The 144179-nt window shown below is 35.7% G+C and overlaps 5 protein-coding genes, 1 long non-coding RNA gene, 1 other non-coding gene and 5 pseudogenes across 9 annotated transcripts; 1 reads left to right on the top strand and 11 right to left on the bottom strand.

Moving 5' to 3' along the window:
• Window positions 1–7908: 7908 nt before the first annotated feature.
• On the bottom strand, window positions 7909–19510 carry LOC143562916 (glutathione S-transferase U17-like; annotated as a pseudogene). Its single transcript, XR_013140578.1, has 2 exons — window positions 19145–19510; window positions 7909–8281 (listed from the first exon to the last, which is right to left on the bottom strand). The product of XR_013140578.1 is annotated as a glutathione S-transferase U17-like (transcript).
• A 1007-nt stretch (window positions 19511–20517) lies between these two features.
• On the bottom strand, window positions 20518–21972 carry LOC143562915 (UPF0496 protein At4g34320-like). Its single transcript, XM_077050589.1, has one exon. It carries the CDS (start codon window positions 21928–21930, stop codon window positions 20794–20796), a length of 1137 nt encoding a protein of 378 aa, XP_076906704.1. The 5' UTR covers window positions 21931–21972; the 3' UTR covers window positions 20518–20793.
• A 10560-nt stretch (window positions 21973–32532) lies between these two features.
• On the bottom strand, window positions 32533–34051 carry LOC143562914 (malonyl-coenzyme A:anthocyanin 3-O-glucoside-6''-O-malonyltransferase pseudogene; annotated as a pseudogene).
• Window positions 34052–37156: 3105 nt separating this feature from the next.
• LOC143562927 (malonyl-coenzyme A:anthocyanin 3-O-glucoside-6''-O-malonyltransferase pseudogene) lies at window positions 37157–38561 on the bottom strand (annotated as a pseudogene).
• Window positions 38562–39354: 793 nt separating this feature from the next.
• Window positions 39355–43144, bottom strand: LOC143562913 (HVA22-like protein k). The gene is made up of 8 exons (XM_077050588.1): window positions 43015–43144; window positions 42174–42232; window positions 41572–41669; window positions 41372–41423; window positions 40793–40856; window positions 40616–40711; window positions 40045–40117; window positions 39355–39939 (listed from the first exon to the last, which is right to left on the bottom strand). Exons 1-8 carry the CDS (start codon window positions 43045–43047, stop codon window positions 39767–39769), a joined length of 648 nt encoding a protein of 215 aa, XP_076906703.1. The 5' UTR covers window positions 43048–43144; the 3' UTR covers window positions 39355–39766.
• Window positions 43145–45359: 2215 nt separating this feature from the next.
• On the bottom strand, window positions 45360–46462 carry LOC143562912 (BURP domain protein USPL1-like). The gene is made up of 2 exons (XM_077050587.1): window positions 46387–46462; window positions 45360–46257 (listed from the first exon to the last, which is right to left on the bottom strand). Exons 1-2 carry the CDS (start codon window positions 46441–46443, stop codon window positions 45481–45483), a joined length of 834 nt encoding a protein of 277 aa, XP_076906702.1. The 5' UTR covers window positions 46444–46462; the 3' UTR covers window positions 45360–45480.
• Window positions 46463–51498: 5036 nt separating this feature from the next.
• Window positions 51499–53173, top strand: LOC143562911 (uncharacterized protein At2g33490-like). The gene is made up of 4 exons (XM_077050586.1): window positions 51499–51526; window positions 51823–51895; window positions 51973–52109; window positions 52189–53173. The coding sequence occupies exons 2-4, from the start codon at window positions 51826–51828 to the stop codon at window positions 52225–52227; spliced, it is 246 nt and encodes an 81-aa protein (XP_076906701.1). The 5' UTR covers window positions 51499–51526; window positions 51823–51825; the 3' UTR covers window positions 52228–53173.
• A 32437-nt stretch (window positions 53174–85610) lies between these two features.
• LOC143562910 (guanine nucleotide-binding protein subunit beta-like) lies at window positions 85611–89504 on the bottom strand (annotated as a pseudogene). The gene is made up of 6 exons (XR_013140577.1): window positions 89172–89504; window positions 89016–89116; window positions 87513–87936; window positions 86700–87072; window positions 86104–86217; window positions 85611–85752 (listed from the first exon to the last, which is right to left on the bottom strand). The product of XR_013140577.1 is annotated as a guanine nucleotide-binding protein subunit beta-like (transcript).
• Window positions 89505–90143: 639 nt separating this feature from the next.
• Window positions 90144–90215, bottom strand: TRNAE-UUC (transfer RNA glutamic acid (anticodon UUC)). Its single transcript has one exon. It is a non-coding gene; the product is annotated as a tRNA-Glu (tRNA).
• A 573-nt stretch (window positions 90216–90788) lies between these two features.
• On the bottom strand, window positions 90789–100931 carry LOC143562925 (cyclase-associated protein 1-like; annotated as a pseudogene).
• Window positions 100932–102247: 1316 nt separating this feature from the next.
• Window positions 102248–107455, bottom strand: LOC143562922 (putative receptor-like serine/threonine-protein kinase At4g34500). The gene is made up of 7 exons (XM_077050595.1): window positions 106763–107455; window positions 104653–104757; window positions 104320–104442; window positions 104084–104254; window positions 103838–103967; window positions 103004–103213; window positions 102248–102445 (listed from the first exon to the last, which is right to left on the bottom strand). The coding sequence occupies exons 1-7, from the start codon at window positions 107344–107346 to the stop codon at window positions 102368–102370; spliced, it is 1401 nt and encodes a 466-aa protein (XP_076906710.1). The 5' UTR covers window positions 107347–107455; the 3' UTR covers window positions 102248–102367.
• A 10768-nt stretch (window positions 107456–118223) lies between these two features.
• LOC143562909 (uncharacterized) lies at window positions 118224–119970 on the bottom strand. The gene is made up of 4 exons (XR_013140576.1): window positions 119933–119970; window positions 119595–119682; window positions 119415–119528; window positions 118224–118575 (listed from the first exon to the last, which is right to left on the bottom strand). It is a non-coding gene; the product is annotated as an uncharacterized LOC143562909 (long non-coding RNA).
• Window positions 119971–144179: the final 24209 nt, after the last annotated feature.

Here is a 144179-nt window from a genome sequence, read left to right as displayed (position 1 = left end):
AAGCAACATATATATTACAAAGGAAGTATTAAATGTTATATTTTTATGGTGTTAAAAGTAAATTATAAAATAGAATGCCTTTACTTAATTCTTTCAAAATTTTAAATACTAACTGTGCTTAGATTTTTTACCTACCAAACCCACCTTTTCCCCCGTGATATTATGCAGACTCAGAGCCTTCATACCATTCCCCTATCATCTAAATTTAAAATCCACCATCACTGCATAGTTATACAAAGAACAATAAAATACAATTGTCATACTTGCAACTCTTGGTTTCTCATAATATAGCACCCACCTCGAGTGTAACAACAAACTTTCAAACTTGTCCAATCTCTCTAAATCACACTCCCTTGTTTTCTCCTTTAACGGCCGATTACACACCTTAACCCTCAAATATCTTTTCACGACTCTACAAGACACAACTACATATTATTTGGAACACATTTCAAGAAAGAAAAGAAACGGGTTAGGAATTTTTCTTAGGAAAGTGTACAAGCTCAAGATCTCTTATTCCTTTCTAATCCTAATCCTAGTGCTAAGTGAGCTAAATTTCTCTAAGCCTTTCTTTATATTTTTATATGTTGTGTTTATGCTAGTTTTAACACCCAACTAATAATCCACCCACTAACATTATTAGTTAAAGTTTGGGAAACTTAAACAAAAATTTTTATACTTGAACAACACTTAAGAGACTTGGAAGTGTTAAAAGCATGCATACAAAGTTGGGTAAAGTGGCTAAAAACTTGGTGTTATATTCTTAAGATCTGTTTATATTTTAAGTGCATATTATGTTCATGGATAAAAAAAAAGGAAAGAAATATGATATGAAGATTTTATAAAGGCTATGATTATAAAGATAAATGAGTAAAACAATCGATCTTAATCTATGACTAGATGTAGTGAATAACAATTAAAGTTTAGTAATTTTTGATAAAAGGTGAGCATAATTAAGTTATATAACGTTTTAGTGTATAAAAGTATGGTTTTATGGAGGTATGAGTGGAAAATATATATATTTTTCCTTAAGGCAAATATTGATTTTAAGTATAAAGTAGATGTATTCAAGCCATAAATGTATTTATGATTTTAAATAAACAAAAGAGATATTTATAAACTTTTATGTTGAGAATATGTTCATTAAGGATATAAAACTTAATTATGGTTTTGACTAGTTTTATGTTTTAAATGGCAAATAATAAGTATTATATTTAATAACGACATTTTGTGTCAAAACGATAGTCTTTACGTAAATATAAATTTTGGCGAAATATACATGTGTTAGACGTAAAGGCAATATTTTTACGGGTTAATGAACAAAAGTACTATATATAAAGTCAGTTTTAAAATTTTTGAACGGAAATGTAAACATATTATGTTTCACTAATATTGGTCATGACTTAAGAAAAAATTATCTAGACATAAATATATATATATTTGATATATATTTATTACTCGACCAAACGAATCGGTTATATCTAAGGAAAATCGACACTAATAAGAGTTGTATTCTTAATATTTATACAAGAATATATATATATATATATATATATATATATATATATATATATAGATATTTATATAAAAACTTATTACCAACGAGTCATCCAAAAATTAAACGAAACTTCGGTTGGTGATAGGAACCGATACAAACAAGCTAATGCTCGGTTAGTGAAAACAAACGACACAAAAAAAAAAACGAAACGTTCGGTTGGTGAAGGCAACCGACACAAACAAACGAAACGTTCGGTTGGTGAAATCGACCGACACAAACAAACAACGAGACTACTAGTTGGGTGAAAGCGACTAGCATAAACCGACTTGCGAGTCGATAACGAACTAACTGACCTTACTCGTTTAGGACGTGTGAAGGCAGCAAACCACGGTTCTAAACTGAAATGCTAGCAAACTAAACAATGAACTCATGAGGTGAGTTTCACTACCCCCTTTTTGCGATTTTACTGTTTTGTTTATTCGGGGGTGGAAAACATACACAACTGCTTTTATACGATAATTAGAAACAATACACACAATCCTTATGCGAACATGAGTTGAGCTATGTAGTGCTATAAGTCCCTTGCTTGCATACTATAACCATTAGCTAACGGAGTTAGCCACAGGAATATACGAATAGTACTATTGACGTTGACATTTCCCCCTACTGTTAGGTTAGTCGCGCTAACCTCCGATATTGCATCGAAACAGGGTGCGTATATTCCATCTGTGAGATTTGAACAGGGCAAATGGATATAAGTCGTGGTTTGGTTATAGGCTCAGGGTTCGTCATATTAATTCGTAGAATTAGCTAGTCTACGGAGGATCATCGTATTTGTTTCAACAGATTATCGTATACTTGTTTACGAACTGATTCAACGATTTATGAATAACGTATTTTCATACGAGTGTCAAAACCTGTGAACTCACCAACCATTGTGTTGACTTTTTAAACGTGTGTTTTTCAGGGAATTAACAACGCACGTATGGAATCATGAAGACGAGACCTCATTATATAATAAGGATACCATTTTGATGTTTAACTTCTTTTGTTTAAAAAAAAAGATATGTTTTGTAAACACTTTTAAACTATTGGTATCCTAATACATTTATGTTGGCGATAACCATATGCTTACGGTATACATGACGTCACGCGCCCGTGCTTCCGCCTTGGCGGGGTGTGACAGTCCATATGATGAAACATACAAGAACAGCATCTAGATAAGTTAATTGATCTCCACCAAAATAAGGCTTCCCATTGCTAAAACTTGATGAAAGCCTCTTCCAACAGTTGTGTTGCTTCTATCACGTGTTCTTTTATTGCTTCTTTTCGCACCATCCTTGTTGTTCGCCTCATCTCTACATATAAAGGTAATAAGGTATAAAGTGTCAGCGATGTCTCAAATGCCTTTATAGCTAACAGAATAGAGTTAAATGTGTGGAGTTGATCGAGACAAAAATGAAACAAATGGTTAAAAAAACGAAAATTGTTAGACAAAATTGTTGTTTTCTCAAATCACATAGACTAAAATCGTATTTAACTCTACCTTTTAATCCATTTAAGCTTCTTGGGTTAACCATGATATCTCAAGCGGGAGGGGATGCGTATAAACAGACCCGACCCAAGGGAGGGGCTAGGAGGGCGATGGCCCATAGCCCTGTCAAGCCAAGGACCCGAAACTTTATATAGATAAAAGATCTAATACAATAATCCCTAATCGTACATTACGTACGCGAGTTCCTACACTGTTGATTTCAAAATCAAGCGATGGCAATATTGTAAATTTCATCAACTATGATCCACTGCTCCCATCGATTCCGTTCGCCTTCACTATCACCGTTCATCAATTCGTCACCGTCCAACGATTGTATTCTCCGTCGCGACCATCGACGTTACCGTCGTGAACACCATCTTCCTCTGTCACGAGTTGTTCACAGGTTAGTTTATCAAATTGATCAATTGAAATTGAAATTGATGAACTAATTGATCAATTAAACTTGGAAATTGATCCAATAAATCATCAATTTGAAGTTTCAGTTATCAATTTTGAGTTTTAGTTCAGGGTTTTAACATTGAACGTATTAACATTAACCTAAAACATATAAACTTTTTGTACTGAACTTTTAAAGTTTAATTGATTTTTGTTCTGAACATTTAAATAGAACGTATAATACGTTTAAACAGAACGTATAAAGTTTTTGTATAGAACTTCTAAAGTTTTTTGCATAGAACTTCTAAACCTTTTGTTAGAACTTCTAAAGTTTTGGTACAGAACATCTAAACTTGAACGTTTAAATGTGTTCGTTTTGGTCAGAACGTTTAAATTTGTAGTTTTGATCAGAACGTATTAGTTAAACGTTTAAACTTTTTGTTCATTTTTGGTCAGAACGTTTAAACTTTTTCTTCATTTTGGTCTAAACTTTTTTACTTTAGAAGTTCTAGACAAAAAATTTAGAAGTTCTGTACAAAAAGTTTAGAAGTTCTGTACAAAAAGTCCATAACGTTTAAAGTTTTTGTGCAGAACGTTTAAACATGAACCCTAATCATAGCTCAATTAAGTGTATTATTATGCAATTTGATAATCGATTGATGATTCTAGAGCCTCCTACACATCAATTCTATTAATTAAATCAACAATTTTTGATCAATTTGAAGATTATTAAACTATAGCTATAATGGGTTTGTCGATTTTGATTATGCTTTAGTTTTGTGGATGATTTGATTATGGTTGAAGGCTTGCAGCAAATGACGATCTGTTGTGCGAGAAGTATTTTTTTGATTTAATTACAATTATGCCACCGCGTAGTTTTAATTGCAATTAGAATCTGATGGTGCAGGGTCTCGCGTACCTAATGTACGATAACCTATTATTGTACGTTAACCCCCCTCTCTCTATATATATGTGTGTGTGTATATATAGGGGATGGATCTTGCGAGAAGTGATATTACAACGAGAAGTGAAGGTATAACTCCATTAATCCCTAATTTCACTCCCTTTAATATTATGTTGCATACATATATATAGGTTGATTGTATTTATGTCTTAATTACACATTCAAACCTACCTATAAACATATAAATGTACCGAGCCACATTCAAACCTATGTACCTACACACATACAAACATACATACACATATACAAACACACGTACACATATACAAACATATGTACCTACACACATATATATGCACCTACACAACGCACCTACACATAAGAAATGGAGTGAAATTAGGGGTTAATGGAGTTACACCTTCATTTCTTACACTTCTCGCTGTAAAAAAACTTCTGAAATGATCCAATACCTACATATATATATATATATATATATATATATATATATATATATATATAATCTTGGATTTGAATAAATAAAGCAATAAAATCTAAATGGTGGAGTGGGAAAACATTTTATCTGTGATTCCCTATTTTACGTCCTTATAATTTTTTTACATAAGTTAATAAGTCACAACTTTGTAATTTATTAACTTATCCCCTTATAATAGCACAAGATATCAAATATCTTTTAATTTTTCACAAGTTAATAAGTCATAAGTTGCTTAAATAAGCAATCCCAAACACCCCCCAAAATAGCCCAATGGGTGCTACAAATACAAAGAAAATCATACAATACTGATATTTGAAACCCTCTAGCTATATATAACAAATAAAGTTGCTAGAAATTCAGATTTTATAAATATTAAGTTGTAAGAAATTCAACGCAACCACATTATAATGAATTTAGATCTCCTACTACTTAGAGAAAATCTATATTCGTACAAATGAAGTTATTAAATTCATATCTTTATCGTTTTTTGATTATTGATTACTTGTTTAGTTATATGCGATTTGTCATATGTGGGTACACTGAAACTTTAACCCACTTAAATCATAATTTTACCGGTCAATACCATTAGCACATTTTAAATCATTCTATTGAGAACAGTATATTAAAGAGTATGGATTACAAAATGTTGATCAAGACATTTGCTTCCAATAATGCTAGGAGAAGTTCATGATTCGTTTAAGTATTTAAATGAGACCATTTTAATCCTAATCATATATATATATATATATATATATATATATATATATATATATATATATATATATATATATATATATATATATATATATATATAAAAGGAAAAGAAAACGCAATTTATGTGTTGAACATAAGCAACTATCTTAGTGGATCATTAATTAACGGGGGAACATTCAACCACTTGAACTACATAAGTTTTAATAATTTATGTGGACTTGTATATTATATAGTAAATATAATAAGTTTTTGGGCCTAAAAAGTGTAGGGCTGCCGGGAGAGGGGGGTTGTTCTTGCTATTGAGCTCTTTGAAAGTGGATGTGAAAGTGTAATGAACTTTTTTTTTGAAAGCAGATCTAGATCTAGGGGTGTTCGGGATGCCCTTCAGCTTTCATGATGAACTGCAAAATTAATGTGTTTTTCCTCTTCGATTTATGTATCTCCCTAGTCCTAGCTCCAAAACTTTTTTTTGGGATGCCTCTGACTTTCTCTTCTAAATATTCATTAATTGGTTTAACGGCCATTATTAGATTATTTATATATCTTTTTTATTTTATCAATGTTATTTTATCAACGACCGATGTAGTTGGATTCTTATACCAGGAGCTCTATAGTGGTTTCTAAGGAATCAAGCATTAATTTTTAAGGAATCTTAGTTTTTAATAAATGCATTAATTTCTCACAACTCTAATAATTGATGTACTTAATTACAAGTGTACTTAATTACAATTTACAAGTGTCAGAACGTGTCTCTAGATGACCAGTCACATAGAATGAGTTGTTACATTTCAATTGATAAACAAACACAAACTCAACGAATAACTCTCGTATATATTAATTAAAAAATATAATTTAAAAAATTGACTACAATCTCTTAAACCATAACTCGGTTTGACACTTAATGAATCTTAACTCGTTTGCATCTAGATAAACGCTACTCGGTTACATCTTGTGTGTGTCTCTAGATGAACCCTAATTCGGTTGATCTCACATGCTCTATAATGTCAAACCATTAAGTGGTTTATATCGACTAGCCCAACTTGCTAGCGAAGACATTACCAATTATTATTACATTACCATTAGGAAACATAATATAATTAGGAAACACAACCAACTACTGATCACCAACTTGTGACTTAGAGTCCGAAATTACATCCAATAAACGCTAACTCGGTTACTTCTCGTATGTGTTATAATCCCGACCGACCCCTATGAAATTTTGACACAGACCCCTGTAGATTTGAGAACGACCACCAATGGAGAGAATTTGAGATGAAAAGAAAAGAGTAAACCAATCATATTTACCAGCAGCAGCAGCTGACGCAAAGAGGTATTCTCATGTTGCAGTTAAAGAAGAAAAGAAAGAAGATGACCTAATTTACATTTTAAGGATGTAATGGACCTTTATTAACTCATTTTCATAGCCCATTATTTTACCAAAATTTAGCGGGACTTGTGAAAATAAAAATAAGTCAACAAAACATTTATTTGTAGGCATTTATTTATTTCTTAGTTTTACTTACAACATAATATAGAATAAAAGTCAGTATGTTTTTTTTCCCAAACTTACTTGCACCTTTATTTCGTATATGATTAATTAACTTTTTAACTTGTAATAAGCCTTTGTTTTGATTATATATATATATTTAATATATGAATATCAAACGAGATGATGTTATGATTAGATACCAAAAAATAAAAACTCGTAGAAAACAACTATAAATATTGTATTTTAATTATGCATAACTAATGACGTATCATGCATATTTTTTTTGTTATATGGTAATATGGTATGTTGTTTGATTATCTTTTTTTATATGACCCGGCCTGATTTGACCCGACTTAAACAACCAAACCGGATCGTAAAAGCAATTATATACCGATTTGACCCGACCCGTACGAACGGTCCACACCAAAGAAAAAATTATATAACGATAAGCAACTGAGTACCAACCCAAATATTTTCCGACCCTGGTCTGTAAGAAAATTTTCTGGGTCCGCCACCGCATATGATCAACCAGATCCCACTGAGAATGAGGGTTTCATATACCATGCATATACGTACGTACGGAGATCGAATTGAGTTGACTTTGAAAAAGTTTATCATCTTCATCTGCTGGCCGTTTAAATATTCCAAAGCCTCAAATTTGGATCAAAGCATAAATATCGATCCGACCAAATGGACATCGGTCTTCATACATTATTTTTCATATAGTTTCTAATTAGTACACCATTGTATTAAGCAAATTAAGTTTATTCATTGGCAGTATAAAACATGAGTAAAGATCATGATTATGATCTTTGCTTGCAAGAAATTTAAACAACACATCAACAAACATAAAAAAGAATAATATGAAACATTTCTTGCTGCCTTGTTTATTTATATGGTGGTTTGTAGACATTAAGCATCGCATAGAAGTTCGCAAGTGCCTCGTCGTTTGGTGTCGCATTCTTAAGCGCTTCATGTGACGATATGTTCTTTTCCCATTTTGCAAGTTTCGGGACTCTAACTTCATCAAAGGTACTGAAATCATTAAGTTCATCAACATGTTTTGTCCATCTAATGAATCATCCAAGAACAACATCGAGATAACCTACTTCATCTCCTCCAAAATAAGGCTTCCCATTGCTAGACTTGATGAAAACTTCTTCCAACACTTGTGTTACTTCTTTCATTTGTTCTTTTATTGCTTCTTTTCCCGCCGTCCTTGTTGTTTGCTTCATTTCTTCATACAAAGGTATAACCTGTCAATGATGTTTTAAGATTTTACTATATATTATTTATACGTGCCAGTTATATATATATATACATATATATATATGCATACACTGTTGATCAGTTTTTCATGTAAGCAATATAAAACATGATAAATATTAAACCTATGAACCTGCTACAACAGTGAGAGTAGTAACCGCAACATAGAAGGATATAGACGACATGGTTGTCAGCTTGGTCGAGTTCCCCTTTAGGATGTATAGTTAAGGATAGTGTTAGGGTTCTTGAGAGAAACCCGGTTTTAGAAGAGAGGAGGCACACAAAATTGTTATGTGTGTGTGATTAGGTTATGATGTTAATATTAATCTCTCTTTATATACACCCAAGGGGAAACCCTTTATTAGTTAATTATAGGTAATATGACCCATCAACAATTACCAAACTAATATATAATAAGGTATAGTTAATATTTTGATCTATTATAATATAAATGATTATAATGGCCATATATAAATATATATAATTATATATTTAATCTTACATTCTCCCACTTGGTAGAGTAATCATTTATTATGAGTATTAGATAAGCCTGATCAGGAGTTAACACTCATTTTAGCTTTAAACTTGAACTGGAGCAGAGAAATACAGTCATTGAATTGAACATCAGCTGAAGACCCCCATTAATCATATTGCAGTCCTTATTTAAAACCTATATAGTTATGATCAAAATTTTCAAGTAAGCCCTTCAAACGTTTGATTTGTATAATAATTTGTCTATATGTCATTATGCATGCAGAACATATTAAGAGATATACAAATCAAAACTGATGAGGAAATTTAATAGTTAATCATTCATAGTATGATATGCAGTTGCGCATAGTCATCAATAACCCGTCATTATTATAAGCGCTTTCATAATATTTATGGGTAGACCTTTTGTTATAGGATCCTTAAGCATATCACGAATGTATTCGATACGAAAATTTAGATTCCTCAATTCGTTCATAAACGAATAATTAGTTTCATATCGAAATATAATGCAGCACCTCTCAAACTGTTACTGTTTAAGAAAACATGGTAGCTGACTTTATCACAATTAGTTTTCAATATATAATTTATCTGGAGTTAAATAAAAACTTATGAGTTCACTAATAAATATTCAACAACATTGTAATTAATCAACATATTATGTCGTTATGACTTAGGTTGTTGTTATCAGTTCATTCCATGAGATAGATTTGTCTACTGACATAAGAATATATCCCGAAAATTACATTTTCTTATCTTTGAATATAACAAAGTTTAGAGTAATCTACCGGTTTGAATTCTCACTTCTTATTTTAAATTAAGTCTTTCGTTTCTTTTAAAGATATCTTAGTACTCTTTTAGATGCTTCACATTAATCTAGACATATCTAGTGTGTTGCAATTTTGAGTAATATCTAAACGAGTATAGACTTGAACTTATATAAGGCTTATACTTAATGAAGCATAAGGAAATAATATGTGTGTTCCTATTATCCTCTAAAGTAGAGCAATACTATTTGTTACATGTGTAAGGAATATCTCTGAGATATATAATATCAAAGTATGTGTGAAAATGCTTTGACTCATGTAACATATACTTGTCAGAAGAATGTCATCTATATAAGAACAAGTTTATTTTTAGTTGCTCCCACTCATCTTGAGGTAGGTATATTAATCCACTTGTTTTTGATGAAAATAATTGTATAAATATTTCATTATATTTTGATGTTTGCATTAACCCATATATGGATTTTATTGACTTATAAACTAAATGTTCTTTGACCTTCAGTTTATAACTTTTAGGTTGTTTTATGAACATATAAATATGTAAGCTGATTGTTAGGGAAAGTTGTTTTAATGTTCATATAATGTAGCTCTTAACTATTGTAAGCTACTAGAACAATAACGATCCTTAAAGAAACCTTTTGTAATATAGGTAAGAAGATTCTTTGATAATTGGTTTATCCTTGAATATAACCTTTAAAAATCAATCGTGCTTCTTATTGTCTTAACGTTTCGTATTGGGATTTAGTTTAGTTATGAACACTCTAAGGTGATTCAACCAAATCTCAAAACATTATCCTGACTTATGGAGTCAATTATGATTGATGCTAATGGTTTAATTATAAGGGGTAGGATATCCATTTCAACTTTAGTTAGTGAGGTTACATAATCATCAATGTTAGTAGGTTTTAAAACCTAGATGGCCTCCTGAGTTGATTATTGGGTAACTTTAAAAGTATCGGTTTTATGGATTAGCTCTTGGTTAGGTTGCTATCATTTTCAGGATTCTAAGTGTGTAAGAGTTGGGGTAGTATGGTGTACAAGAGGTGTAATTGGAGTTAAATTTGGAGTAAAATTTAATAACTCTCTTCCCCCTGCCTCTTGTACTTCTAACAAGTCATTGTAAAGACTTTACTGCTCCCACTGACCTTAGAAACCGTTAGGAAATTAACATGCCTATGATCAATATTTATAGATTAGTAGATTCTAACAGAGAAACAAGTTAATAATATAAGTTGTTGGAGTTTCTCTTGTTGAGGATTAGTTTAGTAAGAAATCCGAATTTGTCCACTTTAAGCAACAATGAAACTTTTGTAAGAGATTGTAAATTCTAAAGAGATAAGTTTTGATAGAATAGTGTTGTGATGGAGCAGTGTCTTGTACAAGAGGTGTAATTGGGATAATATAGAGTTTTCACTCCCCCACCTCTTGCAAATCTTGTAAGTTATGATTGAGACACTTAAGGCTCCTACTGATCTTTAATATCTCTAGAAAAAATACAAGAGAAGTTTCAATGATGTACGTGACATGGGAAGCTGTTATATATATGTTAGACTTAATTTGATTTCATTTACGTCCAGATGTCATAGTAAACTTAGGGACATATTTAGAATAAATCATATTAAGTATATATATGAATGGATTTCTTTAAGACCGTGGACCATGAATGATAGAAGATAGATTAGATACAAGTAAATAACCTTTTAAATGATAAAATAATTATGTCTGAATATTCCGTATGAATAAGATCCACTAATTGATGTGCTCAAAACAGTCAATTAAATATTAACTAAATTAAACAAGTAATAAAAACTAGACCTAAGACTCAACTAAACAAAACACCGGCAAGTGAACCGGTCAATTGTACTAAGCTAAGTAAGTCCGGAATATCGAACTCACAGGACTCAATAAATTACGTTAATTAACTAATTAGACTCGACTTACGATACGACTATTTATTATTAATGTTTTAAGGGGGATTTTTAAACTAATAGTAAACTAAGATTAAACTAAGAAAGTAAATAAACAAGTTAACGAGAAACAAGCAACTAAACACAAGATCGAAATCAATCAGAGAAGGAATCTACCTAGGTAAGAATCCCATGCATCAACAATCATCAAGCAATGGACAAATAACATGATTATGGAAACTGCTTTCTAAACGTGTTCATCTAACAAACCCTAAGGACCTTTGACTGAATCAAATGAAATCCCAAAAAACAATTATTAGATTATTAAGCAATCAGTATTATTGATTTCCGCAAAGTCATAAATTAGGGTTAATTAATAGTATCTAAAGCAAACAATCTTATGAAACACTAAACCCTAGATAACTTGATAAGCTAGCATGACATCTTGAACATGGATCAACACAATAAGCAAGAATATTGTCACTAACTATCCTAGCATGCAATTGACCAAGACACATGAACAACTCCTCACCTTACAGCTATTGGAATTTAGCAAAGCATTTAAAAACCTAACCAACAATTAACAAGCTTCTATGATCTAATAGGCCTATTCAACCATAATAATCAAAACACCAAGTAAAGATTAAACACAAACCCTAAATCTAAAGAACACAATCAAAAGATAAAAGATCTATGTGAAGCAATAGTTAACAATCAATCAAGATAACAAATACTCATACGCATCATGAAACAAGATCAAGTCTTTTACTATTAAATCAACAAAACCATAATCAAAACATTATCCAAAGCAAGAATCAAGTCTCAAACATGTTATCAAACCTAGGTAGACATGAAGTCTAGCCTAGAATCATTATTAAAAACAATCCTAAACAAGTCTTAAAAACAAATAGGAAAGACATCAAGAATAATGAACAAGGAACGAAAGTTAGAGCGATAAAACCCTTTGCGATTGATCCTCGAACACCCGGATGAAAGCTCTCTCGATCCTCCTTATTTCCTATTTCCAAATAACCTTCAAACCCTGGGAAAACCTCTCAAAATCGGCTCTAAATTTAGCTTAAACCTTTAGAAAATCTGCTGCAATCCCTCTCTCTTTGGCTAGGTACATAATGATGTTTATATATCGAAATATCGGGCTTGGACTTGCAAAAACGGATGAACATGGGGCCCTAGGCGCCGCGCCTAGGCCTTTTCCCTTCTGCCGTCGCGGGCCGCGGCGCCCCTAGAGGGTGGCATACGGATTTTGTTGTTATTTTCTTCTTATTTGTTGCTAAATCTTGATTAATCTTCTCTTGAACTCCAAGTAACATTGAATCTTCTAGACCTTGCTTCCCTAGCTTCTCTTAAGCCACCATACATATGAAAACATAATAAAACATTAGTGAAGCAATCATGTAATCATTGACGATCAAAACAAGCATAAACTTCTCACGAAATAATAGAAAGAATTAAAGCTTAACATTCAAGACACCAAACGATTTAAAAGATGATAAACATATAAACTTTGACTCAAAAACCTTAATTAATAAAAGATTAACAAAACTTGAACTAAAACGAACTCAAAACATTAAATAAACATAACTTTACAAGGGATTCGAGATGTATAAATACATGTATATCACTAATGTAAGTGAAATATAACTTCTGGTAGACCCATACTTATTTCTTAAGCCACACAATATTTAGGGCATCTAACATATGATTTAAAATACTAAGAATGAGATTATATGAAAAATCACCCTCATTAACCATGTCATGATTTCTCATGAACTTTGGTTTTAATGGATGAATTTTATATGTCTCATTTGTCTTTTGTTACATATTTATTTGCATGATAACAAAAGTTGTGAAAATATATAGTATCATCTAGTTGTATTTTATAAATGTTTCAATCCAAATATTAATAACAAATCATATGAGAGTTTAAGGTAATAGTGAATTTATGTTGGCTATGCAAACCTTATAACTGTCATAATGTAGCTTAAGTATTGATACTAAATTCTTATTAATCTCCAGAATATTTAAGGTATCATAAAGCGCGCGTAATTTGAAGACAATTTATCATGGTTCTAATAACCTTAATATTTAAATTTGTCACTAACCCTCATGTTAGTTATTTGTTGGTTTTTGGGTAAACATATAGAACTAGACTCAACCAATCATGTGTTAATAAGAATATTAGGTTAGCAGACTTAAATATCATTAATATATAACTATTAACTTTAGCCAGTTGTTTTTTTGAATTATAGATAATCTTGTAATGCCTATGCCTAATCTAATGACATATTTTTGCAATGAGACTTCTCCTTAGAGAACTTAAAGCTGGAAGTAATTTTTGTATTTTGTCTATGAACCTTAGAATGATCCTCTTTTAGGTTTTAGTGGTAGTGAGTTGAATAACATCTTATTTTCTAGTACCAGATGCTTCTTTTCTTGTACATATGTTGCTGATCAACACATTCATTTTCCTTTGGACTTCTGAGTGTTATAGTTGATTCTTAAGGCACCAAATTGTACTATTAAAAATTTTAGTATGTAATGTACTAGAATATTGTACTTAATTTCACGTGTGAGCCCTTAATTTTATGGGTTATGATTGTACATTATGATGTATTCAGTAATACCATTTAACATTATAGTTAGAATTTTTAAGAAGTGCATGAATCTTAGTAGTTATTTTGATTAGTCTTAGGAAAAACTAAATCTAGAATAACTCTAGTGCTAACATTTATTTATATAAGTTCTTGATTATCATTATCGTAAGAGACATTATGATTGACTCATTCCATTTGTTATGCTCTAGTTTTCAATGGAATGATTGTTATTAGAAAGAGCAGTAGGATAGTCATATCATGTCTTAATGGATAATTAAAATTGAGAAGAACTAAATGTTATTAAAACTCTTTATGAGACAAAATTTAATTGTGTTTTGAGATTAGAGTGGATGATTTGGATGAGATAGCTATTTATAAAAGAAAATTATAGTGAGTAATGTTATGGGATATTAAGATAATACATATTAAAATTTATGATCATTAGATTAATGAATGATTATTAATGTGAGAATCATTATATTTTATTGAAGATGTGATATGTCTATTATTAACATCAAACTAATAGACTATAATTAAAAGTTATACTTAAACAAAAAATAAATCGCATTTGGGCAGAATTAAATTTATTTAAGTATGTGTGCAAAATAATTGTAACACATCACCTTTGGGCAGAAGTGAGACAATTATTTTAATTATGCACATGCTAATTTTGCTGAATAAAAATGTAACACATCACCTTTGGGCAGAAGTGAGACATTTATATTATGTTAGGCAAAAACTAACAAAAGCTTTCAGTTAGACTTGAATGATATGGTAAATGTAACTCATCACCTTTGGGCAGAAGTGATACATCAAAAGTTTATTCAAGTTAAGCCTTTATGTTTTGTAAAATTTTATAATATTTAAGTATCTACAAAACATTTAATTAGGAACAGTTTATAGGAAAATTAAAGTTCTCAGGAATTTAGTTAACGAGACTTTTGAGTTCTTGGGAATTATTAGTTCTCGGGATTTTAGTGAGCCCGACTTTTAGTGGTTTCGGGATTATGAGAGTTTTCGGGTTTATAAAGTTTTCGAGATTTTGGTAAACCAAAACCATTTTAGAAAAGAGAAAAAGAACCCGAAATTTAATTTTAAATCCTTAACCCATAACTATTTTTAACCCATAATTTATTTATCCCATCAATTAATTTTAAATCCCATAAACTAATTTATGAAAAAGATGGATTTCGAATTATAATGGATTATCTTGTTTCCAAATTTAAAAGATTTAATTATAATTATCCAAGATTTTGAAATCTTTTATTGATAAAACTATATCATGTTTCAATATCTTTAATAGATAAAAAATCAATCAAAATTGGAAACAACATATTTTATTCCTACGATTCATCCAAAATAAGGACGATTCTTCGATTTTTATGATGAACATGAAGAACATCTTTGAAGAATCTTTAGTCAGTTTTCTCTGGAATCGAAATCTTAAACATATTTTTAACAGATTTCGAATATATTAGAGTTTTAAATATGAATTTTATCAATTATAACTAGTTTTCTTAACAAAACATGAAAACATGAAAACAGAAAACCGAAAATTGTTTTTAGGGTTTTAATCAAAACTTCATGTTTTTCGATTTTAATTCCAGATTTAGGGAAAACATGAAGAACTGATTAATCAACATCACTCTGATGCCACATGTTGATCAGTTCTTCATGTAAGCAATATAAAACATGATAAATACTAAACCTATGAACCTGTTACAGCAGTGAGAGTAGTAACCGCAACAGAGAAGGATATAGACGACATGGTTGTCAGCTTGGTCGAGTTCCCCTTTAAGATGTATAGTTAAGGATGGTGTTAGGGTTCTTGAGAGGACCCCGGTTTTAGAAGAGAGGAGGCACACAAAATTATTGTGTGTGTGTGATTAGGTTATGATGTTAATATTAATCTCTCTTTATATACACCCAAGGGGAAACCCTTTACTAGTTAACTAGTTTGAGCCCCGTGTATTACACGGGGAATTGATAAAATTTTAAAATTTGAACATTAATCAAAATACGACATCACAATTATCATATACTGTTAATAAAATTACAATTTATATTAAAATTATAGGAATTACTAAAGAAACATTATGTAAATATTTAATAATAAGAAAAATTTTCCTTGTACACTACGTTTGCGGTTGTGTTGGTCAATATACCTAGTTTATCAATAATCAAAATTTTTAGTCAATGCCTGCTGTAAATCTTGACAAAGCGACTATAGATGTCCATGTGAAAACATGGGTTCTTTCAAGTACAAGCCAACCATAAATAATAAAACAAGATTATGTATTAAATCTTAATCTTAAATATATATAAGCGAAACCTCATTAAATTCTCTCAAGCCACCAAATTGCTTTATTTGTAAATGAATGTTTCTCATGCATTCAAATCGAATTCACGGATACGAGTATCACCAAACCCAGATAGCCTTTTAAACAGGTTATAACATCTCATTATATTAAAAATTAATCTCATCAAATATTTGATATGGAAATCCTCTAAAATAGATATATACTAAAAATTAGTATTCGTTTTTTTAAGATATTATTTATAATTAAGAAACAATTTTATAGTAAAAAAACAGGTCATGGGTCTCACCAAACTCATATAGCTTTTAACCGGGTTATAACATCTTATTTATTTGTGAACTCTTTCATCATCAAATTCTAAGTATATTAATAACTTCCTTACAATAAATAATATTAAAATCCAAAAAAATATATTAATATTAGAAATGAATAATATAAAAAACCTTGTATTACAGAGAATAAAAGCTAGTTATATATATGATAGCTAAGAAAAGAACTTCATGTTTCTAGCTTTTCAAAATAAACCAAAAGAATAGATTTAAATGGTTAGTATATGGATAAACAAATTTTTAAGAATGTAGTCAATGTATATAATGAAAATTTTAAAAGAAGAAAATATTTTAATTGTCTTTTATTTTATATTCCTGAAAATACTAAAAAAAACAATAATAAAACAATCTTTCGACCACTTCTATCTCATTTGGTATGTTCTTTTTCTATAGCTAAATTGTTTTATTTTATTACGTTAAAATGTAAAAAGGAAAAAAAATAAATAAATAAACATTAACACACTTGCTTTATACATACATAAGAATAAAGCTATTTTGTTTGGGTAATGACCCACATGGGATCCAAATAACAAATGGGTTTAAAAAAGTGAGGATGATTGAGAGAGTGACAAGTGGCACATAGTGGTATTCTTTTATTAGAGTAGTAGATTATAGGTAATATGACCCATTAACAATTATCAAACTAATATATAATAATGTATAGTTAATATTTTGATCTATTATAATATAAATGATTATAATGACCATATATAAATATATATAATTATATATTTAATCTTACATACACAATGAGTGTCATTACAGAACTCTTAAATTATTTAAGAACTTGAAAGAACCCTTGAAAACTAATGTTTTTTATAAAAAAAAATTATATGTTGGTGTTTGTGACTATAGTTTTATCATTTTTATATTTATATTTATTATTACAATTTAGAAAATTATTTTTTATCGAGTTAATGTCCATTTTCGTCCTTATGGTTTGCTACTTTCGCCACTTCAGTCCAAAGTTTGAAATTTTGTCAATTTAGTCCTTATAGTTTTAAACATTAGCCAATTACGTCCCTCCGTCTAACGGCATTCAACTATGTCGTTAGTTTAAGGGGTATTTTTGTCTTTATCCTGTTTATTTTTAGTTAATGGTCATTTTCGTCCCTGTGGTTTGATGCTTTTGCTACTTCAGTCCAAAGTTTGATTTTTTTTCAATTTTATGTTTAATTTAATTCATTTTTTTTGTCTATAGCCCCTAAGAGCATAATCCAAGCCCAAAACCATCGAGTATCGAGCAAAACAGGTCTACGTTTACTTTGTCGACAACAATAATCATACCCCCCCCCCCCCGTATTTAGTTTCTAGACATTTCCTAAACTCTCCCCCATGGTGGAATTCATTGGTAAAGTGGTCAAGGTAATTTCCTGAAACCGTACAATACCGGTAAAACTAAAATCATTTCTTTGGTTAATACATAATAGTTAGGGTTTAGAGATTAAAATGTCCTAGCAAGCATCTTGGTCGAAATCAACATCAGGAGGTCGAATATCCCGCATTTCCATGTTTGCTCAAGAAATCAATAAACTAGATCGCATGTGTGTTCTTCAAATCGTGGTGTTGTTATTGAATTCTTCAAATCGACAACAACTCTAGGGTTGAATTCGACAAATTCAAGAACAATACCACGATTTGAAGAACACACATGCGATTTAGTGCATCGATTTCTTGAGCAAACATGGAAATACGGGATATTCGACCTCCTGATGTTGATTTCTATCCGGATGTTTGCTACGATATGTTAATCTCTAAACCTTAACCATTATGCATTAATCAAAGAAACGATTTTAATTTTTTCGGTATAGTTCGGTTTTAGGGAATTACCCTGACCACTTTACCAATGAATTCCATCATGGACTGAAGTAGCAAAAAAAAAAAAAAAAAAAAAAAACCGAATTAAATTAAACATAAAATTGAAAAAATTTCAAACTTCGGACTGAAGTAGCAAAAGTATCAAACCATAGGAACGAAAATGACCATTAACTAAAATAAACAGGAGAAAGACAAAAATACCCCTTAAACTAACGGAAAAGTTGGATGCCGTTAGACGGGGGGACGTAATTGGCTAATGTTTAAAACTATAAGGACTAAATTGACAAAATTTCAAACTTTGGACAGAAGTGACGAAAGTAGCAAACCACAGGGACGAAAATGGCCATTAACTCTTTTTTATCCTAACATATGATTTTTTTTACACATATATAAATTTGTTAGTACATAAATTTTACATATATGTATACTTGTGATTAATATATGTAATAAATATTTTTATATCAAATATGATAAAATTACTATTAAATAATGTTAATATATAAAAAAAATTAAAAAAATGTTTTATTGTTTAGAGTTTCTAAGAGTTCTCAACTTTTTAAAGTTCTTTACATTTGATTAATATTTGACGTACCTTGGTATCAATATAATTGGACCAAAAGCGACAATTAGCCCGGTCAAAAGGGACAGATGGGAGAAGTTGGATTAAATCGGGTCGGATTTCATCAAGATACTCGAGTATGATTTGAGATTCACATACGGGTGGTTTATCTGCATGAAAAAGGACGGGACCTTTTCATGAACCGGGTTCGAAGTCAACAAGAGCTCGCTTTTAGGAGCAAGTATTTCTTCAATGTACTCATACTTGATAGACTTGAGGTGGAGGGCGAACTGAACCCGGTTTGAAAATGGACTTGCAGCAGCTCCCAGAAGCTTTATTTCGCTCTCTTTACCCATTGAGAGATGATAAATTACAACTTGGAGATGATGAATGCTGGGAGACTCCAGTATATATAAACATAATAATAATGATAATAAATAATTGGTTAGTACTTAGTGGTTATGTCCCTAATCTTTAGATGAATGACAAAACCACCCAATAGGTTTGAAAAAATTCAAAATAAGGTTTGAAAATCTTTATAAGACTACGAGAAGTTTCACAATAAGCTGGAATAGCTCAGTTGGTTAGAGCGTGTGGCGATTTTGTCAAGTTATGTGCACTTTTTTAAGTCGTATACACAGTAAGTTTTTCATTTTCCAATTAACATGGTTTAACTAGGATTTTTGCGAGTTAGCTTTGATTTAACTTTTATCATAATTCGGCTTATTATTTGAGGCAACTTGAATTCAAATCCGTTTTTGTTACCACCCCAAGTCGATCAAAACCGGTGAAAGAATTGCAGTGAAATTCGATTCTTTTGCATATGTACTTATGTAACGGGAATTGTCAATATAAATATCATATCTAATCCTTATACATTTTATAATATCCTACTTAGAAGTTGTATACAAAATTTCATATATCCGTCAAAAACTTTATAAAACAAAAATCAGCTACTTTGTTTTTTCTTTTAATGGAACGTGATATAAAATTCAACTATAAAATGAATAAAACTACTTTGTACATACTATTTTGTTTTATCAAAGAAAAAGAACATGATATTAAAAATTTAAAAAGTATTATATGAAATTAGGATATAAATATTTTTCCCATTTACAATTCTCTAGTAAAATAATTTGATAGCTAATTATGATCCATTTTCAGCACTTATTTTTATTTGTCGATATAAAAATATAACCTAAATCTACAACGAGTAAATCAATTGAAATGGTCAAGAGTAATCTTGTGTAAGTACGAGTTGTTGTACTTACAAACCTATGGGTTTTTTAAGTTGGTTTTTCTTCTAGTTTTAGTATTAAAAGGTTTTGTATAAATTAATCACTACCTATCAATAATACAAACAATAATTAGTTTCATAATAACACTTTTAAAGAGAACACTATAGCAACCATGTTCATTATTTGTTTTAATACTTTGTGCCTCTAATTACCTTATTTGCATAGCATTCAGCTGTCATTATGAACATAGGAATGAACACACAGTCTAAGATGAACATAGGAATGAACAAACAATCTAAGAAGTTGTATTAGGAAGCAATAACAATTGCAACATCAAAAGCAAATGAACACAGGAATAACCAAACCTAAATTATTCTGCATCACTTAATAAAAATATATACATCAAATTTTCATCTTCAGAAGATCATGATACCCCCGAAACTTTCACTGATTATGTGGCAGCTTAATGATCCTTTGCAACACAACGGTTCTCGCCCGCCTAACATCACGACTACAATTATCCGCCTGCATCCCCAAATCATCCACATTTTTCATAAACGAGTTCAACTTTGTTTTAATCTCATCAATTGCAACTTTCACCATTTCATCGCCTTCGATCACATGATCCGCATTCTTCATCAACTCCTCGATATCCATTTGGAGTCTCTCAACAAGAACCCTGATGGTATCAAGATCCCTAATCGCCACAAACCCTCCCACTTGCATCGAGCTAATAATCTCCTTTTGCCCTTTAATCGCGTTCTCGTAATTTTTCAAAAGCGAGTTAACCCACTTCCCCATCGACCCAAGTGGGATCGCCGTAGCGGCTGCAACAGCAGCTGCCACAGGTGGTGCTGTTATTGCTGCTGCCACCACAGAGCATATCAGCACCGCCGCAAAAGTAGCCACAAATATCACCGACGACACTTTCCTCCATGTTTGAAGATACTTCACTTTCTTATCCAATTTCATTTTCTTGGCTTGTAACTTTTCAAGCATTATCGTTTGTTGTTTATAAACCGAATGGAAGATTTTAAAAAACTCTTCAGTAAACGGATCGCCCGCGTCCTTAAAACTCTTCAAATCCTCCAAAGTTTTTTCATATCTGTTTTCCTCCACACCATCTTCTTCATCAAAATGTTGTAAAGCCACAAGAATCAACAATTGGCCATCGCGTACGCGTTTTAAACATTTATCCAACGCGGCGCAGAAATCTAGCGTTTGGAGGCTGTTCTCGAAATACTCTTCAACCAATTCAAACAGTTCTTGATTCTTCCATATATCTTTCTTGCAATGCAAGATTACTTTCACGACTTCTTGATTCATTTCAAGCAGGCATTCGGTAACTTCTTTCAATGTATCAAATGATAACGTGCGCACCTCGACTCCAACTGCCAAAGTATTGATCACGTTGTTGGCTCGCGCGTGCAGTGTTGCATCAAACGATTGTAAATCAGCATCGGATCTACAGGCGGCTTCATAGGCGTTGAGTTCGGTTATGATTTGTTGGGTATCTTTCAAAGGAATTGAAGGTGAACCGGAGGTAGTAGCAGCAGATATCTTGCTAACGTGAGCTCCCATTTCTTGCTAACATGCGCTTCTTAATATAAATAATAATAATAATAATAATAATAATAATAATAATAATAATAATAATAATAATAATAATAATAATAATAATAATAATAATAATAATAAAAATCAGCCAGACAATTCAACAAACCTGCAAATGTCAAAACCCAGAACGGAAATCTATGGTTGATCATCCAATTAAAGCATAAAAAATCAAAAATTTCAGCTAGACATTTGAACAAACAGTTGGTGTGCAACAATAATACATGAAAAATACCTAAAAATGCCACAACCCAGATCGGAAATACACGAATTACCCAATCAAAGATTTAAATTTTGAGCTAACCCAGAACAAAAAATAGACAATTGATTACACAATTAAGCAAAAAAAAAAAAAAAACCTTCAGCTAGGCATTTGAACAAACAGTTGGTGTGCAACAATAATACATAAGAAACACCAGCAAATGTCACAACCCAGATCGGAAATACACGAATTATCCGATCGGAGATTTAAATTTTGAGCTAACCCAGAAATGAATTAGCCAACTGATTACCCAATTAAGCAAGAAAAATAAAAAAAATTCAGCTAGACATTTGAACAAACAGTTGGTGTGCAACAATCATACCTGCAAATGTAGCAACCCAGAACGAAAACTGACGATGACCCAGTTAAAGATTCAAGATTTTGAGCAAACCCAATTGAGGATTTGACGAGATATGAGAAAAAGAAAGATTATGGTGGGCACCGATGATTGACGAAAGCAAAATTAATAACTTTATTGGGAAATGAGAGAGAATGAAACGGTTTAAGATGATGAAAGAGTATGAGTTTAGCTTGCACGCATGAACCGAAATCAGATGGAAAACGCGGAAAGCAATGTGTTTTTGTTTACAAGTTTCTCTCTCTATATCTACAAACAACCGCCATTGAAATAGAAGCAGATGAGAAGAAAGAAGGTAGTAAACAAGTGTGAAACAAGGGGTTAAATTAGCAGAAACTTAAGCTGAAAGTCAGGTGTTAAAAGTAAACAAAGTGAGAGAATGAATGAATGAATGTGTTGTCTATCAAACTACTCTATAATAAAATCTTTGCTATTTATAGGTTTCCAGAGAAACAAGAAATTGTATAAAAATAGTTTATTTAATTAAGCAATTCCATGTAACTTTATTTATTAAACCACTTAATCCGGTGTATCATGTTGATTAAATGTTAATTATAACGACATGTCTAAAAAAGTAGTTCAAAATGTGTGATATGTGTTGAAATATCATAAAAATGTGAAAGAGAGATGAATGTGAACATATTATATTATTATCAACAAATTATTTCAAAATGCATGAAAAATGGGTATACAATAAAATTAAAAAATCAATAAATTTTCAAGATGATAGGCGAAGATGGGTACCAAGTAAAGAGATCTTTTAAGTATTTTTTTAAGTAACAATGAAGGTTTGAGAGGGAAATGAAAATAAGTTGAAGATAGATGGAATAAAAAATTAAGTGAGAGTAAATTTTTTTAGTTAAAATACAAAAGTGGTGAATAATCGAGGAAAAAATGTATGTATACTTTTAAAAGGCAAAGAATCTTTTCCGAGTTTATGTTACTTTCATTGAATAATTGAATTATGACAATTTACAAGCATGAATCATGATATACAAGTATATGATGTTTGGTTTTGAATGCTACGTTGTAAAAGTTGGAATATAAAGAAAAAAATGCACTAAAATATCTCAAAAATATTTGTTTTAACAAACTTATGGGTATATCAAATACATGCGGGTAGAGGTGTTCAAAAAAACCGGTTACGGAACCGGTTTGGCCGGTTCAACCGGAAACCGGTTTTTTAAAAACCGGTTTTTTTAAAAACCGGTTTGACCGGTTTACGTAACCGGTTTACGTATCGGTTATACGTTTTGGAGCCAAAACCGGTTTTATAACCGGTTTTTTTTATAACCGGTTTTTTTTAATAACCGGTTATTAAAAAACCGGTTAACCGGTTTTTAAAATAACCGGTTTATTACCGTTATAAAAAAAAACCGGTTAACCGGTTTTTTAATAACCGGTTAACCGGTTAAACCGGTTTTCGAACGTTACCAAACGGCTTTATAGCCGTTTTTTTTTTTTTTTTGACCGTTTTTTAGCCGTTTTTTTTTTGTTTTTTTACCATTTTACCCCCACAAACATCTATATATAGTTTAGGTTGGGTATTGGTTAGATCACACTTGATTATACAACTCCAAACGCTCTAAACGTTTATTTCATACGCGATTATACAACTCCAAACGCTCTTCTTTCGTAGTCGTTTATTTCATACTCGAGTATACCACTCTTAATTCGTAGTCGATTATCATGGCCTCCCAAAGTGCTGCTTCATCGGTCAACGTGGGTGCCTCGAACACGGGAGAAACCGTCGTTCGGGTCATCCCCACGAAACGAAACCAAGATATTTGGCAACATTTCGACCTATGCGAAATGTCTAACGGAACCCAAAAAGCTAGATGCAAACATTGTTTGAAGTTTTATAACAAAGAAGCAAACTCCAGTTTAAGAGCTCATGTAGAAAAGCCCTCTTGCAAGGTCTTGAAGGACGAATCCGGAAGTAGTTCGCAGCCGGAGATGACGAATCAAGGAACGGTGTTTACGTACGACCTTGAAGCGGTACGTCAACAGTTTGGCAACTTTGTGATTCAACAATCACTTCCTTTCAACCACTTCGACAACCCTCAATTCACGGAGATGATGCAAAAGTATGTTCAACCACGCTACCAACACGTAAGTCGTTCGACCCTTAGAAGAGATTGTCTTAAAGCATGGAAAAACGCTAAATCCGAACTAATTTCATACTTTTCAAACTTACAAACTGGTGTGAACTTAACAACGGATGTGTGGTCGGTACCTAATGGTTCGCCCGACTCATACATTTGTGTGACGGCTCATTGGGTTGACCCCCGGTCGTGGCAAATGATGAAACGAACCGTTGCGTTTCAATTGTTTGATTACCCGCACACGGGTAGAAATATTTTTAAACTCTTGGATAAAGTCATTCGACAATACAAGATTGAAGATAAAATCTTTTCAATATCGTTTGATAACGCGTCCAACAATACGGCCGCGGTTGGCCATTTAAAATTAAAGTATAAACCTATCTGTGATGGAGCGTTTTTTCATAGCCGATGCATTGCACATATTATCAACTTGGCCGTGCAAGATGGGTTAAACGTGATCGAAACGCAAAGAAACAATTTTAAAAGAATGTTACGAGATGTTTTTAGCAACAATTCAACATTTTCAAGATACAAAAAATTTTGTGAAGAAGCTAACTGTCAATGGTTGGGGCCTAATTGGGATTGTCCAACAAGATGGAACTCGACTTGTGAAATGTTTGAGAAAGCCATCCAACAAAAACAATCGTTAATTGCGTTTCATCAAATTTTGTCAAATAGGGGTAAATGTGCACCGTACGATCCTAGAAACTGGTTATTGATTGAGATCGTTACGGAGGTTCTTCAAATTTTTAAATCTTGCACAACTAGTTTATCCGGGGTTTACTATCCAACAAGCCCCATTGCTTTACCAAAAATTGCTGTCATGTGCACAAAGTTGACTGAAATTCATTGTAGGGGTGCACCTTATTTTGATATGGGTGCAAAAATGAAAGAAAAATTTAGAAAATATTTTCAACAACTACCCGCTGTTTTGACCTGTGCGGCTGCGTTAAACCCTTGCATCAATGTTGGTGGTGTTGAAGCTTTAATAGAAAAAATTTGTGATGAGCTAGAGTTAAACGACGATCAAAACCCCCATTATAACCAAACTTTAAAGAATGCTTTCAACACCACCTTGGCAAACATGTATGATGTTTACCTTACAAAACACGGGTCGTCTTCCCAAATTCATGACTCGTTAAGAGCTGTTGCCCAATCCCAATCCCAAACCGACCTTGAAATGGGGATGTACTACATGATTTGGGAAGACGCCGGTAAACGTCAAAGGGTAAACACCCCAAGCAGTGAACTTGGAAGGTATGGTGGTACCAACTTTGTGAAACACATGACTCCGGATGAATTTAGAAGTCTTGATATGCTGGCTTGGTGGAGAGGTAAGGAGGATGAGTTTCCGATCCTCGCCGCCATGGCCAAAGATTTACTAACGGTCCAAGCTTCCACGGTAGCTTCGGAGTCTGCTTTTTCTGTTTCTGGCAGGGTTATATCGATTAGGAGGACTCGACTCACTCCACCAGCTGTAGAGATGTCGATTTGCTACAAGGATTACTTGGACTCTTTAGATAGGGCACAACATCAACGCTCACTCGAGGGGGAAATGGAGTATGAGGCGGCCTTGTATGAAGACGAGGTCAATCAAGGACACACTCAACCAATGACCGATGAAGAAGCCGCGTACGACGATTACCTAAGGAATAGCTCGGGATCGGGTAGCGAAGAAAATGAGTAACAAACATCAACTTGTTAATGTAATCGTGTCTAAGCATTCTTTAATGTTTGTATTTTTGAGTTACGAATATGCGATAACGATTTAATGTTTGTATTTTTAATGTAAAAGCTATAAATGAAAGTTATGTGTTTTTAATCTTCCAAGCAAAGAATGCTAACAACGAAACCCTAAACCCTAAACCCTAAAGCAAAAAAAAAAAAAAAAAAAAAAAAAAAAAAAAAAAAAAAAAAAAAAAAAACCGGTTAACCGGTTAGACCGGTTATTAAAAACCGGTTGTAAAAAAACCGGTTTAATAACCGGTTCTAACCGGTTTCTAAACCGGTCCAAACCGGTTTGGCCGGTTTGAGTTTTCATTGACAAAAACCGGTTAATAACCGGTCCGGTTATTAACCGAACCGGTTTTTTTCTGGATAAAAAAAACCGGTCCGGTTAATAACCGAACCGGTTTTTTCAAAAAAACCGATTTGTGCACCTCTACATGCGGGTATGCCTGATACTCATTGAATCGGGTACGGGGCATGGGACTTGTATTGCTACTACTCTTTCCATTTTTATCCATACTATTGACACATGTTTGTAATGACGTGTATAACTCTAGCAATGAGTTTTTATTCACACGTATACAACAATGTCTCTAAATTTAGATGCTTGATCAAGTGTTGTAACTAGTTTTGACGCATATACATATTAAGTTGCAACATTATACTTGTAACGGGTTTTGTGACCTTCTAAGCGGATGCATGAAAGTGTGTCAAGACCCTTCACTTTTTATAATGTTTACTTTTATATTCGAACTTACTAAATGAAGTAATATATATTGGTGAAAAGTGAAAACAACTTGACACTGAAGTAACAAACGGATTTAAAGACAACCCACAAACACGATAAGCAAACCTAAAACACGAAAAGGTGCGTCATCTATCTACAAACTCTATGAACATTTTCATGATAACGCTTTAGTGGCTAACACATAAGATCTTGTATTAGATCATCTTTTCCTTTCATTGACCTCAAGTTTAGCGTAGCAAGTTAAGAAACTTGTTGACCCTGTGGTTAGTCAGAATATACCAGTTGTGCTTTTGAAATCCACCAAGTTGATTAACATATCATCCCTTATCAATATATAGATAATTCACCAGGAGTATACTTTCATTGATAAGCAACTACATTATAACCAATATTTCCAAGAATTTTGATAATTTTCATTATCAGGTTTATACAAAGGTTTGTCCTAACACAGTGCATCAACTCATAGGCGATATGTTATACACAATCTTCATGATCATTTTCTATCATTCGGCATGTCAGCCCTATCTCAGCTTTTCTTTCATCATTTATAATGTAACACCCCGCCCCTCGCACTACCAATATTGTCCGCTCTGCCCACGAAGAGCTCACGGATTTGTTTTTGGTTGCCCAAAACGCATTGGTGATGTTAAGAGACATGACATTACTTCTGAACCAAGGATCTCTTTTATCCACGGCCGATGTGGGATAACCTAAGAGTGGGGCGATGTTGTGTTTGCCAAGGGTGTTACAAACAGCCCCCCTTTGGACTCATCGTCCTCGATGAGGCATGTCCCATCATCCCGAACGGCACAAGAGTGGCTCTGATACCACCTGTAACACCCCGCCCCTCGCACCACCAATATTGTCCACTCTGCCCACGAAGAGCTCACGGATTTGTTTTTGGTTGCCCAAAACGTGTTGGTGATGTTAAGAGACAGGACATTACTTATGAACCAAGGATCTCTCTTGTCCACAGCCGATGTGGGATAGCCTAAGAGTGGGACGATGTTGTGTTTGCCAAGGGTGTTACATATAACACCACCATTCAACCATTTATACCTCATTCTCCACCATTCAATTTATATGTATTATTAAAATACAAAACATATACATACATGTGTGCAGTGTTGCAAAAATCCTGACTAGTCACCGATTAATCCCCGACTAATCACTAGTCCCTACTTCACTGATTAATTTTGGGCTAGTTGGCCCATTAACTGGTCAATAGTCAAATCTGGCCAAAATCAACGGTTTCCGGTCAAATTCGACCAAAATCGATGGTTTCTGACAAGATTCCGGACAAAAACAACGGTTTCTGGCAAAATTATGGCCTAAATCGGCGGTTCCGCGCGAGATTTTAGCAAAAATCAACGGTTTCAAGTGAGATTTCAGCCAAAATATGCTTGTGTATGTATAAAACCAAAAATTACATATAAAAATTTGTGTGTGTGTATGTGTGTATAAAACTGAATATTATACGTTAAAGTCCGATCCGATTAATCCCGAGTAATCGCTTGTCCCCACCCTACCACCCGACAAGTGACTAGCAATTTTTACATGTCATGTGTGTATATGTAGATAAAACTGTGAGAGAGAGACTCAAATGAGCCTCGTGAACCTTCTTATTTGCACCATGTTACGCGTGACCATGGGGCGAAGCGATGCTTAAATAGTCACATGGGTAAGGTTAGGACCCTCTATGGTGCCGCCTGGTGTGTTAATAATTACTTGTGTGTTCTAATTTGTTCTTAGCCATCTATTTTAATATAATGGTGTGTTTAACTTTACAAGTTTTATTACAACACTTATATGGTTGGTAATAACTAATATAACAACTTTTATTATTATAAATTTTTTCTTGATATTTATATTAAGTGATATAATCAAACATTCATGTACTTCTTTTATCATCATTATAAGGTTACATATTTGATATAAATTTTCTAGGTAATTTTTGATTCCTCGCATTTACATTGGTGTTAGGTGTCTCAATACATACAGTTAGAGATATAAACTTACAATGAAGGGTTATTGTGAAACCTGTGGTGAAAACATCGTCATCGTACTCAGTATATCCCGCCAATAGCAAAACTATGGTAGGGTTTGAGGAGGGTAAGATGTAGACAACCTTACCTCTACGATCAGGAATAAAGAGGCTGCTTCCGGTGAGACCTCCGGCTCGATAATAGTCTTGCATCAAGCCTTGGACATAACACACATAACACTCAACCATAGGGGCACCGCCGATTGGTGCATGTACCCTTATCTTTCGGCTATCAACGCCACCACATGATGCATGATTAACCTTCCGCCACTTTTAACGTTATATTCACGAGATTAGTAAAATAACGTCAAATTAGTGCAATTTCACTTTTACCCATCCGAGGGTTCACGCATATATACATTATATACGCGCATCACAAGTAGAGCGAGATGTGGTATTCTGGTACATGAGGACTGAGAACACAACACAAGGGATGTGATCTCACGCGTAGTTGCCGCCTTTAATGGTTTTCAAATAAAAGGTCTCCACGCCACGTCAAACAACTATTTCGCCTTTAATAATTCACTTTTAGCACATTTACACGTTATGAAAAATTTTAATTTTAGGGTTTTTTTTAACGGCTATTGTCTCATCCTCTAAATTCGTTCAAATAGTTATTCCAATCCAACTTTACAAAACGACACTTTCAATTTTTCACCATAACTTTGTGGAGCCAATATCAATCATAAAAACTGATGAAAAGCATTTTGTTCCTTGTTGATGTAAAAGTCACCACAAAAGGCAATTTCTTTGTCGATTGTAAAAGTTCTTTTTGATGTTGAAAATACGTATAACCTTAGATGATTAATTGGTTATTACTTTTACTTGATTTGCATCTTAATTAGTTAATTGAGTTAAACGAGAAGTGAAACCCTAACCAGTCTTCGTCAAATCACTTTTAGGATTTTTTATATTGCAAGTGTTTTCAAGTAGTGGTTAAAACTCGCATTTTATTACAAAGGTGTTAAAAGTTTGTAGGGCATGTTTTCGAGGACTTTTACATTAGGATTCACTTCCCGAAGAAAAATCATGTCAAAATGCTGATAAAATTGAGTACGTCAAAACGGAAAATCCAGAAAATTATAAAATATCTAAAGTTTGTAAAATGAATAAAGAATAAAATACAGTTTTGACGGCTTATACGTTCGTGCTTCAATGGTTCTGTGATATGCCTAAAAGGATATCGAGTATCAACAAATGTTTGCATCGATAGAAATCCTTAAAAAATGAATCTTGATACATGTACAGAGTTTGATATGTGTCGGTTCGGTTCTTTTATAATGGTGGTACAGTACCGTTACTGTGCATTGTTTAAGATAAAAATATACTTCTTTTGAATATACAATCTTGTTTTTGTCAAATTTATATCATAATGTTGGTCAATATTTGTTCGGTTCCGTACATGGGTTTTCAATAAAGAGAACATATAATATATAAACTTTGACAATATTTCTCAAACTAAATATTGCAAAGAATTGAATAAATTTGATAAGAAAAATGTTAATTCAGGTAAACCCAACCCAACCCAACCCAACCCAACCCGTACAAAATTACCCTTTTAAATTTTGGTAAAATGAGTAACCGTGTGTTCCTTCTAGTGTGCAATGTAATCATCGGAAACATGTACTCTACACGTCAATAACCTACAGAAAAAAAAATCAAGACACAAGCTGACGATGGTAGTGTACAATTAAAACACAATCCCCTACTAGCCCTATACACACATTATTAATGCATATAGAGTGATCAAGGTGGAGATTTTTTTAACAAAATACAACGATTCAGTTATAGAGAGAGTAGCAAACAACCTATTGAAACTCTAGTGTTGAATTGGAAATCTCATAAAAAAATAAACCATATAACCAGCGCCGTCTACGAGGTTTCGAGTACCCGAGTCGAGTACTAACAAATGACCCTTCTATAATTTTTTTTCCCCAAAACTGATTGACGGATACCGATTTACTTCGTTACTAGGCTCAGGGCAATAACGTTTTATTAAATTGTTTAATGCTTAATAAACTTATTTTAGATTTTTTGGCACTAATTGGTGCTTCTTATGGTTAAAAAAAGTATATATCTAAATGTTTTCTTTAGAAAATCATGCCCTTATCGAGACCGTGACCGAGGTGGCGGCTTAGCTCTGTATGGGGCCTAAGACGACCCTGCATATAACAATAAATAAAGAAGACTAGCTATTTAGCTATAGAAAAATTCATCATTTTAAGCGCTACCCGTAGAACAATAGTTTAAAGTAACTTTCTTTGAAAAAAGAATGGGTGAAGGGGGAAGTAGTAGCTTAACTGTGTTGCCAAAGATAATATGTCTCTTTGGCCTCGGTGCATTGGAATATTCTGCTTATTCTATCAATCGTTTGATTACTTCACACCATTCCATCAAAGTAGTCTTGCGGATTAAATAACTAAACATCATGTTAAACAAAATAATGACCGACTCGTGTCATGTTTTAGCATTAACATGCTAAACTGGTCAAGTAAAAATCAACATTAAAAGAAGATGAGTTGAATGGGTATAACTGATTGATTGTATCATACAAAAGTTCAGCATTAATGATTTTATTAACAAATAATATTAAATTAAAAAAATGAGTACTCATATTTGACTTGCTGATCAAATATGAAACAAAAATACATACTTTGGATTAAGTCTTCAGGGTCAGGTTTGTAAATAAAATGTATTTTTGGTGCATAAACGCTTGGGGGGTGAGCAAAAACCAAGCAATAACCGAAAGCCGAAGCGTTAACTAAAAAAATTAACCGAAATTAACCATAATTGAACAAAACTGACGGTTATGGTTAAGTGAGTACGATTAACTAATCATTAAGTTATAGTTTTGGTTATGGTTACTATGTAACCGTTGCCAAATTTAACCAAACCGAATCTTGTATGCTTATGTTTTTCTAGATTTATATCCAATAATCCTTGTATGTTTATAGTTTTGGTTATGGTTAATCTGTACAATATCGTGGAAGAAATCTATGAGGACTCTTTCTTGTGGATGAAGTGTAGATCAAAATCCGTTCATCTAGATTGAGTCAAATGGTGTAATGATAGTTTCTTTGATGTAATCTCGTAATTATTTATACCCAAGAATCCTTTAAAATTTCGGGGCTCGGGTGAGTAAAAAAACCCCTAAAATCACGTTTTCAATAATGTGATAAATAATTAGACAATTTTACCAATTGAATTGTATTTCAAAGCACAAAACGGACCAAAACAAAAAATATATAATAACAATAGTATACAAGTTACTAAATGGCCTATATAAAAAACAATGCAAAGATTTTTCCTATTAAAAAACCACTCATGAGTATTGTACAGATGACATTTAGTTTAATGAACTAACTCTCTTTCATTGCATCAATGAGTTATTTTGTAGGCTTTTCTTTTAAAACTATGTTACATGATGCATGATGCATCTAGATGTATGCTTCTAACCCCTCCTCAAAGTTACGAACAAAAGACTCCATCTCAGTAGCCGAAAGGCAGACACCAATCTCCAGATCTTCATCCTTTACTCTGCAGGCATTCATGGATATCAATTCACTATAATCAATCGAAACCGTCTCTAGCTTTTTGGGCTTACCCCACCCAAAATCCATGTCAAAAAACTTAAGCTTTGGTGTTCCAGCCACCCATATCATCATCTTTGGAAACCCATTCGGAAACAAGTCTTTGAATGATTTGATTTCTTTAAAGTCTTCATTCATGCTGGTTAAAGTTTTATGTAGATTTTCTCCGATCACTTTTGCAGCGGTCACGAACCCTTCTTTTCCAGTTAACTTTGTGCTGTTTTCCGTAGCCATACTCGCTCCCACACAGTTTCCAAAGTAAGCTGCTGGGATCGTTGGATTCCTTCGCGCCCTACAATCGATGGCGAAACCAAATAGTACTAACTCATCCATATCCTTTTTTGCTCGGCAACTCCAGATATAAGCACATGCTACTGTAAAAGATGATACGTGTTCTAATGTTGGTACTTGTGTTGAAACCAAGTTTTTTAACTTATTGAGTATAGTCCGAGGCAAGATAAAGGTTGCTCGAACTTTTTCAGTTGGTCGACATAGTTTACGTGGTTTATACTCATCGTTGAAGTTTAACTTTAGATAACCTTCATCTAGTTTCGCGTTTTTGATCAGCCTATCATAAATCGGCAAAGTTCCATTAGATAGAAATGACTCATCTGTCCCATATTGAGCAATCGATGTCCACGCCTTCATGAAATAAAACCTGGTATTGGCATCACCGAGGCAATGGTGATTTGTCATTCCGATAGAGATTCCCAAGTCTGGAAAGAGTGTCACTTGAACGGAGAACACGGGGATCTTTGTGGAATTTGAGGTTTTAACCGGCTCACCTAGTAGACGAATAAGGTCATAAAATATTCCACAATCTCTAGGATGGTTTCCGGTTTGTTCGTTGAAATCAAGGTTAGATTCTGCGAACATAACCTCAACAGCATCGCCTTCAACATAACAAATTTCAGGTTTTTGGGTTGAAGTAGGGAATATGATTAAGTTACCGGTGAAAGGAAAAAAATGCTGGAGGGTGATTGATAACGAGTGTTTGAGTTTTGGAATAATAGTTTCAATGAATTGAGTTTGTGTGATATTGGAGAGCTCATAAAAGAATACATAGTGAACAGGAGGTTGCTTTAGCCAAAAGAAATCGTAGTAGGTTAGCGGCAATGATCTTTCGCCTACGATAGTCGCTGGGGGCGATACCCGGGCCTGTTCGAGAACTCTCAAGGATCCCATTTGTTGCTGCCAATGCCCCAAAGACAAGGATACTTATATATGTTCAAGTAATTTGGTATCTCTTTCCATATATTAGTTCTTTCTTAATTTCAAATTAAATAATCTTATTGTTTTTAAATCATCAAATCCTTCAATGTGGCGTTTCTTCATATGTAGTTGCAGTCCGAGCTTTTGAATTGTAGCATAGTAAATAATATGCTATTAAGAAAACTACAAATTTATTGTGATAGGCCGGTTTTGTCCTGAATTTTTGTCCCTTTTAATCTAATTAATTGATGATTTTTTAAAAAATATTAAATATTATTTCAATAGTGACGCCCGAAAAGTTTTTGTTAGTTATAACAGAAAGTGAATTGCCATGATCATAAAGTAATTGCCGAAGATAGTAAATTACTAAATTACATTAAAAGGTTGCTGCGATTTGGTCAAATTTGTCAGTTGATGTATAATTCCAACCATCTAGTTTAATATTCGAATAATAGTTTCATTGGATTGAGTTTGTGTAATGGAGAGTTAGACAGTATTATCCTAAGGATCGAACAATTGAGTATTCTTCATAATCGGTATACAAGCACACACGCAGGAATCAAATTAATATGAAATAAACACAAGAAACCAAAATTTAAATAAACTGATTTTGTACATTATTTTCAACACGAAATTGATGCATATAATCTACAATACTAATCCGGTTTTATACTCACTCAACCAGGGGCGCAACTTGTATGGGTGGCCTCGCTAGACTTTTCGGCCTGACAATATTATCATATAATACAATTAAGAAATTTGGTGCGGCAATGTCCAAAAATTAGACATTTTTCTACAACTGCTTTTATAGGAAATCTGTTCAAAAACCCACTTTTCAACAAAAAGGTGGTGTCAGAAAAAACATGATTGAAAACTATTTTCAACCGTTTTTCAAAAACGTTTCTTACAAAATTGCTACAAATATATACCGTTGCAAACTTCCTTCAACTTTCCTACAAAATTTTTTTTCTAGTTTAATTTTCATTTGGGATTAGTTTATACAAACATAAAAACACAAAAGAAATAGTTGATCAATATTTTTTGTTGGTTCTTTGTTGGAAAGTTAGCAACAATTTTCCCAAATTAGAGGTTATTTGTGGTAGGAATTTTGTAGGAAATGTATGTAGGAAAAGGACATATTTTCTAGTAGCATTCCTAGCCGTGAAAAGAATTTTCCGTTTCCCAAAATACAAACAAGGCGGAACTCCTTGAAACGACAAGTGTATTCAAAAGGGATTGTGAACGAGCGGGCTAGCTATCGACCACGAGCCTTGTTCTTAGCTCACCCACAAATCAAATCTAGTGTCATCATTGGTGCTGAGCATGCAAAGGCATTCGTCTGTGGATCCCAGAAGAGGCTTCACCTGTTTGTGTAAATCATCGGGTAGTTTCATCCTCGAAAATACCATCTTCTTAACATTGAGGTCCAAGACGCCGAAAATACCATCGTCCATGGATTTGGATGACGAAGTTGCCCAATATAAAAAGCTGTCTATAAACTTACCGGCATGATCACCCGAAAAGTGAAAAACTCTTATGAGGTATCGTTGTCACCCGCTCCACGAACCGGTTTTAAGATCAAAGACGTCCCATGTATAGCGGTCTGAATGGCTGAAAATTAACATCAAATATAACAATCTTTAACTCATCTATAAACTTGTTGTTGGCAATTGCAAGAATCTGGAATTTCCAAACAGGAGTTTCTTTGACACTTACAATAGTACAATGGTCTATATATTATTAGGGGAAAAAAATACGGTGCTGGTAGTCGTGTAACCTTACACGCGAAACCAATCAAGAATACATAGTTTTGATTAAAACCTCCTCATCTATTTTAAATTCTTTCCATGTTTGCGATAATTCCATGTCAACTCTTTGTTCAGGATGTTTGCTTAAAGAGATTTTCGTCCCAAAAATCCAAAGCCTCCTTATAATTCGACTATTATGGTTTTACGTAGTAAAAAGTCCTGCAGGTATTTTAATTGCCGTTCCTGTGCTCGTATTGGATCATTCGTGTTTCATTTGTCTATTATCTAAGTAGTATATAAAATCTCATCGATATATTAATATAGAAACTTAAATCCATAAAAATATATAAAACAATCCAAGAAATCTCAAGCCACTTATGTAAGAGTTTACAATAATTGATATTAGTACTGAATTAAAATTCAAAGGAGAAATATAAAATAATTAAAGAAATCGCAAGCCACTGATACACGAACAAGATCCGAAAAGGCTAAGAACTTAAGTTTTATTCTTTGGTGGAATTTAGGGAGAAAGTGCAGCTAAACGTTATTCAAAAGATTAGTAAATTAATATTTTTACAAGAATGGAAAGGATTTTAAATTAATGAGGAGGTTTTAATCTAAACTACGTAGTTTTGATTGGTTTTGCGTGTAATGTTACACAACTAGCATCACCGTGTTCACTTTCCCCATATTATTGTATATGAAAATGATGTTCCAGTTTTGTATATGATCTGCTCAATATCATTTACATATACAAACCGCAATCTACGTACAGCTCACAATTACAGATCCTTGCTGTCTTTCTGTATTTATCTTATGATTCTAATTATAAGCTGTAAACATTTTCCTCGTCGTAAAATAATCAATCAAGCAATAAGAAATACTTTTACCAACAATAACATATAACTTTATTTGGCAAACTAAATAATGACCAACTCTGGTTACATTTTAAAATCCACATGGGTAAAACTGTCAGTGTATCATTGTAAAATCCACATGATTTGGTTAGCGAAGTTACATTAAACGCAAAAAATTTGACACGCCGATCATATATAAAATAAAAGTTCAAACTTTGGGCAAACTCTTCAGGGTCATGTGTGTAAATAAAATGTAATTTTTATGCATAAAAGCTAGGGGTGAGAAAAAATCAAACCATAGCCGAAAACCAAATCGTTAATCGAAATGTGATAATTAGTTTGACATCTTTACCAACTGGTTTGCATTTCCAAAGCCTAAAACGAACCAAAGTAAAAATAAATTGATAATAATAAACAAGTTACTAAAGTGAACAACATAAAAAACAAATTAAGCAAAAATTTTGTGTATTAAAAACAGAACACCACTCATGAAAATTGAACATATAACATTTGGTTTTATCGACCCTCATAGAATGCATGATGATGCATCTAAATGTATGTTTCTAACCCCTCCTCAAAGGTACGAACAAACGACTCCATCTCAGTAGCCGGAAGGCAAACGCCAATCTCCAGATCTTCATCCTTTACTCTGCAGGCATTCATGGATATCGATTCATTATAATCAATCGAAATTGTTTCGAGCTTTTTGGGCTTACCCCACCCAAAATCCATGTCATAAAGCTTAAGCTTTGGTGTTCCAGCCACCCAGATCATTATCTTTGGAATCCCATTCAGAAACAAGTCTTCGAATGATTTGATTTCATTCATGTCTTCATTCATAGTGGTTAAAGTTTTATGTAGATTTTCTCCTATCACTTTTGCAGCGGTAACGAACCCTTCTTTTCCAGTTAACTTTGTGCTGTTTTCCATAGCCATACTCGCTCCCAAACAGTTACCGAAATAAGCTGCTGGGATCATTGGATTCATTCTCGCCCTCTTGTCAAAGACGAAACCAAATAGTACAAACTCATCCATATCCTTTTTTGCTCTGCAACTCCAGATATAAGCACATGCTACCGTAAAACATGATACATATTTTAATGCTGGCACTTGTGTTGAAACCAAGTTTTTTAACCTATTGAGTATAGTCCGAGGCAATATAAAGGTTGCTCGAACTTTTTCAGTCGGTCGACATAGTTTAGGTGGTTGATACTCTTTGTTAAACTTTTCGACATTCGCTAACTTTAGATGACCTTCATCTAGTTTCGGGTTCATGATCAGTCTATCATAAATCGGCAAATTTCCATAAGATAGAAATGACTCATCTGTCCCATATTGAGCAATCGATGTCCACGCCTTCATGAAATAAAACCTGGTACTGGCATCGCCAAGGGAATGGTGATTTGTCATTCCGATAGAGATTCCCGAGCCTGGAAAGAGTGTCACTTGAACGGAGAAGACTGGAATCTTTGTGGAATCTGAGGTTTTAACCGGCTCACCTAGTAGAGGAATAAGTTCATAAAATATTTCACAATCTCTAGGATGGTTTCCGGTTAGTTCGTTGAAATCAAGGTCGGATTCTGCGAACGTAACCTCAACAGCATCGCCTTCAACATAACAGATTTCGGGCTTTTGGGAAGAAGTAGGGAATACGATCAAGTTACCGGTGAAAGGAAAAAAATGTTGGAGGGTGATTGATAACGAGTGTTTGAGGCCAGTTAGAGAACTCTCAACATTGGAGAGTATCCCATTTGTGGCTGCTGTTTCTAAAATGTCCCAAAGGTTATAAGGCTGCTTATAATAAAAGTTGAAGTGATGGTAACACGATCTTTAATTTGGTAACTCTTTCTAATAGGACTAGGATACGTTAGTATATAGAATTGATTTACTATGATTATATAATATCTTCTGTGAATTGTAAAGATATTATATCCTAATTTAGTCATTACTATGTAATTATATATATTGTGGTAAATAATGAGAAGGGGGCAATGATTCTGTGATTATCATTCTCTAAACTTTCAATATATATTTTTCTTTTTAATTTCAAATTAAATAATCTAATTATTTTTTAAATCACATTGACACTTTGCAGTCCAAGAAAACTTCAAATTTATTGCAATATGTTTTGTCCTGAGTTTTTGTCCCTTTTAATCTAATTATTTGAAGCTGTTTCAAAAAATGTATATATTTCAATAGTGACGTCCGAAAAGTATTAATAATAACGGATTAATTATTTATTAAATAATCACAGAATGTGAAGTATTGCCATGGTTGCCGAATATAGTGAAGAATATAAATAGCTACTATCAATGACAATTTGTGATTATATTTAGTCTTACGCGAAAAATGATAATATATTATAATCTGTTTTCTATTTCCAGTTGATATCTACTTTATTAAAATAAATTGTCATGTCATCCAACTAGAAGCGTTAGCTAGGATGTCAACCGAAACTATTACCATTTATAGAATTACTAACAAAGTTACAAATATAATTTTAATGTTGTATTAAATAAGGTTTTTAGATATTTATGAATTATAAAATTTTATTTATCATTATTTATATCTTATGAATTCATAAGATATGTTATTATGTATATTATTAAAAAAAAAAATTGTATTTTTTAACCACCCGTGTATTGCATGGTCTATATCCTAGTATAGAATAAATTACATTGATCGTTGCTGTGATTTGGCCAAAATTATCTGTTGATAAATAGTTCCAACCATCAAGTTTAATATTCGAATAATAGTTTCATTGAATTGAGTTTGTGTGATGGATTATTAGACAGTGATATCCCAAGGATCTAACGATCGAGTATTCTCCATGGACTAGACCATGCGCACCCTGCCACTAGTGAAATGAAGATGGGTGGTGCAGTGTTAAAACGAGTGCCACATCAACACCCTTGGTTCTTTCACGCGGGTATATGACTTTATATAACATTGTATTGGTGTCTTGTATTTCTCTAGCTCGTTACTAGTTGTGCTATAAAATAAAAATCACATAAACGCCTTTAAAATAGCTTATTATTGTAATAAAACAAAATTGGCACATAATCAGTTTAAATAATCAAAATCCAAATTCCCAAACAACCTACATCATGAAAAGTCAATGTGTGTTCAAACTTGCATCAGTATGTTTCACTTAACTTGCAGGAACATTTACATAACCATCATCATCGTCATCACTATTAATATCATCAACATCGTCAATAGACGCGGTGCTCTCTACTTGTTCATTTAGGCCCGAAACTGTCCTTCCCTCTGGAGGTGGGACTGGCGGGTTGGGTTGACTGCTATCATTGAGCAAATGCTTTGCTGATTTAAAAATTGAAAAAAAAAAGAGTAAAATTTCACCAGCTTATGAATGTTTACAAGAAGAAAATTAGTTGGAATTCAAAAACAAAAATTCCCGCTTAATACCTGATATTAAAATCTTCATCACAATTGCTTTCACGAACCGAAATTCTCCTTCGTGAGCACTAATAAATTTCCCCTGAAATAACTGACTTTTAGCAACCAATCTCATTAAAACTCACTTTACACATAATCTGCCACATCAGATGACATTATATTTATAAGTTTGAGAAAATGATCTCTTTCTTTTTTGAAATTTCAATTTTTGAAGGGGCAATTCCATATATGCCTCTGAGAACTTGCATAATATTATATTTAACTAACGAAAAATATATATTTCAAATACACTCGTTTAAATACTTTAAATTTCATACTTAGCCATTTTAGTAAATACAATATACAATATGACTATTATACCCTCTCTTTCTCCTTACACCCCAAACACTCATATTCTAATGCAAGTCTTAAGGTAGGGTATAAATGTCATAAATTTGAAAATGGGTATATGCAATACAAAGTTTTCCGTTGGATAAGTTTTGAGGGGAAAATGAAAACATTAAATGACACAATAATGCCATGTGGCGTAAACATATAAACTAAAATGACAAGTACAATGCCACGTCAGCAATTTTATTACCGTTTCATTGTACAAGATCGCGACAATTTGATCAAGTTTAGCTTGATGCTTCAAAAGGAAAGGACGCAAATGATTCATGTATAACTGTTTGGCACCCTGTAAAACAACAAAAGACTTGAACATGATTACGAATCATAAACATGATTTCTTAATTTAATGTACATAAAAATTGTTTACATTGGTAGTTGGAAGTTGAAGCCAAACAAGAAAAGCAAACTTCATGTGATGGTAAAGTGGAAACCTGAAAAACAATTAGTTACATATATTCCAAACTGAGAACGCAAATATTTAACTATTATGTCATTTCTAGCAACCAACTTTAAACTAGACACAAAATATAAACCAACATAATATTACGCGTTACGGCAACCAACTTCGTGATAAATTACTGATGTGGCATTGATTGATCTCATTGCTAGCCGCCACATCAAATGCCAGATATGCAAAATATGTTTAATGTGAAAAAGCATTTATTTACAAGTTAAAGAAAAACGATATGTTTTTTATAAAATATATATGAAGTCATGAAACTAATTATTAAATGTCACATAAAGATTTAAGCGGCATGGCATATACATATACACCAAAATGACATATATGATCAGCAAAAAATGACATGCTACAATCGGTAACAAATGCAATATTGTTTCTATCTTGCACCTAATTTAAAGTTGGTTGCTAAAATCAGAAACAAGGAGTAACATTTGTTTTTATTTTGTGCAGTTTGGACAAACCATATTGGGTTGAACATAATACCATGATATAATTTTGTCTGCAAATATTTCTGCAACGCTAAATGTCCCATATGCTGCAAACAAAAATTTCATTATTAGAGGAAAAGAAATAGAAAAAAGCAAGATATGAGTCATATGTCTATTGTCACCCACATGATTTCCAGTATATCAGAAAGATAATGAAATATCTGATAGATGAAAATTTAAGTATAACTAACTAACCAGCCCAGTATAAAAGCAACTTTTGTTGCTCGGCTCTATTATTTGTCTCAATTGCTTTAAAAGTAGAGTAAACAGGTAAAATAACTCCTACCGAACAGCTGCAGAAAGAATAGAATATGTTACATACCTACATTACTAGAACCAGATTATAATTATATACTTTCTTTCATATCAAAGAACATAAAAGTCGAATCAATTTTATTTATTTAGGGCTACTAGTAGATTTCAGAGATAAATAATCAAAATTCCAACAAGATTATATGAATTGCTTATTTAAACAACATATGCATTATTACATACACTTACAAGCAGAAGGAGAAGCAGATAATCGGTTTACGAAAACAATTTATTTCACCCTAAGGGTAAACTTGTAATTCTGAAACCATGAAGAATAAAGAGTTTGAATAATCGATCTCAAACTGGAACTGTTTATTAAAAGATTTTATTTTACCCTATATATGTGAATAAGCATTAAGAATAAACATTTTTCTGCATCCAAATGCTCAAAAGTGCTTCATGTGGTTTACAAAATGCAATAAGCAGATACATTGCTTAAATAAAAAATCACAAAACGCCCTGTTTTATTTAATGAGAATGCATACCATGCTGTTTTTAGGACAATATTGGAACCAAGTGGGCAAAGAAGCAACCGCAGACCAACCTACATATTAGTAAATTATAAACTATGAGTAGTTTCATAAACATGAAGTGTATAACAAGTTCCCGAATACATGGGAATCATTGTAACATACCAAGTTTCTATGAACCAAGAATTCGTATTTGTAATTTTTATCTAGTAAAAAAGTTTGTTCCTTAAAACTCATTGTTGAGTCAAATGCATTTGTAGTTATAATAACACAAATATAATAAATCTCTTAAGAGATGTTAGTGATTGCTTTTAAATAAGTTTATTTCAACCTGCTTACTCAAGTATGCCTATTTAGATAAGCCATCCTAAACACTACCCAACAAATAGATTAAAGCAACCCTTAACAACCCATTTGACGGTCAAAAGTCAAACGCGTTGGTATGTTGTATAGAACAAAGAAAACCGAGATATAATGTTCGATTAATCAGCTATATATAGGGGTATACAATATAGATAAACATTAACCACAAAGTAAACATAATCAAATCATATCTTCTAACTATAATAATTATATAACCAAACACTTTTTAAAGGCAATTAGTTCCAATTCCCGTGATACCCGCGAACCAAACGGGCCTAAATGTTTATCCGAAAAGTATCTGCTTTTAAGTTTTTGATGAACAACATGTTTCAATTCATTAACTTTGAAGTAAATAATGAAGATTTATTTGTTTAAATAAAACAAATCCGCTAGGTTATAACAAATCAAATCAAGGATTATTAATCATTATAAATTGCGAAATCAACATTGAGAACAAATGAAACCCTAATCTGGAGAATTAAAAACCGATTACCTCGCTTGGGATATTTGAACCTAGGATCGACATCGTTTGGAAACCGAAAACCTGCGATCAGATTCTGGGATCAAAACACACGGATTGATTGAGGTGAAGACCGTTGTTTTCAGTTTTATGCTGGAGCCCTATTAATTTATTCGACAAACAAACTTTTATAAGAAAGAACATGTTAACGTTCTAGTCCTTTAAGTTTATCATATTTACTTCAAGGCTCTTACATAAATAACGACCAATTTGAATCACCGACTGATCAATAACATGTCTTGACAGGGTACCTTGCAATTTTAAAAGAATAGCGTGATACATACCACCAAAGTTAATTTATTATTCGTCAAGATACAACAAATTAACCCATATGTGATGATGTATGCATAAACTTAGATGTCTCAAATATTCCAACTGACGTTATATTTATTAAAGCATAACTTGACATTCACTTTACGGAGAAATTCTACCCATGTGCAGCTGAATGTGCCTTAGAGTATTCTATTATGAGGACTAAATTACAGATTTGATATGAGACGATTTAAGATTAATGGAGTGCCGATAATGGATTAGTAACACTTGAAATCAAATCATCGTGTTGGAATTTAACATCACTGCATCTCTTGCCTTCCCTTTCTTTTGACTTGTTGCTCATTCGGCTTAATGAATTTGGCTCAAATCGCTTCATATAGGGCTTTGATTTTAGTGGCTCTTTTGTCAACTTTCTTGCTAAACTTAATTGGTGGTGTTCAACGGCATCACCATAAAGTCATATTGGTGTTATTGGATTATTGTGTATTTGTGTCCATAAACAACCTCAAAAGGGCTCAGGCGTGTAGTTTTATGATGGACCCGATTTTAAGAGAACTCAGCATGAGGCGAAACTTCGTCCCATTGACTAACTGTTAAAACTTACACTTCAATTTTATAATCCCGAAGTATTTACATTTCTAATTTCTAGCCTGGCTTATTATGCATATGGGCCTTAATCTTTGTTTATTTTACAAATGGGTTTATCCTCCTTGGGGCCAGCTTGAATATGAGTTAATCATGTTGGACGCTTGCTATCGCCAGTAAGACTCGAGCCCAAATTCTTGTATCTTTAAAGATGAAAATAAAACATTTATCGACCCACTGCAATTGGAGATGTTCAATCATCTTATGGTTTATATGTAACCGATTCATACTTTTTGACACGAATACTCGTAGAGTCGTAGTTGCTAAGGCCCTTAATAAACTGTCAATGGTGTTATTAGTTACTTCAGTTTAACCGTCAGTTTTTAGTGACTAGAAGGGTTGAATTTGAAATGAAGTCCAAATCTATGCAATATACAATACTCAACAATTAAAAAAAAAGAAGTAAATTATAAACCGAAATATCAATGCCAAACTTTGATTTAGATTCTCTATTAATTCTAGCTTATTGCATCGAATAAATAAAGTATTCTGAGAAAACGTGATGCTATGAGCTTTTAGGCTTTTCAATCTTCCGGTTGGACACAAGATCAGGTCATCTAGAGGAATAAAAGACCGTTTAGTGCGCATAAACAACTAACAACACGTGTAAGGATAAACTTATTATTTTATATTTAATTAACACATCTAACTTATTCAACGTACCTTATTTTATCGTAGAAATGAAAGAGAAAGATAAAAGATAAAGATAAATACGATTCCTAAAAAACACTTTTATTGATTTAGCACCTTTTGGACTTCATTATAAAATCTACCAATCACATAACATACGAGAAAGAGAGAATATATTCGAACACCTAAGTCATCAGCATGTAGAACATGCATATACCACAAATAAATTACTAGGGGTAAAACACGATATATGTGATACTGAAAATGTCCACTTAGTTAATTTTAGGTCGGGCCTTGGGTTCCTGTTTATAATATACCAACCTTTCAAAAAGAAAAAACAAACAATTGAAAATTTCAAATTTACAAAAAACATTGTACAAATAAGAAATACTCCCTCCGTCCCATTATAAGCGTCTTATTTTAACTTTTCAAGTTTTTCTTTTGCAACTTAGACCGTAAATATTTTTGTTCGTGTCATATAATACTTGATGAAAATTATATCAATGTAAAATACATTTAAAACCCTATCCATTCATATATTTTACATCAAGTATTATATAACACAAACAAAAATATTGCCGGTCAAGTTAAACAAGAAAGACTTGAAAAATCAAACTAAGACACGTATAATGGGACAGAGGGAGTATGAAATAAAAATTGTGAATCAAGCATTCTAATTTCAAAAAGTATCTCACTACCCGTGAAACTAAAATACATATTCATGAATTTAATCACTATATAGGCAAAACTTGTTATACATATGCCTAAAAATAAATATTACATTATTTATGATTTTCTCTCACAAAATAGCCACCTCTAGTCTACATATTACACACATACAAGCATATTATACAATCAATACTACATAGCACATCACTATCATCTACCGATCTACGGTGACGGTATCCACACAATGTTATCAGCAGGGAGAAAATGACACACCGGCGAGCTGCCAGGTTGGCCTCCAAGCACACGAAACGCCACGTGATCACTGTCCCATTTAGAAGTGTCCATGTGACAGACCGCGATAGCATCGATTATATTTCCATTTTCACCCCCTAAAGAAATCTCAAAAACCCTATTGTACCCCTTTTGACCATGACAATAGTAAACTGTATAGGGATAAGCCATGGTATGACAAGCCACCATATCAGATACATTAATCTCCGAAGGCTCCTTTAAAAAAGTATACCCTTGCAAAAGGGTATTTGACAAGTTGTGTAAATTGGTGGTCAACGCTTTTAGGTTGACCATACCAAGTATGCCACGTGTTGAGTCCAGCATGGACTCTAATGAGCTAGCACAAAACCGGGTCTCACCCGGTGTCGCCTCTAGCTCACACTGCTTGAGTGTTTGTTCCATGGCTAGGGCTTGTGGTGAACCTTCGGTTAATGATATGAGTTCGAGAAGATACGGGAGTTTTGAAGACGAAAATGGTATCAAATCGGATTGTTCTTGCGTTAATAACCGAGGAGTTGTTGTTGGATCGCTTACCGCGAAATATATAGGCATTTTTTTGCCCGAATATAAATCGTGTACGTGGAAGAACACGTTTAGAGCCGGATCCAATTCATAAAGATCGTTTTTCGGGTAAATACTTATATGATTTTCTTCCGTGTGACCGATCTTTTGGTACTTCTTGTCCATGATTTCACGACCACAACAAAACTGTCATAAGATCAAAAGGTTCAATTTAAAGATCAAGATTATTATTATTATTATTATTATTATTATTATTATTATTATTATTATTATTATTATTATTAAACATCAAAACAATTTTAGAAAGAAGCATACTTGTATGAGCAATAGAGCAAAGAAGATGAGAGTGCAACAGAAAGAAGATGAAGCCATGGCTGTTTTCAGAAGAGATGCAAAGATGAAAAGTGTACAATTGTGGGAATTATAGGAGAAGAAGGATAAGCATAAATCGATGATTTTTAATTTTTAAAACATATTTATATATGTATTATTATTTCCAATTTACGAATATTTAGTAATAAAATATAATAAAAGATATACTGCCCTTTGAAAGTCAAACGCTTTTAGATTTATTATATCTCAAGTTAGAAATGATTATTCATAAATATATAAAAATAATTATAATATATTAATAACCAACTTGATTAAGTTATATATTCTTGCCAGCTTTTCTTGAACTACAAATAAGTAGCCGACGAAATTAATCTTGACAAAGTTGTGAGGATTATAGTGTTTTTTTTTCAGAGTTATCAATAATTAGTTAGAAATATACCAAAAATTTATTGAATTCCAGTTTACCATACATGTATTATACACTTTTCACAATTACAAGAACCATCTACATATTATAATGTGCTTATGGGTCTAAGAGTATTCATAACATATTCTTTATATTTATATTTATGTGATTGAGTTTTCTATATTATATGGAGTAGTTGTAACTGGTTATAACATGAGAAGCGAGAAAATTTTAATGTTTATAAGTAAATATGGAGAAACACTGTTCACATTTCACTATCTATAACTTTTAAATGTTTTTTATAAAGTGGTTATATGTAGAGGGAAGAAATTTTAATGATAAAAGCAAATAAAAGTATTATTTAATTAAAAAAAAGAAAAATAAATGACTTTTATTGTAGTTATAGAGAAAATAGAGACAGGGAATGTGCCGAAACGTTGACCAACGAATGGCAATCACATCATGAAACTTTTGAGATCACCAATATTACGAGTAGGGACACGTTAAGGGTTAATGAAATAATGCAAGTGTTTTGGGTCTTCATTTAACTAAACCTCAAAGGTTCAAATTTCATTCATATCCAATCCTCTATTTTCAAATCAAAAATTACATTAAAAATAATTATATTTTATTTTTATTATTTTCAATTAAATAATACTTTTATATCTTTATTAATATATTTTTTCTCTTATTTACTCACAACCATTTTCAATAAATATTAAAACTTCTTATAGGATGCTACATGAACTTTTCAAATATACAAAAAAATACCTGCTTTTCTCTCTGCTCCACTCAGAAACCACTCTCTAAAATACATAAACCTCTCTCACAAAATTTGATGAGTTAAATAAGAATGCTCTAAGATTTGTGTTTTATAATTATGCATACAATTTGATACAAACACATGATGTAAGAATCAATGGATCAAAAGCAATTATTTTTTTCTTTTTTTTCTTTTTTTTTTGATTTGACAGAAACAGCCCCAAATTTTTATGTGTTTTGTGCCCTTAAAAAACTTGATACGACCATGATTAAAAGTAACTTTTTATTTAAATTTTCTTGGCATAACATGTATCTATTTAAGCTTTTCTCGTATCAACATGCTTCTTAGATTGGCCCATGGTGGACGTATATCCTTTCACAGCTCGTGTTATAAACAAAACTCCATTATACATTTTTAAAGAGAGAGTTGAACACTTCAGATAAATGAAAGTGTGCACAACACTTCGATAGAAGACTCGAAATCCCGTGTCTTTATGCATATTGGAGAAAGTATTCATTATGCAAACCGAGCATCAAAAACTTTAAATCTAAACTTAACTTAATTCGATTTCTGCTTCAAATTCTTTGAATCGATATAGTTTACAAATAATTTGACGTAAAATTGTGGTTTTGAATTCAACTTAACTCGAATACTTAATTTTGTTTTACATATATATTATTAGTTTTTTTTAAATGTGTTATTTGGAATGAACCGAACCCAAATTTTTGAATTCAAATTTATACTTTAAATTCGAGGTCAGACATAAAGTTTTAAACTTGAATAACCAAAAACTGATCCAATTAATATCCTAAAATCAAACACTTAAATTATAAATGAGTAAGCAATAACTTATGAAACTAACTATTTAGCCTTCCGTTATATTAAGTAAGCAAAACCAAGTATATCGTGTCCAAGCATTAATTTATGAAGATAAAAGGGAATAAAACAATAATGATTGATTTATTAATATTCCACTTGAAGCAAGTCGGCAACAGTTGATAAAAACACGAAACAGCCTTCGTCACCAGCCCGTTATGGGGCTAAAACTAAATAGAACCATAGGATCGTCACTTTTTAAAAAATCATATGGCTACCCGGTATGGGGCTCGATTCATCGTCAAGGCTGCCACGAGAGTAGAGGGAGCGAGGAAGTATGCGTGAAAAATTCCTCACATAGTTCTACGATGAAGAGGGTTGCGAGAGAGGAAGAAGAGGAGGGTGGTGAGGGTAGCGGTGAGCGTTGAGGAAGTGTCGACCATCCTCACTCGGTGATGAGGATGAATCAGCGATGGTGAGCGGCAAGTGGCCTAACCATAGCATCAGTTTGTTTTTTTGGTTATGGTTTGAGTTTTCACTTTTTGACTCACCCTAAGGTTTTAAAACTTTTATGTATATAAAAGAATCAAACTAATGTTTAATAATATATAAACATACATATGTAGCTAATAACCTACACTTACTTATGCTATATATATATATATATATAAATGAAAAATAAAACGAATTTATTTATATTGCTTTTACTTACTAAATGAGAAAAAAAGAAACAACATTACATTGATAACATTTTCTTTTATTTTTAAATATTTTAAACATTCCATCAAACACAAAAGGCTAGCAAAGAAGAGGAGCAGCAGTCAAAAAAGCAAGCGAGAAACTAGAAACAAAAGCAAACAAAGAGAGTATAACTGAACTTTGATGTTTCGATAAAGGAATCTTAAATCTTATTTAAAATCTCTTGTTTTTATGATGTACTTGATGACCTCCATAGGACTGTCGGTTTGTGGGGGGTGGGGGGGGGGGGTGTCGATGGCTTTTGCGGATATATAGATTTTGGTGTTATGGGCGCAGGCGTTAAAGGGTTAACGAAGAAAGCAAGAAACAAGAGGGCCATGCTGAGGTGGTGACTACTTCCGACGTGGAGGAGTGTAATATATACCGGCAGCGTTATACCCAAAAAGAACAGCTTAACAAAAATGTTGTTGCTTTGGTTTTTCGATAATATAATATTCTATAAACCATAATGTTTAAGAAAAAAACATCAAAATAATCATTAAGGAAAGCCAAAATGAACATGGAAACCATCTATATATGTAAGGGCTCCACGGAAAACAAACATGACCATTCAGAAGGTAACACTTGATCGAAATGTTTGTGTAGGTTTCCACTTATAACGGGTCCACAGTCTGAGAAACGATTTGCTGACACGTAACATTTTTCAAATGAAACGTCTATGTAGACACCTTGTGAAGGTAATCATTTGAGCCCTGGCCGATATCACTGAAAACGCTAGGCTGCTACTTAAACGTACATGTCATAGCCATTATCCCTAATAAGATAAATATCACATTCTTAATTATCTTGTTTTTCGTGAAGCCCTATACGCATATGCTTTCCATGTTTATATCAGAACTTCTTTATTGGTCAACTAGCTTTAAAACATGTGTGGTACACGGGATGCTTAAAATAAATAAAATTAAGCTATAGAGATTACATAATTAAATTGTAGAAAAAACCTATATTTTATTAAATTAAATGGTTTTATAAGTTCAAACTGTATTTTCTAATGTAATGTAATTCATACGAATACGTTATGTATTCTCACGTAATTATTTCATAATTACGAAATAGATGCACATAGTGTTTTTATAAGTTATAGTTATTTTTTTAATGAAATATCGGTTTCTAACAAAAGAGGATAAGATATTTCATTAGAATGACATAAAAAAACATCATATATAAAATTAGTATGAATAACTCACGATTTTGTATTACAGTTTCGAAAAGAGATGGATAGCAACTTATACCTATAAACACTAAAAGAAATGTGACTTTAGAATATGTGAATAAAAAATGTTATTCATTCGTAATTTAATATTTATCAACTTATACCTATAAACACTACAAGAAATGTGACTTTAGCGGTGACACCTAAAAAAGTCGCCGCTAAAGCTTTATCCGTGAAATATTCTCTCTGCCTTAAATCTGGCCGTCAATCAGAGAACAATCCAATGGCTAGGGTTTCATTTTACAAGAAAGGGAAAACCCGGGTGTATTTCCCTCACTTTTCATCAAATTTCAGAGACCAATTCATTTCATTTCACTCCACCACCACTACACGCCGCCGTCACCCACCAAGCACCCCCACCGCTACACGCCGCCGTCATCCACCAAGCACCCCCATCGCTACACGCCGCCGTCATCCACCAGAGCACCGCTACACGCTGCCGTCACCCACCAGAGCACCATCACCGCTGCACATCCTTGTCGGACGTATTTCTCAGTGGAGAACCACCACGGATGCAGCTCGGTGGTGGTTGGAATTATGCAGCAAGCACCCTCAAATTTTAGCTACCGATTTGTGAAAATTTGGTTAGTATGAACAGATTTATGCTTAATATGAACAGATTTGAATGCGTGTAGGTAGATTTGTTCTTAATATAAACTGATTTGTATGTGTGTAGGTAGGTTCAGTTGATTATGCTAATTTGGTTTGATTATTGTTTAATTATGCACTGATTAGGGCTTATATGAACTGATTTGTATTGATTTGCTCGATTTGATGGTGATTTGGGCTTAATATGAACTTATTTGTGTGTTAGCTTGTTTAAAAAAAACTGATTTGTATGTGTGTACTTGATATGAACTGACTTGTATTTGTTAGCTTGTTTAATTTTTGGGCTTTTAGGTACAATACATGTAAATTTATGTATGTGTATGTATTTTCCGGTGAGACTTGCTGCTGACCGGGTTCGACATTACTGCTGTTGACGCGTTGGTTCGATATCACCTGATCAATACCTGACCCGTGGTATGTCAACTGATTTTTCTAATTTCTTTACTTTATTTCATGTGTTCAGGAGGCTTATGAGCTACTACTTATGCAAAGTATTACTTTGTGTTTGTTTGCTGAGATTCCACTTGCAGCTATCAGTTATGTTTACCAACATAAGGTCTTGTATTAGTGCATCATATGAACTTACTTTTATAGATACATTAGTTTTCATTTTCATTTTAATATTTTAACTGTAATGACCATAATCTTGTAAACTTAACATGTTTAGAAATTTACAGGTTATTGACCAACTCACATATTGGGAAATGAGAAAAAGAATGCAGAGTGTTGGAATCTAAAGCATTTTTGAGACAAACAAGTAACAAATATACCTTTTCAATATTTTTCTTAATTTTGATCATTAACAAAATGTCATGTGGCTATAAGTTATGATTGGGTTTTAAACTTTCACAGGATATGCAAGACATGAAAGATTGCTGTGACAGTTTACTTTTGTCCGCGGCTGCGACTGCCAACAGCACATACGGTATGTGACTGAAACCAACACTTTATAAAAAAATCTTATCTAGTGTCTTGATGCTAATATTTGTTATATGTCTTCAGAATTCTCGGAATCGTTACGGGAAATGGGAGACTGTCTTCTCGAGAAAACCTCACTAAACGAAGACGAAGACAGTGGTAGAGTGTTGCTAATGCTAAGAAAGGTGCAGTTTGAAATACAGAAGCTGGTTGATAATTATGTGAGTTAGTTGTTTATATTTTAGTAGCTCGTTTTCGTATGTATTACGGTTTTATGACACGTTTACACTCGTTTTCCAGCGCAACCATATTTCCCGGACGATTACAGTCCCTTCTTAATGAATTGCTTGTAGTTGAGGTTTGTATATATTATATATGTTTTTTGTATTATCATAATTTTCACTTATTTTATAACTGAGGTTGTGGCTAATGTTTTTTTTTAAATGTTTTGTTTGCAGGATATGAAAAGGCAGTGTGACGAGAAGAGGTACGCATTAGCTTTGTATATAAATTGATAACTAAATAGTGAATGAGCCGAGCCCGAGCTAGAAAAAACAACTCACGAGCCGAGCTTTATAAAAAGAGCTCGAAACGAACCGAGCTCGAGCAAGACAAAACGAGCCGAGCTTGAGCCTAGTTGAGTTCGGACTCGGCTCATTTACATCCCTGCCACTCTTGTATGCTCATTGTTTTTAACCATTTTACTATAATTTTATTAGGTCCAAATAGTCATTATTTAGAAGATATTTTCTCAAGTTTTCTCATTCATTGACGTGCAACTTTTCAATAGGTAATGATATGTTCATGTCAAACTCGTTATCTCATTTTCTAAACTAGCATTCTTGCTTTTGTGTTAAGTGTATTGATAATATGTAGTTTTGTTTTAACTTATAGTGTATACCTTATTCTGTAGGATTAAATTCATGTTTCAAGACCCGAGATTTATAGCACATCCAGAAATCTCGCAATTTATGGATTCGAAGAAGGCATCAAATAAAAGAAACAAAGTTGATACGTACGAGGATGACGAGATATGGACTAGTTAGTTTTTTTTGTTTTAAATATTTGACTTTAAACAAAGTGTTTGTGGTTTGCTTTAATTGTTTCTTCTATGTTTGACTTAAAACAAAATGTTTATATATATATCCATTGGTTAATGGTTAATGGTTGTGGTTTGTATTTGGACAAAGTTTGCATTTATTTGTTTTAGCTGCAAAAAGCGGGATTGCCGAAAGCACAAAAAAGGGGCAAAAAAGAGTATTAGCGACGACAATTGCGGCAATAGCGGCGACAAAGGCGTCGCTAAAAGCCCGCCGGAACTGACAAATGGATTTCGGCAACACCTGTTGTCGCCGCTAATACTCCTTTTGGACCATTAGCGACGGAATATTAGTGGCGACTTTTTAGCGACGATTTTAGGGGTCTTTAGCGACGACTTTTGTAACTGCTAAAAGTCAAATTTCTTGTAGTGAAATATCGTTGATTGAATTTTACCACATTCATCTTCTACCATCAAAATTATATATAAATTGATTAATTAAAAAAGTAGATATGATTTCCCAAAGATATAAATATTTTTATTATAATGACATAAATACTCGTACACAAATATTATGTTCACATAAATATGTTTTCATTAAAAATAGAATAATATAATTTGATCGGGAAATTTGAGCTAGGAGTTAATCTCTAAGTTGCACGAGTCTCTATTTTTTTAATTAAAATAAATAGATGTTTGGTTTGATGATTTGCCTTATTTATAAAACAACTAACTTACAAGAAAATTAATCATGACCAACTTACAAGAAAATTAATCATGACCCCCTTTTGGTCACTTTGGGCCACCTTAGTTATAAAAATGAGTCAAATTGTACAAAATATCATGGAATGAAGTAGAAGACTTTATCACAAAACAAGAACATTATTGGTGTTTGACATTTAAAAAAATATAAGGTATCAATCTAGGCACGATAAACATTATTCATTCTATTGGTCAAAAATAAAAAGAAAATATTAAATTAATGTAACTTTTATTGAACGATAAATATTATCCATACTCTAATTTTATAACCATAAATCTACTCATTTGTTTCGGTTTGAACCCGAAACTTCCCTACTGACAAATCTACTCATTTGCTTATGTTTGAACCCGAGACTTTCCCTTTAACCTAAATCTTTGTGTGTTAGTGTTGATTTCTACAATTACATCAAGGGGCAAAGGAGGCATCCAGAGCATAATCAAAGCTTAATAATTAATTTCTTGAAATGATAAACTCTATACCATACATATGTAAATATGTAACTAAATAGTAAATACTCTCAAATTAAAACAGGAAATATTCATTTTAATAAATGAATATTTCCAATTTTGAATGAATGTTAATATGAAGAGAACATTAAATTTGGGCCCTAAAGGAAATTCGTCTTCTAAGGAAACGAACCAAGGATCCAAAATCGGTTTGGGTGAAACTGGTTCGGTTCTTATTCACTTTGTCGATTTAAAATCAGTATGGGTATATATACCTGAAATCCAATTTAGAACTTGGTTTGGAGCTGATTCAATCCAACCTTGTATGATTTTCATTTAGAAGTCGGTTACCAAACCAATCCGATTTGAGCTAAACTTGTTTTGGCTTTGTTTTATTCGATCTAAATTTGTCATGTCTAAAAAAATGGTTTTATACACCACTAGGTGATGGTTGGAATTTAGGGGATGTACATATTCTTTTATTTTCACTTTGTTGTTTAGATTACATGGTAAAAATACCAAAATGTCCACATGTGCTTTGCGATTAATGTAATGTTCATCCATTATAAAATGATTAATGTAAGGGTTAGATTAAAAGTACACCCCTAATGTTCATTCATTATAAAACAGAAAAATGTGATAAGGCTAAAGTAATAGTTCATGTCATCAATGAAGATTAAAAATAGATCATGATTTTTAAAAATATGATTTTTTTTTACTATATGACATTCAATCTTAAGGATATTTTGTTATTTGAGTGATTAAAAGACTTTATCTCTATCAATCAGTCATTAAGTGGGATTAATAATAAATAAAATTATTTATGTATAGAAAGAATTTTAGTTTCTTTCTCTGGTCATTAAGTACTTTCAATCAACTACTTAAAAATTATCATTATGTCAACATGAACAATCTTAACATTTTTTCCAGACAGAATTACAAATTTTGTTCTTTAAACAAAGTCAATTTATGGTTCATGTCTTTTATTTTGTTTATTTGCAAGCGGTATCCTTTAAACATTAATTTCCTACACGTTATGTCTTTTTACGCTAATTGAGTTAGAAAAACTCAGTTAAATGACAACATGTGCATGGCATGTGATGGGCAAAATGGTCATTACACTTTTACTCATCTTCATCCCATCAATTTATCTTCTATCTCCCTCCAACCTCCTTACCAGGTCACCACTCCAACCATCATACCACAACCACTCCGGCCACCATACCCCCACCCACCCCGTTGCAGAGAAGCTTTCACAATGCCCAAACCCCCTAACCTAACCTAACCCTCATCCTTACCCTAGATATTCCCCAAATTGGCATCAAACATAGGGTTTGTAAAAGCATCGATCTTTGACGGATCTGGAGGATGGAAAAGCATTGATCGATTGGAGATGGATTTTGAGGTAAATCAAACGTTGGTGGCGGAGTATGGTGACTGCCATGGTGTTATCAGGTGAGGGTGGTGGAGGCGGTGGTGGTAGAGTGTCGATAACCATCGATGACCTCCAATACTAAGGTTGCCATCACATCACTTCCGCCATATTTCAGAAAGGCTCAAATACGATGGCAAAATTTCGGGTTTGGACTTCTTTTTTTCGTCAATCGATATGAGAAAAACAGAGGTAGGACAAGATGAGTGTATGTGAGTTAAGGGTTTCATTAATTGAGTTTTTTTTGGTGATGTTGTGGTGCTGCGACGGTGATGGAGTGGTGGTCGAGTGCTGCGATGATGATGGTGATGGTGTGGTGATGGTGGTGGCATAGAGGGAGAAAGAAGAGAGAAAGGAGGGGGAAGGTGTTATAAATTTGCAGGTATAGATGAAAAGACCAATATGCCCTCACATGCGCCTCACGTGAGGGTATTTAACTGAGTTTTTCTAACCCAGTTAGCGTAAAGGACATAACGTGTAGGAAAATAATGTTTAAAGGACACCGCCTGCAAAGAAACTAAATAAAGGACAAGAAACGTAAATTGGCTTTGTTAAATTACAAAATTTGTAATTCTGTCTTTTTTCTATGATTTAGTTAATTTTGGTTTTAATTTTTATTTTTATTTTTTCTATATATGTATACAATAGCCGTGTTCTATACGTGTGTGACCAAAACATGATACGGTCCACCTGAGGAAAAGAAATACTAAATGTCAAGCAGTGTCATATTTTAAATTAATTGAATATCATTTGTAGGATATCCATTTTTTACTTCTCCATATTCAGCTTGTTTTTATTATTAAAAATCTAACATTCATCATAGGACTCTTTACATCCGTATCCGCTCATAATAAATGACTTATGTTACATACCTTTTTAATAGATAAGAAAATGTAACACGACGACGTCGTAGTTCCTTAAATGTATACAGCATATATATCATCGAAACGATCTTCAATATACCTATATAATAAAATTACATTTTGACAACTTTTTAGCTATATTATCTTCCAATTGGACCCGTTAATTAACTAGAGGCTATTACCTATAAAACACGGGTTTTCTAAATTCGGTCATAGGATCCGTGCATATACAAAATATGGGTCGTGGGATTTGTGTGACTATGACATGGGTTATTGGTTTGACGGAAAAATGAGGGTGAGAGGCATCCAAGAATGACATGTGATAAGAAAATTTACTCTTTTACTAGGTAGAGATCAAGTTGTACGCTGTCTTTGTGCTCCATATTATTGATTATACGTGATGTGTGACACATTTTGTTCGATATTTCATCAACCTCTGAATCCAAATATATCTTAGACGAATCACACCACTTATGTGAGTGATGCCCGTTTTAGACACGTGCAATGCAAAGGGGGTAGAGACACTATGGGCCAAATATAAATATTCCATTCTCATCCTTAATTCAACTTTTCATTTGTTAATTTTTCTTTAAAAAAAACTTTATACATGACAAGTTAATATATCTTTTTTTCTTGTGGATGAATATATTCCTTGTGGATATGGAATACTTGACAATAGAATCATGCTAATCAACAACCCAACAGTTGAAGACACCTTTGAGGGACTACATGAAAACTTTGTGCACGCAAAAGTAAAACTTCACATCATCCCCACTTTTTTTTTTTTTTCAATTAAATTGCCGTCAAATTTAGTCCCCAGAAAGACGAATTTCCAAAAGTTAAAGATCAGTCATGGATTTCAAAATGTTGGTTAAAATTTGTTAACAATAAAGTAGGAATATGGCTTCCCTTCAAAGATACCAATGATTATGCTTTTTATACTTCTTTATTTGATGGATCATCGTTTGGTAGTAGACGGAATAGTCTTCATTCGAAAATTGCCAGAATGATTTTGAGATTAAAGCCAAGAATGTTTTGGTACGAATCAATTCCGACATGTTTAGAATTGTTTGACTGGTATTAATCTGACGTATTTAAGTTTTTTAAATCTTGGTATTTTTAATGGTTTAAAATTTACACCACTTTTTATCAAAACAGGATTCGAACTCTCACCATTTGGAAGGGACTCGATATAATCCATACCTCCTAACTCGTACTAATATTTTTATGATTTCACATTTGATATACAAGTAATTCATGATTACCTGAAACTGTATGATGATGCTATAATTACAAAAAGAAATAAGAAAAAAAAAGTTGCCTATTTATATGTCATATATCAAATTTGATCAAGAGGAACCATTTATGCCTAGTCTTAAACTACGGTTAATCACAATTAAGAAAGTTAGCCTATCAATTTCTGGTTCGTAGTACCAAGAAAGGCTAAAATATCAAACATTAAACATATATACACAAACAATACGAAGACAATAAACGTTCGTGTACCATCAAATACCATAGTTACTCTTCCATCGAAGTTTAGTAATTATGCCCTTAACATTAAAAGTATTCCGTTATGTTATTTGGAACCCTATATCATATGATATATTTAAAGTTAAGGTGTTGACTGCTTTCTCTTATTATTACTAAGCATGATTTTGGCATTCCAATTTTCAATTTTCATCAACTAGGTCCGTCTCAAACTTGACTCATTGTCATCTCTAATTATTTATAACCTGATAAAAAACATGAAGCTAATCATGCATACTTAACTTTACTGCAACAAATAACACATGACTTTGACACGTCATAAAGTTGACTGCGACCATTCATAACTTGAACAGTTACAAACAAATATAAGCCTGAGAATATTTAATATATGTATGTGCGTATTATACATATATATTGTTTTTGTAGGTGTAAGTATATGTGTGTATATAAAGATATATGGTATATATTTGATTGGAAAGATAGTGGAATAATGTCACAAAGCATCTATAGTGGGAGTTAAGGGTTTCGCATGTGGTGTAAAACAACAGTTGCTCCTACCCACTAAAGTTCAATTAATTTGTACTACTATTCATTTCCAAAAAGTCAACTAGAATATGGTGATCCCATGTTTTGTCGGCTATATGTACTAAGTTGTCACGTGAAAATAAAAATTATATGTCAAATGGGAAAAAAATATAGTTTGAGGGTCGTTAGTGCACTTATTTTTTAAACATGTTAATAAAAATAGTTTAACTTATGGTCCTTAGGAAACGCCAATTCATCAGAAACGGCCTATTTAGTGCCATTATTGCTGTCAAAATTCAAACCTAACATTATATGACAGAAAATCTAAGCACCGAGGGACCACTAATATGCTTTGTTTGCCTTTTAGATATTGCGTTACATTTCAAAGTTGACTTCTAATTTGTAAAACCATTTTTGATTTCTGAATGTGACAATGGAAGATAATGATTGTTAGCGATGTCAATGTTATTAGTAAAAGTTTAATAATATATATACCAAAAATGAAATGACCGACGAATATACGTACATAAATTTACATGAAATGACAATGTTTGCTAACAATTTCATTTTTTATTAAATGACCATAATATGTAACCTTATAACTCAATTTTACACTATATATGTTAATTCACTAACCCATCACATGTAAGGGAGCATATGTCTTGTATCTCGTAATCTTATGTTTGCGAAAAAATGAGTTGAAATTATTATATGTAGTAAGGTCACTTAAGAGAAAATGCACTTCACTTGTGCACAAAGAACTAGCACATAAAATCCGGATCATCATCTTAACGAGTTTTTAAATATATATATACAAATACAATCATTAATAATTCTAGTGTTATTACAATTATATGTATGTGTGTATAACATCATCATGTGGTCATAAACATTTATTAATTCCATTTTCAAAATACGTGTTCATAGTGTTAAAGGTTTGACCTCTTGCTTTCAGTTTCGAAAACAGCTAACATGGTTGTGTTGAATAATCTAGATTTATGTTGTTTTCTGGATCACAATTATGACCAAATTATAGTGTGTAGACAATATTTTTAATTCAACAAATAGAAAGTCTAAACATTGAGGGCACCAATATCAAGAATGATGCAAATGGGGCCTACAAGTACTTAACATGGGACCAACAATAAAGATATAAACAGTGTTTGGTTAAACTATTATCAATCTATAAATAAGAGTAAACCCTAGCAATGGAACACCACCATACAACACAAAGGCATGGTGAAATCTCTCTCAGCTTTCATCATCATCTTCTCCCTTCTCTTGGTAAGCATTCATCCTAACTTCATCTTCATAGTAATTCATCACAACCTTTTATGTTTGATTGGTCATTTTTAAATATTTTTAAATTAAAACGAAAAAATATCATAACGTACAGAATAAACTTGTGTTTCTTATAAGTTGGCACGTGCCAAATGATTCATTGGACAATACCCGAAAGTGGTATTTTAATCCATATCATTAGGTTATCTAGAGTATGTTGGTTTCTCTACAACTCGTTAGATGAAAACCAAGAAGTATTTCAAATGATCAAAAACCCTAACTTTGTGTTGTTATATATGTCATGGGTTATGATCAGATTGTGCATACTAATGAGGCAAGAAGCAGTCCTAGAGAATATTGGAGAAGCGTAATGAAAGATGAACCCATACCAAAGACGATTCAAGATATTTTACCTCTTGAAGGTGGTTTAAAAGTAAACAAGGATCTATTCATTAGAAATTTCGATTTAAAACCAAATCTTATAATCTATCGCTCTCATGTAGTTTACAGTGAAAAAAATCATCACATAGTTTCTTCATCATCATCTTATGATAAGTTAAATTAATTAGTCGAATTTATTTATGGTTTGTAAGGAGAAGAAAGAAAGTCAAATCTTGATTGATAAGTATTTATGGTTATTATTGTTTATATATAGTAAAATTTTAGCATCATTTATCATTTTATCTTATCCTAACCCAATGTTTTTCCGGAAGCATACACCCGGCCTCTCAAATTTTATTATTTTCAAACAGGAGTTTAATTTCATTTTGTTATATAAACATTTAATGTTTCCATTTTAATAACAAAATATCGTTAAATGCATATTCACTTTAATTAAGAAAAATCTAAGTGTGTATACCATACCGGTCTATAAAACCATACAAGTTCAAATAGTTAATGTTTTTTAGCTGCATAATAGACACTTGATATATTCTTAAGGCAAACTATTCATTTCATTTTAATTACTCTTCTTATTTGAGAATTGTAATTGAACGAAAAAAAAAAGCATAAAAAATGTAGTTAATCCTAAAAACAAGAAAATCATAAATTAGTGTCATTTAATTCATATAATTTCTATTCAGATTACAAATAAAAAACTATTCATATCTTTTCTATTCAGATTATTATAACCTTTATATATATAGGTTACAACAATTAACTCATGTAATCTAGCTGAATGGATTGACTAAATAACTAAATTAATTCCAAACAATATATTACATTATCTAATATCATCTGCCAATTGAAATGGTGGCGATCCAAGTTGAAGGATAGCGCGAAGAGTCTCGAACTGAGCACATGGAAGGCTATTTGACTTTTAGTGAAGATATCCGCCAGGACCGCCACATGAAGATTGGTTAAAATAAACCTTGTATAATTTTCCTCATGCAACAAGTTCTCGGATGAAATGATAATCAAGATCAATGTGTTAATGCTCGTGTAGAGAAACCGGATTTTTAGTCATAAACAATGAACTCTTATTGTCGCATTGAAGTGTCGGTCAATAAAGTGCAGGTAAAACATGGAACTACCATATGAGATGAGTAATTTAAATGAGTTTTACGTTGGGAATGGCAAGAAATTTGAATTTACAGCTTGATCGTGAAACTCTTAGTTTTTCTGGCACTCCTGGAAACATAATTACCACTTAAATAATATCGAGTAACCATATGTAGAAGGACGAGCCTCAAGACACCAAATTCCGTCAGTATTAGAATAACTAAGTAAATAAGACCTTCAAGACCACAGGAAAGGTTTGAATGAATCCATCAATGTAAACTCTTGAAGGTTTGTTTTAACTTCCATAATCCAATACCGGAAGAACCTATGACCCGATGACCACAATGCAAAAATCAAACTAAACAAGGTGGGTGTACAGTGTAGAACCATTAGTAATCAAGGACAATGCATAAAGCCATTCATAACTATTTAAGCAAACACTAATAGATATGAGATTTATAATATCTAAAAGTCAAAGAGTTAATCGTTAGGCTTGGCCCATAGAGTGGGGCGAAAAGGGCTATAACCCAAGGCTCGGAATAATTTTCCACATTTATTATATATATAAAAAAACGTTTATCAGATCCACTATAAGTTTATAACCAAATCTTTAAATAATGGAGATAGAGATGTAAATGCAATTCTGATACATTAAGAAATAAAAAAAAAACACTAAATTTTGAAGACGGAGATAGTGATAGATATATTATGAATGCTATAACGTGTAAGGCCCGGTTCCCGGTAGCCCTACTTTAGCATCGGATTTACTCATAAACACAGTTCTTACAAATCAGAGTTAATTAAAACTTTTCGCGAAATATAAAACATCAACCATTTGTTACAAAACATTAAATCTTTTATTTGATACCATAACACAAAACATTATATTTAAAAAAACATCTTTACTTGTATCTTCAGATGCCGGCCGTTCAATCCATGCCATGTACCGTCCTCATGCTAACTCTATAATCAGCTCACCTGCGTGCATACTAAAATTCAGCTACGCTGAGTGAGTTCTAGTTAATCAAGCAACTTATCATACAACCACTACATGCAATATATACGTATCCGAAGACACGTAGTCCACTATCTGACCTGCTCACCTTACCACTTAACCTCTTATTTATCCCTACCACTTAACCACTTTAATAACGAATTAACGTTATGCCACTTTGCCACTTAAATAACGTATAACGCTATGCCACTTTGCCACTTTAATAACGAAGTAACGTATAGGCTTACCCTACCACGTACTACTGTCATGCCACAAACACTCTTACTAGACTCTTGTCACTTCTAACACACTCTATCTCTACTTGTCTACAACACACTTCATATCATTACATCATTTACATAATAAACAAGTCACATCATAGCATTTATACACACTAACAACCTCTTGGAAATCACTATTCTTGGCAATACGTGCAATATCCGAAGATCGTTCACGCACCGACAAGCATTATATAATAACTACCTCGTATGACTTCGATAGCATACACTTACCACATAAGGTAAGTGTATTCACACTTCACATCGAGTATGCACACAGCCCTGAAAACATAACAAGGACATGGGGCTAGAAACTCACCTGATTTTGGTTGCGTTCACTGCTAATGATTATTCCTCTCTTGAGCTGTGCACGACTAACTGTAGTAATAATTACATGTATCAATTAACTATCACTACTCATATCGTCTTTCTACTTTAATTATTACCCACAACGAACGGGGGTCCGGGGGGCAGCGCCCCTGGCAGCGGGGTCTAGGGGCGGCAGCCCCTAGCAGGGTCCAAGAGGCAGAGCCCCTGGCTAGGGTCGAGCTGCCAGGTCAGCTTGAAAAAAATTTATTTACTTTATCTGTCTTATCACATTTTCCACTACGATTTTAAATTATTATTTAATTCGCCCACTTGTTTGCTATAACGAATTAAGCCTAATTCTTTATTATAACACTGTCTAATTCGTTATCAAAACACCGCCTAGTTCGTTATCTTGACTTAGCGAACTTAGTGGGCTAATTCGTTATCTTGCCATGACGAATAGACGAGTAACGAATCAGCTAACATGGTCTGATTCGCTATCCTCATTCGTCATTTCTCCTTAACGAATCATTTAGCGAGCTGCTTCTAGTTCGTCCTCCCATCTTAACGAATTGCCATAACGAACTGGCTACCCTTCCGTTAACGAATCACCGCTAATTCGTTAGAATTTTGTAACGAATTAGGGTTAGGGTTTTGTCATACGTCAGACGTCACATCTGATGTGACACACCTCCGGCGCCGCCTTTCCGGCGCCGCCGTTGCCGGAAAAACGTGAGTCTCGCCGGAAAAGCGAGATCTCACTCGTTTGGCCACCGTTTTCACTGTTTTTCGTCCCGTTCGATCCAGATCTGAGCTAGGGTGATCCCTAAGCTCATCTTAGGTTCGTTTTATACCCGATTCCACCTGGATCTCGTGACTTCAACGGTTTAACGGTGTCGGCTCGTTGTTTCGTGACTAAATCTAACGGGTTTGTATCTCTACAATATCATACTATCATTACCTCGGGTTGATGCTCGGTTTCTTCTTCTATTTCGGCTAGAGAGAAAGTAGGATGAGAGAGAGCTAAGTGTGTGCTTTGTGTGGTGTATGGAATATGTGAAATGAAAAGGATCTCGGTCCGACACTATTGTCTTAGGTAAACCATGTAGTTTATAAACCTCTTTCATGAAGATTGTTGCAAGTGAGACCGCGGTATAATGCGATGGTGAAGTAATAAAGTGTGCAATTTTTGACAAGCGGTCAACAATCACCCAAATCACGGTTTTACCTTTAGATGGCGGCAGATTCGTTATAAAGTCCATAGAGATGTCATGCCTAGTGTGTTCGGGAACCGGAAGTGGCTGGAGTAAACCATAAGGTTATGAGTTGGAGTCTTGATGGCTTGACATATATCACAGTTTTTGACAAAGGAGATCACATCTTTCTTTAAGCCCATCCAAGAAAAAGAAGTTGACAACCTTTTGAACGTTATCGTGCTTCCCGAGTGGCCACCAACAGGAGATGAGTGGAATTCGTGTAATAGCCTTTCTCGAACATTGCCGATGGGTGGGACCAGAATTTTCCCATTTACATAAACGAGCCCGTCTTTGTAAAGGTGACGAGGAAATGTTGCTGGATCCGAGGTGATTTGTTTGATTAGTTCCATGTCGGTCGGGTGATATGTGTAATAATGTTTAATATCATTTAGCCAAGGAGCTGTTGAATGAGACATGGCCATCATCGTTGGGATATGAACTCTACTCAATGCTTCGGCAACAGTGTTCTCTTTTCCCGGTTTGAAGTGAATTTCAAAGTCGTATCCGAGAAGCTTTGTTATCCTCTTTTGTTGTTCCGGAGTGTGAATCGTTTGGGTTAACATGTGCTTGAGACAATGGTGGTCGGTATAGACCCGAAAGCGGCTTCCCAATAGATATTGTCGCCATTTACGAACCGATTCCGTAATAGCATACAATTCCTTAGTGTAAGTGGATTGGGCTTGCATGGTAGGGCAAAGTTTTTTTGAGAAAAAAGCAATGGGTCGGTTGTTTTGTGAAAGAACTGCTCCAATGGCATACCCCGAAGTATCTGTGGTTAAGTCAAACGGCTTGGAGAAATCTGGAAGTGCAAGTGTGATGAGATTTTGCATGTGAGTTTTGAGGGTGTTGAAAGCGGTCTCAGCTTTATCATTCCAAGCAAACTCTTTGGCTTTGAAGAGGTCGGTTAATGATGTAGCTATATGTGCATATTGAGGTACAAATCGTCGGTAATACCCGGTAATACCTAAGAATGCCCGCAATGTGGTGAAAGATTGGGTTTCGGCCACTGCTGAATGGAGGTTATCTTCTCGGGTTCCGACTTACTCCACTGCCAGAAATACGATGTCCCAGAAAGGAAATATCGGTCACTGCGAAGACGCATTTTGATGCTTTTGCATGGAAGTGATTGTCACGTAAAGTTTGAAAAACAAACTGTAAGTGAGCGTAGTGGTCTTCTTTAGAAGCACTATAAATCAAAATATCGTCGAAAAACACCAAGACAAATTTGCGTAATACCGGACGGAAAAGATCATTCATAGCCGATTGGAACGTTGATGGAGCATTTGTTAGACCAAACGGCATCACCAAAAATTCATAATGGCCATCCGTCGTACGAAACACGGTTTTGTGGATATCTCTTTGTGCCACCCGAATTTGATGGTAATCCGACCGAAGGTCAATTTTGGAGAAGATTGTAGCACCATTGAGTTCATCTAGTAGCTCATCGATTGTCGGAATTGGGAAACGATCACGAATTGTGACTTTGTTTAGGGCTCGGTAGTCGATACAAAAGCGCCAAATGCCATCCTTTTTTTCACTAGTAAGACCGGTGATGAAAACGGGCTTTGGCTTGGTCGGATAATCCCATCACGCAGCATCTCGTCAATCAGTTGGGTCATTACTTGTTTCTGAAAATGAGGGTATCGGTATGGTTTAACATTTACTGGCTGGTTTTCGTTGAGTAAGGGTATATGGTGATCATGAGGCCGTGAAGGTGGTAAGGTATGTGGGGTGTCGAAAACCGATTGAAATTTTGTCAGTAAGTTTGTGATGGTGGGGTCGGGATGTGATAATGCATCCGTAGAAGGTGTTGTGGTGTGGAGAGATTCCAACAGTAAGGCATGAAGTGAAGCGATGGAACCGTGACGAAGCATAGAAGATAATGAGCTTGAAGTTACCTGTTTGGTCATGGGTTCTCCTGTGAGGGTTGTGTGTTTGCCGTTGATAGTAAAGGAGATTTCGGGTACTGAAAAGTCGGCTGTGATCGGGCCAAGGGTTCCCAACCATGAGATACCGAGAACCACGTCGGCACCTTGAACCGGGAAAACAAAGAATGGTATTTGGAAGGCTGCCTTCTGCAGTTGTAATGGTACATCTGGACAATGCCCTTGACAGTAGATGTTTTGGCCATTTCCAACCATAACAGCAAATGGTTGTAGGGGTTTTGTGGGTAAAGCCAAGGTGGATGCTATACGCGGCTGTATAATATTATGAGTACTACCACAATCGACTAAAACCGTGACTGGTGTCCCGTTGATGTATCCCGTGATGCGTAAGGTCTGTAAGAAGGACATACCAAAGTAGGCGGCACCAGACAATGACATGAATTGTGAAGGTGTAATGTTTGGATCTTGTGGATCGAGTGGGTCATCCATGGAAGCAATAAGATCTTCGTTATCCACAATTAACAAAAATTGTGGAGGTGAACATTTGTGGCCTGGGAAAAAAATTTTCGGGCACCGGAAACATAAACCTTCTTGTTTTCGTTGTTGTATGGCTTCCGGGGAAAGTTTCGTGAACGGTAAAGGTTTAGGTGGAGACGGTAATAGTGGTGGGGAAGTAGTTGCAGGAGGTGGATGTCATGGCTGGCATGGAAGTTAGCGGAGAAGCATTTAGGGTCGTGGAGTTTGTTGTGGAGTAGGTTTTAGTGGGGAAATATGGTTTATATTTAAACAAATGGGTGAATTTATCTTCAATTCGTCGGGCTAGGCCACATGCTTCCTCATACGAAGTGGGCTTAAGGATGGCTATCTCGGCCTGTATCTCGGGTTTAAGCCCAGAAATAAAACAATTAAGTAGGGTTTGGGGAGATAGACCCGTGATACGATTGCTCAAACGTTCGAATTTCGTTTGATATTCCGGCACCGTGCCTGTTTGATACAACTTGAATAAGGTAGCTTCATGATTATCAAACGTGGATGGGCCAAACCTGAGTTCCACAGATCGTTTGAAGGCGGTCCAAGATCCCAATAAGCCGTTGTTGGATTGATTTTGGTACCATGTTAAAGCATCGCAGACAAAATGGTAAGCCGTGAGAGAAACTCGTTCTTGGTGTGGAGTTTGGTAATAGGTAAAGTAATTTTCTGCTTGAAAAATCCATCCCAAAGGATTGGATCCATCAAAAAGTGGTAGTGTGATCAGTGGTGGTCTAGGATGACGTGGTTGGTTGAGGGGTAGATTTTGATTGAGTGGGGTCTCGTCATCATCGGATTCCGGTAATCGGTTGGTGAGTTTGGTTACATGATTGATTAACCGGGCGGTGTTTTCGGTTTGAGTGTCTAACTTTACGTTTAGACCAGTAGTGGCTTGGACTAGGGCAGCTATTTGGGCAGTGAGGTTGGCTTGGGAGTTGGCGGTATTTGTGGTAATAGTGATTAGCTGGGTTAATTGATCGGAAATTGGTAGTGGCGGATCGTCGGAAGTCGACGCATCCTTACGAGGCGGCATGGCGGAGGGTGGTTGAGACGTGAATGAAAGCACCAAGATGATAGAGCCTTTTTTAGTAGGCAAACACTCCAAAGAAAAGAGAGGAAGAACAAGACTTTTGGGGCAATTTTCTGATACTTTTCCAAATGCAACAATTACAAATATTTAAAGATGCATGAGAATACATGTCCACCATGCCACGCTTGCATGTTCACCATGTCCCTTCCCTTATTCTTAGCCATGATCTACCACTACCTTATCCTACATGCATGTAACTGAATTGAACAATTCAAAAAAATAAACTAACAGAACTAAACGTGACTTGCAATCAATTAATAATGGGCTTGACTTATAATCCAGCAAACGGTTGGGCTTCTGCTTGTTGCGTTTGGGCCGGTCCTCAATCTGGGGCTGGGGTGTTCAAGTGTTGGAGTCTGTTGGGCCGTATCATCTTACCTTGTATTTGCAAGAATTTGAACTCATAATCTTAAATTTGACATTTGTGAACGAGTACATCGTAACATTAAACCAACATGTCATGTGTTGTTAGCATAACATCGACTATGATAGTTTTAGTGAATACATAAATAATTATCATTTCATCGAAATCATTTATCATGTTTGAATTCCCAAAGGCACTTTGTGAAAATAAACGAATGAGATGAGTATCAGGCGTGCGCGCATGCACACACTATATATATGTTTATTTTTTCATTTATTTATGTATTCTATGTTCATTGAGGAAACTAAAAAAATGAGAAACCGGCTTAAATGAACTTTGATTGATCTCACTTTGAGAAGTTGAGACGGCTCGTTGAACAGTGACGTTAGGTTTATTTGTTATTTTTTTTAATATTACTTTTGATAAATCTACACAATCAAGGATATAATATGAGAACCTTGAACTTGAAAAGGACATATAACCAACTTAGCATTTTTTTTTTCGAACGACAATTTTTTTAAAAAAGCAAAGAGGTGTTGGCTGGGTCGATAAATTCATTAGAATTATAGTTATTTGATTTGTCACACATGAAAACCCTAAGTTTAAAATGTGCATATTTTAAAAGAATCACATATTCAAAATAAAAAAAAACGTCGACGGCAATTTTCAAACCCTAATCTTCAACAACGACTTTTCGATAATTTGGTTTTTTCCCTGCTTCAAAATTTCGCTCTTAATCACATACTATGATCTTGATCTCGTCTGAATTCACGTTTAGTTTATTTGGAGAATAACCAAATAATTTCAACCTGAAAGTACCTACAACTCTCAGATGACGACAACAACAACAATAACAACAACAGCAACAGCAACAGCAACAGCAACAGCAACAACAACAACAACTATTGTGGTACTGTTAATTAATTAATTTTGGTTATTACTCACTAAGCTATATACATATAGTATGTATAAAAGATATTTACAATGAAATATGTAAATATTAGCTTTTAGCCTTTGTATTACGAACTTTTTTAACATTTGTCGTTTCTAATATTGTGAATATATTTTATTGAATATCAAATTAATTTATTATAAGGAAATATGTAATATAGTTAGACCTGTTTTGATCAATTTATGTTTGGTTATGCTTTTTTATGTTCATTTTTTAGATGAAACATTGAATGAATCATCTATTTAATGTTTTATATATGTTCGTTTGTGTTCACTTAAGTTTGTTTATTTATATTTGTTTATGTTTATTTGTGTTCATTTACGTTTGTTATATTCATTTACTTTGTTCAATTATATTTGTTTACGTTCATGAATTGTTCATTTAAATTTTAAATGAACGAAAATCAAACATGCTTTTATAAATTTATATGATAGCATATTATGTTAATAATCTGTCACCAATAACAATCGTTCTAGACCTGGAATCAAATTGGTTTGGTGTGGTGGTGGTGGTATGAGTGATGAAGATGAAAACAGTTTGACTAACCGATGGCCGACCAAATCTGAACCGGTGGCCGACTAACCATGAAAGGGAAGGTTGGCAATGATGGGTGGTAATCGGAAGTTAACTGCTGATTAAGAGAGGATAGATCGGCAACAGAGAATATATGCAGAGAACGAGAAAAGTTAAATTATGGTTCGATGATGAAAGGGTTTCGCAAATAAAGGAGATGTTATAACCCGTTTAAATGTTATCTGGGTTTGGTGAGATCCATGACTTGCGGAAATTGTTGTTTGATGATGAAAGAGTTTCCCAAATAAATGAGATGTTATAATCCGTTTAAGAGCTATCCGGGCTTGGTGAGACTCATCACTTGCTTAGTATTTAAGTTAAATGAGATGTTATAAGATGTTTAAGGACTATCCGGGTTTGGTGAGACCCATTGTCACACCCCCATCTAAATCCTAGGAGTATGACCCATAAGTTGGTATCGTAATTGTAAATAAATCAGAGTTACATTTAGTTTGCGGAAGACTTATAAATTTTAAGGATCGAAATATAATATTTACATAAAAGGCGGGATTATAAAATACCCATTTGAGTTAACAAAAGATTACTTGTTTATGTTACAAAACCACCATATATTAAGTTTTATAAAATAAAATCCGAGCCATCGGATATATAAGCACTTCGTCACTCCAAGTGCTAAACTTGTTCACCTGCAAAATGTAAGAAAATACGTTAGCAACGAATGTTGGTGAACACGCTTACGTAAAATAACTTCTTTTACTTTATTACCCCTCGAGACTACGCCTGCCTCGGCCCAACGTGGCTTAGGAATAACAAAGTCAAATAACACATTATAAACTAGAGCCTCTACACTAGGTCACCTCACAAACACCACAGCGTTTGACTTAGTTAAGTACCCGTAAATATACACAACAGTCGTACTCCCTACAGGAGAGCGTCCTACGACCAAGGGTGGTGCGATCATGCCCATACATCGCATAGTACCACCTATGTAAGGATCCAGACAAATGTATACCACAGCCTGAGGGCTAGGTTCATACCCATAGTTATAACGGTTTTAGGAACACATAGTTCCTTGTAAACAATTTCATATAACAAGTTGACTCTTTTGAAAACAAGTTTAAAAGTTTGGGGGCGTATTCACCTTATCTCTTTAGGATCGGCTTCACTGACCGTCCAAGGGTCTTTCCCTTTCTTTATCTCGAACCTATAGTTACGAGTATAAATATTTGTTAGTCGGATACACGATCCGGCTTAAGACCTTTAGTCTTATATCTCAATCCTCAATTGAACCTTTAGTTCAATTCTTATTTACTTAAAAACCTCTTGTTTAAAAGTAAATTATAAACCTTTAGTTTATATGAAAACCCGACGTTTATTCTTCTCTAAAAAACGTAATCTTTTCTTTTATTATTTAAGAATACTCTTTATTCATTAAATAATATTTTCATAACAAAGAATATATACATATATACATACACACATATATATGTTATCATTTCTTTGTTATGTTTTCTTTTCTTTTCTTTTATCGAGGTATCGAGTATAACCTCGACTTAAGGCCAAAGTCTTGAATATAATATTAAATTATATTGAATTCGATATTACGCCTAACCTTAATGGCGTACCGAAATCCTAGGGACTTGAGCAGCACTCCGACGCCGCTTTACTTCTCGATCGTCAAACGATTACTCCAAACTTCGGTACTCGTTGACACGTTTATCGAGATTCATTGACATTTCAACAACACCTTCTTGGTATGTGGTGACACGTGGCAGCACATGGTGCCACCGTGTGCCACGTGGCACACGTGTCACAACTTGTCAGAAGCCCCATCGCGGTACGCGATAGGCTTATTCTTTTGTCCATCGAGTAGCGCGATAGGACAAAAAAATCCGATTTTTCGTTTTCAACCATCAAGTTTGGAATTTAGCAATTTTAGTCCCTAGACTTTGGAAAGTTGATACTTTGAACTCGAAATTTTCACGTTGTTACACCCATGACCTGCGAAAATTATTGTTTGATAATGAAATAGTTTCACAAATAAATGAGATGATATAACCCATTTAAGGGTTATCCGGCTTTGGTGAGATCCATGACGGCATGACCCGCTTAGTTTCTAACTTAAACGGGTCAAACGCATAAAAATTCACCATTAATGAGTAAAGCAATCTAGTGATGCCATTAGAGGGGGATGATTTTTTGGTAGGTAATTATATATAGTAGAGATAAGGATTAATACTGAGGTACACGCATAACCTCTTCAAAGTTAAAACCACACCGAACAAGTATGACTTATATAAGTTAATCTTCAAATCAGACGCCAATAAAGTAATAATTCAACGTGCTAACAATATTCTCAATACTAATAGAAGACAACTCACCAACAAAACTAGCACTAACGGCAAAAATCAGATGAGACAAACAAACATTATCCGAGCAAATCTACACTTCTTTAAACAGCCCAACGTGAACAATGTCCTAAATAGCCCCATGGAGACCCTCCATAGGTTGAATAAAAAAGAAAGGAGATAGGTGATCACCCCTCTGAACTCGACATAGGGCTATGTTAACCAGAGCCGAGCTTCCATTAGGGTGTGTCTAGCTAACCAAAGACACGCCCTAATCCAGCTGATTCATTTGGAAGCAAACCCGATAAACACATAACCTTTTTTCAAATATACCTAACTAGTCAAATCAAACGCCTAGTCAAAATTAGTTTTAAAAAGGAAAATTGGATTTTAATAATCCCAATTTAATACAGTTGGCCGATAATAATCCCAACTTTGGAAATAGTTGTCACTGATCCCAAACTTTCACACTATTTGTTTTCATTGGACCTACGTTAAAAAAATCTTAACGACGTTAAGTTTTTTTCAAATTTCAAACCGATATTTTAGGGTTTTTGATCGGAATGAGGATATGAGTCGATTGATGTATAACTTACCATCAAACGGTGGTCCAAACAACTAAAGGATGCTTAAATTCCGATGTTTAAACTTTTAATTAACAAAAATTAAACCGTTTAAAGCGCCATTTCAAGTTAAGTTTTACATCAGTCGATTCATAATCTCATTCTGATCAAAAGCATCTAAAATATCAATCTTAAATTTGAAAAAAACTTAACGTCGTTAAATTTTTTTTAACGGGGGTCCACTGAAAATAAATAGTGTGAAAATTGAGACCAATGACAACTATTTTTAAAGTTGGAATTATTATCGGCCAATTGCACTAAGTTGGGATTATTAAAATCCAACTTTCCTTTTAAAAACTAATAATATATTTGTCTTCTTGAACCAACACACTTAACTCATTCATAATAAGGGGACCGCCAATAATTTGATGGCCCTTAATAATGAAACATTGATTGCTCCTTAGACTCTTCGCTATGGGGCGCCCATGGCTGAGGTGGCGGGCGCCCATGGGCGCCGAACACCGCCGTGGGGCTCCGTCAAACCAAGGGCGCCGAAGGTTGGGTGGTTCCAACGGCCGGCGCGGTTGATGGTGAATGTGGGTCCCCCTCTCACATACACATACATACATATGCATATATATATATATAGGGGCGCCTTTGGTGGCCTCAAACCATAGCGGGGCGGGCTTCGATGCCCCCCGTTGCTTACGTGGCGGTGACGTGTCACGGTGGAGGGGCTTCGAAGCCCCTCACCATAGCGTATAGTCTTATCTACTGAACTAATCACCTAGGATAGCCTATGCACCAACATTTTTGCAATAATTATGTATTGCAACGCAATCAAAAGTTCAAAACTAATATGTCTAAAATCTGTCACGAGCCTAGACATTAACAATTCAATGTTTCGTTGTGTTTTAAGTAGGGCTGTTCACGAGCCGAGCCGAACCGAGCGAAGGGTTGCTCGTTGCTTGGCTCGTTTACAACCGAACCGAACCGAGCGACTGAAATTCAAACCAAGCGAAAACCGAAACGAGCCAAAATCGAATCGAGCATTTTTCGATCGAACATCGAGCGATTTCGAGCATTATTTATTTATTTATCACTTTAAAAAATTCAATAAGAAACAAATTTGAATGTTGTTAATAATATATTTTATAAATAAATTAGTAGTTTTTAGACAAACATGTAATATATTGTAAATTTTTATTATAAATAAGTTTAGAGTGAGATATAATTATCATGTAAACAAACTTTTAGTTTTCTAAAAACTTGCATTGAATAAATAAAACTATAAAATTGACGGAATATGCAAAATTTTGAGGGGTAAAAATAATTGTAAGCTTATATTTATGTGTTTTGTCTATATATTTATATATATGTTCATATATAATTATATATAAAATAAATTAAAAATATTCGAGCCGAGCCGAACTGAGCATACCCTTGCTCGTTGCTTGGCTCGTTTACAAACCGAACCGAGCAGAGCGACTCGTTTTCAATCTAGCGAAAAAATGAGCGAGCATTTTCTGAGTAATTTTTGAGCGAGTGGTGAGCGAGTTCGAGCGTCGAGCGGTTTAGACGGCCCTAGTTGTAACACCCCGCCCCTCGCACCACCAATATTGTCCGCTCGGCCCACAAAAAGCTCACGGATTTGTTTTTAAAAGACAAAATACACAATTGTGACATATTTTAATTACTACTACCCGTACTTTAATATTTTAATTTACTACTACCCGTACTTTAATATTTTAATTTACCTCATCTTAAATACACAATTACGACATTTCAATGTTGTATAAAGTTCTCTTTAAATTTCATGAGTTTCTCATTTAACTGAACTAAACCCCTCAAAGTCTTCGTTTAATCTTGTCCAAATTTGTACTCATGGTCTTATGAATTCTACCTCGAATGTTGCAATATTTAAAAATTTCACAGGTTATTATTCGTCTATAATTATCAATTAATTCCTTCATAAACTTTTGTTGATGTTATCCTTGCAATCATAGAATTTTTGGTAAGTTCACGTAAATTTGTTAATTGGATCGTATCCCCACTCTCTTTCTTCATAATCGATCTTGTTGACGCATCATATACCCAACTTCAATGTTTTCCGTTTCTCTTAACTTTTAAGTTACTTTAAAAGTTTCACTAATTTCATTAATCAAACTTGAAAGTTCACCTAAATTGTGTTATTAGAAATATTTTATAAAATCTTCTGATTTTACACTTATAATAAATCAACTCCCAATGGTTTTATAATATGTTAACACTTTCCTCATATTTATAATAAATTAATAACTTTTCTTACAAAATCATGTCTTTCAAATATTTTTGTAACCCACACGATGTGACAAGTTATGTGGACCATCCGACGATCTAAGTAATTATGGAGGCCTACATAATTATTGAAGTCCTCGCATGGAAATTATAATGCGTGCAATTGTGTGTCATAACCTAGAACCGAAAGTAGTGGGGATAACGGTACAAATGTAGAGATAAGGACATAGTGGATACGTCGCTTGTACATCTTATATATAAGTGCCCTTATCAGATTTTCATCTAGAGCGTTACTTCGACTACTCAAAGTTCCATGATTATGATTAAAATTATAAACGCTATTTTAAAGGTTATTTCTTAAGAAATTAAATTATATTAATTATATTATTTATTGTTTACATTTTTTTCTAATTTCGGGACGAAATTTCTCAAAGTAGGGGAGACTGCAACAACTCGGGTTTTCAAACTATTGTTGTATATCCGTTACCCGAACCACTTTTACGTTCGGGTTATTTTATCAAATAAAAATATCGAGTTAAATTAGATTTTATGATAATATTGTTTAATTATTTATATATATTATATTATATTTATAACTTATACATTATGGCAATTTTTGCCCAAAACTATACTTTTACCCTTCTTTTGTTTCCATCTCTATACTTGGGGGACCTAAATTGCAAAATCTAAAGAATATAATTATATATTATTAACCCAAGATCCTTACCTCCTTTCCAAACCCGAACCCGTTTTCAAACCATGAACTCGAGACCCGTTTTGATTTCTTGCTGCCTAATTCTCGTTGTATAATAGGAATTGATATTTTCAGATCAATTATGCTAGTATATCGACCTTCACCGACGTCACTGTTATGGTAATTATAATCAAACGAATACGTATTTCTATGATTTACAAACCGTCCCAAATCGTTTTCTTTAATTGCTATGTAAACATCACAATACCACAATTAAACTGGCATACACCATCTCCTATACATCGTGAATCATAACCCTAAGCCCAATTGGATTATCAACGTCTGCTGCTACCTGTTCTTATACATTCGTTTGCCGGATGCAAATCGATATAGTTAACCCTCGTTAAATCTGCAATTGAGGTAATTGTTATCTGTCTTCAGTTCGTTTTCAATCCTCAAGCAATAACCCTATGGTGAATTAAACTAATACATAACGAAGATCATTTTAAAGATTTAGGGTTTTATTAGAATTGGGGGATGGACTGGAATTTTATATTTAAGATTTGTTTCGTGTTTGATAACCAACTGGCACCTCAGCTTAGTTAGTTGTTTTGGTTTGCGTTCTCCATGCGGAGTCGTCCACTGGCGCGGGTTCGAGTCCCTGCCAGCCTCTTTTGCTATTTTAAATTTTGGTTTTAGTTTCTAGGCATTTAAATGATTTTTTATAAATTATTATAATTAGCATAAAATATAAAATAAATGGTATTTTATCAAACCGACGTCAGTACGTTAATGTGTCTTGTCAAGTAATTTTGTTACTAGTTTTCGTATATTTATGTGTATACATACATACATATATATATATGTATATATATGTATGTAAGTATGTATAAGGATATCTTATTTAAAAAGCATCAATATTTTATTAAAAACGCGACACCATTATTGGTGTTTCCTCGTCGATGAATATTTTTATTAACTATGTGTATATAATATTTGTGTATTTATTCTTACAAAAATATAACAAATATAATTTTAACTAAAGATGTCAAATACATGTTTACAATTAAATTTCGTTAAAAGGGTTCAATCAAAATATTTATTTATAACATACTACATATTATATTTAAATAATTACACATTGTTATAATAATCTATTTATTTATATATTAGTATTTGATTTATACAAATAATTAAAAGTATGTCTCACTTTATATTTAATTAAATTATTATATCTAAATTGTATACTTAATCATTTATTTATTCAGATTTTATTATTTCAAGCATATCTTATATTATTTAAATTATTAAAGTACGTAATTATATATTTTATCAAGGATAATTATTGGTGAATATATATTAACAAGACCAATGATTTTAACTGTATAAATCAATCGTCCAAATCCATAATCCCAATCACAACTCAAATCACATCGAAATCTTAACTCATTCAATCCTGTTATATATTTTATAATTAATTTAATATTATTTTGACTAGGGATTTTTGACGGTATATCCCGAAGGTTCATCTCTCTCACATCACACTTATATTTTGTTCATCCGATCAGGTGAGTAATCACTCCCCTATTTTATTTGTTTTCAAATGTTTTGGGGACACTTGCGTACCATTTATCAAATTATTTATCTTATTATTTCTCAAACGCAAACTGTGATCTTTGTGTTGTGTATCAATTGAATGACTGTTTGTTACTTGCTATTTGCTTACTTGCTTACTTGAATCGCATTCGGAGAGGTCCAACATAATCTCATTATAGTATGATCATACGACCGTCGTAGTGGCCGGAGCCCGATCGCATTGGCAATGGTTTCAACGACACTCATTACTTGCTTAACACTTTCATTGTTTATACTCACAGATAACATTTTTGCTTATTTTTACTCTATTATTTATATCATTATATATTATCATTTTGTTTGTGTCAAAACTGGTGAATCCACTCACTCAACATGTGTTGTTGACAAATATATATACATTTTGTACGCATTTGCAGGTTATAGACTGGATTGCTTATCGAACTGAAGCTCACGTAGAGATGACCTTAGGATGTTAAACATAAACAAGAATAGTTGGTTTTGTATTGTAATCTTCTCTATTTTTATTGTACTTAAATGTTCGTTGACAATTAATAAATTAATTAGATATTGTCGCTTTACAATTGCATGATAGTAACCTTGTGAGCTGTGACAATCAGTTCGCGCCCCGGCATTTCCGCCTAGTTTTAAGTACTGTTGGGCTGGAGTCATAAGAAGGATGTGCTTCTGGACAGGACTGGTGGGCTTTGGACTTCTATGGGCTTTAAGATATTAAATAGTCAAGAAGTCTCAAATATGTTCCAGATTTCAAGTTTTATTATTAGTGTGTATAAAATAAGAGTTTCTGATATGTTTTGTTTAACACTATATTACTTTTTTCTCTTAAAATTTGTTAGAAAAGCTGTTAGATACTAGGATTTGATTCTTGGTCTCGTTGTTCATAGAATCAATGGCATGTTAGGTCTTAAGTGTTCAAGTTACAATTCAGCTTGTTGATGATTTGATAGTGTGTTCATCATATTGTAATCTTCCGATGTTCTCAATTGTTGATTCTAAAATAAACTGGAGTTTCTGTTATCTGATCATCATATTTTTGACACTTTTTAACTTCAGTCATAAGAATATCAGGCTAAAAAAACAACGCACCCTGGTAAATATTTAAACTTACCAATACAGGTGAGAACTATGTTGTATTTATGGAATTGAACAGTGAATCAAATGTGAAATATTGCTTGGATTATACTAAGAGTCGTGCAATCACTATCAGAACAAACTATTTGATCGGTACAATCAAATGTTTGCAACGGATAAAACTTAGTATTTTTCAAGAATCAGATTTTTGTTTCAAAGAGATTTCTTGTACCGTGTATCTAGTTCGATGATTCTGTTCGTATATATATCCTCATAATAACTGAATGATTAAAGATAATTTCCACAAAAGTCAGGAAAAGGTTGTATAGCAGTTATCTCTTAAAACTGATTTTTAATTAAATATTAAAAATCAAATACACATTGTAAATATGCTTCTGGTCAACAACGAGATGACACAACTGGGCCATGGTTAATTAATTCAACAGGCCTAATACAACTATATTAATATTAGGCTCAACAAAGCAATATTAATATATGGCCCATTATGACTCATTAAAATAATCCGACCTGGCCCAATAATATTATTAATAACAACCGCTCAAACCGACGATATACGAATATCTTATTAGAAACAACCGAGCCCGCACTCCTGCATCACCTAACTCGGTTAATAACTAATAAGACCAATCTTATCGACAAGTCAATCCAATATCACTAATCATGTTGATAACACTAAATTACCAACAAACTAGAAGTTTATTCACTAAAAAAACAAAAGAAAAGACAATTAGCTATACAGGAAATTGCCAATGATATGTTTGTAGTTGCGGACGGAGGAAAAATCACGAGAGGGAGAAAAGAGGAGGAAACGTTCGTGGAGTGTTTGTAGAAGAACTGACGTACGAGACCCTGACCATGAGCCTGTACCATTCTAGATGCCGCATGGTAGCTATCAGTGAACGAGACAAATTAAGTAACCAGATAAAAGTTATTAAAGTTTTTATATTGAATATTTAACATAACAAACATGTTTATATTGTTAAACAGTTGTTTATAACTTAATTAAGGGTCCAGGTTCACCCAATCTTTAAGACCATGAATAAAAATGTAAAATTAATACATTATCTTGTTAGTTTGTGTTTTACAATCAATGATTAGTTTTAAAATTTTAAAAACAAAAAATAAAAAAAGCATCACAAACTTTCCTATATATAGAACCACGTCCCATTGCATTTATATACAGAAAACTTCATACAAACTGTCTTTCATATCATGGAGTCTTCACTCTCTTTCATTGCTCTCTTTTCACTCATTATGGTAAAACACAATAATTATTATTATTATTATTATTATTATTATTATTATTATTATTATTATAGGGTTTGCATCAAATGCAAATTAAATTAACATGTTAACTGTGCGAATCAAGTAGTTCAATTATACATATAACATAATATAATTATAGTGTAATTACTTACATAATTACACTACTTGTATATATAATTACACAATTTGATTTGCACAATTAACGTTTTTTTTAGTTTTTACGTTAACTTTTCTCTATAATGTATATATATTTAACATTAGAGAAACCTAAAATAATGTGATAACTATTTATTCTGACTTTTATAATTTTCACACATTTTTTGGCAGGCCGTTTCTATCATAGAGGCCAGGCCAATTTCGAGTGATCTGGTATCACCAGTGGCGGACCCAGGATTTTTCGACAATGGGGTCCCATTATTTTCGGCGTTCAAATTTTTTTGGCCGGTCGCTGTTTGGGTTGTGTCGGGGCGGGGCGGGTCGAGAAACATAATAGAAAATAATATCATTATAATATAAACACAAAATACGATGTTATTCGAAACAATAAGAGAAAACATTACAAATTCTGTTTGTGTGAAGTTTCTTAATAACATCTGGGCTATATTATTCAAAACAGTAGAATTAACTTATGTTTTTCTTTCATAAAACAACTCAATTCAACAAGAGTCTAGTGGTCAAAGCCAGTTTCGACGCAAACAAAATTAAAACTTAGCAAGAAGAATCGTTTTGACCCGAGCCAAATTAAAACATTCTTATAATGAGCCGTTTTGCACGATCTAAACCATGTTACTCTCCTCAAACCATAATCCATAGCACGGCTCTTCTCTAAATCTATATATGTATGTATGTATATGTGTGTGTGTGTGTATATATATATATATATCTTCAAACCCTTTTCCCATTCTTTTCAATAATTCTTGCATAATTAACCCTAAAATTCAAGTTTTTAACATAACAAATCACAATCTAACAATAATATACAACATAGAATTACCAATCTAAGTATGTGATTGCATAAAATCAATCAATTGGACATTTTTATTTTATTGAGTAGTTTTTAGCCCTAAAATTACCTAAGAGTTGAGGCAAAATCAGAAGGAGTGCCGAGAGGGTGGCTGGTAGCAGAGAAGCGCGGCAGCGAGCAGGGGTTGGGCAGGTGGAGGTCCTAAGGACTGAGGAGGATTGAGCAGTGTTGAGGAGGGGTTGAGACTTGAGAAGCAGCTTTTGTTTCTGGTCTGATGTTACAAACTAAAAAAACCTAATTACTATATTGACCATATATATTGCCAATTTGACTAAAAAATAGCAAAAAAAATAGAGTAAAATCAGTTTACAAGAGTCTCGAACCTGGGACCTTTCACTCCAAAAATAGGTTTCATTCCAACCAGAGTGGATATGCAATATGTTTATGGGGTCCAAGTGTTAATTTATATGGGTCCTTCAAAAATTTTCTATATCGCTTCTAAATAAATTTTAAAAAACATTGGTGTCCCGGGACCCCGACGGCTACTATGTAGGTCCGCCCCTGGGTATCACCTCTTCCCCTAAATAAAGATCATTGTCACATTTTGGACGGGACAACAATCAAAGCTTCTGGATATGTTGATGATGCTGCAAGCCCACATGGCATTGTAAGAGATAAGAAAGATTTCGATACAAATTTTGAGCCAAGACCAAGTGCTACAAGTTACGAAGATATAATAGGTTTCAATGGTAAGAAAACTTTCTATACAAATTTTGAAATAAAACCTAGTGCTACAAGCTATATAATTGGTCTCTAAATAGTACAAAATATTTTGATACAGACTTTGAGCCGAGACCAAGTGCATCAAGTTATGTAACCAGTCTACATTGTAAGAAAGCTTTCGATGCATACTTTGAGCCGAGGCCAAGTGCTTCAAATTATGTAACCAGACTAGATGGTAACAAAGCTTTCGTCACAGACTTTGAGCCGAGGCCAAGTGCTTCAAGTTATGTAACCGGTCTAGATGGTAACAAAGCTTTCGGCACAGACTTCGAGCCGAGGCCAAGTGCTTCAAGTTATGTAACCGGTCTAGATGGTAACAAAGCTTTTGACAAAGACTTCGAGCCGAGGCCAAGTGCTTCAAGTTATGTAACCGGTCTAGATGGTAAGAAAGCTTTCAACAAAGACTTCGAGCCGAGGCCAAGTGCTTCAAGTTATGTAACCGGTCTAGATGGTAAGAAAGCTTTCAACAAAGACTTCGAGCCGAGGCCAAGTGCTTCAAGTTATGTAACCGGTCTAGATGGTAACAAAGCTTTCAACAAAGACTTCGAGCCGAGGCCAAGTGCTTCAAGTTATGTAACCGGTCTAGATGGTAAGAAAGCTTTCAACAAAGACTTCGAGCCGAGGCCAAGTGCTTCAAGTTATGTAACCGGTCTAGATGGTAACACAACTTTCAACAAAGACTTCGAGCCGAGGCCAAGTACTTCAAGTTATGTAACCGGTCTAGATGGTAACACAGCTTTCAACAAAGACTTCGAGCCGAGGCCAAGTGCTTCAAGTTATGTAACCGGTCTAGATGGTAACACAGCTTTTAACAAAGACTTCGAGCCGAGGCCAAGTGCTTCAAGTTATGTAACCGGTCTAGATGGTAACAAAGCTTTCAACAAAGACTTCGAGCCGAGGCCAAGTGCTTCAAGTTATGTAACCGGTCTAGATGGTAACACAGCTTTCAACAAAGACTTCGAGCCGAGGCCAAGTGCTTCAAGTTATGTAACCGGTCTAGATGGTAACACAGCTTTCAACAAAGACTTCGAGCCGAGGCCAAGTGCTTCAAGTTATGTAACCGGTCTAGATGGTAAGAAAGCTTTCAACAAAGACTTCGAGCCGAGGCCAAGTGCTTCAAGTTATGTAACCGGTCTAGATGGTAACACAGCTTTCAACTAAGACTTCGAGCCGAGGCCAAGTGCTTCAAGTTATGTAACCGGTCTAGATGGTAACACAGCTTTCAACAAAGACTTCGAGAAGAGGCCAAGTGCTTCAAGTTATGTAACTGGTCTAGATGGTAAGAAATTCGAGCCGAGGCCAAGTGCTTCAAGTTATGTAACTGGTCTAGATGGTAAGAAAGCTTTCAACAAAGACTTCGAGCCGAGGCCAATTGCTTCAAGTTATGTAACCGGTCTAGATGGTAACACAGCTTTCAACTAAGACTTCGAGCCGAGGCCAAGTGCTTCAAGTTATGTAACCGGTCTAGATGGTAACACAACTTTCAACAAAGACTTCGAGCCGAGGCCAAGTACTTCAAGTTATGTAACCGGTCTAGATGGTAACACAGCTTTCAACAAAGACTTCGAGCCGAGGCCAAGTGCTTCAAGTTATGTAACCGGTCTAGATGGTAACACAGCTTTCAACAAAGACTTCGAGCCGAGGCCAAGTGCTTCAAGTTATGTAACCGGTCTAGATGGTAACAAAGCTTTCAACAAAGACTTCGAGCCGAGGCCAAGTGCTTCAAGTTATGTAACCGGTCTAGATGGTAACACAGCTTTCAACAAAGACTTCGAGCCGAGGCCAAGTGCTTCAAGTTATGTAACCGGTCTAGATGGTAACACAGCTTTCAACAAAGACTTCGAGCCGAGGCCAAGTGCTTCAAGTTATGTAACCGGTCTAGATGGTAAGAAAGCTTTCAACAAAGACTTCGAGCCGAGGCCAAGTGCTTCAAGTTATGTAACCGGTCTAGATGGTAACACAGCTTTCAACTAAGACTTCGAGCCGAGGCCAAGTGCTTCAAGTTATGTAACCGGTCTAGATGGTAACACAGCTTTCAACAAAGACTTCGAGAAGAGGCCAAGTGCTTCAAGTTATGTAACTGGTCTAGATGGTAAGAAATTCGAGCCGAGGCCAAGTGCTTCAAGTTATGTAACTGGTCTAGATGGTAAGAAAGCTTTCAACAAAGACTTCGAGCCGAGGCCAATTGCTTCAAGTTATGTAACCGGTCTAGATGGTAACAAAGCTTTCGACAGAGACTTCGAGTCGAGGCCAAGTACCAAGGGTTATGATGACAGTGCAAACATAAAAGATAAGGGGCCTTTTGATATGAACTTTGAACCACGGCCAAGTGCTACGAGTTACGATATGTGAAGATTCTTAAAGCAATATCCAGGGTGTATGCATGGGTTATGTGATGTTTACTTGTTTATTATTTTATCATTAAAGTAAGTGTTAAGTTATATTATAGACGTTTATGAATGTAATTGTATTATGAAGTGTGTTTGATGTGTATAAACCTGAAATAAAGATGTTTTAATGTGAGAAGAGTATTTTGGATATTTGGATGAAATACAATACCATATTATATTGATCATATTTTTTTTCTTTCTTATATTTTAAAGTGATAAATGAATCTTCTACGTATGTCGATATCTTATAATTGACAATTTTTAAATGTTTTTTTGTAACCACATTTCTTTTGATCGTCAGATGCAGACGTAGTCGAAATAAAAGACCTTGGTGCATATCAACGTTGAATATCTTAGCTACCTGATGAATTAATGTAACTCACCAAAATGAAAACGTATTTGGCTAACTCCCAAACACTTTATTGATCAAGAAAACAGTCTCAAAAACATGATTACATTCTCCCTACGTACCCTATCACGGTATATATAGCGAACCTATACACGTTTGACTATAACGTTAACTAGGATTCCGTTAATTAATTCCACAATAATTATCTAACATATATCCTATCATAACTCAATTAAAATTCTAAGATAATTTATCAACAAAAACTAGTTAACTGTTAATGTTTATTGATTAACATGCAGACCAAGCAATCAAGTCTACTAGCCGACCCATGCTTCTTGCCACAACCAAGGAATTCCCAACACTAACAAGCAGCTAGCGAGCGGGGCACAACGGCAACTACAACAACAAAACAAATTACAAATCAAACTTCCTCCGCTTCTTTCAATCTAAAACCAAACTCTTCGACCTGCTTTCTATCCATAGAAACATTATAGACTTGATCTCGTCAATAATATTTTTAATCATGATGGGAATATCCGATAATAAAATATTGTTGTGTGCCCGCATAAACTCCAACAGGTGACCAGAACTATCAAAGGCACACTTTTTCTTGGTCAAATTACCCGGAATATGCTTGTGTACATTTAGAAGATCGCCAATGCATTACCATTGCTCTCATATGCATTATCATTATCGAAAGAATGCATCTTCTTCCCAAGTTCTTTATTTCCTAATTAAGTATAATTACATCGTGATAACTTGATACACTTGTGTATATTTTTTGTGCTAATAGCGCCATTGCTCTTTTCCTTTACAAATTTTCAGATTTTTCGGATTATTTGTAATCAGGGCACAAGTCCTCTCGATGTTTCTTTAGATCCACTTCTATTGAAACACTTTCGTCTTCTCGAGATAATGGAGGACGGCCAGTTTAAGTAAATAACACCCAAGTTATCAACAACTTACTAAATAGCTGACCGGCTTTAAAATTAGTAGTTAACAAATTACAATTTGGCATACATACAGAACTTTTGTGAGATTGGCACGACGTTCAAAGCTGCATGTTTAGCATGGAACTAGTTGCTTTAACCCCCACGTTGAAGCGAAAACTCAGTCGGTATCAATTCTGTCGGTTACAATAAGGCCGTTCCTTATAGTAAACGATGTTTGTAACATGTACAATTTAGTATTTCAAGAATGCCATAACTAAAATTTTGCATTCTAAAAATAATTTAGTTACATAATAAAATAACTAAATAAGATCAATTCGTTAACTATGGAAACAATGTGCATAAAGAAAAGACTTGTATAAAATTTGTATAGAGACGTTGATAAAAAAATTATCGAACTAGAGCTTAATTCGAATTATTAAACTTATGGGGCTAATTTTCGAGATAGAATGTCGGGTGAAGAGAGGGGGGAGATAAAGTCGTTCAGTTTTGAAAAGCCCTTGGACTTGAAGTTTCATATTTGTTTCAATGTCTGAATATTTTTGGTTGTGGATGAAAATGTCATCAATCATCAAATAATAACCTAGTTTGGTTTTGGTTACCAAGATATTTCCTTTACAAACATAACATATATAATTCTTGGTTACTATTTAGTAGCATAAAATAAACAGTTTTAATACTTTAATGATTAAAACAGACCTAAATGAAACATGCTTAGGTGAAATTTTTCTCTTTCATTTAATCAACTCAAATAACAATTCTATTTTAGTTTCTTTTAAAGAAGTGAGAGATTAAGTTGTTTGAAGATCATTACAAAAAACGGAATTAAAGTTGTTACGAACATCTCTACAATACTTGCCCAAGATATCGCTGACCTCATCTATTAACTAAAATAATAATCACAGTAACAATAATTATAATATTACTACGCAAACAGTTAATGTTGGTTCCACACACAAAGGTTAACAACAACAATCACTAATGTAGTTAACTCTAGTTCTAGTCATTCAAATCACTTTTCTGTGCCCACCAAAAGCCCATATCTGTAACCAAAAGGTATAACAAACAAATAATTGAATATTAATTTTCCTCATCACTAACTGCTCAAAATAATAAAAATGAAAAGAGGACATAATGGTAACATATTTCAAAATACTGGAGATGACAATTTCAATAAAACTACTTTAGTACTTTGATAGTAATAACAATAGTTTAATCACATTTTAACATATGAACTATTTACAAAACTCAAAATATGGTCAAAAAAGTGCCTAACTGAACCAAAACCGTTTTGACCTGAACTCGTTTTCACCCATCACCCAAACCACCCGTTCTGTCCCGTCTATAAAAGACCATACAAGATATATGCATAAAAAATATGAGTTTGAACTAACCTTGAGATTTGTATCCCAACTTCCTGTGCACAATGCACTTCCATCAGCTGATAAACCCAAACAACTCACACGCGCCTCATGCGAGTTATGAACTGACCCCAAGTTTAAAATCACCTGTATATTATCAAAATCTAAATTATCAACTATATATCTTGCTTAAAAATAATAAAATATAAATACGGATAATAATGATAATAATAATAATAATAATAATAATAATAATTATTATTATTATTATTATTATAATGCACAGATAGGCCCCTCAGGTATTCAAAAGTTTCCATTAAGACTTACGAGGTTAAGACCACCCAAGTATCAATTTAACTTTAAGGAAAAAAGATGCCGGGAATTCATGACATAACAAAATGCCCCCAAATTAAACGCTCGCGTCAGATCCACGACTGTGAATATTACAAAAATGCCCCTGAATCTACTCAAAAGATATATGGATTATAAAAATTATGTATTGTAATGTTCACAACTCTAATTGTGACACAAGCTTTAAAATTTAAGGCTATTATGCCAATTCAAAATTTAAGGCTATGTATGCATTATCCCTAAATAAAAATAAAAACCTTATGACAGTTCATTTTTACCTTTGCTAGTAAAGTATCCCAAACTAAGCAATCACCATTAGAATATCCAGCAAACAGAAGCCGACCCGAAATGGAGAATGCAATAGAAGTTACCATGGGTGCCTCGGGGCCCGTGCCACCTTGTTGCTGATGTGGCGGGGAGTAAACTTGTAACTGGTGACCAGTTCTGATGTCATAAAGTCTGCAAGTTCCATCATCTGATCCGGTTCCAAATCTATTTCCATCAGGAAAGAATTTAACAGAATTAACATCACCCTCGTGACCATGAAACGTTCTTGCTGCTCTACTCGCAACACGTGTGTCCCAAAGACGTGCAGTTGCATCGCAAGATCCCGACACAAACATTCATGAGTTTGAGTTACTGATTGAAACACTGAAAAAAAAACCATATAACAATGTTGTAAGATATATATAAATAAAAAACAACCTAAAACTGTGTCATGTTCTGGACGACCCATTTTATGTTCGTTTACAAATATGAGTAATACCTAATGACTTAGTAACTATTCAAAAAATTAATTAGTAATTACTCCGATTCATATGAAACATTTTTGAAATTTGTGTTATCTATCCAGGGATTAGAATAAGCAAATGAAAAATGATCGGAGAATGAACTGTTAGAACTAATAAAATAAAATTGTTGGAAGTAAAGAGTAGATATATACGTTGAAAAGAAAATTAATTTCACCTTTAAAAGTTAATAGTTGCAAGAACAATTCAAATCAAATAATTTACTTTAAATTTTTACGCTTTTCAACTCTTAAATCAAAATATTAATATATTTAAAAACTCTTAATTGAGTTAACAAATTACCTTAAAACATCAGCAGTGTGTCCCGATTGAAACTCGCCTCCAAACACAGAAGTTCTAAGTCCAGTATTAATATCCCACAACACACATGTTTGATCACCTGAGCTTGTTATTAAATAATTATCTTCATCTGGAATAAACTGACAAGATGATACATAACCCTTGTGTCCACTAAGCATTCTTGATACGGGTATATTACCATCTTTATCAGTTGGTGAGGTAAGGTTGAAAATGGAGCATGCACTATCAAGTCCTCCACAAGCAACTGATTGTCCACCTGGCGAGAATCACATGTCATCACCCATGCACATGGTAGTTTAATGGCGTGTGTTTTTTGACTTGTGAGAGCGTTCCAAACTATTAATCTTCCATCTTGTGATGCACTAACTATTCGGTTCTTTTCAGGAGTCCAGTCCAGTGAATAAACCTGTCAGTTATAAAAAAAATTGTTGAATAACAATACACAAAGAGAAGAAAATTTTAAGACATTGGTTATAAGTTATAACATGTAGAAATAAGCTTACAAAAACGATCTAGCTCGATTAGAAACCCTTGTAAGTAATTACAGATTAGGGGAGGCAAAACGAGGAGGTTGGATAGCAGGTCGTTTGAGCAAGCAAATTTTTAGTACCTTTTAATATTAAAATTAAAAAAATGTGTTAAATATGGCTAAGAAAAGTTATATTATTTCAATCTATGCATTTAAATACATTTTGAATGACTGTCGTCCTCGTTTGACCTGTTCAATCCATGCGGATGACCTAATTTTACATAAATAGATGAAACTGTTACTTCTAGTACCAAATTTTAAAAGTGCCAGTTGAATTCTACCCATATTGTTGCAAGAAAACAAGAATAAAGACATAAACTACCATAGAGGTCAACACACACACATTTGAATCAACTGACCGTGGCTTCTATAAATAGTCTAAGTCAAAAGACCAACATACTTGCACACATTTTCTAATGATTAACATCTAACTATGCCAAAAATATATAAACCATAAATATACTTCATCCCACTCAGTATTGTAAAACTCGCTAGGCCCTAGTCGGGTGGTGGGGCACTGACTAGCAATTAATCTGGATTAATAGGGAATAATCTGATTGGAAATTTTATATACAATCAAAGTTATTAATCGGATTGGATTAATAAGTACAACTTTTCAAATACTTTTAAAAGTTGACCAATTTTGACCGGCAATTGACCAGTTACTGACTTTAGGGACCGATTATTTGAAATCGCATCGGCATACCAGCGATTTTGACAACACTGATCCCACTTCCGTATTAAATATCTGCATTCCTGCCGAATGTGATTTAAAAATAAACATAATTCGGGTTACAACAATCAAACCATCAAGGTTTATTTATTAATTTATTTATTTATATCATATATTGTGTTTTGGCATCTACTAGTATCCGTATTGAAATGAATTATGTTCAAAGAGTCCCAATTGTTACTTAACTATGCTTAATTTATGAATTTCAGTTAAATTATGGTACCTTGCCAGTGTGGCCTTGTAATGTCCGGCAGCAAACGAGATCAGTGGGACCGAAGGCAATTTCGCATATCCGGCAACTACAAATACATACATACATACATTGTAAAATTATTAATTATTATGACATCTAAGAAAGAAATAGTAATGAATTAAAAATGATAGTTACTGTCGGTATCGAGAAGTTGAAGGCGTTTATGGTTTAAGCGTTGTCGAAGCGAATTGACGGTTTCCGTTGCAGCGATGTGGCGTTCTTTGAGCTCCGAAACAGAAGAAGACGACATTGTGGTGTGGAATTGAAGGTCGATTATATTAACGAGGTGTGGTTCAAGTTCATGATAAGTTATAACATGTGAAGAAATAAGTTAGGGTTTTAGAAAGTGAGGTTTGTTTTGTTTGTGTGGGAATAGAAGAGGAATGAATTTGGGGATGACGTTGAGATCATCGAACAAACACCGTCGACCCCACTCGGCTCTGACGTGGCCGGTATGTATGTATGGGAATAGTAGTACCGGTAGTCCGTGATGTTTCATTTGGTTTCGCGCGTCACGGGGGTACAGTCTCACGGCAGTCAAGAAGTCGACCTTGGACATAGTTCCAAGAAGAGTATGCCTACACGTGAGATCCTCTTCCGTTAAAAAAATCTTTAACAATAATACATTCTAGAAGCAAGTGGTGACTAAAATATTAATATTTTTTCCATAGTCTACAAACAACGGGTGCACTATGGTCCCCTGTAGACTCAACGGATGCACTACTATTTTCTGCATAATAAAGGATTTTGATAGATTCGATAAAGAAAAATAAAAATGATAACTATTAATTATATGACGCTTTACTAAGTTTTAAAGAAGAGAAGAGGGTTAAGACCAAACAAAAAATAGAGGGGCCATTCTAATTTCTGAAACGGTTTATACTGGTACAAATTTAAAATTTTAAGTGTTGCAAGGTTGTAAATAATTTTATCAGATTTATTATTATTCAACGAAGATTTGGGATCAAAATGACAACTTTAATTACTTATATGACATTTTAGCTAAGTTTAAAAGAAGAGGGTTAAATTAAGATTATATAAAAAGTAGAGGGGTCACAAGAAATTTTTAAAAGTCTGAAACGGTTAGTCCAAAAAAGATTCCATTGCCGGGAATCGAACCCGGGTCTCCTGGGTGAAAGCCAGATATCCTAACCGCTGGACGACAATGGAATAATGTATTCACTATCAAAACTATATTATACATATTAAACTTCTAAGTTAACGTTTAAACCACTTGGCACGATCGTTGGACATGTTTAGAGTTTGCATCAGAAAACTTCATAAACCGATGTCTCAGAAGTACAATAATTTGAAGTTTAACACTTTAACTATAACACAATGAATATTACTCATCTAAATCTTTATAGTGATAACCATTGATTATTTATTTTGATAATTCATTTATGGTATACATCAATTATAGAATGAGAAATTACATTGGCATGATGTAAAACAAATATTTCAATATATTGAATATGCAAAAGATTACTAACTCATCTAAACAAGTTTAGTCGGTTTTGCATATCCATGACATATGTCTAATCCTTATAGTGTTCGGTCACATGCATTTACACATTACAATTTCATGGCGTCCATATAAAGTAAACTACCAAAGGCGCCTTATCTACCCATACAATACCAGCATATGAAATAAGTCGAGAATATATCTAGTTAACAATGCGACACAATACATTTCTGGACTTTTTGGTATATAAATGAAATATAGAATTCTCAATCAACTCAAATGTATATAAAATAGTTGTAATTTATTTTCCACTTTTGAAAAATTAAACAAATATTTGAAGGAAATTCCAACCTCATTCATCACTTATTAGAAGTAAAACCCACTCATGATGATGATGATGATGACAGCATAAAGCCCACTACTATAGCTAAAATGATGCATAATACTGCAGCCATATAGTATATCCTTGTATCACTTGTCACACCTTTGGTTTTACTCCCCGTACCTGAATCCGTTTTCGGTGCATTATTAACTTTCAATCCGTTGGTTTTATTCCCCGTATCCGAATGCTTTTTCTGTGCAAAATTAACATTCAAAGACCTGGGTTTGATATCCACATCCGAGTTGGTTTTCTGTGCATTATTAACTGTCAAAGGCTTGGTTTTATTGCCCGTATCCAAATCGGTTTTCTGTGCATTATTAACTGTCAAACACTTAGTTTTATTGCCCGTATCCAAACCGGTTTTCTGTGCATTATTAACTGTCAAACACTTAGTTTTATTGCCCGTATCCGAATCGGTTTTCTGTGCATTATTAGTTTTCAAACTCTTAGTTTTACTCTCGGTATCCGGACGGGGTTTTGGAGCACATTCCCTGTGTTCATAAAGGCAACACGTTAGAAAGATAATTATAATAATAATAATAATAAATTTGAATATAACGACAGACATAATCAATATAAAGACAGGATTATTACTTAAAAAAACGTTCGTTTTATAAAAAAAGTTAGAAAAAATTGCATTCCGGGGACCTAATTTGCAATTCGGTCAAACCACAGAGACCATTTGTGCAGTTTTTTCTCAAAAGAACATTGTTTGTAATGATATTTTAGAAAATGGTTGAAACTTAGTATGCATACTTCACTGATTACCCTCCAGAGTGGGAGACAGGGGTTGTATCAAACTGGCCATCCTTGTAAGTGTGAATGTATTGATATGGCAAAGCGTGTTCCGCCTGCAAACATATATAATATATTGAATAAATATTATATAAATGATAAGCTTGTGATGATAATAAAAAAAACATAAAGCATACCAGATCAGCAGGATCTTCTGAGGGTACCATCACATTAACTTCACTAGTCTTAGAAGTTGTGATAGAAGCTTCCAAAGAATCTTTGCTCAAGTACAGCTGGCAGCCTGCTGTGTTGTCTATTGATATGGTAGGTGCTGCACCCTGTAAGCCACCCAACATTGGATGAAAAAAATGTTTAATTTGTTAATCTTGATGGATTCGAAATTACGTGTTTATGCTTATACCTGGCATTGCACCTCTAAACTGCTACAATTAACAATTTCAAAAGCAGCAACAACATCCTGTATTCAGAGTTCTAATTGTTAACAATAATATATTATTACAAGCTATGTCCCAACTTTATATAAGTCATGAATTCGCCACTGACCGAAAATACCACACCCATTTTTGTGCACTTGTCAACAGTTATGTTGTTAACTTTACCTGCACAAAGTAATTGCATCTCTTAAACAGAAATACAGTTGTTTGTTATTGGTAACGGTTTATATGTCGGCAATCAAAGACAAAATTGAATGAATATGAACACACGATCAATATACAAACTTGATATTGATTTTACTAGAAAATAGAAATACATATGTCAAATGATTACAAATTGTTTAGCATCCTAAATTCTGACAACCCCTATTTATACACAAACAAATGGCGGTAATTTAACTAACTAACTAACTACCACAACTACCTATAACTAACATCACTACCAGTGACTTTTACGATAACTACCTAACACCTTTAAGTGTGGCACGTGACATAATATTACATACATATATAAAAATAAGTTTAATGTTTCAATTTTAAGCACGTAAAAAGTTTTTAAAAAAGTCAACTGAAGTGTATTCACATGCTTATAAAGTACTAAATCACTTAATTTAAAAGAAGTTAAATATTACTCTTTAGTAATATAGATTTGTGATCCAGTTTAATACATTCCCAAATCGACTTGTTTTGCTAATTTTAATGGAAAGAACTCAACAAAGTAAAATGGTTTGTAATACCTTTAACCTGTAGAACTGAATCTTTGCATCCAAATATATAAACCGTCTGCTTTGGATCACACTCATCAATACACAAATACTTCATGCCAATTTGATACTCAACAACCCATCTGCATATCATGTAAAAAGGGTCAAAATGGGTTGACCCGTTTAACAAAAACACAAGCTGAATCATAATATAACACTCACTTGCGACCCATTGCAAGTTCAAACTTTGGAGGTCCGGTTTTAGCACCAGACGGCACATTCTTGTGGGCTTCTTTTTCAACCGAACTCACAAGGCCGGCTCTGTCTGTTCGGTTTTTGGTCTTCATATCATTTGTAACCTTTTTTAATCCTGAAGGCATAAACCCAGAAGTTATTTACTATACAATGCATATAGAAACAAAAATATAAAGAGTATGGAACAAGTACAGATGGGTCAGTTCAACCTTCTAATTTTATTGGGTCAACATGATCTATTGTATTCAACCTTCTAAATCATTTTATACGAAGATTTTTTTATTGGTCTTGTTAACATTATTACTCATTGATCAATTACTATTTTTTAATGATATGGACAAACAGTGGTGTCAACACATGTTTTTGACTCATCTTAAAAATGCCCAGTCCTTAACCTGTTTTATCTCAAAGTCAAATGGGCCAATTTGGCATTTTTTATTCAAACAGGTCAAACGGTCTGAAAGCCAACAAAGTTACCTGCACTCCATACAACCTTCTTAAATAATTTATTCAATGATTTCATGTAATCGTTATTTTAACACTATGTTGTTTTTAAAGGAAATGGACAAGAAGTGTTTGTGGATCAACCCAAACTGTTATGATCCATACTAAAAAAACCACATGTTTTCTGAACTTGTTTAATTTTATTTCAAACGGGTCAATCACTCAATCCAACCTTTAAACTCAAGCAGGTAAAACAATCTAAAAGTCACCCAAATTCTACTTTCATAAAACTCTATAAATTGATTTATTTTATGCTTATAGTCATTATTAACACATTGCTTATTTATATAGTTTCCTTGAAGACAGACATCATCATCATCATCATCTTCATCATCATCGTACTCAGTATATCCCACCAATAGCAAAGCTATGGTAGGGTCTGAGGAGGGTAAGATGTAGACAGCCTTACCTCTACCCCACAGGGATAGAGAGGTTGCTTCCGGTGAGACCCACGGCTCGAGAGTAGTTTTGCATCAAGCCTTGGACATAAGGCACATAACACTCAACCATCCGGACACCGGCTGATTGGTGCATGTACCCTTGTCTTTCGGCTATCAGCGCCACCACATGATGCCTGATTAACCTTCCGTCACTTTTAACGTTATTTTCACGAGATTAGTAAAATAACGTCAAAATTAGTGCAATTTCACTTTTGCCCACCCGAGGGTTCAGTGGTTCACACATATATACATTATATGCGCGCACCGCAAGCAGGGCGAGTTTCCTTGAAGACAGGAAAAAAAGTGTATTCGGGCCACAAACAAGTCAAATGGGTCAATTCAACCTTTTAAATCGAAAATGGTCAAACGGGCTGGCAGTAGTCCAAAGTTTATTTCTAACACTTACAACTTTCTAAACCATTTTAAGAGATTTAACTATTCTTGTAATAATTATCAACACATTTATTAGTTCTAACTTCTAACCTCTTTAAAGAAACAAACAAAAAAGAAAAAAAGAAACTTACCAGCAGTGACAGGTTTTGAACTAATTTCTTGAAAAACAGCGGCCATTCCTTGTTTTGAGGATGAAGAAGAAGAAGAAGATGAAGATGATGAGCTGGCAAGTGAAGACGGTGGGGGAATTGGAGCAGCTGGTTTTGAAGATTTAGATGGTGCGGATACGGTTGCCCCTGTCGCACTCCAAACGGGTCCCAAAGGATAATGAGTCTTAACATAGTCCCTTAACCCTGGTACATAAAGTTCCTTCAAAGCTTTTGCCCATTCAACATGATTTGAATCTTTATTTTTGTACTCTATAAGAACCTACATTTCACAAATTCAATATACGAATAATAATAATAATAATAATAATAATATAACATGACCGGAAATTGTCTACAAAAGTTATACCTTGTTGCTGTAAAACTCAGCTGACTGCCAGCATTCTTCCACATGCGCAATAGGCATGCTCATTCCTGATATAATAAGAATTAATAATTATCTTAGTCTAAACATTTGTGATTTGTGAGAGGGTTGCATGTTTTTAGTCCCCACCATTTGTGCAATTTTCTATATTAATTACCTTGATGCAAGGATCCATAATATTGTTCATGTTAAAACATAAGAAATGAGAAGAATAATATTTTCTCACCACAATCTTTGCCTGTATATGCAATCCATGCTAAAGCTGTTAGACTCTCAGCGGTAGATTTTATATGGTTGGAGAAATCAGACTGCGGCCCTCTTGTCATGTTACTTGCTTCGGTTATTTTTTCATTCAATGGTTTGAGAAATTCAACCATTCCTCCTGCATCAGGTTTCTGCACAATAGCACCAACTAGAAACTTATTAAATAAATAACAAAATAGGTGATGGCCATACAAAGACTTTATGCAAAAAAACATTGTGATGTGAGAGACAAAAATATTATTACTAATCATTCAATACAATTAGAAAACCCCATATATATAGAAAATAAACTAGATACGCTAAAACCTAACTTGGCCCATGGGATTAACATAACTATATTCTCTAATACTCGGAGCCAAGGCAATATTATAGGTTTCTGTCATCATGAAATACCTAACATAAAGTATAAATAACATCTATATGTATAATCTGAAAAGCTACATGTACAACCTCTTGACGAACAAAATCTAACCATGTATAAGAGGCACGTGTGCTTAAACTCTGAGATGAACAATCTTAAACATTAATAAAACTGATTAGTTAACAAACTGTAACATCCTAATTTCGGTTTTATTAGTAGAATAAATATCGTCTATTTTATAGTGGGTCGTTATCAGTTTAGAGAAATAGAATACGAGTTGGGCTAGTGTTGGGTTAAATGGATATGGATTATGGACTTGGATTATGAAAGAAAGAGGAAAGGACCATGGGCTTAAGCCCATGATCCATAATTATATAAACCATTAATCTCTCATTTAATTCATTCTCACACATTCCATACACCACCCAAAACACACACTTAAGATTTCTCTCTAGTTCTTCCTTATCTCTAGCCGAAATCAAGAAGGAAACCGAGCACCAACCCGAGGTAACGATAGTTTAATATTGTATGAGCTTAACCCGTTAGATAAAGTTGCGAAACGATGAGCCGACACCGTTAAACCGTTTAAATCACGAGATCCGGGTGGAAATCGGGTATAAACCGAACCTATGATGAGCTTAGGGATCACCCTAGCTCAGATCTGGATCGAACGGGACGAAAAACAGTAAAAAAACGAGTTAAAACTCGTTTTTCCGGTGAGTTCGCGTTTTTCCGGCAGCTTTCCGGCAATGACGGCGCCGGAAAAGTAATACGAGGTTAAGGGTATGTCAGGGAATGTTCTGACATTCCCTGACCTAACCCTAGTTCGCTAACGGGAATTTAGCGAATTAAGGGTGATTCGTTAAGTAGATTCGCTGAGGAAAGATAACGAACTAGCCTTAGTTCGTGTCTTGATTCGTTAAGGAAAAGATAACGAACTAGCCTTAGTTCGTGTCCTGATTCGTTAAGGAAAAGATAACGAACTAGCCTTAGTTCGTGTCCTGATTCGTTAAGGAAAAGATAACGAATTAACACCCCCCCCCCATTTCGTTATAGCCATTCGTTAAAGGAGATAACGAATTAGAAGGTCCAATTCGTTACTTGAACTGATTCGCTATGTGGACTAGTTCATACAAGGACGGATTCGTCAGAGGTCCAGTTCGCTAGAGGGTTCAGTTCGTTACAAATGACCAGTTCGCTAAGATAAGTCAATTCGTTAAAGACTGAATAACGAACTAGAAAGTTTAATAAAATGACAGAACAGTCCCTGGACTTAGAAAAGAATGAATTAATTACAATTCACCCCTTGAACTTTTGAGGAATATCTGGGTTAGGTAAGACTCATACCCATGAATTCGGGTCAATGCATGAGAAGCCTTCATTTAAAAATCAAGCAAATCTGGTGACTCCAAAAAAAGGGGGAGCGACCACATCGCGACACGTAGGATTTTTAGGTTTTCGTTTATATATATGTTATATTATAGATAGTGTTTCGTATATATTTGAAATATTTGATTTATATATTTGTAGAGTGCTGGAATACAAGCAATTGACAAAATTGTCCCAACTCTTCTTCATGCTTTGGAACTTGAAAGATGATGACATGGCAGATACTGCCCCTTAGTGGTCTAAAACAAATTTTGAGGTATTAAGAAACAAAATAGTGTTATCATATTTATAGTTTCTTAACTTTATGTATAAATATTTGATGTTATATACTAAAAAAAATAAATAAATTATACACTGTTTAAATTATAAACAGTGTCAGGATTCCGCTCTCTGCTCTCTTCTCTCTTCATACCATAACACACACCAATACCAGACCACCGACTTTCACCGACCATCATTCGTAAAGCATAATTATGTAATGAACTGACCCGAATCGTCAAACCGACCCGAAAATTTTATACCCGATTCCATGAAATTGAATCATTTAAAACTAGTGCACCACCTGAAAAAAATTCCTGGATCCGCCACTGCATCCATTAAAAAAAACTTAACGACGTCAAGTTTTTTTCGAATTTCAAACTAATGTATTGTGGTATTTGATCGTAAGGAGGATACGAGTTCATTAATGTGAAATTTAGCTCAAAATAGTAATCCAAGCAACTTGATTTTGTTTTAATTGGAAGTTCAAACACCCGAATTGAAACATTGTTTCAACGTTTAGATCATTGTTTCAGAGCTAATTTTTTCATCTGTCGATTCGTATCTTCCTTTGGGTCAAAAGCCCTAAAACATCATTTTGAAATTCAGAAAACACTTAACGTTGTTAAGTTTTTTTAAAGGATGACTAATGAGAATAGATTTTTTAAAATTTGGGACCACATTGTGAATAAACTAAGTTAGGATTGTTATCGGTCAATGACATTTAGTAGAGATTATTAAAATCCAATATGCTAAGAAATATATTTTTTATTTTAAACCTATATTTTTTAAATGGTGATGAGTTACACTAATTTGTGTTCCGGTCCTTTTGGAATCTGACATAGTTAAAAACATTTGGATCCAAAACTCCTGTTATAGTTGCAACCCATCAATTCCACATTGCTTGTTACCAAGGGATTGCTTTCTTGGGCTTATTTGTAACATCCTAAAATGATTCTAGTATTAAATAAAGAAAGTTGCGTTTAGTTATCGAGTGCTAATAATTAATTTATGCTAAATAAATAAAAGATCATGGATTGGGATTAAATAAGATGGATTAAAGGGTAACGGGCTTTAGGTCCATGGGCCTTGGGGAATATAAATATCCTCCTAAACCACCATAAAACCCTAAACCTCATTTCATTCCATCTTAATCTCTACACACTCCAAACACACACACCATACGCGGCCGAGCGAGAGAGAAGGGAAATCTGAGCAAGAAAACTTGATTCAAGAGTTATACATGACCCAAAGTTCATAAGCTAGCTAACCGAAACCAAAACGAAAACATAAAGGTATGATTTCGATCTTAAAGTTCATATTTTAATAGACGATTAGCCATGAAAATTGAAACTATAATAGATCGGCTCTAAACGAAACGTAAAGTAACGAACTTGATGCTAGGACGAATCCAATGAACCCATAAACAGATACGGTTTGTATAGGATAAACCGTAAATCTTGTATTGAACGTTTTTACCATAAAGGTCCAAACTTTACGTCATTCCGGGCTAAGTTTTACCCGAACAAGGCCATGGGAATGATCGCGGGACTTGTTAACGTCATATCCAAGAATTTCTCGATGAAACGAGGGTGATTCTGGTGATTACGAATGAACAGAGGCGAATGCTGAATAACTTCGCCTGCAAGCCAACTTCGCCTTCAAGCAAGTTCGCTTGCAAGCAAGTTCGCCAGCCAAGTTCGCCCCTGACAACTTCGCCTGGCATATGTTCGCTTAAGGTTAACTTCGCCAAACCTAACTTCGCTTGATGTTAAGTTCGCTACAAGCAAGTTCGCCTACCTTATCAACTTCGCTGAACCATATGTTCGCTGGACTCTAAGTTCGCCGAGTCTTAAGTTCGCCGAACCTTAAGTTCGCGTAACATGCATTTTAAGGTACCGAATCGGGCTGACGAATGAGTAGGTGAATAAAATAGTAACTTAAAATCCTAATAGGAAATGCGTTAAGACAGTTAATGAAAATGCAGGGGCTCTGCCCCTTGGAGCCCAGCCAGGGGCTCGATCCCAGCCAGGGGCTCTGCCCCTTGGACCCTGCTAGGGCTGCTGCCCCTAGACCCCGCTGCCAGGGGCGCTGCCCCCCGGACCCCCGTTCGTTGTGGGTTATATAAAGATAGAAATACAACATGAGTAGTAGTAGTTAATTGATACATGTAAATATTATATAGTTAGCCGTGCACAGCTCAAGAAGGGAATAACGATTAACGGAGAGCGTAACATGATTCAGGTGAGTTTCTAGCCCCATTTATGTGTTATGTTTTCGGGGCTGTGTGCATACTCAATATGTTTGTTAATACGCTTATCCTAAGAGATAAGTGTATGCCTTATGTGAATAATGTGAAATGTATGAATGATTGCTTGATGGTACGTGAACGATCTTCGGATATTGCACGTACTGTCAGGTTGTAACGCTATGTATAAGGTAAGTATGATATGTATGCTTTTGTGTATGAACGTGATAAAGTTAAATCAAGAAGGAAAGGATGGTTGTATGGTTGTATGGCTACGAAAAGGGTACCGAGCCATAATAATACTCGAGGTATGATGTATGGTTGTATGGTAACGAAGAGGGAATCGAACCCTACTAATATTCGAGAGCTAGGGAACCGAACCCTACTAATATTCGAGGAAAGAGGGTACCGAGCCCTAGTAATACTCGAGGAAGGAGGGTACCGAGCCCTAATAATACTCGAGGAATGTAGGGCGTAATGCTCTTTATAACGTAAGATATGAAAGTAAGTTAGTACAAAAGAAAGTATAAAAGTATGAATGAAAGAATATAAGTTTGTGTGTATTGTATAATGTATGATTAACTAGAACTCACTCAGCGTAGCTGACTTTTAGTATGCACGCAGGTGAGTAGGATGAGGCAGCTCGCTTGAGGAGACACGTGGTACTGAATAAGAGGCTGGCATCAGAAGACTCAAGACGTTTAAGTTTAATGTTTTGTTTATTTTGAAAGACAAGATGTTGCTTTAAGACAAAATGTGTTTTGCTATGAAATGTTTTACGAAAGCTTTTATATTCCGCGAATGTTTTAATTAACTCTGATATTTAGAACTGTGTTTATGAGTAAATCCAAGACGAAAGTAGGGCTACCGGGAACGGGGCCTTACACAAACAGATGGCTAGGCACCTTAATAAGCAATCACAAACATCCCCAAATTAAGTTGTTTTTTAGCTTTGGCTTTGTCCCAGACTTATTTCTATCTACTTTTTGTGCTTATATTAAAACCAAACTTCAATTTCACATGTTGTATCTTGACCGAAAAGTTATCAAAACAATCTATAATTCTATATCACACCAAAACAATTTAATGAAAACAACATGTACACATAATGTACGTTATAATCTTAGGGCACGTAAATTCATTTACGATCATCAACACAATAAACTTAATTACGATGACGTTTGCAGACGAAGAGTATATGTGTGTATATATATATATATTCCGTGAAAAGTAACCTGAGTTCGTTTAATGTTAACGAGAAGCTCCTTCTGAAGGTGAAAAGCCTGGCTGAGAGCATTCGTAACGTCCTTAACTTGTCCGCCGATCTTATCCGCAGCGGCGGAAACCTTACCGACGTATTCAGAGATCAGATCATCAAATGCGACGATTGACGGTTCTGATGAGCCTGATGCGGCGCCTGATTGAGGCTGAGAACCGGAGGAGAGTGATTCCAAACGCACTACGGCGGACTCCAATCTCTGCAACAGTTTTTCATCATCCATGGGGACGGACGGACAGATCTGGTGGTGGTTATTTGTGCAGGTGACGATTTTCTGGTTTTTTAAAAAATAACCGATGTGTGCGTTTGCAGGTCGTTTCAGGGGAATACCATGCATCCATGTGTGTCTGACACGTGGCGTTTGATATTTTGCTTCTTATTTTTTTTCCCTTTATTTCCCTTCTCATGATTTTAAAGCCCAATAATCTTTTTAAGAAGCTGAGGCAAGTAAACACAATAACCTTTTTAGCCCATATAAGTTCTAAACCCATTGAATATTAGAGGTGAGTAAATAAATCGGTTAACTGAACTAACTCGAAAATTGAACTGAAACCGATTATGTAAAAACCGGTTCAAAACAGATTGAAACCGTAGGTTCAGAACCAGTTTGTAATTTTCTTCACAAAATCCGGTTCCAAACCAGTTAACCGAACCGAAACTGATCGCAGCCTAGTCAAGAAACCGGTTTCAACCCGAATCGAAACCGATCATAACACGGTCTTGACTTTTGTTGACCGAACCTAACCGGTTTCAACCCAAACCAGTTTTGAGTTTTAAACCGTTTTGTGCACCTTATTGAACATCATTAAAAAGAATTGAATAAAAAACTAACTAAAAATGGCAACAAATAAATTGTGGGACATCAACTGAATTCACGATAGGGACGAATTAGCTCACCACTGTCCACGGTAACATCGTTCAGTAATAAGCAAGTTACAAATCACAATTAAACCAACGACAATTCACGATCAAGTCCTTTCAAATCGGCTATTCGACATGATATGCATCTCAAAATGATCCTATCATTCTCTCGTCTTAGTCAACCATTGATCTTTTTAGTTAATTAATATAGTATTTAGATAAATCATAGAATCATAATTATATAACTTTGATTTATCATTTGGTTATTGCTTAATGATTGATCAAATTACATGATTTATGACTTTGAACGCTTGATTTAGTCTCATTTGGTTTGATGCTTGCGAGATAAACAAATACTGTTCTGTATTCTTTTATTACTTATATGCTTTTTCTCAAATTCATTTTTTGACAAATTTAGAAAACAACATTCTGTAAAAGCTATATTTGAGGATATATATATCGTTATCATGTTCAAATTAACTGTTATTTTAAGTTAGTGGTCAAAATCAGTTTAACATAATTTACACACTAAATCAAAGCAAAAACCATATATTACACTCATGGCTCCCGACTCCACATCTTAAGAATGAAGCAATGTTCTTTTAAAAGCTACCATGCTTAATATATATATATATATATATATATTTTTCACATATAGCAAAAGTAACCAAATAATTTCAATTACAAATAACACGCTCTATTTACAATACTCTTACCTTTATAGCATTCGCATACCTATAATTGTTTTATTGAAAAAGAACAAATAAAATTTGATAACCATACATACTCGCTCGAGACCTAATTCTCGAGAGGCACTTTACTTTTGACATCCTCGCCAGCACGTAGCACAGCCATGTCTCTCGTTGGGCGAGATTCCTACAAGACGTAGACAACGTGTTAATACTCGTGCCTGGATATTTTATTAGTGTGTATCAATTTCCATGTTTCATGCCTAAACATGAAAAAATTATCCGTTTTGATATTTACCCAGCCCGCCAATTTTGTCAACTGTAGAGCGTATCTTAGAGATGTGCATTTTGAGTTTTTGAAAATTGTTCCGCTTCAGTTTTTTCAGTTTTCAGTTTGGGTTCAGTTCACTTTTGGTATTTTCGGTTTTGGCATTTGAAAAAAATATTTATGAATTTTGGCCTAAATCATTTGTTACCTAATAAATGATTGATTATTATACATTTTGGGCTAAAATATTTGGGTTATACTATTTATTATATTCTTATTAATTACTTAAAATGAATATCCATAAATTAGGTTTGGTTTTTCAGTTCTAGTTGCATGCAAAACCGAAAGTTTGGTTTTCACGTAACCAAACAGACGGTTTTTGTTAGGATTTGGTTATTTTGGTTTGGTTTTTTCAGTCATTTCGGTTTCGGATCGGTTTGTTCGGTCTCATTTGCTTATTTATGAACTTTAACTTACTGTGCGGAAAGGGAAATCATCAGCCTCGAGCATGTGTACAATTTGGCCCATTTTTGGGCGTTTATTTGCATCCATATCTATACACCGAAGGCAGACTAGCAATACCCGCTTCAAAGCTCTTGAGGTTGGTTGTACGTTAATCTTCGGGTCTAATAACTCCTCCCCTCGACGACTTGCCACCATTCCTTTAAACCAGTCAACCAAATTCATCTAAAATAAATCAAACACACAAAGATTAAAACACAAGACGTATATACAAGAGACAAAAATATGAAATTTGAATCTTGGGGCAATTTCATATATGTACTCATGCAAAGCTAATAATAGCATTTATGCCCTTACAAAGTAGTTAAAATATTCAAATATACTTATATACCCGATACATTGAAAACAATTTAATAAATGACTATTTTACCCTTATTTCTAAAACTTTAAATATTCATATATATACCCATCCTTTAACTCAGTTATTTTATTAACCCGTTTTTAGTTTAAATATTCTTTACCCGTTTTCTGAATATAATAGATTGCTTCTCGTTCGATTATCATGTGATTATACCTGGTTCAATCATCTGATTTGAACATACAGATTCGACGGCTAGATTATATGCCATCAAGAGAACAAAAGAGAAGGGACAACAGTTTGGTTTTACTTGCTTATCGTCGATGTCGATCAAAATCCAAATAAAAAATAGGGTGTAAACAAATATAATGGAAGGAGTAGAATGGTCACTAAAGTTGGATATATAAATATTTTTAGTTTTAGTTAAATATCTATGAAAAAATTCAAGTTTGTAACAGTATATATAAAATTAATCCATAAAATTTAAGTACCTCTCCAGGTTCTCGGGAATAATCAACCGGGCTTCTTCCAGTAACTATTTCCATAAGTAAAACTCCAAAACTATAGACATCACTGCACTCATTTAGCATCCCGGTGCTTGCATAGTCGGGTGACACGTATCTAGAAATCAATCATATAAATGTATTGCATGATGGAAAATTTAATAAATTTATTATAGTATTTAATGCAAAAAATCAAAAAGATAAAATTAGAACAAGATTTGTGAAGATGCTAACCCGAAAGTGCCCATTACTCGTGTGGTGACGTGGCTTTTTTCAGGTCCTAATAACTTTGCGAGTCCAAAATCAGATACTTTCGCGTTCCATTTTCTGTCTAGGAGAATATTGCTTGATTTGATGTCGCGGTGGATAACTTTTGGTTCCAATCCTTCATGTAAATATGCCAATCTAGTGCAATAAAACCATGTTACGATCATATTATAAACAACGAAAATATAAAAAGACAAATATACCCTTTTGCAGTCCCTATTGCAATCTTCATTCGGATGTCCCATGTTAAAGGGCTGACAGGTCCAACCTCCCCATGTAACCATTGTTCCAAATTTCCATTGTCAATATACTCATACACAAGCAATCTGAATGAAAATGAGTGTATGCAACTACATCAGCACCTGATATTAGTTTACCAATCACTGAGGTTTTTCTCTGCATGTTATTTGTTACCGTATATATTACACTAATTATTTTAAAAACTTATTTGTTGTGTCACGTTACCCATCCCATTTGACCCGTCCGTTTTACCATCCTATAAATCAAAACGAGCATAAGATGCAAGCCATCGTTACCTTTTAGCACCATCTGCGCAAAATCCAATTAGACCCACAAGATTTTTATGTCTTACTTTACCAATTGCCTCAACCTCTACCTTGAATTCCTTTTCTGCCTGACCCCTACAAAATATTACATCATTAAAATTAAGTAAGCAGTAAATGATGCATTTTTGGTCATAAAAATTTCAAACATGCCTTTGTTGGTACATGATACTTTTAAAATTATATAACCAACTGTAATGGATCATATGCACATTTAAAGTCTCCATATGAGCCCCATAAGTAAATTATGTAGCTCTTCTCTGCAGATCGAGTTATAAATTATCAAATATTAAAATAGGACCACTACATACATTTTGACAAACTCTTTTAAACAAAATATATTAATCAAGCATACATGCAACACTCTGTCACCTAACTTTGGAATGTGTAATATTATATTACTTTCTTCTCCTTGACCCTCCTCAGACCCTACCATAGCTTTGCTATTGGTGGGATATACTGAGTACGTTGATATTGATATATATTTCTTCTCCTTGAACCACTCCTATATTTCTCAAACAAGACGCACATTCTTTACACCAACCAACCAAGACTCACCCTAAATGCGACAGCTCACTGACAGCAGCATGGCAGACAGCACGCCACAGCACTGTGACCAATAGCCGCCGCCTACCCACCAACTCCTGCCATACCACGTGCCTAGCCTGTAGTTGGCAGAAGAGGAAGAGTGCACGACACGCCTGCTCTGTGTCAGCCGCTACCTATCCACCACTCACAGGCAGGGCACGTGCATAGGTTACAGTTGGTAGCGTGTTGGGCCGGCTAAACCCCTTGGAAACCTACCTTCGGCTATAAATACCCCAAATGGTATGACCATCTCATCTGATCATATCTTATCATATTATCATCATATATACCTGATATCTGCTCTAGCAATCTCTTAATATACTTTTATATTTAAAGAGCAATCTAGTCTGATTCTCACGCCGGAGGGTGGTCACAAGGAGGAACCCCCCCTTCTCAGTGACGAGCTCACGGTGTCTGTTTTGCAGGTTATCAGAAGAACCATCTTCCAAGGGTCTAACCCCTCGTGGGAAACATCTATCTAACCCCCAGGTTACCAGTAATCTGCCCGGGGTTCGACAGGTGTTTCTTCAGAATGTGTAATATTATATTACTTTCTTCTCCTTGAACCACTCCTATATTTCTCAAACAAGACGCACATTCTTTACACCAACCAACCATGTGATCCAATATTTAATTTATTCCGAATGTGGGTTGTGCTCAGATCCGGTGAACATTTATAGCAAGTTTTTCTATAAATTCATAAAATTGAAGCTTCATTTGCACAATAAATGTTTGTTTCAAAATTAGAATTTATACAGAATTTTTTTTTTATTTTATAATATGATCAAGACAAACTTAGGATATCTTCTCATAGAAGGACCAATATGCTTTTTCAGGTCAAAAGTTACTACGATCTAAAGATCAGCTTCCAAAATCCAAAAGTAACAATTTCAATATTTGTTAACTATTAATTGTTTATAATTTAAAAAGAAAATGTTTTTGATCCAGCGGTGACACCCTAAAAATGTATTAATTATTTAAGGTCCAATATTTATATAGATATGCACAACTCTATTCCATTCCCAAATCATACTTTTTTCTTTTCATTATTATTCTTTCTTTTGTTCCTAAAATTATCAAATTAAGAATGTGGTTTATTTAACACAAATTAAAAAAAATTGGTGACCAACTGCAATAGTAGCCGGAAAGTGGTCCGTCAGTGATTCAAATTAAGCGATCCAAATTAGCCATTCGAAAAGATAAATAGCTACCAGAAAGTGTAAACCTGGATTTCTGGTAGTAGCTATCTCAGATCTGACAAGCTATTACCAGAGGCGAAAAGAAAAGTTAAGGAGTAACGTGGACTAAACTAATTTGTTAAAAAAAATTTGTTCGGGCAGACGTTACATAAAACGAAAAAGGAAAAAATTTGCAATAATAAAATTGTACTTCGCCAATAAAATTTAGAAACCTATGCTAGATCCGCCCCGGCTCTGATCGTCTAATGATCAAATAAAAATAACATACATTCGAACCGAATCGAAACATAACTTACTTGTTGTTGAGTAGATTCTTGACAGCTACAACGGAACCATCACGAACAACACCTCTATACACAACACCGTAGCCTCCTTCACCGATCACATTCTCCACCGCGAAATTACTCGTGGCAATCTCAAGCTCATTCAAACCATACCACCTGCCAAAACCCATATTACTCAAATTCTCAGCTGACGTGGACGACGACGCACCGTCACTTTTACTCGTTCCCGACTCATTACTACCCGAATCAGTTATCCCTAATTTACTCTCCACACCTTTAACAACCACCGCCTTAATCTCTACCATCTCGTTTTTAATATTATTATTATTATTATCATTATCATTCTGATCAGTTGATACGTTGTTAGCCATTCCCGATACCAACGGCAACAATCCGGAGCTGTGCTTCACGCGCATCCCACGACGTCGTTTTAAGTTCAGTTTTCGACGGATACAGAACAGCATCAGTATGAGTACTGACGTCACGATCAGTACGGTGACGACGATGATGACGTAGAGCTTTTGCCCTAGGATAGATGTTTTAGAGGTGAGACTAACGCCGCCGCCGGTGGACGGTGATTTACCGGAATCCGCCATTGTTTCCGGCGAGATCAGATGCTGAAAGGTGAAAACAGTAACGGATTTCAGTGATGTGGTGAAGAAGAGTGCATATTTTAGAGAGAGAAAGTGAGTTGAAATGAAATGGACATAATAATGGCGGAGGGAGTATTACTATAGTGGAGGAGACAATCGGATTTAGTATTGTTATTATGATGATGATGATTACCGTTAGCCACTGGTGATGGAATGACACAAATGCCACTAGCGTCGGTGGGTGTGTTTACAAAGTCAAAAGTCAAATGTCTATCGTTTACTAAGTTGGCTAGAGGATATCTTAAGAACTAAAATCTTAATGCACCGATACAATATTACAGCTCAGACCGATTAACAACTTTTAAGTATTATATGTGTAATAATAATTAAGTTTAAAACAAAATATGATATTATTTTATTTAATACTTTGAGATACAAATAATTCATGAAAATACAATATTTAATATCTAATAAGCAATAAACCTATGTAACATCAATGGTTTTTATGAATAAAATAAAAGACGATTATAAATTTCAAATGTTTGTAAAAAAATCGATGTAAATTTTAAATTAACATTTTTAAGCATAAAAATTTTGAAATGGTAAAAAGATAATATTATAATTATAAATTTATTACAAAGGGTGAGGTTTAACTTATGAGTTACAATTGAAAAAAAAAATTATACTTTTTATTAGAGAGTATAAATCGGTGTGGATTTTTAGTATTAACAAATTATAGATGGTTAATAGAGAAATTTGCCGGACATCATAATCACCTGATCCAAATAAAAAATGGTTTAAAAGTACTCAAGTACTCAACCTTGTGTAAATAGTTTCGAGTCCGGATAGGCATATCGTAACATTTATGAAAATAATTCATATTTCACTAATATTTTTTTACTTTGCACTAAGTCTGTAGAATAAAGAATAACAATGAAAACAACTCCTTTATGTTTTAAGAGGTTTGTCCCGTTTTTTTATAAATTGTTTTACTAGAATTGATAGTTTTACTAAGTTTGAGATTTTTACTTATTAATTTTCAAAGTTTGTTTGTTTCTTTGTATTTACTTAAATTCTGCACAAACAAGTTGGATGGGTGCGGAGTGTTTTACTCTTTACATACTAATTTTTATTGAAGAGGTATGCACCCGCCTTAACATCGAGCGGGGCGGGTCAACCCACAAGATATAGACAAGAGGCTTGAAATCAGGATGTCATGAAGACACAAAGCCAAAACATATGCGCGTTGCGCATATCACATATGCTCACGCATCACATATGCTCACGCATATCACATTCGCGCGTGGCGCATATCACATGCTCACGCATATTACATATGCTCACGCATCACGTGCTCACGCATATCACATCTGCGCGTCGCGCATATCACATATGCTCACGCACATTACATATGCTTACGCATATCACATGCTCACGCATATCACATCTGCGCATGAAACATCTGCGCGTGAGAATAAAGAGAAGACCTTGCGCATCCCCGGGATAGGCGCATAAAGGACAACACAACAAATGAGACAATAGTCTAATCCAAATCAGGATAAGGACAACCATGATTGTACTCATCAGACAACCTTCCAGAAGGTATCTTTTAAGGAATAAAGAATGTGCTGATGTTGACAGCTGCCAATGAAGGGTGGACAACTCAGCAAAACCCATGTGCCACCACGTGATGGCACATGGGTCAGGTAAAATACCTTGGTCAGAGAATAATCAATGAAAAAGCACCAGGTGTCCTAAGTACACGTGGCGCGAAGCAATAGGAGGAGGCCAAAAAGACCCTAATTGGGTCTGAGCCCAATCATTGGAAACCCTAACACTATAAATACCACACCACCTCCACAGTTGGAGCCAGGCAAGAAAATATACTCTAAGTCCTTACTCACTTTCACATTATTATTATCTTCTCCTACAATATCTTATTCTCACACCGGAGGGTTACCCCAAAGAGGACCCCTCTGTCCCTTTATGAGGGGTAAGTTCACGGTGCTGCTCGTTTTGTAGATGGAAGAACTCGTGTCTCAGAAAACCATCGGTGATATTGCACACTCATACCCGAGGAACGTAGATCGAATACTAGTAAGTCGATCCACGCTTCTTCATTTATAATTAATGATGAAATATTATTTAAGTTATTCATTATTTCAGTGTAACAGTAACCTGTCATTTTCTAGGAATTAATGTTAAATACTTTTTACTTTAATGAGAACAAATCAGTCACACTTAAACTTAAAAGCCTCAAACATCACTCAACAACCAAAAGTCCAAAACACACGCTACATCACATTTTTTACCTTCCTTAGGCTGAGGGGTGTGGGGCTTCAACGGGGGCGCTAGAGCCCCTCCGCTCGCGCTCCCAGGCGCTAACACCACACCACCGGGGCGCTAACGGGGGCGCTAACGGGGCGCTAACGCGAAAATCCATGTAGACGTGAGCCTGTTAGCGGGAGAAGAGAGAGAGGAGCTTGTTGAATTTTAGAAAAAGAGCCGTTGGGCTCTTATTAAATTAAAAAAAAAAAAAAATTTCCTATATAATACCCCATTTCACCCATTCTTATACCACAACTTCAAACCTTCACCAAAAATCAATTCATCTTCTCAACTTTTTAAAAAAAAAATGGCTGGAAATTGGTACCCAAACCTTGATTCAGATTATATTGACGACGATTTATGGTCGTCACCGCACCAACCGATGTTTTATTCGAAGCCGCAAGAATCATCCGGCTTTCAACCATCCAACACACAACCGTCTCCTAACTTTGTTGTTCCTGAGACACAAGAATCACACGATGAAGCTACGGGACCAAAAAGACGCGTCCACCGGAAAAAACAACTTGCAACGGACGGGTCGGGACCGGCTTCGACTCCGAGGACGAAACGGAAAGCCACTCCGTGGTCATCGGATGAGAAGGAAGCCTTGTGTCGGGCTTGGATAGTCATTTCTGAGGATCGGCGTTGCGGTAATTGTTTTAACGTTTTTAAAAATGATTTTTAATAAAAGAGTTAAATATAAAAGTTAAATGGAAATCTAATTTATTTATTCATTTTGCAGCCGACTACCAAAAGAGCAAGATTTTTTGGACAAAGGTTAGGGAGACGTTCTACATGCTCGTTGGGAGTACAGAGCGGAACGCCGATATGATTTCGGGTCGGTGGTTCGAAATCAGAAAATTTGTCGGCTTGTTTACTAATCTTTTCAACAGGAACAGCGGTCGTATGAGACCAAGTGGCAGTGATGATTTGGCGGTTTACAATTTCACGGTCGAAGAGTGGAAGCAGGAGTGTTTGCGGAGGTATGGGATGGTGAAGACGTGGGATGATTTATTGTTGTGGGAGAGGTTGAAAAGGTGTTCCAAGTGGGTTGAGCTGGTGGCGCCGGACTTTGATGCGGAAGTAAGGGCGAAACGGACTAAAACTAGTTCGTCTGGAGTGTATAGCACTTCAACCGGGTCGGATTGCCGCGTTGGATTCGACCTAAACATTGCGGAGGAGGAAACGTCTTCACCGCCGAGGAGGCGGCCATTGGGAAGGGACGCCAAGGGGAAAAACCGGCTGAGGGGGAAGCCGTAAACATCGCCAATCTTGTTGAATCCCTCAATAAATTCAACAAAACCATGGAGGTGGTCTCTAATGACAAAAAGGAAAAAAGTCGAATGAGAGATTTGGACTTTCTTACTAGAGACTTCAGTAACCTAAATCCGGTCGATCAAATGCTAATAGAAAAGCAAAAGGAACGTATCCGAAAGAGGTTGATCAAAGAAGACAAAGCCGAAGAATAAGAATAATGTTTTTTTTTAGTACTTTAATTTTTATTTTATTTTTAGATATTAATGTGTTTTTTTATTAATGTGTGTTTTTTTTAATAATTTATGAGTTTTTTTAATAATACGTTGTTTGAATATATTTATAAAAAAATAAAAAAAAAATTCGCTGGAGCCCCTCCACACCAGGGCCAGGGGCTCCAACACCCCTCTTATCCAGTTTCTCTCTCTGCCACACGTCATAATATTATTGGTTGGAGCCCCCATTAAAGCCCCCATTAAAGCCCCCCACACCCCTCAGCTTTACATTAAAACAGTATTCATCTGTTAGACAGTCTGGATCAAAATCAGTGTTGTTATAATAGTATTTAACGGGCAGCCCTCACTACCTAGTGTTCTTGATGATATACATTTTTAGTGTAAATCTTTTTCTCTATTTATTTTATATCTGTTATCTTCGAATAAAAAAAATAGTTTGCACTACCCTTTAACTTTTATACTAGATCTGCTACTGACCAGTAATTGGACATAAAACCGGTTCGGTGAAACCAGTTTATTGAGCTAACCAAGCCGAGTGCCCCCCCTAATTTTCAATTTTCTTTAATTTTTTTATTCAAAATCTTTTTTATTCAGTTAATATTCAATATATATCCATCAATGGGTAATGTAAGGCCCCGTTACCGGTACCTACTTTCGTGTTGGATTTACTCATAAACGCAGTTCTAAATATCAGAGTTAATTAAAACATTCGCGGAACATTAAAAACATTCAAACCATTACATTCCATAACCATAATTCTTGTCTTATCGAGCATTCATAGTCATTTAAAAACAAAACATAGTCTTTTAAAATAAAACATCATAGCAAAATCTTCAAATGCCAGCTTCGTCCAACTCTGCCATGTGTCCTCCTCAAGCTACCTGCCTCATTCTACTCACCTGCGTGCATACTAAAAGTCAGCTACGCTGAGTGAGTTCTAGTTAATCACATACTCATACAATATCTTCTTACATTTCATAATTAACCTTTTAACTTTATTTCATACGCACATAAGTGCATACACTTTCATTCTTACCTTCATACTTTCTTTACATACATAATCATACGTTTTAAAGAGCCTCTCGCCCTATAACCTCACAGATATTATAAGGGTCTGGTCCCTAACATCACAGATATTATAAGGGTCTGGTCCCTAACATCACAGATATTATAAGGGTCTGGTCCCTAACATCACATATATTATTAGGGTCTGGTCCCTTTGTTTCGTGTAACTGTACCATACCTGTTCATACATACTTTCCTTGACAATACGTGCAATCTCCGAAGAGCGTTCACGTACCATCATCATAACATACATACATTATGCATACATCATATATTCATACATACGTCATATCTCTCATCATACTTATCAATCATATCTTAACTACCACTTGACGGTTCATGCAATATCCGAAGATCGTTCACGCACCGTCAAGCAATCATCATACATAAATCATACAAGGCATACACTTATCACTTAAGATAAGTGTATTAACTATCACATCGAGTATGCACACAGCCCCGAAAACATAACAAGGAAGTGGGGCTAGAAACTCACCTGAATCCTGTTACGTTCTCCGTTAATCGTTATTCCCTTCTTGAGCTGTGCACGGCTAACTGTATAATATTTACATGTATCAATTAACTACTACTACTCATGTTGTATTTCTATCTTTATATAACCCACAACGAACGGGGGTCCGGGGGCAGCGCCCCTGGCAGCGGGGTCTAGGGGCGGCAGCCCCTAGCAGGGTCCAAGGGGCAGAGCCCCTGTCTGGGGTTTTTAATTTAGGTTTTTAATTTATTTTTCATTAGGTTTTTAATTTATTTTTCAAATTCGCTAACTCCAGCGAACTTATTTTTAAGCGAACTTAACAATAAGCGAACTTACTGTAAGCGAACTTAGTGTTAAGCGAACTTATCTTTTAAGCAAACTTATCCTCCAGCGAAGTTAAGCATTCAACGAACTTAACTCAGGCGAAGTTACAGTTGGGCGAACTTGACCTTAGGCGAAGTTAACCTCAGCGAACTTAAGGTTGGCGAACTTAACAACGAGCGAAGTTGTCAGTTAGGCGAACTTGCTTGCAAGCGAAGTTAAGCTTGCAGGCGAAGTTATGGCTTGGCGAACTTAGCTTGCAGGCGAAGTTAAGCTTGCAGGCGAAGTTGCCCAGCTGCGCCTCTGTTCAATCTTAATCCCCCAAAATCATCATCGTTTTACTGAGAAATCCATGGGTATGGTATTTGACTAACCCGCGATCATTCCTATGGTCGTTTTTGGATAAGATTTGACCCGAAAACACGTAAAGTTTGGACCTTTAATTTCAGAAACGTTCAATACAAGATCTACGGTTTATCTTAAACGTGCCGTACATGTTTATGGGTTTATTAGGTTCGTTCTAGCATCAAGTTCGTTACTTTACGCTTCATTTAGATCCAATCTATTATCGTTTCAAGTTTCATGGCAAACCGTCTATAAAAACATGAACTTTAAGATCGAAATCTTACCTTTATGTGTTCGGTTTGCGTGGTTATCTCGTATCTAGCTCGTATATCAAAGATCTAATAATGGTTGGCTTGATTTTGGTCTCGGACGTCTCTCTCTCTCCCTCTCTCTCTCGGCCGAAATATAGTGTAGTGTATGTGTGTGTTTTGAATGTATAGAGAATAAGATGGAAATGAATGATGGTTTAGGGTTTATGGGTGGTTTAAGAGGATATTTATACCTCTTGAAGCCCATGGACCTAAAGCCCATTACCACTTAATCCACCTTAATTAATCTAAGTCCATGATCCGTTCTTTACTCCATATTAATTAATAACGCGAGATCACTAAACGTAACTTTCTTTATTTAACGTTATAATATTTTAGGATGTTACAGGTAACTTGTAGTTTTCGTCGTTTGTTATGTGATAACTTGCATGTCGTGTCACTTAACGTCAATAAGTACAAAACATGTGTCTAAAGTTCATATTTTGCTACGTATTTTTGTCATTTATATTAATTGTTGTTAATTTTTTCTATAAGTTTTTAAAATTTACATTTTCCCCTTCGTTAAAGGGAAAATGTATGATTTTCATAATATTATTCTTTTCTTCCCTTTTCTTTTATAAATTTAATTTTGTGTAGTTATATAAACTTGTTTTAAAAAAATAATATATTTTTTTTCATTGAAGAGGATGAAAGATTGTTTGTTTTTTTTGTGAGTCGATCTCAAGTAGCTCACTAGCGTCTCAACTTGTTTACACCATGTCATACGCTCGATTTTATGACATGGGTGGATGACTAACAATTGATACACGATACTTTTATACAGCTAGAAATCATTAGGTATAATTGTATAAACACACATTCACTAATTAGGATAACATATAGTTTGTTCTCTATAAAACATCATTCAAAATATTTAAATTGTATCTGTTTCATTTTAGTACAAGAATTTATATAATTTTTCTGTTGCAAGGTTTTCTCGGATGTCTAGAAGCCATAATTTGTTCAACATCAATCTATCATTGTACATGATCATCTGAAAATGTTTTTAAAATAATATGTTAGCGAATGCCAATGATTAACACTAAAAAACACAAAATAGTTTATGCTTGATAGGAATGAAAAGTAAAAGCAATTGGCCATATTTAAGTTCGTAGGCTAAACACCCAATGAGACTATTTTATCCTAAGAGTACAACTAATCATACAAACTAGTATTATACCTGGATTTACTCGTACTTTACGTATGCTTGCAACTAAGCCTTTTATTATCTCTGTTACGACGTTCCATATGTAACAGGTGCATACCTTTGTCCAATTATAAGTATAGCTTGAATGTTGTCTTGTTAAACTACCTTATGCAACAGTTTTAAAATCTTATAACCTGCTTTACATATATAAAGTCGTTTTTCGTTTTCTGGATTTTGAAAAAGTTAAACGTATTTACATTGTTGTAAATATTGTATGACAATTGCTCTTGGTAACCGTTTATGATTTTTAACCAACAGTAGAAACCATATGTTTGTATTAATAAGCTAGATCTTTACGAGATCAAGATTCTTAATATGGACATTTACAATGTCTAGTTTTATAGGCTCAAACCTTACAAAACATCGAATTTGTTAAAGGATATCAAATCATCTAGACAATTATACTTTCGCTTGAAAATGATTTTGAACTGCAAGGTGTTTGTTTGTTTATCATCCTTAACGTACCAACATGTTTGTAAAATCATTTGGATGGTTTTATATCTGGTTTAAGATAACCTATCTATAATCAAAATAGAAATGAAGAAATAAGACAAAATAAAATATTTCCAAGAAATAAAAGACTGGGAAATTGGTTAAAGAAACTCGAGTGGTTTGGACCCAAGTACCAAATATCGCACATGGAGATCATCGTTTTCCTCCTTTCTAAGAAAAGAAACAACATTTCTCAACTATAGCCTTTTCTTCGTTTTACATAATGCTTCAAAATAAACTACTAGTAGTGCCCGTGCGTTGCGGCGGGGATGCAACGGGAATGCGGTCGGTAGCGGGTATAGTTGCAAGTGTACAATACATCTATGATGCATGTTAAAGTAACTTTTTGTATTAATATTTTTAACTTTGCATATGAATAGTAGCCTATCCATACTAACATACATCAAATGATATACTATACATACCAAATACATGCACGTACTTCACTGCACTCACATACAAACCATGCTGATCCTATAGCTAATGATATACATGGACGATTATCAATCCCTTAAATTTTTATTTTAACTCTAACTCGGGTTTCAGTTAACGACACTGGCTTAAAAAAAGGAACAAAGAAACTCATTTTTAACTCAAGTTTCGGTTTTCCCGGGTTGGATTGCTCGGGATTTGGGTGTTGTTTAATAGGAGTTTCAGGTTCCCTCAGTTGAGCTTGGTAAGTTTTTGTGTTTAATCAGGGTCTTGAAAATCAGGTGCTGTTTAATCGAGTTTATGGCTACTTTGAGTCGTGTTTGATAATTGAGGGCACATCAGATGTTGTTTACTCACGTTTTGGGTGGGTTTTTTTGGTTATATAATCATTAAAATTTTAGAAGAAAATAGCTTAACTTCAACTTTACTTCAGGAATGTGAACATACAAATATAAATCTATTTCATTAAGCATATAGGAGACACATATTTTTAAAATATGCTTTCGGTAGTTGCATAATCTAACTAAGCTATACACATCTGCTTCATTAAATAACCCATGAAGCAATTGCAATTGTTACATGACCCTTTCGAGTTTATGCATGAGGTTAGTGATGTTGGTGTGCTATATAAAGACAATATCTCATGTGTTTTTTCAATAATTCTTCACATAAGCCTCAAAGAGAGCAAAATGTAATATTTAAAAATAACATCACCAAAACTATGTAGAAATCTATTGCTTAATTCTAATTCCCATTGCATACAAGAAGCAATTATGTCATGCATGGAGCCATGCTTCTTTTCAAAAGGGAACAAATTTCTTACTGATCTGCAAACGTTTCCTACAAACAATAGACACAATGGCACATTTAACAACAATTTCATATATCGAAGCACACACAACTACTCAACTCAAAAAATCTAAAACTCATTTCTATAATGTTTCCTTAAGCGCAATTAAATAAAGCAAAACTTAAATTAGTAGTTGAAAAAATGAGAGAATGCACAGTAAGTCCAATATAAACGTTTCGTCAATGAGTGCTATTGTGCTAACTTTCATATGTTTGTTCTTTTGTTTATTATTTAGTACAAAACTAAGTGAATAATCACTTACTCTTATCTTAATTTTTTGTCACCAGAAATGGTGTAAAAGGTGCGCATTAAGCACTCTTTGACTTATTTTTATTTTTTGTATTCACACATTTGTCCAGTTTGGGTAGACATACACCGGTTCAACCCATTATTAAGTAAGATAGTCAAACTTGTCTTGACCCGAAAAAAAATAACTAATAGATGCATGTTTCTGAATAGACGTGTTTTGAGCAGAAGAAAAGAAAAGAAGAGACAGCTTCAGAAGGCATCAATGATTAAAGGGTGCTAGCAGTTTGTTTTAAAAATTAAACTAACAATAAGAAATATTGCATAATTGTTCAAGTCAGTATACAACCCAGAACCACAAACTAATGTTGTTACCTTTTCATAAAAATCAATAAAAAAAACAATTTTTTTTAAAACCAATTATAATCGGTTAATATCCCTAAAAATAATTTCAATAAATAATTTATGATGATTATAAACAAACACTCACCTCCAGTCGCACACACGCCCTCTTGATTGACTGTCATTGTAATAATTATAGTCTTCTGTTAATAATTGCATACATATAAAATGAGAAACAAATGGTAGTTGGATATTTGCTTTTTTGTTTGATTTTAAACCAAAATCAAATTGGTTATCCGGTTTTAAAAATCCAAACTCGATTCAAACCAAATAACAATAATGATTATTTAAGTTCAGTCATTTGACACAATCTAATTTAAAAACAAATAATGATTAAAAGTAAACATACGTACATGTTACATGGTCTAAACTAACAAAATCTAACATAACCGATTTGAACCTAGTTTCCACTTCCGTTTAAAACTACCTGAACTCGGGTTGGTTTCGGTTTCAATCGAGAAAAAATCTTAATTATACAAAGGTTGCATATGTGCATCTATGACTTTCAATCTACAGACCTTTTTCAATCTACAGACCTTTTATGGTAGCTTTCTTGATAATTTTAGCACACATTTAACATACTTGTTTGCTATTTATATTCACTTTCTCAATAATATTTTTTATAATATGTACACAAGTTGTTTTTACTTTCTCAATTTATTTTTTATCTTCAGTTTCTTGATACATTTAGCATGCATTTGATACTTGAGCTCGGATCGATTAAAAGATCGAAACAAGGCGAGCTTTTTCGAGCTCAAGTCGTGCCTGAGCCTCCAATATATCTCGTTTAGTTATCGGGCCCGAGCTCGAGCCATGTATGGGAAACTCTTTTATCATTTTTGTACTTCTAGGTACTAATTTTGCACGACGACCAAGCTCTAGCCGAGCGCAGGCTCATTTATGGTTTTCTCAAAATATATAAACAGGTTAAATACATATATAAATTAGTTAATATATATATATATATATAACAAACAAGCATGCCCGAGCCAAGCTCAAGCTTGGAAAAAAACTAACAATTCGAGCTCGAGCTTACCCTCGTAAGTTAAAACGAGCCGAGCTCGGGCTTGGATTGGCTCGTTTACACCCCTATGCTTGAGCAAATGCTTCATTTTCCAGTAACAAAAGCAGTAAGTTATTAATTGTATTTTAAGAGACTTATCTTCTTTATCCAATAAACGTGTCATATGAAGCTGAAGGACCTCCATTTTAGCATATAAAAGTGTCTTATGTACACAAGCCTGTCTAGCAAACTGCATAGATCAAAGAACAAGTAAACTCTTATGTAAATCTAATAGCAACTTCCACATAATAAGAATCTAAAAGAAGCTACTAAATCCTTAAAGACAAGGTTTGTTGGTTGTAAGTTACCAAGCCATTTGTTTTCATTACATGTTGCTTCCTATACACAAGTCCATTCACCTTTAACATATTAGCATAATTTGTTTTAGTGAACTAAAAAAAACAAATAATTATCTGCTAGAGCTTGAAAAAACAACCCACGAGTGGAGCTTGAGCTTTGGAAATATGGCTTGAAATGACGGGTGCTCGAACCCTTGTAAGTTAAAACGATAAATTGAATCATAAAAATGGAAGGTGGAATACCCTTGCCCATGCATTTTTCCAACACCCCATTCTAATCCGAACACGGTTTGACCGTTTAAAGTCATTAATCTATGGCCCAAACAACAGTTTATATTTTTTTTAAAATGACCAAAACTCATTTTTGCTTATAATACATTTTGATCCGAACCAAATGTGAGACCTTTTTTAAATGGCCCGTACTCATTTTGCTTATAGCCTATTTTAACACAAACCAAAATGTATTCTTTTTTTTATGGCCCGAACTGAGTAATCATCAAAACAAACATCTATCTCGAAACTAAAACAGTGGTTGAAAACAAACCAATGTAAACTTCATGGATAGTCACCGAATAATTCACCAGAGGTATTTTCATCACCACTGTTGTAGGGCCTGCTGGAATCGAACAAATCGAAAAATCTTATTTAGAATCTTCAAAATGGCAAAAATTACTAAGAAAACATACTTTCAAATATAAAATATTAAATTCATTAGAAATATGTGAATTACCCTTACGGACCGGATTTGCCTCAAAGTAGACTCAAGTTGGCGCTTGAGTTGCCCAGTTCTTTCAGCTTCGGCAGACACACATCTTCCCCAAAAGTTGCATGTGTTTCGGACATTCTGGAGCCAACACATACCAATCTTTTAGCATAGTTTTATATGTTTAATATATAAATAAATACATACCCAAAAGTTGTACAGACTCTTATTTAGCTTTCTGCAACATGTACTCGTTGTAGCTGCTTTGTTATGCGATAAACTCTCGTTGAGCAAGCTGTAATATAAAGATTCAATTAAAAAAACACAAGTATATCAATTTTCTGCCATAAATAAAACATCAGTGATCAATGAAGTTCGGATCCCTATAAATCCCCAGTCGAAATCAACTTCAGTCGTATATTGGTCTCCAGTAGAATATATTGAAAAAGTCCCCGAAGATCAAGAATGTTCCTAAACAAAAAAACTACGGTCCTAATCACCAGCAAACCGACAAAAAAAAAATGATTCAGTTGTAACATACAAACCTGGGAAAGAGTTATGGCAGCCTTGAGGGGGGAAATTGGTAGAAAGGGTTAGGGATTATAACAAGGTTCAATTGACTGCAATAACACATATATTCAATTAGCGGTTTCCGTCACCAACAGTTTCAATTAACCCTTCATTGATTGATAATGAAGAACGCATTCAATTCCATTGAAGTCGCCGCATTCAAATTTCGCCGGTGCAATAAAGGATCGTTGGAGGCCGGAGAACATTGAGTTTAGCCGGAGAATTAACGCGCTATTAATGTTACGTTAAGGCGTCTCAAGAGAAGAGAGAGTAATGGAAGGTGAAAGGGTGCCTATCTGTATTATAATGTAGTATAGATAATTTATAAATTATACTTTTATACAAATACACTTGTTTGTATGGTTGTACATAAAAACATTTAAACCATGTCTTTTATATTATTTTGGGTTATGAGGTTTTAATAGGATAGTAGGATGCTACTATACTAGGTTGGTAAACAAATTAAACGTGTAATAAACAGTTTGTAAACTGTTTGATGGGAAGTTCGTTAAATGCACGGACATAAACAAATAATTTCGTTCGTTTAGCTACATGAACGCACATTAACATATGTCTTGTTCGCTCATTTATGTTCTGTGAACGTTCATTCATTTATGTTTGTTCGTTTACGTTTATTTATGTTAATTAGTTTGCACATTCGTTCGTTTACGTTTATTTATGTTCATTAGTTTACGTTTGTTTAAGTTCATTCGTTAGTACAACCATCTAAAATATGGGCCATGTCACAACTTAGTCTCGTTTTAATAACTTGTTAAACCTAACATATTGTTCTTCATATTAGTTGTAACTAGTTTTAGCTTCGCTATGCTCATTCATCTATATTTAGTTATGTTCATTTGTTTACATTCGTGAACCGTTAGCGAATGAACACGAACATGTTCACTTTCTTAACAAACAAACACAAACAAAATTTAATTATTCGTGTTCGATCATTTATTCGGTTAAAGTTAAAGGAACGCACATGAACATGTTTTGTTTGTGTTTGTTTGGTTCGTCTACAAACTTAGGCCATTCTATGCTTAAATTAGTAATTTAAGGTTTTAGAAATATTAAGCATTATTCACATAATAACTTCATATTAAAATACGGATACAAAAGCTCTTGTTAGGGACTTGGGGGGTAGGAATGAGTAGTAAAAAATATGATCGGTTCATGTCAAAATAAATCGGATGAAAAAAGGAATAAATGTGTAAGTAGTCTTTCTTTTGAAAGATAGATGGTGATATGCCGATAAACAAAGGACACAAATGTTCTATGCTTTCAACAAATTCTAAGTGTTTGAGTTTGTTTAAGGAATGTAATTAGTTTATTTGAGCTCCATACTTCAAACATGTTACGATTAACACCAAGAAACGATGAAATTGAACGAAACAAACAATTATCAATGACTATGAACTTAATTTGATTACAAAAGATATTGAAAAATGAATATGATTAAACAAAATTCGTTCCTTATTTATAAACTCAAATTCCCAATTTAGCCGTTAGCGAGCGGGTATCATACCAAGTTAGGAAATTGGCACAAGCAATCCCTCAAGTTTCAGTAGCATGTCAGATTTCGGCCAAAGTTTATCAAAGGCTTGTAACATCCTTGAGAAATAACAAACTAACTACTGTAACTTTGTTGACTTTGTTTTGACGTTTTTACTGTAACCGTGCTTGACCAATTCCTATCCGCGCGTGTTGACGACAACTACAAGCAAACAACTACGAGTGTTCATGTTGAAAGATATCAAAGGAATCATTTCTGGTAATTTCTTTGATGTTCCAATTCAATATTTTGTTCTTTATTTTATATTGGTTCTTATAAATGTCTTTTGTTTTATGAGTGCTGGACCGGCTTTATTTGGATGGGCTTTCTAAAGAGTTGGACTTTTGCTGCTTAAGGAGTGTGGGCTTGAAGTTTGCTTGTTGGGCCGGTCGTTCATGTGACTTATTATCCTTTACTGGGCCTCACGTGTTATTGGGCCTCAGTAGGATGATGTCACTATATAAAGAAGGTGTATGCGTCTTGTTGAACATATACACAATATTTTGATCTGATAAACTCTTGAGTTCTCTCGCTTCCGTATTGTTCTCTAGTTGATTCAATCTAGGGTTAGTTTCATTGTATAGGTGAATAGCTAGTCTGATAGATTGTAAAGAGGTGTAAGTCAATCACTGTGTTGGTGATTGATAGATTGTTGTATAAGAGATCTTGGTTGTTGTTGAATCAAGATCTAGGGTTTACAAGTAATAAAAAGGAATTGTTAAGGTGCCTGTTTTGACATGGTATCAGAGCGATCAATGCTCTGATTCTTGGTCCTGGTTGTCGATTATTGCAATTGGGGTAATCGTTAGGGTTTGACTGAAACCCTAATATCTGAGGAAACTGGTTGCGGTTGTAACACCCCGACCAAAGGCGGATTATACATCGGGGCGCCACATATTGTTTCATTACTCGTGACACTATTGGGTGTCAATATTTAATAAATACATTCATTCGCGCACGCGCAAAGTAAACAAGATAACATAAATCATCATAAATCAATATATTATAAATCATAATATTCGAACAGCAAAAACTTGTCTTGATACATTTTAATCTAGGTACAAAATAAAGAAAACTTCCTACGTGTCCACAAGCTCCAAAACAGCTACTGCAAACCTGAACATGTGTTAAAATAAAACGTCAAACACTTGCGTGTTGGTGAGAAATCAAGTTTAATACAATACATAGATAACAATAAATCTGCGCGCAACATGTGTATGTCTGGTTTTCAACAAGGGTGTAATCTGATCGGGACCAACTCTAAGATTCATAGACTGCCAGTGCTCACAATTGAGCTCACAAACAAGAAAGACTGTGCAAGTGTAAACAAAAGAGAAAATCATAAACGATAGTTCTCCCGTGTTCATCTAATGGTACCATGAGAACTGCGGAATAGACCGACAAGACGGTTAATGATCCACACATACAAATAAACAGCCAAGTCTACGTCCTCAACACATGGGATACTGCGCGACTAAAGTTCATAAACAGATTAAGACTCTAAGTTTGTACGAACACATGAACATCCCAAAACATTAAAAGCAAAAAGGGATTAGGTACGAGATTACTCACTTGATAAACGATGCGGTGTAAGATAAAGCAAGAACCAACTTTAAACAAGCACAAGTTAACCTATAAATAAGATTATTGTTTTAATGATCTGTTTTAAGTCTTGATTATGAGTTAGCATAATTAATAAGTAAATTATTATATATAATATATATTACCGGAAAAGCAGGACAGAACAGGGAGGAAGACGAAGGCAGAGAGGAAGACGGCAGAGAGAGCAAGGAGGAGGTTAAATTAAGTGTTTGTGTGTGATGTGTTAGGAAAAATATTATTATTATTTATAGAGAAACCCTAGGGAACACAATCCCTAGAAAAGGGGAAAAGATCTCCAAAAAGTAAAAGATTCCAAAAGCAAAAGATATCAAAAGATATGGCAGCTGCAGGGGACAAGAGAAAGCTGACAGGCAACAGTAAACAGGCATGGGCGGGTCAGATAAAGGTACTGGTCAAGCATGGAAAAGCAGATCTCAAAAGATAATGTCAGTCACTTTTTCTGTCAACCAATGGGGTTGGTGCGCATGCTGCGCCAAAAGTGGCTTTTCAGACATAAAGCAGATTAGGTCAACGGCTCAAAAGATAAGATATCACAAAAGCAAACGGCTGGTCAAAACAGAAGAAAAGACTCAAAGGGTTAGCGCGAGAAGGCTGGAGCGCGAAGGCAGACACAGAAGGTCAAGAGTGCGCGAGCGCGAAGGCAGGCAGAACCAACCTTTGCGCGCCGTGGAAAGAACTATATTTCTAAGCGCGCCGCGGGAAGAACTTCAATTCTAAGCGCGTCGCGAGAAGAACTATATTCCTTAGCGCGTCGGGGGAAGAACGGTATCCATAGCGCGCCGCGGGAAGAACTAAAATCCATAGCGCGCCGCGGGGACAGTTCGTCTCGCATATCGCAGTAACAGGTGGTCTTCACGCAGGCTTCCTTGTAAGGAGTCTGGCGCGGGGAGCTGCGCAGACAACCTTAGGCGGGAAGGAACAAAGGACAGCAAAGAGTAAGGAGAAAAAGAGGGAAACAAGGCTTAAGGGCGGGACGGCGACAAGAGGGAAAAGAAGGCGGAAAGAGAGAAGAAGAGGGACGGGACGGCGGAAAGAAAGAGAGAGAAAGAGGCGGGAAGGAAAATATATTATTATTATTAAAAGTAAAATATAAGTATAAAATCATAACAGAAAGAGATCGGATAAGGGAAACGGGTACCTGGGTCGGGTCGGATCGGGGCAGATGTCACAGTCTCCCCTACTTTAAGAAATTTCGTCCCGAAATTTATCTCGAAGTAGGTTGCGCAGAGAACAGGTGCGGGTACTTGATCTTCATTTGATCTTCCCTTTCCCATGTAAACTCGGCTCCGCGCTTGGACTCCCAGCGAACTTTCACGATGGGGATGCGACTGCGCTTGGTTTGCTTAACCTTGCGATCCATAATCTCAACAGGCTTCTCAACGAAATGCATGGATTCATCAACTTGAACTTCATCAAGTGGAATGTGAAGGTTCTCGTCAGCTAAACACTTCTTGAGATTGGATACATGGAACGTTGGATGCACATTACTGAGCGCGGGCGGCAGGTCAAGTCTGTAGGCAACTTTTCCTACACGCGCGAGAATCTTAAATGGTCCAACATATCGAGGAGCAAGCTTACCTTTCTTCCCAAAGCGGACAACACCCTTCCAGGGCGACACTTTGAGGAGAACAAGATCACCAACTTGAAATTCGAGAGGCTTTCGCCTGCGATCTGCGTAACTCTTCTGTCGGCTTCTGGCAGTCAGCAGATGATCACGGATCTTGGCGATTTTATCGGTTGTCTCTTGAACAAGTTCGGGTCCTGTGATTTGAGCTTCACCCACTTCGCTCCAACAAATCGGGGAGCGGCATTTACGACCGTAAAGTGCTTCAAATGGGGCCATACCGATACTGGAATGATAGCTGTTATTATAAGAGAACTCGATCAAAGGCAGGTGCGAATCCCAATTACCTCCAAAATCAAGAACACAAGATCGGAGCATATCCTCAAGAGTTTGAATAGTTCGCTCAGACTGACCGTCAGTCTGAGGATGATATGCCGTACTCATGTCCAAGCGAGTTCCTAGCGCAGATTGGAGAGATTTCCAAAAGCGAGATATAAAACGGCCATCGCGATCGGATATGATGCTCAAAGGAGTACCATGGCGGCAGACAATTTCCTTGACATAAAGCTGCGCGAGTTGCTCAACACGGTAGTTTTCACGAATGGGCAGAAAGTGAGCAGACTTAGTCAATCGATCCACTATTACCCAAATGCTATCATGTTTGCTTGCTGTCAAAGGTAACTTGGTAATGAAGTCCATCGCTATACTTTCCCATTTCCACGTAGGAATTTCTGGTTGTTCGAGCAAACCAGATGGGCGTTGGTGTTCAGCTTTTACCTTAGAACAAGTCAGGCATCTAGCTACGAACACAGCAATATCCTTTTTCATACCGGGCCACCAATAAGTAATGCGCAAATCCTTGTACATCTTATCAGCGCCAGGATGAATAGAATACCGAGATTTGTGCGCTTCACTCAGGATATCAGCGCGAAGATTCTCATCAAAGGGAACCCAGATGCGATTAAGATAGCAGAGAATTCCACTCAGATTAGGGACAAAGTGCGCTTCCGCGCCACACGCTAACTCGGCGCGAAGGTTACCATTACTGATGGATGCGCGCTGCGCGTCACGAATGCGTGATTCCAGATCGCTCCGAATAGGCGCAAAGTGAAGCTGCGTGCGCGGCAAGATACAGTTAAGCTGGCAGGGTTTTCGGCTGAGCGCATCGGCTACCACATTAGCCTTACCAGGATGATACCGGATCTCACAATCGTAATCGCTGATGAGTTCGTTCCATCGGCGTTGTCTCATGTTAAGTTCCTTCTGATCAAAGATATGCTGAAGGCTTTTATGGTCAGTGTAAAGGATACACTTAGTACCATAGAGGTAGTGTCTCCAGATCTTCAAGGCAAATACGACTGCACCAAGTTCGAGATCGTGAGTTGTATAATTATTTTCATGAACCTTGAGTTGCCTTGATGCGTAAGCGATAACCTTGCCTCGTTGCATAAGAACACAACCGAGACCTTGGTTGGAGGCATCGCAGTACACGACAAAATCATCATTACCCTCAGGTAGCGCAAGGACAGGAGCTTCACACAACAAACGCTTGAGCGTTAGAAAGGCGGCTTCTTGCTTCGAGCCCCAAATATACGGTTTACCTTTGTGCGTTAGAGCTGTTAAAGGCAAAGCGATTTTCGAGAAGTTCGAAATGAAGCGCCGGTAATAACCAGCTAAGCCAGAAAGGAACGGATCTCGGAAGGAGTGGTCGGCGTAATCCAGTTCTTGATTGCTTCAATTTTGGATGGGTCGACATGAATACCCATCTTGTTTACAACATGACCAAGAAACTGTACTTCATCAGACCAGAATTCACACTTGGAGAGCTTGGCAAAGAGCTGCTCGGTTCTAAGCTTTTGCAACACCAACCGAAGATGTTGCTCATGCTCGGCCTTGGTCTTAGAATAAATCAGAACGTCATCGATAAACACAATCACGAATTTATCCAAGAAAGGCCTACACACCCGATTCATTAGATCCATGAAAACGGCGGGTGCGTTGGTTAAACCGAAGGACATGACCAAGAATTCAAAATGGCCATAACGAGTTCGAAAAGCAGTCTTCGGAACATCTTCGTCGCGGATGCGCAACTGGTGATAGCCAGAGCGGAGATCAATCTTGGAAAAACAAGAGGCACCTTGGAGTTGATCAAAGAGGTCGTCAATACGCGGTAAGGGATACCGGTTTTTAATGGTGAGTTTGTTCAACTCGCGGTAATCTATACACATGCGAAACGATCCATCTTTCTTTTTAACGAACAACACCGGAGCACCCCAGGGCGAGGAGCTAGGGCGAATGAATCCTTTAGCAGTCAACTCTTGAAGTTGGCTTGCCAATTCTTGCATCTCAGCGGGCGCAAGACGGTAAGGAGATTTAGCTACGGGGGAAGCACCAGGGACAAGATCAATACGGAACTCGACTTCACGAGCGGGAGGGATACCAGGAAGATCATCAGGAAAAACTTCAGGGAAATCACGCACAACAGGGATATCGCGAAGCTTCTTCTTTCCTTCATCAGGTTTAACCACATGTGCCAAGAATGCAATACACCTTTTCCGCATGAGCCTTCGGGCTTCGGCGCAAGACATAAGTTTAAGACCGCGGGAGGGTTTCTCGCCGTAGATATGAAGATCACCATTTTCTCGAGGTATGCGAATCATCTTCTTGGCGCAAATAACTTCGGCGCGATTGTGCGTAAGCCAGTCCATACCAATGATAACATCAAAGCTTCCAAGGGGCATGGGGATGAGGTCGATCAGAAAATCGTTTTCGTTAAGGTTAAGCGTGCAATCTTTAATCACTGAGTTAATTAAAACAGTTTCGCCATTAGCCAATTCAACTGAAAAATTTTCTTTTAAATCGTTGCGCGGTCGCGCAAGCTTCTGCTCAAACGCGTGAGAAATAAAACTTCGATCGGCGCCAGTATCAAAAAGTACAGAAGCATAAAATCCGTTAAGCAAAAATGTACCATTAACTACGTCATTATTCGCTTGCGCTTGGTGCGCGGTTATGTTAAAAGCTCGTCCGCGTGTCACTTGGTTCGAAATCTGGTTCACCGGGTTCGCTTGCGTAATCTGAACTTGTAGTCTCGGGCACGCGTTCCGGAAATGACTGGGATCACCGCAGTTAAAGCACGATCTGGGTCGTGGGTTTTGGTAGGTTGGTTGTGGGTTCTGCGGGTAGACTGGTGGTGTTGGCGCAATTGGGTTGGCGGGAAGAACTCTACAGTTCTCCGCCATGTGACCAGCGCGGCCACATCGGTGACAAAGTCGACATGGGACTTGAGGTGGGTGGTGAAGTCTACAGGTTGGGCAAAAGGGGTGGTTTCCTGTGTAAGGTTTCTTAGTTGGCGGGGCAGGGAGTGCTGGATTGGTTAGGGCATAGTTGTGGACTACAGGAGGTGTTGGGTAGGCTGACAGTGGGTTAGGCGCGTATACTAGAGGTTGGTAGGCGGGTTGCTGGACTATGGGCGGGCTGGTAAGCGCGTAAGCTTGTCTGCGCCTACGTTTCGGGTTGTTATGGTGTGAGGGTTCTGGTTTGGTTTCTGTTGGTTCAGGGGCAGTCTTGGTGGGTTTGGTCTTCTCAGATCCCCGCAGGAACAGGGTTCCTGCTCTGACATGGTTGTCGCTGAGCACAGCGGCCAACTCGATGGCGTCAGAGAGGGTTACTGGGTTTCTGGCCCATACAGAATCTTGAATTTCCATGGGGAGACCCCCAAGGAATTTTTCTATGGCTCGGCGGGAAGGGGTAACAAGGTGAGGGACAAGCAGGCTTAGTTCATGGAAACGCGTCGCGTACTCGCGCGCTTCACCGCTGTATTGCTTAAGATTCCAAAATTCCTCCTCCAAGCGCTTAACTTCGTTGGGAGGGCATAATTCTCGCGTCAGAATTTCCTTGAATTCCTCCCATGTCATGTTAGAAGCAGCTTCTGCGCCACGCGCATGAGCTACTCCATTCCACCATGTAAGCGCTCTAGATTCCAGGACACTGGAAGCATACAGGGTTCGTCTGTCTGAGGGGCATTGGGTGTGGAGGAAAGTGTTTTCTATTTTCTCAAGCCACTGGAGCATCACGGTGGCTCCTTCAAGACCTGTGAACTTTGGAGGGTTACCCGCGTTAAAGGACTTAATGTTGTAACCAGAGGTGTTAGCATTGTTTTGGTTTAAGGCTTGGGCTATTGCGGCGGCCATTTCCTGGGAACGTTGCTGCGAACGTCTGCGCGAGGCTTCTCTCCTCAGATGGCGGCGAGATAGCGGAGGCATTCTATAAAAGTTTTAATTTTTGTTAATATCTTGGTTTTAGCGCAAAGTATAACCTCGAAAAGCTTGGTTTCACGGAGTCAGTTACTGTCAAAAGTTAAAGTAAAATAAATGACCCTAAATGCAGACTTAATAAAGGTAACAAATTCGAATCAGAAATCGACAATTCATGTATCACCATGACTTTCCGAATTCCCAATTTAAAATATACGAGCAAACGAGTATTGGGGATTGACGATTCATGTATCACCATGACTTTTCAATCTTCAATACAAAACATACAAGAAAATGAGTATTGGAGGTTGACAATTCATGTATCACCATGACTTTTCAAGTCTCCAACCTCAGAACATAATCGTAAATGCAAATTGAAAATCAACTATTCATGTATCACCATGACTTTTCGGATTTTCAAATCCAACAAACGAATATGTAAGTAAAATCAATAAAAATCGAAATTCAACAAAAATCGAAATATCGCGAAATAAAACATAAAATCATATACTGCGTCTGCGCAAGCATATTTATAAATAACGAGAAATTAACAATAAGCGCGCAAACATGAGATTTCTCTCATGCGCGAGAAGGGACTCTTAGGTATTCTAGGCCGTTACGTCTAACCACCTATCCTAAAGTCAACGAGCTCTGATACCAATCTGTAACACCCCGACCAAAGGCGGATTATACATCGGGGCGCCACATATTGTTTCATTACTCGTGACACTATTGGGTGTCAATATTTAATAAATACATTCATTCGCGCACGCGCAAAGTAAACAAGATAACATAAATCATCATAAATCAATATATTATAAATCATAATATTCGAACAGCAAAAACTTGTCTTGATACATTTTAATCTAGGTCCAAAATAAAGAAAACTTCCTACGTGTCCACAAGCTCCAAAACATCTACTGCAAACCTGAACATGTGTTAAAATAAAACGTCAAACACTTGCGTGTTGGTGAGAAATCAAGTTTAATACAATACATAGATAACAATAAATCTGCGCGCAACATGTGTATATCTGGTTTTCAACAAGGGTGTAATCTGATCGGGACCAACTCTAAGATTCATAGACTGCCAGTGCTCACAATTGAGCTCACAAACAAGAAAGACTGTGCAAGTGTAAACAAAAGAGAAAATCATAAACGATAGTTCTCCCGTGTTCATCTAATGGTACCATGAGAACTGCGGAATAGACCGACAAGACGGTTAATGATCCACACATACAAATAAACAGCCAAGTCTACGTCCTCAACACATGGGATACTGCGCGACTAAAGTTCATAAACAGATTAAGACTCTAAGTTTGTACGAACACATGAACATCCCAAAACATTAAAAGCAAAAAGGGATTAGGTACGAGATTACTCACTTGATAAACGATGCGGTGTAAGATAAAGCAAGAACCAACTTTAAACAAGCACAAGTTAACCTATAAATAAGATTATTGTTTTAATGATCTGTTTTAAGTCTTGATTATGAGTTAGCATAATTAATAAGTAAATTATTATATATAATATATATTACCGGAAAAGCAGGACAGAACAGGGAGGAAGACGGAGGCAGAGAGGAAGACGGCAGAGAGAGCAAGGAGGAGGTTAAATTAAGTGTTTGTGTGTGATGTGTTAGGAAAAATATTATTATTATTTATAGAGAAACCCTAGGGAACACAATCCCTAGAAAAGGGGAAAAGATCTCCAAAAAGTAAAAGATTCCAAAAGCAAAAGATATCAAAAGATATGGCAGCTGCAGGGGACAAGAGAAAGCTGACAGGCAACAGTAAACAGGCATGGGCGGGTCAGATAAAGGTACTGGTCAAGCATGGAAAAGCAGATCTCAAAAGATAATGTCAGTCACTTTTTCTGTCAACCAATGGGGTTGGTGCGCATGCTGCGCCAAAAGTGGCTTTTCAGACATAAAGCAGATTAGGTCAACGGCTCAAAAGATAAGATATCACAAAAGCAAACGGCTGGTCAAAACAGAAGAAAAGACTCAAAGGGTTAGCGCGAGAAGGCTGGAGCGCGAAGGCAGACACAGAAGGTCAAGAGTGCGCGAGCGCGAAGGCAGACAGAACCAACCTTTGCGCGCCGCGGAAAGAACTATATTTCTAAGCGCGCCGCGGGAAGAACTTCAATTCTAAGCGCGTCGCGAGAAGAACTATATTCCTTAGCGCGTCGGGGGAAGAACGGTATCCATAGCGCGCCGCGGGAAGAACTAAAATCCATAGCGCGCCGCGGGGACAGTTCGTCTCGCATATCGCAGTAACAGGTGGTCTTCACGCAGGCTTCCTTGTAAGGAGTCTGGCGCGGGGAGCTGCGCAGACAACCTTAGGCGGGAAGGAACAAAGGACAGCAAAGAGTAAGGAGAAAAAGAGGGAAACAAGGCTTAAGGGCGGGACGGCGACAAGAGGGAAAAGAAGGCGGAAAGAGAGAAGAAGAGGGACGGGACGGCGGAAAGAAAGAGAGAGAAAGAGGCGGGAAGGAAAATATATTATTATTATTAAAAGTAAAATATAAGTATAAAATCATAACAGAAAGAGATCGGATAAGGGAAACGGGTACCTGGGTCGGGTCGGATCGGGGCAGATGTCACAGTCTCCCCTACTTTAAGAAATTTCGTCCCGAAATTTATCTCGAAGTAGGTTGCGCAGAGAACAGGTGCGGGTACTTGATCTTCATTTGATCTTCCCTTTCCCATGTAAACTCGGCTCCGCGCTTGGACTCCCAGCGAACTTTCACGATGGGGATGCGACTGCGCTTGGTTTGCTTAACCTTGCGATCCATAATCTCAACAGGCTTCTCAACGAAATGCATGGATTCATCAACTTGAACTTCATCAAGTGGAATGTGAAGGTTCTCGTCAGCTAAACACTTCTTGAGATTGGATACATGGAACGTTGGATGCACATTACTGAGCGCGGGCGGCAGGTCAAGTCTGTAGGCAACTTTTCCTACACGCGCGAGAATCTTAAATGGTCCAACATATCGAGGAGCAAGCTTACCTTTCTTCCCAAAGCGGACAACACCCTTCCAGGGCGACACTTTGAGGAGAACAAGATCACCAACTTGAAATTCGAGAGGCTTTCGCCTGCGATCTGCGTAACTCTTCTGTCGGCTTCTGGCAGTCAGCAGATGATCACGGATCTTGGCGATTTTATCGGTTGTCTCTTGAACAAGTTCGGGTCCTGTGATTTGAGCTTCACCCACTTCGCTCCAACAAATCGGGGAGCGGCATTTACGACCGTAAAGTGCTTCAAATGGGGCCATACCGATACTGGAATGATAGCTGTTATTATAAGAGAACTCGATCAAAGGCAGGTGCGAATCCCAATTACCTCCAAAATCAAGAACACAAGATCGGAGCATATCCTCAAGAGTTTGAATAGTTCGCTCAGACTGACCGTCAGTCTGAGGATGATATGCCGTACTCATGTCCAAGCGAGTTCCTAGCGCAGATTGGAGAGATTTCCAAAAGCGAGATATAAAACGGCCATCGCGATCGGATATGATGCTCAAAGGAGTACCATGGCGGCAGACAATTTCCTTGACATAAAGCTGCGCGAGTTGCTCAACACGGTAGTTTTCACGAATGGGCAGAAAGTGAGCAGACTTAGTCAATCGATCCACTATTACCCAAATGCTATCATGTTTGCTTGCTGTCAAAGGTAACTTGGTAATGAAGTCCATCGCTATACTTTCCCATTTCCACGTAGGAATTTCTGGTTGTTCGAGCAAACCAGATGGGCGTTGGTGTTCAGCTTTTACCTTAGAACAAGTCAGGCATCTAGCTACGAACACAGCAATATCCTTTTTCATACCGGGCCACCAATAAGTAATGCGCAAATCCTTGTACATCTTATCAGCGCCAGGATGAATAGAATACCGAGATTTGTGCGCTTCACTCAGGATATCAGCGCGAAGATTCTCATCAAAGGGAACCCAGATGCGATTAAGATAGCAGAGAATTCCACTCAGATTAGGGACAAAGTGCGCTTCCGCGCCACACGCTAACTCGGCGCGAAGGTTACCATTACTGATGGATGCGCGCTGCGCGTCACGAATGCGTGATTCCAGATCGCTCCGAATAGGCGCAAAGTGAAGCTGCGTGCGCGGCAAGATACAGTTAAGCTGGCAGGGTTTTCGGCTGAGCGCATCGGCTACCACATTAGCCTTACCAGGATGATACCGGATCTCACAATCGTAATCGCTGATGAGTTCGTTCCATCGGCGTTGTCTCATGTTAAGTTCCTTCTGATCAAAGATATGCTGAAGGCTTTTATGGTCAGTGTAAAGGATACACTTAGTACCATAGAGGTAGTGTCTCCAGATCTTCAAGGCAAATACGACTGCACCAAGTTCGAGATCGTGAGTTGTATAATTATTTTCATGAACCTTGAGTTGCCTTGATGCGTAAGCGATAACCTTGCCTCGTTGCATAAGAACACAACCGAGACCTTGGTTGGAGGCATCGCAGTACACGACAAAATCATCATTACCCTCAGGTAGCGCAAGGACAGGAGCTTCACACAACAAACGCTTGAGCGTTAGAAAGGCGGCTTCTTGCTTCGAGCCCCAAATATACGGTTTACCTTTGTGCGTTAGAGCTGTTAAAGGCAAAGCGATTTTCGAGAAGTTCGAAATGAAGCGCCGGTAATAACCAGCTAAGCCAGAAAGGAACGGATCTCGGAAGGAGTGGTCGGCGTAATCCAGTTCTTGATTGCTTCAATTTTGGATGGGTCGACATGAATACCCATCTTGTTTACAACATGACCAAGAAACTGTACTTCATCAGACCAGAATTCACACTTGGAGAGCTTGGCAAAGAGCTGCTCGGTTCTAAGCTTTTGCAACACCAACCGAAGATGTTGCTCATGCTCGGCCTTGGTCTTAGAATAAATCAGAACGTCATCGATAAACACAATCACGAATTTATCCAAGAAAGGCCTACACACCCGATTCATTAGATCCATGAAAACGGCGGGTGCGTTGGTTAAACCGAAGGACATGACCAAGAATTCAAAATGGCCATAACGAGTTCGAAAAGCAGTCTTCGGAACATCTTCGTCGCGGATGCGCAACTGGTGATAGCCAGAGCGGAGATCAATCTTGGAAAAACAAGAGGCACCTTGGAGTTGATCAAAGAGGTCGTCAATACGCGGTAAGGGATACCGGTTTTTAATGGTGAGTTTGTTCAACTCGCGGTAATCTATACACATGCGAAACGATCCATCTTTCTTTTTAACGAACAACACCGGAGCACCCCAGGGCGAGGAGCTAGGGCGAATGAATCCTTTAGCAGTCAACTCTTGAAGTTGGCTTGCCAATTCTTGCATCTCAGCGGGCGCAAGACGGTAAGGAGATTTAGCTACGGGGGAAGCACCAGGGACAAGATCAATACGGAACTCGACTTCACGAGCGGGAGGGATACCAGGAAGATCATCAGGAAAAACTTCAGGGAAATCACGCACAACAGGGATATCGCGAAGCTTCTTCTTTCCTTCATCAGGTTTAACCACATGTGCCAAGAATGCAATACACCTTTTCCGCATGAGCCTTCGGGCTTCGGCGCAAGACATAAGTTTAAGACCGCGGGAGGGTTTCTCGCCGTAGATATGAAGATCACCATTTTCTCGAGGTATGCGAATCATCTTCTTGGCGCAAATAACTTCGGCGCGATTGTGCGTAAGCCAGTCCATACCAATGATAACATCAAAGCTTCCAAGGGGCATGGGGATGAGGTCGATCAGAAAATCGTTTTCGTTAAGGTTAAGCGTGCAATCTTTAATCACTGAGTTAATTAAAACAGTTTCGCCATTAGCCAATTCAACTGAAAAATTTTCTTTTAAATCGTTGCGCGGTCGCGCAAGCTTCTGCTCAAACGCGTGAGAAATAAAACTTCGATCGGCGCCAGTATCAAAAAGTACAGAAGCATAAAATCCGTTAAGCAAAAATGTACCATTAACTACGTCATTATTCGCTTGCGCTTGGTGCGCGGTTATGTTAAAAGCTCGTCCGCGTGTCACTTGGTTCGAAATCTGGTTCACCGGGTTCGCTTGCGTAATCTGAACTTGTAGTCTCGGGCACGCGTTCCGGAAATGACTGGGATCACCGCAGTTAAAGCACGATCTGGGTCGTGGGTTTTGGTAGGTTGGTTGTGGGTTCTGCGGGTAGACTGGTGGTGTTGGCGCAATTGGGTTGGCGGGAAGAACTCTACAGTTCTCCGCCATGTGACCAGCGCGGCCACATTGTAGGTTTATACTTCATTACCATCCAAGGTTTGCCGTCAGCCCTCATTCCACGATCTTTGTCTTCTATCAACTTTCCTTTTTGAGGCTTTAGGAGTTCAAACTTTTTGTCTTTAATGGCTTCTTTCCAGACGATCTTCCCAATGATTCTTGCCATATCATCATTACTTCTATTGATCAGCCCCAATCTCGCTAAATCTCTCACCTCACATTCTGGTAAGGAATTCAGAGATCTCAACAATCTCTTAAAGTACTGAATGCCGTCGTACCGTTTGATCACAAATAGTTTCAGCTCTTTGTCGTACAACCAGCATATGATTCCTTTCTTTGACTCTGCATAGCCCTTTATATTATAAGTCTTTCTGAACATCGTTGGCACTGCAGGCTTCTTGGTTTTAACAAACCACTGAGCACAGCCTTCTTTCCAGTTCGGCTGCTCCTCCCATACTGTATCTTCTATCACACTCTCATCCCCCAATTCTGATCTCTCAACAGCTGGAATCTCATGTTCCACTGACTCATCTACAATCTCACCTTCTTCTAACACATCTTCCACATTAATCTGTTCTCCAATCCTCTCAATCTCATCCATAGGCAACACGTCATCATCATCCATCAACTCATCGTCCTCCTCCTCATCCAACTCCTTCAACGCATCAATAACGTCTTCAACATCAGCGTCGTCATCCACAACTACAACATCATCACCATCTGCATTTGTAGACTCCCCCTCAGTTGTGGAAGCTCCAAGAGCCTGAGAGGTTCTTGGCAGCTCATCACCTGCACCTGAAGGTGCATTGGGATCATCGTCATGATCTTCTCGTCTTTTCGTTCTCAACTCATCGCCCCTACACGTCTTCTCCCCCTGAGATGCCAAGTAATCCTTGAAGGCATCTATTATTCGTCCATGTTCTACCAGGAGGGCAGCTTGTAGTCGATTGGATTCCACTAGGCGGTCAATAGTCTTTGACTGTTCAGCAACAATCCGCTCTAGCGAAAGAATCCTCTCGGTATCTGAAGTAGGCAATGGAGTTGGTGGAACATCAGCAGAAGTGACCGCAGGTGGTACACTTGGTAACCCTGCAGTAGAGGTGATTGTCGACTCCACAAACCGTGCAACTACCACCGGTGGATTAAGCGGTTGAGGTGGTGGGACACAATTGTTGGTGCCGACGTCTCGATCGCTGAAACCTGTGCAGTAGTAGGAATAAGAGACATACCAGATAGGGCAGGTGGAGCAAAACGTACTAGTCTTGAAGATTCTCCAGCTCCCGAACCTATCCCTCTCTGTTCTCTTCTTGAGCGTCTTAGCACAATCTGTACTGCCTCCTCTTCATCTACTTCATCCTCATCCTCCCCCACAGTTCTCGGCCTCTTTCCCGTAGTCCGTTCACGAGACACCATAAGTCTTCTTGCCTCAGCAAACGTCTCGTCTAGATCAGAGTCAGCTACCGAAGTAGCTGCTCTGGTAACATCCATAAACTGAGGACCCGAGACATCCATATCAAACAAACCATGTCCACTAAAAGCAGCATCTAGATCAACGTTTTCAGCAGTGGACACAGCCTGAGATATAGTAGCTGGCACAGCAGCAGAAGATACAACAGGCGCAGCTGATACAGCATGAGGTGCTGCCGCCTGATGTGGTTGCGGATCCCTGAACTCGTCCCCTCCTGCAGGAACATACTCCGGGTTAATGAGATACCCGAAAAGTGGAGTATGCCTGGGACGCCGCTCAGGGTTGCTTCGAGTGCTCGACGTTCTGCACTGAGCAAAGATACGTTTTGTTACGCACTCAACGTATCTGATAGGGCGTCTTTGCGGTACAGACGGAGCGACATGATTGATAATCATTTGTAGGAACCGAGGATACATAATAAAACGCTCGCGCGCCGTCGCCCGTCTCTGACGATCAATCTCGTAAAAGATTAGCTGACTAAACGAATATCTGCGGTTGTAAGTCAGCGCAACCATAGCCGATTGCATCGTCGCACCCATCCCATCTGTTCCTGCCTTTCTGCCGGACATGCATACTATCAACACATGCATCAAAAAGCGCCATTGATCCAGCAGAAAGCCTTTCCTCCTCTGCGAGTCCCCCAGCGGACCCGAATAACCCATCCTTAAGTAAGCTCCGTCACGGAAAGGAGCTACGAATTCCGTTGGGTCGTCTCTCGTTTCATTACCGAACTGCAGAGCCAACCGTATGTCTTCCGAGGAAAACTGTATGTCTTGACCATTGACAGTTGCTCGCATCACTGGAGGCTCAGGTCTGCAATCATAATACACCGTCTGCCAGAAATCTTGAATGTTGGGCAGAGATATGGGTAGTGTATTAGTGATCGCGTGAAAAACTCGTGATCGTTGGAGAAATGTGATAATCTCCCTATAGTCTTCAACGCCTCGTGCGTCTGGATCCAAAGTGATGTATTGGTTATGGGCTGGGAAGAATTGTCGTTGCTCATCACCATCATCACCTCCAGTACCTCCAACAGCAGCCATATCTGCACAAAACAAATCAAGTTAGAGACCATAAAACCATCTCACAAGTTCGCTGTGTACCATATGCGAAGTTGTGATGTACAGGCGAATTTATAGTTGAGGCGAAGTTGGGAACAACTTCGCTTCATCTGTAAGTTCGTCTATAAACTTATAAAAAATTTGAAATCGGCGAAGTTATGTTCAAGGCGAAGTTATTGATAACTTCGCCATAGGCGAAATTAAACTTCAAGCGAAGTTGTGGATAACTTCGCTGAAGGCGAACTTAAGCCACTGGCGAAGTTGAGAATAACTTCGCGTAAACCTTAACTTCGCCTGAATCTGAAACGGCGACTGTTCAGATTCAAACAAGTGTTATTCGACGTTTCGGACCGATTTAACGATCTAACAATGAAGTCCAACATATTTCAATGGTGTTAGGACGAAAAGGTCGTCCATGAACACGTAACGTGAGGTCGGAAAACTTGGTTTCTAAGGTTCGACGACCCGAGGTCTCGAACCGGGTAGAACCATAACGAGAAAGATATTGACCATACATACCGACAATGAGTACTAGAAACTGAAATCAAGGATCGAAATCGAAGATAACAAGATCGCGGATAATCTGTTTTTGATATTATCTTCGCCGGAAAGTTTCAATATATGTTACTGTTCCCGTTAGAAAGTCCTTATATAGGGCTGAGTTGGTTCAGGCGAAGTTACGCATAACTTCGCCAAGGCGAAGTTAAGCACAACTTCGCCGAATTCAACAACTTCGCCCGTAATTTTCAAAATCAGCCCTTTAAGTTTGAATAATCCTGAATTTAACCTTAGAAATTACCAAAAAGAGTTAAACAAATATGATCAAGACCCAGTAACCAACAATAAAATAATATAACTACAAAAACTAAAAAAAATCTTAGAAAAATTTTAACGAAATAAGGGATCAAATTTCAGTCTAGTCAGGGACCACTACGTTTTAGAAAAGATCCTAACAGGAATCATACTAACGATGTGACTGTCACTTAGATCCGTGTTTGGCTGTATTATGACATAGAGACACAGGTTGTAAGCATGTAAATAACGTAAATGGTTTTCATCGTTTCTGTGATACGGATTAAGGTTCAGTTAAGCTCAAAAATTTAAGTTGGCAACATCTCAGAGATAGTGATGTCTTCTATCTATTCTCAAAGCGTATTTGGCTATACCCAAGTCACCCCGAATTGACTTCGACCCATAGTGTCTGATTAACTTGTATATACTCGTTGACTGCTTCCCGTTCTTTTCTTACTCCAGACATGAGAAGTCTTGATTGTTACTATGTCTCATAAGTACTAAAGATATACACACATTTTTTTTTTTTTTTTTTTTTTTTTTTTTTTTTTTTTTTTTAAGCAATCATTCTTATTGACTTCGGAGTATTAAGCTACTGCAAGTCCCGAATCTGGATCACTGCAGTGTCTTGAAATGCTTTCTTCACGGGAATCAGATTACTCAGGGGCTCGTGTATGACTGGGTAGTCGCTTTTCTGCCTATCATTCGGAAAGATATGTATGAAGACATACAAAACTCTTAAGGAGTTTCCACGTAAATTCGAGTAGTTTAAGTTAGTATCACATACACTTTTACGCACCATAAAAATTACCACGACATACAATGACTGTTCTAAAGCCTTTTAAGCCTAATAACTTCACTAGTTAAGCACACACGATTAGTATATATATCATTTTCCAAGGTTGGATCAATTTTCTGTTAAACACAGCATAGAACTTCATACGAAGTAACAGACTTGAAAATTAATTTCATTTCCCTTTAAAAAAAAACTTTAAATTCAATCGCCCCAATCACGTCAAAGTCGTCAGGTAAACGGCTATCCTGAAGATCCAATGGATCAACTGGACCGACCACATACAAGTATGTGTCCTTCTTACTAAGTATGACCTACTAATTTTCAGCAACTGAAAGAACACACGTCATAGTTGCCCCGGTCACTTTCAGTCTTCCGGTTAATGGCTATCCTCATTCTCTAAGTTGAAACGAGGACCAAAACATATCCTAGGATATGTCCATCAAACTGAGGTAACCGACTAATTTTAACCAAAAATGACCCATGTTTTTTTTTTTTTTTTTTTTTTTTTTTTTTTTTTTTTAAACCAAAGACATGGTTACTCGGGATTGATCATCCCGTTTAGCTCAATTAGGTTTTGAAATCTGGATTTATCAAACGCTTTTGTAAACAAGTCAGCAAAATTTTCAAGTGTATCAACTTTTTCGATCTTGATCAGTTTCTTCTCAGCACAATCCCGTATGAAGTGATGACGAATGTCAATATGCTTAGTTTTACTGTGCTTCACGGGATTGTTAATTACTGAGATGGCGGCAGTGTTATCAATTAAAATAGGAGTAAGTAAGAAATTCAGACCATAGTCGCGCAATTGTTGCTGAATCCACAAAACCTGAGAGCAGCAGTTGGATGCTGCCATGTATTCAGCTTCGCATGTTGAAATTGCAACTGATGTCTGTTTCTTGCACTGCCAGGAAACTAATCTTCCTCCAAGAAACTGACAGCCTCCTGTTGTTGACTTCCGACTCTGATTACAGCCTCCATAATCAGAATCTGTATACGCCACTAGTTCAACGTCTCCCCCTTTTGGGTACCACAACCCTAGTTTCGGCTTGCCCTTAAGATACCGCAAAATCCTCTTCACACCTTTCATGTGAGATTCCTTTGGGTTTGCCTGAAAACGAGCACAAAGACAAACAGAAAACATTATATCGGGCCTAGAAGCAGTTAAATACATTAATGAACCTATTATCGCCCGATACAGAGTAGGGTCCACATCTGCGTCACCATCTGATTCAGCGCCCAATTTGTGATTGACGCAGATTGGGGTGTCGTATGGAGAACTGTCCTCCATCTTGAATCTCTTCAGCACATCATGAACATACTTTGTTTGATGAATGAACATCCCATCCTTCTTCTGATCAACCTGCAATCCTAGAAAGAAGGTTAGTTCACCCATAGCACTCATCTCGAATCGTTTCTTCATGACAGCCTCAAAATCCTGACACATGGATACTCTTGATGCAGCAAAAATGATATCATCCACGTAGACTTGAACCAGTAAGAAGTCACATCCTTCTCTCTTCACAAACAGCGTACTGTCAATCAATCCCCTTTCAAAACCATTTTCCAGCAAGTAGTCCGATAACGTTGAATACCAGGCACGAGGTGCCTGATGTAACCCATATAACGCCTTGCTCAACCTGTATACGTGATCCGGAAAGTCTGGGTCAGGAAAACCCGGAGGTTGCTCAACAAACACAACCTCATCAACTTTCCCGTTAAGAAATGCGCTCTTCACATCCAACTGAAACACCTTCATCTTTTTAGATGCAGCAAACGCCAAAAACAATCTAATCGCTTCTAACCGGGCAACAGGAGCGAACACCTCATTGTAATCAATACCCTCTTGCTGATTAAAACCTTTAACAACCAGCCTCGCCTTATTTCTCACGATAATCCCCTTATCATCTCTCTTGCACTTGAACACCCATTTCGTGCCTATAGCATGCACATTCTTTGGTTTTTCAACCAAGGTCCAAACTTCCATTTTCTTGAACTGAGCCAACTCTTCTTGCATGGCTTCGACCCACGAGCTGTCCTTTAAAGCCATTTGATAATTCTTTGGTTCAATTTGGCTTATAAAGCAGGAGTACAAACATTCATTCATTATACCTGTTTCTTTTATACTTGAATAAACACAGGTGTGCTCATTCAGGCTACTTCTGGTTTGTACACTCGAGGACACATCACCTATAACGTTCTCCAATGGGTGATCTTTGTGAATTCTCGTGGTCGGAACAGCACCGACATGCAAATTGTCTTCCAAGTTCGAAGAGATCTCATCTATGGTTGTTTCTGGCTGAGAGTGAAAAGGATTAATAAATTCATCTTCAGTTGAGGCCGCAGGGGTATCGATCGTGTTTGATGTGGAAGGTTGAGATTTCTCAAAAATCTTATGTTGCAATATATTCTCTTCCTCATCAAGTATCATCTTCGTCACAGCTCTTTCGTCTTCTTCAGAAATTTCCAAATTAGGTACGTTAAACGACTTAAAAAGTTTAACATAGTCAAACAGCTCAGCAGGTCCATTGCTTGGTTTTGGCGGTTGGTAACTAGTAATGTCGGTGTTACAAACCACCTCCACCTTGCAAGTCGACGTATTGAAGACCCGTCTGTTGGGAGTCCCAACAACATAACCGACAAGGATTCCCTCATCAGCTACTTCACCAAATTTCGAATTAGTCTTCAAAATCGAACAAGGAGACCCAAATGGTTCAAGACCGCACAAGTTGGGCTTCCTTCCGTGCATAAGCTCGTAACAAGTTTTTCCAAGTCTCTTAACGGTTAACACCCGATTCAGAACATAGCAGGCTGTAGCAACTGCTTCAGCCCAGAAATGACTGGGATCACCGCAGTTAAAGCACGATCTGGGTCGTGGGTTTTGGTAGGTTGGTTGTGGGTTCTGCGGGTAGACTGGTGGTGTTGGCGCAATTGGGTTGGCGGGAAGAACTCTACAGTTCTCCGCCATGTGACCAGCGCGGCCACATCGGTGACAAAGTCGACATGGGACTTGAGGTGGGTGGTGAAGTCTACAGGTTGGGCAAAAGGGGTGGTTTCCTGTGTAAGGTTTCTTAGTTGGCGGGGCAGGGAGTGCTGGATTGGTTAGGGCATAGTTGTGGACTACAGGAGGTGTTGGGTAGGCTGACAGTGGGTTAGGCGCGTATACTAGAGGTTGGTAGGCGGGTTGCTGGACTATGGGCGGGCTGGTAAGCGCGTAAGCTTGTCTGCGCCTACGTTTCGGGTTGTTATGGTGTGAGGGTTCTGGTTTGGTTTCTGTTGGTTCAGGGGCAGTCTTGGTGGGTTTGGTCTTCTCAGATCCCCGCAGGAACAGGGTTCCTGCTCTGACATGGTTGTCGCTGAGCACAGCGGCCAACTCGATGGCGTCAGAGAGGGTTACTGGGTTTCTGGCCCATACAGAATCTTGAATTTCCATGGGGAGACCCCCAAGGAATTTTTCTATGGCTCGGCGGGAAGGGGTAACAAGGTGAGGGACAAGCAGGCTTAGTTCATGGAAACGCGTCGCGTACTCGCGCGCTTCACCGCTGTATTGCTTAAGATTCCAAAATTCCTCCTCCAGGCGCTTAACTTCGTTGGGAGGGCAGAATTCTCGCGTCAGAATTTCCTTGAATTCCTCCCATGTCATGTTAGAAGCAGCTTCTGCGCCACGCGCATGAGCTACTCCATTCCACCATGTAAGCGCTCTAGATTCCAGGACACTGGAAGCATACAGGGTTCGTCTGTCTGAGGGGCATTGGGTGTGGAGGAAAGTGTTTTCTATTTTCTCAAGCCACTGGAGCATCACGGTGGCTCCTTCAAGACCTGTGAACTTTGGAGGGTTACCCGCGTTAAAGGACTTAATGTTGTAACCAGAGGTGTTAGCATTGTTTTGGTTTAAGGCTTGGGCTATTGCGGCGGCCATTTCCTGGGAACGTTGCTGCGAACGTCTGCGCGAGGCTTCTCTCCTCAGATGGCGGCGAGATAGCGGAGGCATTCTATAAAAGTTTTAATTTTTGTTAATATCTTGGTTTTAGCGCAAAGTATAACCTCGAAAAGCTTGGTTTCACGGAGTCAGTTACTGTCAAAAGTTAAAGTAAAATAAATGACCCTAAATGCAGACTTAATAAAGGTAACAAATTCGAATCAGAAATCGACAATTCATGTATCACCATGACTTTCCGAATTCCCAATTTAAAATATACGAGCAAACGAGTATTGGGGATTGACGATTCATGTATCACCATGACTTTTCAATCTTCAATACAAAACATACAAGAAAATGAGTATTGGAGGTTGACAATTCATGTATCACCATGACTTTTCAAGTCTCCAACCTCAGAACATAATCGTAAATGGAAATTGAAAATCAACTATTCATGTATCACCATGACTTTTCGGATTTTCAAATCCAACAAACGAATATGTAAGTAAAATCAATAAAAATCGAAATTCAACAAAAATCGAAATATCGCGAAATAAAACATAAAATCATATACTGCGTCTGCGCAAGCATATTTATAAATAACGAGTAATTAACAATAAGCGCGCAAACATGAGATTTCTCTCATGCGCGAGAAGGGACTCTTAGGTATTCTAGGCCGTTACGTCTAACCACCTATCCTAAAGTCAACGAGCTCTGATACCAATCTGTAACACCCCGACCAAAGGCGGATTATACATCGGGGCGCCACATATTGTTTCATTACTCGTGACACTATTGGGTGTCAATATTTAATAAATACATTCATTCGCGCACGCGCAAAGTAAACAAGATAACATAAATCATCATAAATCAATATATTATAAATCATAATATTCGAACAGCAAAAACTTGTCTTGATACATTTTAATCTAGGTCCAAAATAAAGAAAA

Source organism: Bidens hawaiensis, unplaced genomic scaffold (genome assembly GCF_021521415.1).
Source record: "Bidens hawaiensis isolate Kalapana, Puna unplaced genomic scaffold, B.hawaiensis_p1.1 tig00021182_1, whole genome shotgun sequence".
NCBI classification, from domain to species: Eukaryota; Viridiplantae; Streptophyta; class Magnoliopsida; order Asterales; family Asteraceae; genus Bidens; species Bidens hawaiensis.
This window is presented reverse-complemented; position numbering and strand designations above follow the sequence as displayed.

Bases quoted from the DNA above. Each gene is read 5' to 3' on its own strand.
- LOC143562915 (XM_077050589.1), bottom strand. From the start codon at position 21,930: ATGGGAGCTCACGTTAGCAAGATATCTGCTGCTACTACCTCCGGTTCA.
- LOC143562913 (XM_077050588.1), bottom strand. From the start codon at position 43,047: ATGTCGATCCTAGGTTCAAATATCCCAAGCGAG. The intron at 42,233-43,014 runs GTAATCGGTTTT...ACTAATATGTAG, and splicing joins GTTCAAATATCCCAAGCGAG to GTTGGTCTGCGGTTGCTTCT. The intron at 40,118-40,615 runs GTAATAAAATTG...CAGTTATTTCAG, and splicing joins CGATCTTGTACAATGAAACG to GGGAAATTTATTAGTGCTCA.
- LOC143562912 (XM_077050587.1), bottom strand. From the start codon at position 46,443: ATGGCTTCATCTTCTTTCTGTTGCACTCTCATCTTCTTTGCTCTATTG. The intron at 46,258-46,386 runs GTATGCTTCTTT...ATCTTATGACAG, and splicing joins TTGCTCTATTGCTCATACAA to TTTTGTTGTGGTCGTGAAAT.
- LOC143562911 (XM_077050586.1), top strand. From the start codon at position 51,826: ATGCAAGACATGAAAGATTGCTGTGACAGTTTACTTTTGTCCGCGGCT. The intron at 51,896-51,972 runs GTATGTGACTGA...ATATGTCTTCAG, and splicing joins GACTGCCAACAGCACATACG to AATTCTCGGAATCGTTACGG. The intron at 52,110-52,188 runs GTGAGTTAGTTG...CTCGTTTTCCAG, and splicing joins AGAAGCTGGTTGATAATTAT to CGCAACCATATTTCCCGGAC.
- LOC143562922 (XM_077050595.1), bottom strand. From the start codon at position 107,346: ATGGCGGATTCCGGTAAATCACCGTCCACCGGCGGCGGCGTTAGTCTC. The intron at 103,214-103,837 runs GTACTTAAATTT...GATTTATTTTAG, and splicing joins ATTCCCGAGAACCTGGAGAG to ATGAATTTGGTTGACTGGTT. The intron at 102,446-103,003 runs GTAAGTTAAAGT...TACGTCTTGTAG, and splicing joins ATGATTTCCCTTTCCGCACA to GAATCTCGCCCAACGAGAGA.